The sequence below is a fragment of the Pinus tabuliformis genome, chromosome 6 (assembly GCF_031772625.1).
Source record: "Pinus tabuliformis cultivar Carrire ecotype Pingquan chromosome 6, CPIR1, whole genome shotgun sequence".
Lineage (NCBI taxonomy): Eukaryota > Viridiplantae > Streptophyta > Pinopsida > Pinales > Pinaceae > Pinus > Pinus tabuliformis.
The window spans coordinates 1,636,083,346-1,636,227,524 of record NC_142292.1 but is presented as its reverse complement, the minus strand read 5'-3'; the positions used below and the strand labels follow the sequence as shown (position 1 = coordinate 1,636,227,524).

General features: G+C 37.2%; 3 protein-coding genes and 3 pseudogenes across 4 annotated transcripts; 5 read left to right on the top strand and 1 right to left on the bottom strand.

Moving 5' to 3' along the window:
- Positions 1-2,133: 2,133 nt before the first annotated feature.
- Positions 2,134-5,079, bottom strand: LOC149265202 (putative disease resistance protein At4g27220). Its single transcript, XM_089402050.1, has one exon. It carries the CDS (start codon positions 5,077-5,079, stop codon positions 2,134-2,136), a length of 2,946 nt encoding a protein of 981 aa, XP_089258176.1.
- A 27,163-nt stretch (positions 5,080-32,242) lies between these two features.
- Positions 32,243-34,488, top strand: LOC149265201 (purple acid phosphatase 2-like). Of its 2 annotated transcripts, XM_089429162.1 has the most exons (3): positions 32,249-33,110; positions 33,223-33,288; positions 33,479-34,488. In XM_089429162.1, the coding sequence occupies exons 1-3, from the start codon at positions 32,934-32,936 to the stop codon at positions 33,485-33,487; spliced, it is 252 nt and encodes an 83-aa protein (XP_089285288.1). In that variant the 5' UTR covers positions 32,249-32,933; the 3' UTR covers positions 33,488-34,488. The 2 variants fall into 2 exon arrangements, with proteins under 2 accessions (XP_089285285.1, XP_089285288.1); XM_089429159.1 differs by lacking the exon at positions 33,479-34,488 and having other exon boundaries at positions 32,243-33,110; positions 33,223-33,435.
- A 2,802-nt stretch (positions 34,489-37,290) lies between these two features.
- On the top strand, positions 37,291-41,735 carry LOC149265200 (uncharacterized). Its single transcript, XM_089402044.1, has 5 exons — positions 37,291-37,414; positions 38,359-38,397; positions 38,588-38,692; positions 39,866-39,970; positions 40,840-41,735. Exons 1-5 carry the CDS (start codon positions 37,291-37,293, stop codon positions 41,490-41,492), a joined length of 1,026 nt encoding a protein of 341 aa, XP_089258170.1. The 3' UTR covers positions 41,493-41,735.
- A 34,679-nt stretch (positions 41,736-76,414) lies between these two features.
- Positions 76,415-78,349, top strand: LOC149265199 (beta-carotene 3-hydroxylase 1, chloroplastic-like; annotated as a pseudogene).
- Positions 78,350-83,145: 4,796 nt separating this feature from the next.
- Positions 83,146-125,608, top strand: LOC149265198 (beta-carotene hydroxylase 2, chloroplastic-like; annotated as a pseudogene).
- A 682-nt stretch (positions 125,609-126,290) lies between these two features.
- LOC149265197 (protein STABILIZED1 pseudogene) lies at positions 126,291-127,732 on the top strand (annotated as a pseudogene).
- Positions 127,733-144,179: the final 16,447 nt, after the last annotated feature.

The window sequence follows — 144,179 nt, the reverse complement described above, 5'->3', positions numbered from 1 at the left end:
CCATCGATCTCTCTCTCTCTCTCTACCTGTCACTCTTTGTCTCCTTTTTCTCCCTCCCTCTTTGTCTCTATTTACCTTTCATCAGTCTCTCTCTCTCCCTCCAACTTTGTATCTCTACCCTTCCCTCTCTTCTTCTCTCTCTCTTTCTCTCCCCATTCTATCTCTTCCCCCTTACCACCCCTCGGTCTCTCTCTCTCTCTCTCTCTCACAGACACACACACATTATTTTCCTCTATCCTCCTCCTTGAACTTTATCTCTATCTTCCTCCCTCACTCCTTATTACCACGTCCTCCTCTCTCTCTCCCTCCCTCCCCTACTACCACCCCCTCCTCTCTCTCTCCCTCCCTTTCCCTCTCTCTATTTCTCTCCCCCCCACTCCCTCTCTATATTCTCTCCCCATATCACATCTACAATCTCGCTCTCTCACTCCCTCCCTCACTCTCTCTCTCTTTATCCCTTTTGTCTTACTTCTACTATCTCTTTACCCTGTGTTCCTCTCTCTCACTCTATCCCTCACTCTTGCTTTCTCCCCCTCAATCCCTCCCTCTTTCCCCCTTTGTCCCTCCCTATCTCTCTCTCTCTCTCTGCCTCTCACTCATTCTCTTTCTCTCTCCATCTTTTCCTATCACTCACTCACTCTCCCTCTTTGACTCTTCCCCAACCCCCCACTCTATTTAACCCCCTCCCCCAAAACGCTATCTCTCTCACTCTCCACTTCTTACTCTCTCTCACTCCCTCTTTGCCTCTCTCTCTCTCTCTCTCTCTCTTTTCCCTCCCCCTTATCTAAACCCTTTTCCCTTTGCAAGAGTTCCTAGATTTAGAAAAGTGTGCACATTCTTGGAGCTAAGAACTTACACAAATACATGAAAATCTCATTTTTTCTTAAAACCTCTTATCTATTTATGAAGTTAATTTTCTCTATGATAGAGAAATCCATTATTCATGAAACCATAGACATATTAGAATCAATTATACACATTCTAAGTATATGAATTTTTTAGAATTAATAGTTTTTTGCTATTTTTTATTTTTTATCTGTGCCTTGACATATATGAGAATCTTAAAACGCATCCCTCCTTTAGTTCATCTATAACTTCTTTTTTCCCTTAACCTTTGAAAAAAAAAATGGTGCATGAGACTTATAAATCATTTAATAACGTTAAGACCCTTTTAAGTAGCACTAAGAGAAGGCCTTATAATTTCAAGGATATAATGAATTTCATAATTTAAAAAAATATATAAAATAAAGATTATTAATTTTGAACAAATTAATTGTACATAATAACAATATATTTTCTACAATTATAGAAAAATTTTGTACCAAAGTCTCATCATTTAGGTACTTATTATACAAAAACATATGCAATATATTTTGTATGAGAAATAAGATACCACTCCTAGGAAAACTCAAAATTCACATAGTTATATGCAATTTCTATAAATAGAAGTTTTATACCTGGAAAGCTCATTTGCTTTCCTACATTTCATCTTTTCATGTCATATTCAAGTTCATCTTGAAAGCACATTGAATCATCTCTCCAAGTTAACATATTCTTGTTTTTCCAAGCTTGCATTGGCACTAACATGTCATAAGAGACCATGATTAACTTGCACACACTCTAATAAAATTCTTGCAAGTGTGACTTATATATAACAACTATTATATTTGATAAACTAAGCCTCCAATTTATTATCAATCCACCATGGGTAAAAAAATATATCAAATATTAAGAGTATATGTTCTATTTATTTTTTACATGATACAATTCTTAATAATAAAATATAAATTACAACTTTCCATAATAAAAATATTTGCTAGAAAATTTCATAATATATATATATTCATCATGATATAAAAATATTAATAAGGTAAACACAAATTACAAATCTTTGTAAATGGATATAGAGATCTCAAAAGAATTGGGAAAACTCATTTTTGAAATGTTTAGTATAAAGTTAATTTAATTGGCCTCTGAATTCTTTTGTCATTGTAGTGGATGTTGATAGTAAAAATACAAATTACAAAATTTGATAATGAAATCATTTTTAATAACATTTTTACAAATGTACATATATTGATCATGATATATCTATACATATATTAATAAGTAAAATATAAATTTACAAAATTTTCATAAAGGAAGATATAGATCGTCAGAAAATAGGAAAATCTCACTACTAGAAAATTCACTATAAAGCCCGCCTGACAAAGTATCTCTCACTTTTAGATATTGGTCTTCAAAGTTTTTTGTCTCTAATGTAGACAATGTTATTATTTTTATTTCTGTATTTTTTTTCTCTAACCTCCCTAAATTCTCTAATATTTCTGAACAACCATACACTCTGAGCTTTTGGAGTTGCTTGATGTTCAAATAACATTCCGGAAGCATTTTTATGGTTTCACATAACATTATAGTGACTATTTTGAGTGAAGGCATTCCACCCTCTTCTATTATAGGCAACTCTTCCAGCTCCTCTAATTCCACCATTGAAAATTGCTCTAATAAAGGAAAGGCTTCTCTTTCACCGAACTCTTTAGGAAACCTCTTCAACTTAGTGCAGTTTAAAATATCTAATCGCTTTAAACTCTTAAGTTGATGTAAATCAGGTAACTCCTCCAGCATAAAACAATTCCATAACTGTAGGAGAGTTAAGTTTTGAAATTCATGAAACTTACTTTCCATCCTAATCATATCCGGACAGGCTAACCGTAGTTTTCTCAACTTTGAAACATTAAAGATTCCATGGGGTAAAGTCGCCATTTGAGTAAGCGTCAATTGAAATGTCTCGATGTCGACCATACTCGCCAGCGTCCCATCACTAATAGCTGCTCCATAGTTGTCTAGATGTAAACTTTTGAGTTGCGTTAAACTGCACAAACTGTTGATTGAAGCCGCTTTTTGGGATCTCTTCTCACCTGTTGTCCACGTCATACTCCCGCAGTCGCTAATGTACAAACGCTGCAAAGACGTGAGGCTGGAAATACTACTTGGTACACATTTCAAATCACTACACCGGTTAAGGTCCAGATACCTTAATGATCTTAACTTGTGAAGATCAGATGGTAAATCCGTGATTTTAGATCCTTCCAGATCAAGGATTTGGAGGGCTGCGAGATTTGTAAAAGATGCAGGCAACCTTTTAATGGGCACCCATGCTAACTTCAGACACACCAGCTGTTTCAAACACCCCACACTCTCTGGCAATGACTGGATGTTCGTGGCGGTCAAACCCAAAACCTTAAGGGAGATCATACTCCCAATTACCTTTTTGGGAATTTCTGTGAAATAATTTCTGGCCAATAGCAATGAAGATATTTCTGGAGCTCTCCATGACTGGGGAAGTGAGCTCAAATTGTTGTCTTTCAACACAATGCGAGTGCGGGCTGAAAATTCACTCTCATTCACAGCTGTCAGATCCTTACCTGCGAGGCAGTAGAAGTTTTCTTCAGCCTCAGCAATCTGTATGGCCAGTCCACGTAGGACGTCGTGCATCCGGAAACAGACAATGCGCCCATCCACGTCTTTGATGGTCGGTTCTATCAAACACCGATCCGCCAGAATGTTGACGTACATTCTTCCCATCTCGAATGGGTCGTGGCCACCTTCATCTTCCACCTTCTTCTTTCCGAGGAGTCCTTCTCCCATCCATAACAAAATCGCCTCGCTTTGGACCTGAACAACCTCGTCTTCTAAGAAGGCAGCACCTAAGTAAAGAAACCCCAATTGCAGATGAACGCCGTAGCTGCCCAGAGCATCGTAACTCAACCTTAGGCGATCATACACAGCTTGTTCGTCTTTGCTGTTGGCGTTTGGCAAGCTTTGAACTGCAAATTTCCACTCATTTGCATCAGTACTGCCTGCCATTGCCCTCCCTACTGCTTTGATGGCAAGGGGAAGCCCTGCACACTTGTGACACACAACCTTGGCCGTTTCCTCATCGATGCCCACGGCCACTTTTCCATTATTATATGGAAATGCATAATAACAAAATAACTGCCAACTATCTTTCTCCATCAAATCGCCCACTGTGATTGTGGACTCCTCTGCAACTCCCATCTGCAAGAGCACCCTGGAATTCCTGGAGCTCACAATGATTTTGGAGTTGGGGAGTTGATCTAGGCAGAGTACACCCAATTCCTCCAGCAATTCAGCACCCTTCTCCCACACATCATCTAAGAAGAGGGCGAACCTCTTCCCCTGCAGAGCCTCATTCAACGGACCTATCGTTATAGCTTCTTCGTTCATATTTGTGTTGGGATCTATAACCTTTCTCTGCATGCTAATTTGTGTGAACAGTTCTTTCCGAAGACTTGAAATAGAAGGAGACTCAGAAATGGTAAGCCAAAGCAAGAAACCATCGCGGAAGAGATCCCTCACCTTATGTCTGTTAAAGAGTGTCTTCATAAGCAGAGTCTTGCCGGAACCACCCTTGCCAAACATGCCAATTCGGTGGAAGGGAGAGTTGGACTCGGCATCGGTCACTAATTCCTCTAGCCTTTCAACAGCGCTGTCTTGTCCCACAATAATGGGTTCGTTGATGATGATGCCCGTTGAAGTTACAGGTTCAGATGTGGTTGCGGAAGTGCTGGCTGAAGAAGAAGGTGCCAAGGCTTCGATGCTTTCCTTAATGTTCCCAAGTCCCTCTAGGACGCTTAACCATGACACCATCTGAGCATCCGATTCGAGATGTTGGGTGATTTGTGTATTGAGGCGGATGATCTTTCTACTGATTCGATTGCGAGAAATCAAGTTATAACTGGGTATCGTGCACTCCTGCGCCATTGTTGATGCTTCTTGGAGAAGGCTGTTCAACCTTTTAAGCCAATCATTGACAGCTGACGCCTTCATATTAATATCCCTTTGAGAAATGGGAATTCCTCTCTTCCTATTCAATGCCTGACGATATTGCTGGATCTGGTCTATAATAGGCTCAATTCTCATTACCAGATCTCTCAGAGAATTCAACTCCTTCCTGCAGTGGCGTGCAATTTGAACATGTTGCCAGATTTGGTGGATGGCAAACTGAACGCTCGTACCAATAAATCCAGAGATGAAGCCAAGATCATGAATCAACATGATATGATATTCCAGGTAACACAGAAGAGAGCAGTAATAAGACAACAACAGCAGTCACAGACGAGAGGGATGAATAAATATAGCCCGAAGACACCCTTCCTTCAATAATAGACACTGCAAAACCAAAATCAATGTCAAGGAAGGTAACGAGAAAAGCAAATAGAAGATAATGGCAAGTACTACAAAAGCTTTAGGTATCTGCAATTAGGCAAAGAAATGCATATTTATAAGAGAGTGCCCACTGCCATGCCAGGAAGAAGCACCATTTCAAATTTCCGGGGTTTGTTAGGTTTTTTTTCGAAAATTTCAATAGGGAAAAAAAATGGAGGAAGCTTCATCGTTGCTTCAGTGACAGAAACGCCATGATGACAAACCAAAGAAGCGCACTGGTGAGGCATGTGCGGAAGGGAACAATGTGGAGCCTACCAACTCTTTTTCCAGTGGATCAGTACAAAGAACCATCAACGTCAGCTCAAATTGCTTCCAGCTAATACAACTGTCCCCGTCACGTCAAGTGGGCTCCCAGCGGATTATTACAAAAACTAGCTCAATCTCAACAAAAACACTAAAGAAACAATCTTTTCTACTCACCATTTTAACAACACTAACATAAATTAAAAATACTAACACGTAACATTGTTATAAAGAAAGAAAATACTAACACGTAACATTGTTATAAATAAAGAAAATAGAGTCTTATATAATTTTGTTGGAAAAGATTAAAATATTAATTTAAATAAAAATATCTTAGGATAAAAGCTGCTAAATTGGAAATAGGGTTAATTAGTGAGATATATGGTGAATAATGCATTTAACAAAAATTTAACTTCTCATTTGACCTTCGGGGAGAATAAGCTTCAACATTAAGGCAAAACTTTATTGATTTCTGAATATGGTCTTCAAGTAGATTTGAATTGACTTATTCTAGTGATGCGGCCATATTTGAATGGATTGCATGAATCCAAATGTGTATATTCCTTTCATTCAAAATGTGTGCTTTGATTTAAAATATAGTTGTCAAGATTAGTTAAATTTTGAATTTTTATCAAAATTAACATAGTTATCTAAATTAAATAGGAGTAGATAGTCCAAATAGTAATCAAAATAAGATTAAGAGCGAAGTTTGGAGATTGATAACAATCTATTAAGAGTGAATTTTAAAAATTTTGAGAACTTTTATTTCACTCTTTAAATCATATATGTTATTAAGAATATTCTTATATCAAAATTATTTATAATTTTTTATATTTTAAAAAATAAAAATTCTGAAAACTTTATTTCAAAATAAATCACACTTATAAATATAAAAATATTACTTCTGCATTATAAAATAAAAAAATAATAAGAGTGTTCAATGAATCAAAGAAGTCATATGCGAGTTCAGTGACTTCATTCATAGCAACGGATTATGAGTTGAATGCTTCAGAATTCTACTCTCAAAATGCTCTAAAAACAACCACTTTTAGATCAACTCATGCCTCAAAACTCAACTCTCTAAAAGTTTCATCAAGGTTAGCTAGATTTAGACCAATGCCAATGTCTAAATTACAAACCCTTGAAAAATCAATTAAAAGCTTTTGAAGAGATATTAATTGGTTGTAGATTTAAAATACTCAAATTTACTCATGTATAAACACATTTTAAATTGTGTAAATATTCAGAAAAGCTACATATTAATAAATTGTAGTTCCTGGATTTGGCTATTGTTTTTAAGTAGATTTTATCTAGAAAATCTTAGAGACTTTAGTTTGAATATCTTTATTTTTATTTTAATGTTTAAAAGTTTTTAAATTTAAATTTTATATATAGTTTTATAATATTCTTAGAAAATTTATATAATTTAAAGTAAATTAGAATAATTAAACCTTATATATATTTTTAAAAATTATTTTAAATTAATTTTAAAAGTAAAGGAAGTTTAAAAAAAATCATGTTCAATATAATTATTTTTGTGCAGTTTAAAAGGTTTGGAAAATATTGGTTTTTCCATCTTGTTTGCAAGACTTGTCTCCAAGGTTGGTATCTTGTTTGCTAGACTTGTCTCCAAGGTTGGTCTCAATGTCTAGATAATCATTGTGTTATCAATTTTTAGACATAATATATTGTCGTAATTGAAGTAGCCTTGGTCTTTTTTGAAATTCCTAAATTTATTATTATAAGTTGCTAAATGTCTCTATTGTACCAATTATTGGTTAACTTCACTTGTGGTAATAATGTATTGTTAAGTGAAAAAAACATAACCTGGAATATTTTTATTGGTTAACTTCACGTGTGGTAATAATGTATTCTTAAGTGAAAAAAACATAACCTGAAATCTTTTTAAAATATAAAAGATGACTTCTTTGTTTTTTTGTTTTAAAGAAATATTTTGCATTCTTGGTAATAGCATTCTTGTACATTGTACTGTTCTTATAATGATATGAATCGTGAATGGGTTTCTCCAGTTGTCCAATCAAAATGGTTTGGTGCACTTTGTTTAGTCATTGTAACTTGCGAAAATGTACTAGTCATTTTTTCCAATAACCAATCATATTAAAGTGTATGTATGTAGTACAATATATCACAAACAAAATTTCACTAGTCAAAATTCATTAATTAAACTGGGTGATAGCATTCTTGTACATTGTATTGTTTTTATAATGATATGAATCGTGAATGGGTTTCTCCCGTTGTCCAATCAAAATGGTTTGGTGCACTTTGTTTAGCAGTTGTAACTTGAGAAAATGTACTAATCATTTTTTGGAATAACCAATCGTATTAAAGTGTATCTATGTAGTACAATATATCACAAACAAAATTTCACTAGTCAAAATTCATTAATTAAACTAAGCTCTTATTTTACGTATTTATAGGGATTCATGAGTGTAAAAATATTTCATATTTTTATACATAAATTCCACCATGTTTATTGTATTATATTCAGTAGTTACTGAGTTGTGAAATATTAGATATGTGGTAACAAATTTATTGCAAACGTGGAAATTAATTTAATTAACGAGAACATTTAAAAGAATGAAAATATATTTTATTTTATAAAAACTTGTTATTTTCTGATTGAAATATTCATAAAAAACTTAGTTATAACCATATTATAATTATATTAGAGAATAAAATATGAGCGGGGAAATTCATTAAAAACTAAAACTAATCTTTACACAAAGAGACTAAAAATTACAACTATGTTCATTCTCTACTACAATACTACACAAAAATGCAAATCTAATATAAAAATAGAGATCAATTATTGAAATGCATAAAAGCATCTAAAAGAACAAAAATAGATATATAAAGGGAAGAAAGTGGCTCAAATATCTTATAATGCAAAAACTTGTTAAATCTACCATACATCAATGATTGAACATTATAATATCCAAAATTTCTATAAAATTAAAACTAAACAAAAATGGAAACAACTAAATTCATCCAAAAAGGCACAAATAATGGACAAAGAGAGTGTAAATTTTGCAAGTTATGTACATATATTTTCTTTAATTCTTAAGCCCCTAAGTTGTAAAAAATACCAAGGATTCATTTACTAGAGAACATCGAGCTTCTTAGGGGTTGTTAAAAAAATAGGAATAAAGGATGCAAAGTCACTCAATATTTTGATGTTTTTGATATGCTACAAAAAGAAAGGTTTTACAACGAACATAGCATGAAACAAGTATTAAAAGCATAAATGCAAAGCCAATGATTTGAACATAAAATTGCGAATAGGCAGCAAAATTTTCAATCCTTGTAAGATTGTTGTTACAATCTAAATGATCTTGCAAAATGCCTCCAAGTTTTGTTAATATCTGAAGCAATCAAATATTGCCCTCCATATCCTACCAAAAAACCAACGATTTTAAAGAAGCAAACTATTTTTCCTCTTCCTCCCCACCATAAGAAAAAAGCAAGAGTGGTCAATCTATTGAAACATCCATCCAAATTTAGTTTAGCTTCCATAGATATTGTAAAATGTCATTCATTGACATTGTAAAGCAAAAATATGGTAATACTTTATTACCTAAGATAAATTTTGTATTTAGGAAAGGCGACGAGGGGATCCATCGGGCGAATACGATTGTGCTACCATCTTTCTCAGCCCAATGATCATTGCCTTCGAGAGGTTATTTTCCATGGCATTATGAAGCTTCTCAATGCTTCCATAGTGTTATGTGTCTCGTAATTTAAAGAATTCAAAATATTCCCATAATTTTGAGATAATAAATGTTCCTCGGGGCTCTCGACAACTTCTATGTGACCATCCTAGCGTTGAAGCCAACTATGTCTATTTATCCCACTGCTGAAGAATTAGTGACAATAGAAACAATTTGGAGCTAGTTGTCAAGAGGAACTTGAAACTAGAGGAATCGTGAGTTCTCTGCTGCTATAAATCATGAGCTCAGAACCCAACCCTACCATAAATCTTGTGTTCCAAGGCCTTGATCTACTGCATCTGGATATGGATATGGTTCGTTATCTAGATATACTTCTAGCTTTAGACCCCATACTTTGGCTCTATAATGTTCTCAAATCCTTCCTTTTGTTGGTGGTTATAGGTCATGGGTTCTAGAAACATGTGTTGCTTCAATGGGAGGAAACTTGAGCTACCAAAGCGAGCTATGGAGAACTTGGAAGTTAGACCTAGATTCTGAATTTGGTAGCTAAGTGATTTTTGAAGCATGGTAATAGGGTAATAAATATGTATTTAATTTGATATTTTAATTAGCACTTACCCTTAAAAGATGTTTAGGATATTGCAAGGGATATTTGTATAACATTAATGTTTCTACTCTAATTTATGATAGATATCACATGAATTTAAATGTCAATATGATAGGTTCCAAATATTACAACACTTAACTATTGACATGTCAACGTGATATATGTGTGTCAAATACGATTTCCAGGAGTAAATACATGCTATAGGTTATCAAATTCCAGGCTTGGGCATAAACTCTCAGTCATAGAAGAGCCTATGCATTATACAAACTCCTCCTACAATACCATACTTGATGTCAGATACCACACATATTGCTTATCGTTTTACCAGCCTTACGTCAAGGTTTCACCAGTCATACTCATGATGTGGAACCATGAGATACAATTAGTAGAACCTGACAATTCACATTTAAAGCGAGTTTATATAATGGATGGGCATTTTCCTCAGTCATAGTGCATTGTGTTGCAATTGCTGCAGACATCGAACGTGGTGACTGCATTGATCTGATTAGGAATATTAGTTTTGTTGTGCTACGATCCTCCTCAGATTATAAACAAAATGATATTCATGTTCTTAAGGATTCATGAGTTTATTGCAAGTGAAAATGAGTTTTTATGTTAATTTTATGAGCAATTTAACATAACAAAGAAACTGAATAGCAGCATATAAATGTACAGAACATCACCAACAACACATCACAACAGGAACATGATGAAGGATTTCACCCCTCTTGGGCTATGTCTCCTTGGTCCAGCTTCCAATGGCTTGGGCCTCTCTATTATGCTCAAATGTGTAAAAATATGTGTTTACAATGCTCAAATGCTTCTGAAACCTGCTCCACTGAGTCCAGAATGTCCAAAAATGGTTGTGTAGTCTCTTTCTGCTCCTAATTTGGTCAAAAAATGAACAAGTTATGGCCTTTCCCCATCTTCTGCTAGTCACACCGCAAATTCCCCAAAATTCATCATCATCCTACAATTTCGCTCACCAAGCGCACTAACGGAACGACAATTTCACCGAAAATCGAGCAAAATTGTCGGATAGTTAAAAAGACCTCTAACACTTAAGGTCTAAAATTTGTGCCCGTGTGAGGGGCCACATGCCTGGGAGCTAAGGCCAATGGCCCACCCCCGCCAGTCGGGCCCCCACTTCGCCGCCGCAGGGATCAGATGGGCAGTTGCATAACCGCGTGGTCTGGCCCATTCCCCAAACTCTTCGCCAACTTAATTGAAATCTATTCTGAAACCATGGTTTATTAAGAACCATTCTCGTGGCGCATTGGTAGAGTCTTTGGTGTTGTGTTGGGAGGTCGCGAGTTCGACCCCTGCTGCCTCTGCCCGAACTTCAAACTAAATTTTGGTGGCCTCCCAGGCTACCATGTGGCAGCCTCCGACTGGGCCACATGTCAGCCTGTGGTTGGCCACCCCACCAACCAATGAAAACCACATAATTTCAACCAGTAACAAAACGACACGTGTCAGCACCCCATTCGTCAAAGGAGCCCATTGACCAAGTCAACATCCACATACCCTGCCTAGTCAGTGCCACGCCAGCAGTATGGACTGTTGACTGGGCTGTACTTTTTTAAAAATTCCCATGTTTGGGAAAGTGAACAGAACTCATTTCTGGAGTCAACAGAGTATGTTTCACGCGAAACGAGTTGCACTGAATTCAAGATGATAAGCATTACGCAGTCGTCCTCCAATCCGACAACTTTGAATTTTGAGTTTTTTTTTTTAGGACCTGATCATTCCTCCCCACTAGAAGCCTTTTGGACCCCAAAAGATCACTTTCATTTGTCCAACAGGTGAGGGTACAGTTCCCTCACCTTTCCAATCTCGATCCATTTGGCCTTTGAAGGATTTGTTCCCTTGATCCCCACTTGAAGGTAATCCACATTCCCTCGTTTTGAAGACCTTGTTCTTATGTCAAGAATGGTGTCATGTTGTAGTTCATCAAGGTATTTAGGAGAAAAATCCTTTATGGAAGGAATTTGGACATTCTCTCCTTGATCTTCAATCAAAGGAGGCTCATACAACCTTAAGTTCTCAACATTAACAACATCATAAATTTTCATATATGAAGGAAAATCCAAACTGAAGGCATTGTTACCAATCTTTTCCAAAATTCTTAATGGACCATATCTAATTGGTTTCAATTTTTTTCCTTCTCTTTGGAACCTCTCTTTGCTAATGTGAAGCCAAATTTCATCACTAACTTGGAACTTGTGATTTACACGATGTTTGTCGTGCCTTGCTTTGTACTTGCCTTGGCTTTTTCCAAATTGTGCTTGAACTCTTTGGTGTGCCAATTGGATTTATTCAATGAACCTTCTTGCTTTGTCTATGCCACTATGACCATCAATAGCAACATCTTTCCCAAAAATGAAATCCAAAGGAGACTTAGGCAAGTATCCCAAACATGCCTCAAATGGTGATGTTTGAGTTGAAGAGTGCTTGGCCCGGTTGTAAGCATGTTGAATATAGTGCAAATGTTCATCCCACAACTTAGGATGCTTATTGCAATACCCACGAAGAAGATGTATCATTGTCCTGTTCACCACCTCTATTTGACCATCTGTTTGCAGATGAAATGTTGTACTCTTTTTCAATTTGGTGTCCATGAATCCCCATAAGATTGACCAAAAATTCCCAACAAAGCAAGAATCTTGATCACTAACAATGGATGTGGGCAATCCAATATGCACGCATACATTCAGAAAGAATAACTGAGCAATTTGTTCAGTTGTAACTTTCTTTTTACATGGCATAAAAATACACATTTTGCTGAACCTATCCACAACTACATATAAATAATCATGACCTCTTTTTGACAATGGAAGACCTCCTACAAAATGCATAGAAACACTCTCCCACAGTCGTGAAGGAACAAAAAGTGGTGTGTACAATCCTAACTTCCTATTGCTAGGCTTACTGACTTCACATAATGAACATCCTTTAATAAAACGTGACACACTTTCAAGCATACGAGGCCAATAACAATACTTATGTAGATGTGCCACCATCTTCCTTACACCGAAATGACCAACAATAAGAGAAGTATGTGCCTCTATTATGATGTTAACTCTTTCTCCTTGTGGAATACAAAGCTTGCCAAGATGGTACATCAAGTTATCATGCAAATGATAATCCAATTCCTCTACTTGGTTACCTTGAGTCAAGCTTGCATAAACATCCTGAAAGTCGTTGTCTAATGCATATTGTTCAATATAAATTTCATGCAAAACAGAATTATGCTTGTGTAAAGTAGTTGCACTAATAATAGGCCTAGAAAGCATTTCAACAATTTTATTGTATATACCTTTCTTATACCTGATTACCAAGTGGAATTGTTGAAGAAACCCCATCCATCAGAAGTGCCTTGATTGTTGCAACTTTGATTGAGATTGCAAGTATTGCAATGGTTGATGATCAGTGTGAATGATTGTTTCCTTACCCATCAAGTAGTGTTCCATTTTTTCACACTTTACATCAATACATACAATTCCTTGTCATATGTAGGATAATTAATCACTGCACCATTGAAATTTTCCTAATGAAAACAGATAGGCTTACCATGTTGCATGAGGATTGCACCCATGGCGGAGTCACTAGCATCGATCTGAATCTCAAATGATTGTCTCAAGTCTGGAAGTGCAAGTATTTGAGTTGAACTGATCTTTTCCTTCAATGCATCAAAGGCCTTTTATTGTTTGCCTCCCCACTGAAAAACCGTTTTCACACTTGTCAATGCATGAAAAGGAGCTGCTATAGAAGAAAAGTTAGCAATGAATTTCTTCCAATATTGGATTGCTCCCAAAAAAACTTCTTACCTCAATAACTGTCTTGGGCCTTGGCCAATTCAAAATGACATCAATCTTGGAGGGATTTATTTTCAACTCACCTCCTCCAACTATATGACCCAAGTAAACTAAAGAAGTTTTTCCAAATTCACACTTTGACATCTTTATATACAATTGTTCCTTCTTTAAGACATCAAGAACTTTTCTCACATGCATGACATGTTCATCACGAGATTACTGAAAATTAAGATGTCATCTAAGTAGATTATAACAAACTCATCAAGAAATGGCCTCAACACATCATTCATCACACACATGAATGTAGCAGGAGCATTACATAAACCAAAAGGCATAACTAGCCATTCAAACAAACCTTGTTTTTTTTTAATGTCATCTTCCAAATGTCTCCTTCAGAAATTCTAATTTGATGGTAGCCACTCCTTAATTCCAACTTAGTAAAATACTTTTCATCTTTCAATTGATCAAGTAAATCATCTATTCTAGGCAGTGGGTAACGGTTCTTTACCGTAATTTTGTTCAATGCATGGAATTCCACACACATGCGCCATGTTCCATCCTTCTTTGGCACCAAAACAATAGGTGAACCACATGGCGAAGAAGATGGCCTGATGATCCCTTTATCCAACAACTCTTGAATTTGCTTTTTAATTTCTGCACTTTCCATCATTGACATCCTGTACATGCCAATGTTAGGAAGAGGACAATCTTGTTGCAACTGTATCTCATGTTGGATTCCTCTCTTGGGAGGCAATCCTTTTGGTTCCTGAAACATCTCATCATATTGGTTAACTACATCAACCAATTCAGATTTCAATTTTGAATCACAACCTTTAAAAGCTTCATTATCAACATCATTCTTGGGTTTGATCATTAGAAGCACAAAATTCTTGCTTGAATTCACTAGTATTTTCATCTGCCCCGCATTAACAAGTGAAAGATTTAGTTTCTTTCTATGAGCTCTCACAATATATTCTACTCCATCTTTGAACAAATGATATTTGTTTTCATGTCTATGGAAGATAGCTTTTCTGTCATAGAGATACAGGCTGCCCAAAACTATACCACATATGTCTAATGGCACAACATCAAGCTCCACTTCATCTATGAAATTTGCAGTAATGGTGAATTTCAGTTTACACTTTCTAGTAACCTGCAATTGTGCATTGTCACACACCCATCCAAGTGGATATGGTTTATGATATGGAATGGTTTCCAAGTTTAAAATTTTGACAATACTTTCAGAGATAAGATTGGGTTGAGAGCCACTGTCGAAAAGTGTATTACTTTTGCTATGTTTTGAGATCACCCTTATGTGAAAAAGTTCTCTCCTCTTCTTTTCATTTGGAGTTTCATTATGTGAATTTGAAGTACTAGTGCTAGCAATGGATTCTTTTCCTTTCATACCCATGGCTGTAATTTTAGTTTCATCACCCGAATCAGATCCCAAATCTTGTTGAGTGGTTGCATTTGTCTTTTGTTTTCCCTTGTTGTTGAATTCCTTTGGTTTCATTTCGGTATGAAGCTTCCAACAATGATCTTCACCGCGACTCTCTTTGGAACAATGTTTGCATGTTAATCTCTCTCCTTCCTTCTTGATAGATGTATTTTTCTTTCCGTTCCCTTTGAAACCATTTTCTTTTTCTTTACCCTTAAATGGATTTTTATAGTGTTTTTCCCTCTTACCTCAAGATGAGTGGCTTGCACACACACATCATCTAGATTATTGGGATTAAACATTAAGATAGTATGCATAAGGTAACTGTGTAAACCCCCTATGTACTTCAGCAATGTGTCTTTTGATTGCAAATCTACACCTAACATTAGAGACCTTTTTCTGAATTCTTGGGTGTAATCTTGCACATTTTGAACTTTAAGTTGTCTAAAGTTCCACCAATTCATGATGGCTTTTTGCATATAAGCTAGAGGATAGACTTATCTTTTAATTGAAGCAATGAAATTAGACTAATAAATTGAGATCTTACCATTTTTTTTTATCACCTCTTGTGTCTTTGATTCGCACCATACTAGTGTTGCACCCTCCATTCTCAAGGAAGCCAATTGAATCTTTATGTTGTCCTCTTGAAGGTTTTGAATTCTGCAATAGACCTCCAACTGACGAATGTAATTATCAATCTTCTCTACATTCACTTCACCATTATACATGGGCAATTCAAATTTAACATCAAGTTTTAATAAGGGTGATTTACCAGTTCCTTTTAAGGTATGTTGATGAGTATGAGTAAGGGTTGTGTTAGTGGAAGAGGGTGAAGATGCCTGTGAAGAAGAAGATGAAGAATATGGTGGAGAGGGTGGAGGTTTACCTCCATTTCCATTACCTCCTCCTAAAGAACCTTCTCCTTTGGGAGGTTTGGAGCTTTCACCCTGCAGTCTGGTATTCCTCTCTTCATAGAGGACCTTCACCATCTCTATCATATCAAAGAAAGCCTTCCTGAAGACCTTCTCATCCTCTGTCATTGTAGGCTCTCCTTCATGAGACATGCTCACTGGTGCCTCAACTACAACTTGAGGAAGAACTGGTGGTGGAGATTGTGGCAACCTTTCCCTTCTTCCCTTTGACCCAACTTTAGGGCTTTCAACCAATTTCCCTTCTCCTCTTTTGAGTTTTAACCTTGTAAGCATGACATAAACTTGCAAACAATTAAATCCTTCTTGCACAAAGAAAACCAACTGCCCTCATACCAGAAATGTTCTGTTTAGGAATATTAGTTTTTTTTTGCTAAGATCCTCCTTAGATTATAAACAAAATTCTATTCATGTGCTTAAGGATTCATGAGTTTATTGTAAATGAAAATGAGTTTTTATGTTAATTTTATGAGAAATTTAACATAAATAAGAAATTGAACAACATCATATAAATGTACAGAACATCACCAACAACACATCACAATAGGAACATGATGAAGGAGTTCACCCCTCCTGGGCTACATCTCCTTGGTCCAGCTTCCAATGGCTTAGGCTTCTCTATTATGCTCAAATGTGTAAAAAGATGTGTTTACAATGTTCAAATGCTTCTGAAACCTTCTCCAATGAGTTCAGAATGTCCAAAAACGGTTGTGTAGCCTCTTTCTGCTCCTGATTTTGTCAAAAACTGAAGAAGTTATGGCATTTCCCCATCTTCTGCTAATCACACTTCAAAGCGCGCAAACAGAACAACAATTTCGCCGAAAATAGGGAAAAATTGTCAGATAGTTAAAAAGATCGCTAACGCTTAAGTTCAAAATTTGTGGCCACGTGGGGGGCCACGTGCCTGGGGGCTAAGGCCAAAGGCCCCTCCCCACCGGTCGAGCCCCCACTCCACCATCGCGGTGATCATATGGGCAGTTACATAACCATGTGGGATGGCTCCACACGGGTTGGCCCGTTTCCCGAACTTCGCGCCAACTTAATTGAAATTTATGTCGAAACCGTGATTTATTAAGAACAATTCTTGTGGCGCATTGGTAGATGCTTTGGTGTTGTGTTGGGAGGTCGCGGGTTCGACCCCCGTTGCCTCCTTCCAAACTTTAAACAAAATTTTGGTGGCCTCCCGGGCTTCCACGTGGCGGCCTCCGACTGGGCCACGTGTCAGCCTATGGTTGGCCACCCCACCAACCAATGAAAACCACAAAATTTCAACCAATAACAAAATGACACTTGTCAGCGCCCCATTCACCAAAGGAGCCCATTAACCAAGTCAACGTCCACATATCTTGCCCAGTTAGCGCCACATCAACAATACAAACTACTGACTGGGTTGTCCTTTTTTTTTTTTAATTTCCCTGTTTGGGAAAGTGAATAGAACTTGTTTCTGGAGTCATATAGAGTTCGTTTCACGCGAAACAAGTTGCATCAGAGTCAGGATGATGAGAACTACGCGGTCATCCAGGTTCCACACCAATCCGACAACTTTGAATTTTGAGTTATTTTTTTGAGCACCTTATCATGCATGATCAATGACAAATTAAGCATGCTTGATTTTCTACCTCATATTGTAGGTATTGAATATCCACATTGCTATGGAGCAATTTGTCAAGTTGAAATTTTGCGGGGGTCATAATGTGCCATTCGATTCCTCATGTAATGAGATGTGCATCCAGAAAACATCTTTATTGGTTAATTTGAAATGCAATTTGTAATTCATTGAAATTGCAAGCAGATATCTAAATACATATGGATGTTTTGCATAATACATAGCATTTGGATAGCTTCATCATAATAGTACTTACATTTACAAATTAATCTTGTTTGTGATTGAGACAACATGAGTTCTATATTTTCATGGTCACTTTCTTACATTTCACCTGTTTCAGTGTTTTTTGGAAGAAAAAAAATGAAACAAGCCCAATAAAACAAGAGATAAAAACATTTTAAGCCATCTTTCATGCAATTTGTAAATGTTAAGGAAACAGAACACACTGCAATGTGAAAATTGAGACTAAACCTAGATTGTGAGGCTCAACCTATACTTCATAGATAAAATTTCTAGATTGAAAACTTGAAGGTAAGACTACCCCTATACTCTATGGATAAAATTTTGGATTGTCAACTTGAAGGTGAGTATAAGCTTGTATTTTACAGTTAAAATTATGGTTTGCAGAATGCAAAAGTTGTGCACAATTTAAATAGAAATTTTAAATGTATAGCGTAATCCGCACTTTCTGTTGAATTTTATGGATCTGAAAGTACTTGGATTTAATGTTTTTAATATTGTTTTCTTGTTTATAATTTAAGCCTAATTTTCTGATTCCAATAAAAAACATGAAAGAGGGCAATGGAGGTTGCTAGGTGCTTTTTTTTTAACTCACAAAAATAGAACATTTTCACATTAATATTGTTAACATTTTTAGGTCCCTTAACTAATTTAAACTTTAAATCTAGACATAATTACCTCAATGCATTAGAAAATTCAAATCACTAACATGGTAAAATAACACAAAAGAAAATATTTATAACCTCAACAACATTCAATTATTTATTCACAAACCATGCAAATATTACATTTCTCCATATACATGGAATATATCACATTTGTCCATATACTTGTCACCCATACAAGAGAACCCAATCATTGCAGGTTGGGGGGAAATAATACATTAATGGGTTCTTCTTTAGTGAAAGAACCATGCCATGAGAGCCCCCACAAAAATGACAACAAACACACATTCCCATAATGGGGACCTATCTTGCTACTGATAAATGACTTTTGGTGTAACAAATGATGATCCTATGTCATCATTGACAACTCCATATAGTATATGAGTGGACATTTTTTATATATCTGCATGGTAATCTATGTTAAAAGATTGAAATTCATAACTCCAAGTTTTGTATTCTTTGTAAAGGGGTTTGAGATTGTCCTTTCAAACTTGATATGTGTCTTTCATATGGTTGCAGATTAACTCTGAATTTGTGAATATGGTAATATCATTGACACCAATATTTTTTGCCTCTTTCAACCCTTCGACAAGGGCAATATAGTATGCCTCGTTATTTGTAGTCCTTCCATGAACTTCTTTCTTTCTATGTGGCACGTGTTTTGTTGCACTATTATGAATGACAAATTGAATAATTGCTCGTCCCATATTAGAATAACAAGAGACTTCAATGCACATGGTCCACTTTTGCACCATTCTTTATGCTTATAAGAGCTGGAAAATAAGATAACAATAAAATCACATTAGAAATATCCAATTTTTTTTTAACATTAAACAACATGTAGTGCTAATAATAAATGAGGAGACAATGCATTTAAGCATATGCCCTAGCAAAAGCCAAGAAATGCGTATTGCCAGAAAACTCATGGGGACATTACAAAAGCATATCTCCTTCAGCCATTCAGAAAGGAAAGTTCTCAAAATATTCATAAGCAGAAATCCAAAATGAAAGTTGAAACAATGGAACATAATAATAAAATCTACATATATTGTAAGATTACTTGGAGAACAAAAGAGAAAAACATACAATAAAATTACTAGTCATTTAGGAATGGCACTAAGGCCAGGGTAATAACATAATAAAATCACTCAAGAAAGCATATAGATTCAGTCGATTTTGCTACATAATTATAGCAAACTGTCATTAAAGGATAAACAAGACACATTACTATACATGCTTACCAATACAAACCAAATAGATTATGGACAAGATTTCTGCTAAACATGATTCTAAAGAATTGGTTGTTCACCTAGGTAATGCAAAATAATGTGTGGCACTAGAAAACTCATGAAAGCATACAAATTCAGGAAATTTTGCTTCATAACTATTGGAAGAATTTCCATTTAGGGATTAACAAACATAATTACTATACATGCCTGCTATTAACAGATTCTAAACTAGATTTCTGCTAAGATTGGTCCTTGGACCAGGTAATGCAGAATAATGTAAACCCCTCCTAACACTTTGTTGTAGCAACTGTAACACCCTCCAAAATTTTGGCTTGCATTCAAATTTCAGAGCCTTCCTTGGTCTTCCCTTGATAGTTGCAAACACTTAAGCTCATTTCATGAGATTTCCCAAAGTCCCTTGACCCATTTTGCTTGTTGGATCAACTATTGTCTTTTGGCATGTTTGATTGTTTTTCCATGCTTGCAGACTTTTTCGGGTGGTTTCGAACGTTGGTCTTTGTGTATACGAGTTGTCTTAGTTATGTAAACACTCATCGCACTCATACACAAAGTTGAGCACTATTGCATAAGTGTTGTCACGGTCGTCCTCAAGTCTATCTCAAGTGTCACACTTGTTGCTTCTTGTCATGAGACAATCACACAGAGGGTTATTATTTTTCTTATTGTCTCGATAACCTATGTTGTTGTGTCATTGAAGTATGCTAAGTGTGTGATCACAAGTTCAAGCTCTTCACAAAGTCTTCCTCCTGCACTTAGCCATTTTTCTGAAAACTTCCTGACCGGGCAAATCAGCCTCACTGGTCCCTGATTGAACTGCGCATTGCGCAGTCTCAGCCCTCAATGATGTGATCTTGCTGCATGGAACTACGTAAGTCCATAGTCACTATCCTCCAGGGCAGTTGCACTGCTCAATTCCAAAGCTCAGCATCCTTCCTTGACCCCAAGAATTGCACAGTAGTTCCTCCCAGTCTGACTTGAAATGCGCACTTCACACTTTAAGTCCTCAATATTCTCCCCTTGCATGCTGGAACCCCATAATGCACATAGAACCCATCCTCCCTTGGCATCCAGAACTGCACAAAAGTGTTCCCCTGTTTTCCCCCTCAGCCAAAGCTCATTGACCCTAATAATTGTGCAGTTTTGGTTTCCAAGCCTAAACGTGTAATCTCGTACCATCAACTTTGGGTTATCTTCCCCATCACCCGTCAATTTGAAAAATTTGTTGGACTGATTCCGGGAGTAATCACTCTTCCATATTCTCAAAACAAGAACAAGACCACCCCTATAGGAGTAGTGGTCTCCTATGTTGAAGAAGCAATCCTCGCCACTCTTGAAGAATTAGCAGAGGCCATGGAAAGGGAAGAGGAGCCTCCACTATTTCACCAAGAAGAAGGAGGTGATCCCATACTCTCGAGTTCAGGTTCCGGTGGGGGGGTGGAGAGGAAGGAAATGAAGTAGGAGAAGAAGAGGAACCATTAGATTTAGAAGAGGAAGAGGAGGATAACGAAGAAGAAGACATGGCAAACCAAAATCTAGATTGGATGACTCAGGGCCCACTGGCACTCCTGGGTTTCCTGCACAAGATGCCAAGATAGGTGAAGAATCTTTTGACGAAATATGACCCTAACAAGACAATCAAGGTTGAAGATCACTTAGACAATTTTTACCTACATCTGAAAACACTTGAGGTACGTTGTGATGATGTTGCATGTATACTTTTTCCATGTACCTTGGATGGTAAAGCAGTTGCATGGTACCACAACCTTCCTCCAAAGTCCATCCAAAATTGGAGAGTATTCAAAAGAATATTTCTTGAGAAATTTGTTGAATATAAGACCCCTGCCATGCTATTGAAGGAGTTGGGTAGTCTCAAGATGGAGCAAAAGGAAAATGTTAAAGATTCCAATCAAAGGTTCAACCGCATCCTAAACAAGTTTTCAAACTACACAAAACCTCATGACTCCATCACCATCGACTACTACACTTTTGCCTTGCCAACAAGTATTGCATAGTTTGTCAAGCAAACTAGGAAATCGATATTAACAAGAAACTATGAAGAAGCTATTGTCGTAGAGAAGGACCTTTGTGCTATTGGAGTCATCATAGATGATGAACCTACAAAGGACTCCAAGGACATCGCTAAGATGTCTCGGGTCATTGTGAGTAAGACTAAGGATAAAGAACCAAATGATCTTGAAATCCTGACTCATCTCGTGAAGTCCCTGACTACTGAATTGGATGAACTTAAACAGAGGACAAGCGAGACTACATTGAGCAGTAGACCCCCCAAGTACTTCCTTAAGAGGAACATAGCCTCCAGCAGCAGTAGCAATCAGACGACAAAATCTGCGCAGAGTTCCAATGTGGTTCTGAACGTTGAGAAAATTGGCCCAGATTCGTACTACAGGTTCCACGGTGAACATCATTCGAAGAATACGTGCCCATAATGGAATTAAGGCATGAGAGGCTTATGGACACATTCATGGTTGAAGACTCGGTCGAGCCCAATGAAGAGGAGGAAGAATTTGTTGCAGCTAATGGATCTTCAACCTCTAGGCATGCAGTGAACATGTATCATTGTGTTCTCGCAGCCTAGGATAGCACTGCTGAGAAGGAACCTCCGAGTGATGGTCTGGCCTAGAAGCAGGCAAACGGGTACAACCTAAGAAGTCAGGGGCCGACCACTATGATTGAAGTGCTGAAACAAAAACTCAAAGAAATTTGTTAAGAAAATTGAGTCCTCCATTTAACTCAACGCAAAACACTTAGAGTAAGTCTGAGAAAATAGTTCCAACAAAAAGTGTTTCCACCAACAATAAAGACAAAACCATTCCATTGGAAACTGTCAACCCAGTTCCATCCCTGGACACCTCGATCAGTATTCCCGCAATAGATTACAACATTGTAGAAGATATGAAGAAGGTTCATGCAAACATCTCCCTATTTGAACTCACAAAGAGCCTGAACCAGTGGGACATCCTTTTACGAGCACTTGGGCAAAATTCTATCGACAATGCTACATCTTCAGACAAGGGATCTAGTAAGTCTCCTCGTGCTCTCACATCGGTGTTGAATGCACTCCCTTGGAGGCAAACACACTCTACCCATCGTTCTTGTTAACATTTGAAATATGTAACCTCATTGTACACAATTGCTTGGTTTATTCTGTTGCATCGGTTAATGTCATGCCACTATCCGTGGCTAAGAAGATCAATGCTCAATGGAGCAAGACATATGCACAGAAAATTAATTTGGATGGAACTTATGTCCCAACAATTGGTTAACTTAGGGATGTCATCATCCTGTTATTAGCAGATGAATGAGTTCATCAATGTATCAGCATTGTTATTGTGGACATTCCGGAAGCATACGGGGTATTGCTGAGTAGAGACCGGTCAAGCAAGATGCAAGGATAATTTTCCACTGACTAGTCACACTTATGGATTTCGTATAGAGGTAGGAACAATCAGATCCGGGTACAGTCAGAGAGATACATGAAGCACATTGTGACTCCCTTGAATGGGCATAACGAGTCGTTGCCTTTCACAGAATATGTTTTCGATAATTGTTTTCTATAAACACAGTTGGGGTGCTATCTTGCAGATCCATCCCCAGTCCCACAAAACACACAATTGGACATCCTTCCATGTCCAACTAGCGGTAATGAACTTTATACAATTAGTACTACTGCTACTACTACTACTAGTGTAGTGAGCAGTCCTTGTACAGATGATATGTGGACAATGTATTTCGATGGATCCAAGACACATGAGGGCTCTGGAGCTGGTTTTGTTTTAGTAGACCTACTGCAGAGAAAACACTTGATCTCTAGTCACTTGGAATTCAAGTGCACAAACAACACTACAAAGTATGAAGCACTCGTCTTGGGCTTACAAAAGGCCATTGACCTTAATATTGTTGTTCTGAAGGTGGTAGGTGACTCCGAAATCGTGGTGCGTTAGGTACGTAACACTATACATTGTGCGTCATCTCATCTTAAGAGCTATCAACAAGAGGTATGGTGAATCATCTCTCACTTCCAAGCTTTTAATATCATTTTGGTACTAAGAATGTGTAACGCAACTGCAGATGCCTTGGAAAACATAGCTGCTAGGATGTTATCTTTAAGGGATAGCTTCTCTATTGAAATTTTGTACAAACTGTCCATCCCAAATAACATAACTAACTTACATGTTTTTTATTATCATCAACAAATATTGAACTTTATGGCCAACGATGATGTATTCAAAGACACAAGGATTGATGAGGACAAGCATGAGCAGACACTATAGGATACAACCAACACTGGCAAGGGAAACCTCATCCCTAAGGGTGTGGTATCACTGGAAAAGTTGTATGATCTGCATAACTGTTTTCGGGGACTTGTGAATGCAAGGACCCATAGTTCTATATTGTTGCATGAGCAAATTAATTTAGGAACTCACAAAGATCCGAAGTATGTTAATCTCGGTACTTGTTGCACACCAAAAGAGCAACAAGCTTTCATCCGCTTATTCAAGCAATACCATTATGAATTCGCGTGGACGTATGATGATCTCAAGACATATGACACGCGAATAATCCAGCACGTGATACCAATCAAGGAAGGTGCTAATTCGTTTCAGCAAAAACTAAGAAAAGTACACCCAATGCTTGAGCCCCTCATACAGAAGGAATTGAGAAAATTGTTGGATGCCTGAATCATTTACAAGGTGCGACATTTAATGTGGGTATCAAACTTAGTCCCTGTGAGGAAGAAGTCTGGGAGATTCGCCTATGCGTAGATTTCTGCAATCTTAACTGCGCCTCAAACAAAGACAATTACCTAGTGTCGTCCATGGAGCAGATATTGCGAACAGTATCTAGAGCCGAAATGTTTTCTTTGTTGGATGGATTTTTAGGCTACAACCAAGTTTTGGTAGCAGACCCTGACAGATTGAAAACTACATTCCGAACAAAGTGGGGCACATTCGCATTTCGATGAATGTCTTTTGGGCTAGTAAATCCTATTGTGACATTCCAACGTGCAATAGACATTTCCTTTTGCGGGCTTATTGGACAGAGCATAGTGGTCTACCTAGATGACATGACATTATTTTCCAAACAATGGTCAAACCACCTGCGCCACCTGAAGAAAAATTTTGAGCGATGCCAAAAATACAGGATATCCTTGAATCCTAAGAAGAGTATCTTCGCAAGTCCAAGGGTAACCTTCTTGAACATATCATTGCAAAAAGTGGGATCAAGGTAGATCCAGACAGGGTCTGTACCATCACGCAAATTACCTATCTAGTGAACAAGAAAACTATGCAGTCCTTCTTGGGAAAGATCAACTTTATCATAAAACTCATCTCTGACTATGCTCAGATTGTTAAATTGATACATGAGATGATCAAGAAAGACACAGTCTATAAATGGGATAAAAGGGAAAAGGACACGTTCACCCGTATCAAGCGAGCTATAGTAGAAGCACTTGCGTTGTATAGCCCAAACTTCAGCAAAGACTTCTTTCTCTACATTTTCTCTTTTGATACCTCTCTCGGTGTTGTTCTCACTTAGAATGATGAGTTGAACAACGAATGATCTATCTCCTTCATGAGTACGAGCCTGCAAGGACCAAAGCTCAACTACCCCACTGTGGATAAACAAGCTTATGAAGTGTACAAGGTGGTAAAACACTTCAAACCCTATCTGTTGAAGAATCGTTGTATTATCTTTGTTCCACACCCAACATTCAAGTCACTACTTTTTCAACAAGAATTGGCTGAGAGAAGGGCAAACTGGATGACCAGATTACAGGAATATGATCTTGAAATCAAGCCAATTGACATCATCAATAGTCATGGCCTTTGAAAGTTAGCAGCAAAAGTTGTCAACAAAAAAGAGGAATAAGAAGAGCTCATTGGATGGGAGCAAGAAATCAAAATGTACAATGTTGAGTGAGCCTCCCCCACTTTAAACAAAAACTCTTGGTTCGCAGATGTGCGCCAATACCTTGAGCATGGAATCTTCCCCTATCACTTCTCTATGCGACAAAAGAGGGTACTTTGACTCAAAGCACTGTCATATCAGTTAGTGCATGAGGTGTTGTTCAGGAAGCACCACAAAAGAGTATTACTCAGGTGTCTAGAGGCATAGGATTCAGACAATTTTTACATGATCTCCACGACAGACCAACCAGGGGGCACTTTGCAAGCAACACTACAGTGCACAAATTCATGCGGGCCAATTTTTGCTGGCCTACATTATTCAAGGATTCTCACACCTATGCCCGCAAGTGTCTAGTCTGTCAAAGGTGTGCCGATAGAAATCAGATGTCAGCAACCCCGCTGCAGCCCGTTACAGTGGAATAATCATTTCAACAGTGGGAATTGGATATCATTAGGGAAATTATACCTCATTCATCGAAGAAACACCATTATATATTGACTACCACAGATTATTTCACACGGTGGACAGAAGAAGTTCCGCTAAAGCAAGTGAATGATCAAGAAATAATCATCTTTCTACAACAGAATATCATTACCATGTTCGACGTTCCTACATCACTTGTTTTGATAATGCAACGTACTTTTCCTTGTTAAAGCTTTATGATTTTGCATTGGAAAATGGTATTATCTTGAAACATTTTGCTAACTGTTATCAACAGGGAAATGGTCTTGTTGAATCCATGAATAAGAATCTCATTTGTATCATTAAAAATACCATATTCTTTGAACAGTGAAACTAGCACTCTGCTTTGGTGAATGCTTTATGGGTTGATCGAGTCACACCTAAGACTTATTTGAATACCTCCCCTTACTTCCTGGTGTACAGAGAAGAAACCATCCTTTAGTCGAAAATCTACTTGCTCGCTCTCCAATTGTCCCAAGAATCCTGAGGCAAGCCATGTCTTTTAGTTCAGTGCAGAATGGACACTTTGCACAAGCTACAGGAAGAAAGCTTGAAAGCAAAAGATAAATTTTCACTTCACCAAAGTCGTATCAAGAGATGGTTTGATAAAAAATATGCAGGGAAGAAAAACTTTAGTGTGGGTGACTTAGTCTTGAAGTGGAACAAAGCCCACGAGGACAAAGGCAGACACACTAATTTTCAGTCCCTGTGGATTAGTCCTTACACAGTCCATGAAAATCTTGGCCAAAACACGTATCATCTTCAATCACTTGACGGGAAGATTGACTCTCTCCTTGTCAATTGCCAAGATTTAAAACAATATTTTCAATGAATGTTTGGGGCTTCCCCCCGCACTATGTACATAGTCATTCGTTGTTTTTTGTTTTGCATTCTTCAGTTTTGTGTTATCTTTCTCATGTAAATAAGTGTTGTGCCTTACTATGTTGCGACTTCCAAGTGTGTGTGTGTGGTTTAAGTTCAAAGAGTCTTGTGACGTTGCAATGCTTGGCTAGTCCTTTGTCCGTCTTCCTTATGTTGGTTGCATCTTTTGGCTGATGAAGTTTTGACGGAAAATACAATTTGTCTGTAAGGAGAGTTTTGGTCTAGCCATGAACCTGTGTCCAATCTAGGAACCTCATGCCTATACTCATTTTTCTGCTTTGGTGTTTTCAGGCTTATCCAACTAGTATAAATTGAGAAGGGGAAAATCTAAACGAGCAAACCTAAATCAGAAGTATTTATATGCTTCTCTGAAGGAACAACCTTCCAGGTCTCAATAAGTTGGGATCTCTCTTCCACCCCAAAATAAATAAGTTTCGATGCATAGTTCTCTTCAAATAAATGAATAAAGGCAAAAGAGGAGAAAGGATTCCTATGTAGAGAGGTAAAGGGAGCAACTTCACCAAAGTATTGTCCAGGCTCACTGGAAGTGGAGCAATGATTATGTTCCTGCGTGACTCTGTCGGGGTACTTTCCAAGCCTGTTGGCAGCGGAGCAACACCAGAGATGAAAACTATACTCTGAAAATCTTAAGCTCGCAAGCTAAATTACCCTTCCTAATCTGAAACATTATGATTATGTTGAATCTATGTTGTGTTCAACTGAGAGGGTACAGAGGGAACTCAACCTCACCAGACCCCGATTGAACTGCCCAATCTTAGTCCTTAGAGGTGTGACATTACTGCCTGGAACTACACATTGAACAATCACTGTCCTCTACGACAGTTGCATTGCGCAATTACAGAGCTCAACATCCTTTCTTGACCCCAAGAATTGCATAGCAGTTCCTCCCAATTTGACTTGAACTATGCACTTCGCACTTTCAATCCTCAAGCTTCTCCCCTTACCTATTATAATCCCGCAATTCATAGAGAAACCAACCTCCCTTGACCTCCAGAATTACGCAAAAGTGTTCCCCCAAAGCTGAAGCTCACTGATCCTAAGAACTGTGCAGTTTTGGTTTCTAGGCCTCTTTGTTGCCCAGTCCTCCTTTCCTCTGGAAACTGCATAGATCTGCCTCCCAGGGTCTCATTCTACATCAGCCACTAGCCTCTTGAACTGCACAATTTTTCCTCCCAGTGGCCACTCCTCTGTTTCTCTCCCAGTAAGGAAGTGCTTTGAGGTTCCCCAGTCAATCCTGAGTTACGCTCTGCCTAGTCTCAGTGATCAACCTTCCTCCCCGTCATCTGGAACTGCACAATGCACAGTTATTGGGCCCTCTCTCCCAACTTGTCACATATATAGAGCCTTGTTCATGGATAATAATGCATCATCTTAGACTAGGCAATTTTCAGATTAATATCATCTCATCATGAGTGAATTGCATGAAAAGGTACACCTTCAATTCATGGCGACACGATGAAGAAGGAGAAGACTGAGGGAAACATTTCTAAAGACCCACTTATAGCTGGATAGACAAATGAACACATCAAGACCAAGCAAAAGGAACACAAGTGTGCAACCACTTTCAAGACCTGGGATCATTGAAGACCCCACATCATCAAGCTATGCGGAGGGGAAGAGAAAGTACATCCAAGAACATATCCATCACTCGACAGCAACAATGGCTTGACATTGCCACTTCATCAAGCTGGTCTATGTCAGCAGTGTCATGAGTTGTCATATGCCACATCACTATGTGAGCCATGTATATTGTAAATCAAATGTATTATAAAGTGGAATTCCAATGGACACACCTGAATATGAAGAGTCATCTAAGTTGAAAAGTCATAGGAAGTTGAACATTCATGAGAGTAGTCAAAGAGTCACAAGGGATAGGCATCACCCCTTTGGTTATATATACCCCCTCATTGTATGATAAAAATACTTTTCACCTTGGCTCCTCCTGCAAAGCATTAGAGAGTTCAATCAGTTCTTTGAGGAGCAAGGAGTGGCTCCAATGCCCCACTGTTGGGGCTAGTGATGTACAATGTAAATATGTGTCTTGGAACTTTTGCTTAATTACAGAAGCATTTTAAGGCCAGCAAGTTTCCATGCATGACTTATTGATGTTTCTAAGACTATTCTGTGAACGTTTGTACTTCATGTTTTATTTCACATGTACTAAGATAGTTAAACTATTTTGGTTGTTTTAGTGCTTATCTTGTTGGGAGTGTGTTGTAATGGTTGTCACTGTTGTCCTATCCCTGTGCACTATTCTGTGGGATACTAAACAAACCTTTCTTTACTTATCAGTTATAATGAACGTCCCATTCAATGTGGATTGCTTCGTTGGATGGTAGATAGATCTTCCCTTGTTCATCGGTTGTAATGATTGTCACATCCAATGTGGACTATTCCGCTAGATGTTGGACAAGCCTTTCTGGTTCATATGTGTCTCTTCTTGGGTGGTACTATTACCTCTCACTTAGAGGCTCACTTTTCTTCCCCCACCCCCCCATTGCAATAAGAGAACCTAAACACAGTTGCGTTGCACAATCACCAGGCACACTCACCTTGCTTTTCAAAGATACCATTGCATCACTCTCTTGTGTTAACAGCTAGAGCTGAGGAAAAATTTTAAATATTTGGCAACTGAACCATTATACTGGATGGGAATCCTACACCAAACGGTGTGAGGTCTAATTGGGACTTCAGATCGGGGAGATCCCTTGAATGTTGGCCAATCCAACACCCTCAACACACTTACAACAAACAGATAAGAAAATTTACTCAAGAAGAGATACGACTTCCCAACAAGTCAATGTATACAACTTCTCTCACCCTTGAATGGAACATGTCAAAATTCACAATATAAATGATGTAAACTCATGCCATTAACAATGGTCTCAATACCAATTTCTACAAAAAAAAAAAAATCCATGTCATATCATATGCATGAAAATAGACCAAAGTAGGAAAAGCAAATGATGAGCCAGGAATAACAAAACTGAATATAGCATTGAGTAGTGAATGGGAGACAAATTTCATTTTGGGGGTTTACATATCACATCCACAAGGGTTTGGTATCACAATAACTTAAGGAGTTGAGTCCAAAAATAAAGATGAAATGCATAATTAATGGTGCCCTTAAAGTCAATCTTGTAGGTGAAAACTAAAAATCAACAGAGTGTTACATGTGTTGGGATAACGAAGGAAAAGATAAGAGTTTGTGTTTATGTTTGTCCTCCTCCTGTGCCTTCAAATGGGAGAATCTGGAAATGAGAATAGAAATGTAGTCTGACCAAGAGTCTCCCACTATGGACTGCTGGAAGAATCTATAATATAATGCTTATTTCACCCTTTTATATGTCTCTCTATTAAAACTGAACTACATGGTAGAACCAACACACCCATCACTATTCTTCCCTGCTCTGCACTTCTCATACCAATGCGAATAAGATATTTGTTCTTCTCTTTTCTAGTATGATGCATCTCTTAAAAATTGGACTATCTCATTCTCGGTAATTTCCAAAGATATATAGCTTTTCTTTTCTTTCCTATGGTTTGATGATAATGTTATTTGAAAGTATATTTGGTTCTCATTTTGTTAGATTACTCAATTTCATGTCTTGCTTCTGCCATTCTTTTGATATTTTATTGTTCATGTGTTTCTTTGGACATGGAGTTTTCCCTTAGATAATTCAACCAATCTTAACTACATTGCAAACTAATGTGTTAGTGGAAAGAACCAAAAGCCTAAAACTCTATTAATTTGGGCTTTGATCCTAGCTCATAGTCACATGGATTGGTAGTGGCAATGATAGAAGGCTAGAAGAGAAAAGGGGCTAAAGGGCGGAAGCTCGATAAAGAACAAATGTTCTCATTATTTGGATACCCAAATAACCAGACATTTGGGAGTATCTTACGTATAATACATTGCGAAAGTTTAAGGTTGTTCCAAATATCTACATATTTGGATATCTAGACATATGAAAACCCAATTAAAAGGAAACCCTTTAAAGTTTTAGATAGAAGAGACTCTATAGGGTTGGTACCTTAAATGTTGGAACCTGACATATAACAACATAACCAGAATTAAAGTCGGGCTGAGATATAATGACACACCTCTAAAATTCCTGTAGCTTTCTGATGTGAAATCTTTGGTCGTAGACCGAATTCTGTGGGAGGGACCTCCAGAATTGGTGCGACGTTTACGAGTGAATTCTCTAACTGTTGTGAAATAGAATAGGATGACTTATAGCTTATTCTGTCGTTAGGAGAAGAAGTGTCGCAGGGGAGGGAGCTCGGTTTTGTGGCATCAGGTCGAATCGCAAGGGAGCAATTTGAATTTGGTTATGTGGCATTAGAGTTGCAGGGGATAATGAAGACGTCACACTCCATTTGAATTCCTTAATTCGGAGGGCGCAGTTTGAAGCAGAATTCAAAGTTAATGCAGGGTGGCGAAGGGTGTGGGCAGGGGTGGAGGGGATGATGGGACGGGAGGAGGAGGAGGCGAGGCCGCGGATGGACAGTGGGGTTTGATGTGAGGGTCGAAGAAATCACCGAAAGGGCCGGAGAAAATCGTCGGAATGGATGTCAAATCATCTATTCCTTCACAACTATAGCTTATTCCTAAAAACAAGGGAAAAATATTATTCCAGCATCTCGAAAATACAATGAAGTTAGTGGCTTCCTGTTTTGGAGCTCTAATGCCCCAACACATCAAATATTAGCAATCCTCTAGGAAAACAAAAAACCAAGGTCCACTTTGCAAATGGGCCAATTTTTTTGAATTTTTTTTGTACAAACTACATAATATTAAAAAAATAATCATAAATATAACTACATAATAATTAAGATATAAACAAACATAAACATATAACACTAATTAGCATCAACTATTTACTTATACTTAAATCTTTATTTTTCCATTAAAAATAAATTTATAAATCAATAAATCTTTATTTTTCCATTAAATTTTTATTTACAAACTAACATTCAATTAAGTGAAATATTGTAAAATAATTAAGCATGACACATTATTGTACAATAAATTAGTTTTATATTATTTATTTAATTTATTAGTACTATATTATATTTACGCCGTAAGGCGTTCCCCTCTGAAATCAACTTTGCTCTCTGCCTACGTGTCATTACTTTGCACCCTTAGATGATATGTTAGACGATTGAGTCATTTTGAGTCGTTAGATTATGTTGAGGTAGCTGCAACTCCTTAACTGCCTAAGCAGCGCATCTGCTTCCTCTCCTTGGGTACTGTATCAACGGCGGGGAGAAGATGCTGGTGTACGAGTATATGCCCCAGGGGCCACTGAGTCTGCATCTGTTTGAATGGGCGGCGGCCGGGCTGAGGCTGCTAGAATGGAAACAGAGGCTTAGCAATGCCCTCGATGTCGCCCGCGGAGTTGAGTACCTGCACAGCGAGCTTCATTCACAGAGATCTGAAGCCCTCTAATATCCTTCTGGGCGACGACATGAGGCCAAGGTCTCGGATTTCGAGTTGGTCAAGCTGGCCCCTGATGGAAAGTTTTCTGTTGAAACCCTTGCAGCGCAATATCTCGATCAACCATTAAAATACTTGCAGTACCATATGCCTTGACCAAGAACAAAACGTTTTCTGTTGAAACCCTTGCAGCGCAATATCTCGATCAACCATTAAAATACTTGCAGTACCATATGCCTTGACCAAGAACAAAACCCATTTAAAATCTGATGTATTTTGAATATCCATTGGGCATATTCGGAGAAGCCCACTTTCGTAGGAGTTCTTCAATCATTCAGCGTTTACAGATATATATACAGCGGAGAATATAAAGGATAGATATACAGTGGAGAATATCAATGCTAGACATTTATGCAGAGAACTTGACAGAGTTCAAACTCTGTGTTTTGATTGGGCTGCAAAATGGAAGCAATCAAACAGCACTCATTAATGTTATTTGTATTGGTGGCGTTCAGTTTTTGTATATCAGTTGAAGCAGGAATTACTAGCAGATATGTGCGTAGGGTTAACGATAATGTGGATATGCCCATGGACAGTGGTGCTTTTTATGTCCCCCCTGGTTACAATGCTCCCCAACAGGTAATGCTGTCTCTTCTTCTTCTTTGTTATTTTCAACTTGAATGAACAGTCTAATTTTTTAAATGGCATCTAAGGAAGAATCAGCTGATGTTTAGGGCTTTGATTTTACCAGGTTCATATCACTCAAGGAGACTATGAGGGTACAGCTGTTATTGTCTCTTGGATTACACTCTCCATGGTGAATGAATGTCTGGGTGCCTTCCTCTTTTTGCAGCTCTGCATTTATGTCGCTAACCAAAGGCCTGTAACAAAATATTGCATATATGTGGATAACTAAAAGTCTATAACAAAAGTGTAAAAGTATGTGAACAGATAATGATGGATTGCATACTGATGACATAGTGGTGGTATGGTATGTGTGAACACAGGAGGGTTGAGAGGCTTCGACAATGTGCTATGGAAAGTGCAAAAGTATAGAGGAGGGAGGAAGCCATCTATTCAGTTCACTTACCACAGTGTGGACGGCGAACAAGGTGAGCCATCTAGATTTAATGTGGATTCAGAATATGGGTGGGAGGCCTAATTCTCATCTCATTCTTGTTGTTATTGTACAGAAGTATTTAAATTTAAACATCTTGACATTTTCCATTTTACTCATATAAAATATTAACCATTATGCTGATGCATATATAACCTGCAAATTAAGCTATTGACTTCCATTAACATGCATGCAGCGTTCATTTAGAAAAATAATAAGCAACGTTTTGGAATAGTTGCTGATCTCATCTAATCCCATCCCATCCCATGTAGAAGCCAAGCCTGCATTTCTACAGATTTTAAAATTCCATCTCCTTGGATGGGGTTTGGTTGAAATAAGGGATTGTGGGTTTCCAAGTTGAAAATACTGGTAGGTGCTAAAGTGAAGTGATGGGAGATTTTGAAGCATGGAATGAACTTGATGGGAATTGCAGACCTACTAACTGCCTGCCTTGAGGGGAATTACAGACCTATTAACTGCCCTCATAATTAGGAGGGAAATTGCAGACCTATCAACTGCCCTGATAACTACGAGAGATGCTGGTGAACTTGTTGTTTCTTCCATTAATGATTTGATGGATGGAAAATCACAATTCTGAAAACTGCAATTTTACCAATGAAATGGAAATGGATTTGTAGACCCTGTTTTCATTGGAAAAGCTCCTCACTGCAATTTCAATAATCAAAGAATTGTAATTCAACCCAGCCATCACAATTCCGACCAGAAAACTCACCTAAAAGAACGGGATATTTGCTCCTTAATTATTGATTATTAATATTGTTGACAGATAATCATATTGGGTAGCTCTGTCTCTTCTTCTTCTTTGTTATTTTCAACTTGAATGAACAGTCTAATTTTTTAAATGGCATCTAAGGAAGAATCAGCTGATGTTTAGGGCTTTGATTTTACCAGGTTCATATCACTCAAGGAGACTATGAGGGTACAGCTGTTATTGTCTCTTGGATTACACTCTCCATGGTGAATGAATGTCTGGGTGCCTTCCTCCTTTTGCAGCTCTGCATTTATGTCGCTAACCAAAGGCCTGTAACAAAATATTGCATATATGTGGATAACTAAAAGTCTATAACAAAAGTGTAAAAGTATGTGAACAGATAATGATGGATTGCATACTGATGACAGAGTGGTGGTATGGTATGTGTGAACACAGGAGGGTTGAGAGGCTTCGACAATGTGCTATGGAAAGTGCAAAAGTATAGAGGGAGGAAGCCATCTATTCAGTTCACTTACCACAGTGTGGACGGCGAACAAGGTGAGCCATCTAGATTTAATGTGGATTCAGAATATGGGTGGGAGGCCTAATTCTCATCTCATTCTTGTTGTTATTGTACAGAAGTATTTAAATTTAAACATCTTGACATTTTCCATTTTACTCATATAAAATATTAACCATTATGCTGATGCATATATAACCTGCAAATTAAGCTATTGACTTCCATTAACATGCATGCAGCGTTCATTTAGAAAAATAATAAGCAATGTTTTGGAATAGTTGTTGATCTCATCTAATCCCATCCCATCCCATGTAGAAGCCAAGCCTGCATTTCTACAGATTTTAAAATCCCATCTCCTTGGATGGGGTTTGGTTGAAATAAGGGATTGTGGGTTTCCAAGTTGAAAATACTGGTAGGTGCTAAAGTGAAGTGATGGGAGATTTTGAAGCATGGAATGAACTTGATGGGAATTGCAGACCTACTAACTGCCTGCCTTGAGGGGAATTACAGACCTATTAACTGCCCTCATAATTAGGAGGGAAATTGCAGACCTATCAACTGCCCTGATAACTACGAGAGATGCTGGTGAACTTGTTGTTTCTTCCATTAATGATTTGATGCATGGAAAATCACAATTCTGAAAACTGCAATTTTACCAATGAAATGGAAATGGATTTGTAGACCCTGTTTTCATTGGAAAAGCTCCTCACTGCAATTTCAATAATCAAAGAATTGTAATTCAACCCAGCCATCACAATTCCGACCAGAAAACTCACCTAAAAGAACGGGATATTTGCTCCTTAATTATTGATTATTAATATTGTTTACAGATAATCATATTGGGTAGCTCTGTCTCTTCTTCTTCTTTGTTATTTTCAACTTGAATGAACAGTCTAATTTTTTAAATGGCATCTAAGGAAGAATCAGCTGATGTTTAGGGCTTTGATTTTACCAGGTTCATATCACTCAAGGAGACTATGAGGGTACAGCTGTTATTGTCTCTTGGATTACACTCTCCATGGTGAAAGAATGTCTGGGTGCCTTCCTCTTTTTGCAGCTCTGCATTTATGTCGCTAACCAAAGGCCTGTAACAAAATATTGCATATATGTGGATAACTAAAAGTCTATAACAAAAGTGTAAAAGTATGTGAACAGATAATGATGGATTGCATACTGATGACAGAGTGGTGGTATGGTATGTGTGAACACAGGAGGGTTGAGAGGCTTCGACAATGTGCTATGGAAAGTGCAAAAGTATAGAGGAGGGAGGAAGCCATCTATTCAGTTCACTTACCACAGTGTGGACGACGAACAAGGTGAGCCATCTAGATTTAATGTGGATTCAGAATATGGGTGGGAGGCCTAATTCTCATCTCATTCTTGTTGTTATTGTACAGAAGTATTTAAATTTAAACATCTTGACATTTTCCATTTTACTCATATAAAATATTAACCATTATGCTGATGCATATATAACCTGCAAATTAAGCTATTGACTTCCATTAACATGCATGCAGCGTTCATTTAGAAAAATAATAAGCAATGTTTTGGAATAGTTGCTGATCTCATCTAATCCCATCCCATCCCATGTAGAAGCCAAGCCTGCATTTCTACAGATTTTAAAATTCCATCTCCTTGGATGGGGTTTGGTTGAAATAAGGGATTGTGGGTTTCCAAGTTGAAAATACTGGTAGGTGCTAAAGTGAAGTGATGGGAGATTTTGAAGCATGGAATGAACTTGATGGGAATTGCAGACCTACTAACTGCCTGCCTTGAGGGGAATTACAGACCTATTAACTGCCCTCATAATTAGGAGGGAAATTGCAGACCTATCAACTGCCCTGATAACTACGAGAGATGCTGGTGAACTTGTTGTTTCTTCCATTAATGATTTGATGGATGGAAAATCACAATTCTGAAAACTGCAATTTTACCAATGAAATGGAAATGGATTTGTAGACCTTGTTTTCATTGGAAAAGCTCCTCACTGCAATTTCAATAATCAAGGAATTGTAATTCAACCCAGCCATCACAATTCCGACCAGAAAACTCACCTAAAAGAACGGGATATTTGCTCCTTAATTATTGATTATTAATATTGTTGACAGATAATCATATTGGGTAGCTCTGTCTCTTCTTCTTCTTTGTTATTTTCAACTTGAATGAACAGTCTAATTTTTTAAATGGCATCTAAGGAAGAATCAGCTGATGTTTAGGGCTTTGATTTTACCAGGTTCATATCACTCAAGGAGACTATGAGGGTACAGCTGTTATTGTCTCTTGGATTACACTCTCCATGGTGAAAGAATGTCTGGGTGCCTTCCTCTTTTTGCAGCTCTGCATTTATGTCGCTAACCAAAGGCCTGTAACAAAATATTGCATATATGTGGATAACTAAAAGTCTATAACAAAAGTGTAAAAGTATGTGAACAGATAATGATGGATTGCATACTGATGACAGAGTGGTGGTATGGTATGTGTGAACACAGGAGGGTTGAGAGGCTTCGACAATGTGCTATGGAAAGTGCAAAAGTATAGAGGAGGGAGGAAGCCATCTATTCAGTTCACTTACCACAGTGTGGACGGCGAAGAAGGTGAGCCATCTAGATTTAATGTGGATTCAGAATATGGGTGGGAGGCCTAATTCTCATCTCATTCTTGTTGTTATTGTACAGAAGTATTTAAATTTAAACATCTTGACATTTTCCATTTTACTCATATAAAATATTAACCATTATGCTGATGCATATATAACCTGCAAATTAAGCTATTGACTTCCATTAACATGCATGCAGCGTTCATTTAGAAAAATAATAAGCAATGTTTTGGAATAGTTGTTGATCTCATCTAATCCCATCCCATCCCATGTAGAAGCCAAGCCTGCATTTCTACAGATTTTAAAATCCCATCTCCTTGGATGGGGTTTGGTTGAAATAAGGGATTGTGGGTTTCCAAGTTGAAAATACTGGTAGGTGCTAAAGTGAAGTGATGGGAGATTTTGAAGCATGGAATGAACTTGATGGGAATTGCAGACCTACTAATTGCCTGCCTTGAGGGGAATTACAGACCTATTAACTGCCCTCATAATTAGGAGGGAAATTGCAGACCTATCAACTGCCCTGATAACTACGAGAGATGCTGGTGAACTTGTTGTTTCTTCCATTAATGATTTGATGGATGGAAAATCACAATTCTGAAAACTGCAATTTTACCAATGAAATGGAAATGGATTTGTAGACCCTGTTTTCATTGGAAAAGCTCCTCACTGCAATTTCAATAATCAAAGAATTGTAATTCAACCCAGCCATCACAATTCCGACCAGAAAACTCACCTAAAAGAACGGGATATTTGCTCCTTAATTATTGATTATTAATATTGTTGACAGATAATCATATTGGGTAGCTCTGTCTCTTCTTCTTCTTTGTTATTTTCAACTTGAATGAACAGTCTAATTTTTTAAATGGCATCTAAGGAAGAATCAGCTGGTGTTTAGGGCTTTGATTTTACCAGGTTCATATCACTCAAGGAGACTATGAGGGTACAGCTGTTATTGTCTCTTGGATTACACTCTCCATGGTGAATGAATGTCTGGGTGCCTTCCTCTTTTTGCAGCTCTGCATTTATGTCGCTAACCAAAGGCCTGTAACAAAATATTGCATATATGTGGATAACTAAAAGTCTATAACAAAAGTGTAAAAGTATGTGAACAGATAATGATGGATTGCATACTGATGACAGAGTGGTGGTATGGTATGTGTGAACACAGGAGGGTTGAGAGGCTTCGACAATGTGCTATGGAAAGTGCAAAAGTATAGAGGAGGGAGGAAGCCATCTATTCAGTTCACTTACCACAGTGTGGACGGCGAACAAGGTGAGCCATCTAGATTTAATGTGGATTCAGAATATGGGTGGGAGGCCTAATTCTCATCTCATTCTTGTTGTTATTGTACATAAGTATTTAAATTTAAACATCTTGACATTTTCCATTTTACTCATATAAAATATTAACCATTATGGTGATGCATATATAACCTGCAAATTAAGCTATTGACTTCCATTAACATGCATGCAGCGTTCATTTAGAAAAATAATAAGCAATGTTTTGGAATAGTTGCTGATCTCATCTAATCCCATCCCATCCCATGTAGAAGCCAAGCCTGCATTTCTACAGATTTTAAAATCCCATCTCCTTGGATGGGGTTTGGTTGAAATAAGGGATTGTGGGTTTCCAAGTTGAAAATACTGGTAGGTGCTAAAGTGAAGTGATGGGAGATTTTGAAGCATGGAATGAACTTGATGGGAATTGCAGACCTACTAACTGCCTGCCTTGAGGGGAATTACAGAGCTATTAACTGCCCTCATAATTAGGAGGGAAATTGCAGACCTATCAACTGCCCTGATAACTATGAGAGATGCTGGTGAACTTGTTGTTTCTTCCATTAATGATTTGATGGATGGAAAATCACAATTCTGAAAACTGCAATTTTACCAATGAAATGGAAATGGATTTGTAGACCCTGTTTTCATTGGAAAAGCTCCTCACTGCAATTTCAATAATCAAAGAATTGTAATTCAACCCAGCCATCACAATTCCGACCAGAAAACTCACCTAAAAGAACGGGATATTTGCTCCTTAATTATTGATTATTAATATTGTTGACAGATAATCATATTGGGTAGCTCTGTCTCTTCTTCTTCTTTGTTATTTTCAACTTGAATGAACAGTCTAATTTTTTAAATGGCATCTAAGGAAGAATCAGCTGATGTTTAGGGCTTTGATTTTACCAGGTTCATATCACTCAAGGAGACTATGAGGGTACAACTGTTATTGTCTCTTGGATTACACTCTCCATGGTGAATGAATGTCTGGGTGCCTTCCTCTTTTTGCAGCTCTGCATTTATGTCGCTAACCAAAGGCCTGTAACAAAATATTGCATATATGTGGATAACTAAAAGTCTATAACAAAAGTGTAAAAGTATGTGAACAGATAATGATGGATTGCATACTGATGACAGAGTGGTGGTATGGTATGTGTGAACACAGGAGGGTTGAGAGGCTTCGACAATGTGCTATGGAAAGTGCAAAAGTATAGAGGAGGGAGGAAGCCATCTATTCAGTTCACCTACCACAGTGTGGACGGCGAAGAAGGTGAGCCATCTAGATTTAATGTGGATTCAGAATATGGGTGGGAGGCCTAATTCTCATCTCATTCTTGTTGTTATTGTACATAAGTATTTAAATTTAAACATCTTGACATTTTCCATTTTACTCATATAAAATATTAACCATTATGCTGATGCATATATAACCTGCAAATTAAGCTATTGACTTCCATTAACATGCATGCAGCGTTCATTTAGAAAAATAATAAGCAATGTTTTGGAATAGTTGCTGATCTCATCTAATCCCATCCCATCCCATGTAGAAGCCAAGCCTGCATTTCTACAGATTTTAAAATCCCATCTCCTTGGATGGGGTTTGGTTGAAATAAGGGATTGTGGGTTCCCAAGTTGAAAATACTGGTAGGTGCTAAAGTGAAGTGATGGGAGATTTTGAAGCATGGAATGAACTTGATGGGAATTGCAGACCTACTAACTGCCTGCCTTGAGGGGAATTACAGACCTATTAACTGCCCTCATAATTAGGAGGGAAATTGCAGACCTATCAACTGCCCTGATAACTACGAGAGATGCTGGTGAACTTGTTGTTTCTTCCATTAATGATTTGATGGATGGAAAATCACAATTCTGAAAACTGCAATTTTACCAATGAAATGGAAATGGATTTGTAGACCCTGTTTTCATTGGAAAAGCTCCTCACTGCAATTTCAATAATCAAAGAATTGTAATTCAACCCAGCCATCACAATTCCGACCAGAAAACTCACCTAAAAGAACGGGATATTTGCTCCTTAATTATTGATTATTAATATTGTTGACAGATAATCATATTGGGGGTGTAGCAGCTAATAGTAAATCTTTGTTTGCTGTTATTTAAAATAAGAATAGTGTCATGCAGGTTTTCCTGGTGACCTGGATGTATCAGTGACTTATACAATAAGTGGAGACATGGAGCTGAGACTTGATTATGAGGCAATACCGAGGAACAAAGCTACGCCTGTGAGCTTAACCACTCATGCTTACTGGAACCTTGCAGGGCATAACAGCAGTAGGGATATACTGGACAATGCTGTCAAAATATGGGCTTCACATTATACTCCCACAGATGATCATCTGATTCCAACAGGCCAGATATTGCCTGTGGAGGGAACTCCGTTGGACTTCAGGAAAGAGACGATTGTTGGCACCAGAATTAATAAAGTGAAGAGTAGGCAGAGGCCCCCTGGGTTCGATAACAATTATGTTCTGGACGGACCCAAGTTGAAGAATGGGCTGAGGATTGCTGCGAGGATGAAGGATCCTTGGAGTCGCAGGGTGATGGAGGTGTGGTCCACTGCTCCAGCGATGCAGTTCTATACCAGTAATAATCTCAAACACACTGTGGGCAAAGGGGGCTTCCTGCACAAGCCACACACAGCACTGTGCTTCGAGACTCAGGGTTTCCCCAATGCAGTGAATCAGCCTAATTTCCCCTCTGTCATTGTCCAACCCGGCCACATCTACAGGCAAACCATGCTCTACAGGTTCTCACTGGATAAAGCTCCCATATGACATCTAAATTTTAGTCCAGCAATAATGCTGCACAAGTTCTCACTGCTCAGTGGATAAACAGATTCTTGTGTTTAATGGGCACCCTATTTCCATTGTAACCCCAGCAAGCAATAAGAGAATTCCACCAATAATTTCCTATTTCCAGCAATAAGAGAATTCTCAGAGGATCTGTATTTTTTATTGTAAGTCCAGCAATAAGAGAACAGAACAAATAATGCTCTAAAAGTTCTCAGTGGATAAATAGATTCGTGCGTTTATTATTTCCATTGAAGTCCAGCAACAATACAGAGAATTCTCAGACAGAGAATCAATATCTGTATATGTCTGCCTCTGTGCACTTACAGGACATTGGTTTTCATTTGACGGGGAATTTGGTTTTGTGTTTGGAAGTATAAAATGAAGTGAAAATAAAAGAAAATCGTGAAAGTGAATCTCATATATATATGTCTGCCTCTGGGCTTTCTCGTTAAATGTGTGTATTACAAAATGTTGGTTCCATTTGACCGGGAATAAATTGGTTTTCATTTGGCTTTTACCATTGGTGTTACATGTTTTTTTTTTTCCAATTATATATTTTAGTTTTAGTTAGAAATATTATTGCACCTAAAATCATGATATTTTTTGTCCAGGTGTAAAAATCTATCATAGTTATGATGTTGTTTAATAAAATTTATATGATGTTGTTTAATAAAATTTATTGTATTAAATATGATATGATATTTTTTGTCCAGGTGTAAAAATCTATCATAGTTATGATGTTGTTTAATAAAATTTATTGTATTAAATATGATATAAATAATTTTAAGGGTGTGAGAATTTCGTTGTTTTTTTTTTTTTTTCCTTCTCAGATTTTTGAGTTATATATATATGTTTTAAAAAATAATTTCATTTATTTAAGATTATGATTTCGATTAAATTTCAGTTTTTAATTACTATTTATTATAATATTATTTATATATTTATTATAATATTATTTATATATTTGAATATTGTGGTTATTTTATCTTAGCTACAATGATTTGGTGAAAAATAGGTTCAAGTTTTGGAGACATGTTGTTATTGGTCTGTATGTGGCATTTATGAAATAGTTGTATGTGAAGTATAAAATGGATTTTTAGACGGAATACAACAATACAATTTCTAGTGATATTGTGATTGCTTGTTGCTCAAAATGCACTTTCGAATGCATAAATGGATTCAACACCCTAAAAAACCCATGAGACACTCAAACTAGTGTGATTTCTTGTTGCTTAAAATGCACTTTTGAATGCATAAACAGATTCAACACTCTAAAAAACCCATGAGACACTCAAACTTTGCAGATTAAGCTACTTAAACTTATGATTCTTAAAAACCCTTACGGGATTTCGGAAAAATGACAAAAAAAAAAGTGCCCCCAAAAAAAGGTCAGTTCATCTATTAGTTAGACTAGGTACCTTGTGTAATAGTGACAACCAATCTTTCAAAGCTACCAAGTCTCTAGGAATTCAATAAAATAAAGAGTCAAAATCATTGCAATTTAGTAAGCTAGGGAGCCGTCAAGAGTAGTTAAACTTACTAAACATATGTTTCATATTATTAAATCTATGCAAGTTCAAAAGTAGTCTTATCTTCAATCTTCATTTTATCATAAAAATTTTAATTTAGTTAGTCTATTAACGAGTTCATTGTGTACGTTGTTAGCATTGATATGAATCTTCACTATACTTGTTTGTTTTAAGCTAAAAATGTTTAAAAAATCATCTTTATCAACTACATTAATATTGATAAGGTCTTTGTGACATTTCCACTTCTTATTAATGATCCCATTATCTTTTTTATTACCAACATTAGGGTTAAATATCATATGCTTATAAACTTTTGACATAATCTATATTATTAGTACAATCGATTTTTCTCATATGTCTGTATAGTTAATCTAAACCTTAGAATCTCTAGCTCACTCCTTTTCCAATTTATAATAGCTACTATTCATATTAGAAGATACAAAACTAACCATGACTCAACTTCATAGATTTATGCTTATATTTTACAATCATGGCTTTAGTTTCTATTGAAGAACACCATGCCTCAATCAAGAGAATGGACTCAAGAGCATTTCCTTTTCTAGATTTATTTAATTATAATCTAATTCCTTTGCAAACCCAAACTTCACAAGTTGGGATAATTAAAATGTTGAAAATGAATTTTTTTCCTTATCCTAGTTCCAAGCCTCAACATTCCTACATTTGTTTCCAATACCAAAGTAAGCGTTCAAACCACAAATCATCATCTTCTTCATGCTATGGTTTTAATTTAAATTTAATGCCCAAGTATATGTAGGTGCAATCACCATAAAAGTAAAATTGAAAATGAGTTAATTTTTAGAATTTTTATCCTTCTCTTAGTTTATCAATATTAATGGTAAGCTCACCATTTTTCCAAAAATCTTGAAGAACATTAAGTTGCTTGTAAATATCACCAATATTTATTTGCGCATCGAAGCTAAATGGATTATAAATGTAGCTTGAAGAGATTTTGAAGAAGGGGTATGTACATCCAAGTGTGTCACTTTGGGGAGCCTCGATGCATTTTTTCAGAAATAAAGATGAAACATTAAGGTTGTGTAATGATTTCAGACAACTGAATACCGTGTTAGAGTCAGTATTTGCATATTGCCATCAGTGATCAAAACTTCTCTTTTATATCATACTAGTGTCCTATGTTGGAATTTTTTCATTCCACCTAGGTCATCGTGTAAAAATTTACTCACTGATGGTAGCCCAAGTTGAAACCCCATCCCCTCTCAAAAATTTATATTTGCTGGCCCACCTTCATGTGTCTTGTTGAGCATACATTGACTATAAAAGCTCTTTCATCATGGTTTGTGTTAGTCAAGTCCACCTGAAGTCCAATCATTCAAGGTCCCATTAGGTCACTAAGTTTTATTTTCCAAGGTCCAATAAAACACCATTTCATTGCATAAGGCCAACAAAGTATGAGAGTGAAGCAAATAATATCCCTTTGTAGTCAAACAATGGTTTACAAGCATGTAACCATGGTTGCTAAAGTTCCAATTTTGATTTTAAGTAAGAATTTCTTTCCATTTTGTAATTTTATTTCAAAAAAGAGAGATGTAATAATTTTTATTTATTTATGTAATTTTATGTTTATGTAGTAAGTCACTATTCTTAGCTCTTTACTCAAACTCCATTGCCAATATCATCCAAACTAAAGTAAAAAGTGAAGATTGCCAAAACTTCAGCATCATCCACCTGCAAAGGAAAAAGTCGGAAAGAAAATTAGCAAAGAGGACAAAAAGAGGTCAAATGAAACATTAGAAAGTGGGTTTGAAAAGAAAAAGATCGAATTCACTCACCTATAAAGGACTTCTTGGCTTCAAAATCAGCTTCATTTGCCTCCTAACACTCATTGAGAAAACCCCAAGAGAGCCTTTTCACAGTTCTGGGCAAAATCAGTAGAAACAGGGCAGGTGTTGCATGTTTTCTTCTGGCGCTGCATGTTCTCTTCTGGCACTGCGCGTTTCCTTAAGGCATTGCGCATTCCCTTAAGGCGTTGTGCGTTTTCCCGAGGCACTGTGTGTTTGTCCAACAATGCTCCAGTCACCTCCTCACCTCCTCTAAATCCATTTCAACCTCAAAACAAGTAAGTACTAGCTAAGGGATGTGCTTATCCTCCTCCTCAAGTCAATTCCTAAGTGTTTGAAAGGTTTTATTGAAGATTTCGTTTAATTGTTATATCTAAACTCTAGATCTCCCCCAAAAACTACCTTCCACTCTCATTCCCTTTTATACATTTCCCTCTATCCTCCTCCCCTTTCCCTAAACCTTTTTATCCCACATACCCTCTAACCCTTTGTCCTAAAACCCTAAGTCCTAGGTGATACAACTACCTAGGCTGTCAAACCCCCTATATTGAAAGCAAATTTCCCCCATCCCCAAACTATCATACTACTACCCTATATCCCTCTCTAATACAAATATCCCTTCACCCATCGTCTTCATCTTTACCCTTCCCCATTTACTATTCCCTAAAAATTGCTTTCCCCTACCTTAAACCTCCCTAGGGTTTGATACTAAACACCATGATAGAAGAGGAATATATGATCTCTATGCAGGTACAACAATGTTGCAACAATAGTAATCTTAGTGATGACCTTGATAGTGCAATGATAATAAAGACCTCGGTGAAGCAACAATGATGATGATGAACTCAACAGTGAAAAAGAAGAGGATTGGTGTGTTGTTCTTAGAGTGGCCTAATAATTCAAGGTTCATGGTCTTGGTATTCGTCATTTGGAATCTCTATAAGAATAATTGTGTGTGGGTTTTCCTCTCAAAGAGTGAGAGGTTTTGGCCCTGGCAAAAAGCCAACATCTTGTGTTCTTGTCTCTTGTATTTTGGTAACTGTTTGATGAAGTAAGAAATACACACGCTAATGATATCAAGAGAATATTGTGCTAATAAGAAAAAATTAAAATACCTCACAAATAGTTATCATGCTAAGAAGAATCACAATAACTACATTTGCTCTAGATTCTTCAACAAATACTAAATAAGTGTAAGTACTAATATCAGGAAAGATTAATCTGAGAGAGTGCTTAGATGACTATTGGGAATTCTTAAATCCAAAGTTTTCCATTGTAGAGTTAGCATTGGGGAGTCCGAGGAGGTTAGGATAAAAAAAATATTTCACAATAATTCTCTCCAATTTCTGATGCTCAATAAAGGTGATCTTAAGGGACGCAAGAAAATATTCTTTGATAATGTGTTAATATTGAAGAGTAGGAAAGGGTAAGAACTTCAATGTTGAAATAATTGATTTATATTTGATTTGTGATCTTTGATACAGGGTGTTGTGAGGGGAACAAAAGAATACCCTGAAATGTCATTGATGTCAGAGAGTTGGAAGAAGAAGGTTTAATGATGGATGTAATAGATTATGATATTCAACTTCCAAAATAGGGATTTTATAGGGAAGTAGAGAATACCCCAACAAGTAAGTCTTGGAGCCTATTCAAAGGGTGATCTTCAAAGGATTTCTTTGTTAGAATCCTTAGATTGATGGGAAGAGGACTATGAAGGGGCCCCATATGATTGTTGAATATTTCCAATTAGTAGGGGGAGGTTGTTGGGCACAACACTCACTTGTAAACTAATTAAATGAAAGTAAATGGAAATAGCATGAACTTTCTTAAGAGAAAGGAAATAACTACTCTACTAATAAAATGAAGTGAATACAGTCCCTTAATTCTACTTATAGGAAATGAAATAAACTATTTCTCTCTGGTCAACGAGTTTGATGCTTTAACTCCAATTTCTAGAGTGGTTGACTATGTTGGTTGTATGGAGGGACCACATTCAAGTATAGTCAAAGCACATTTGCACATTTTGCCACTAGAAACCCTATTTCTTGCTACCAATCAATGAAATTCTTTTGTAAATTTATGGTATTAACAATTTCATCATTTTTCTAGCATATTATTATGTGGGTGGGAGTATAACTCCATAGGACTTAGAAAAAATAAATTCCTCATCCCACCCTTATTTGGGACCTATCTCAATAGACTCCTTTCACCAGAGTGATCACCCTAGCACATCTCTTTAGTAATCATTTTCTTCATGGATTGACTTGACCCATTACTTGAAACCTATCTCAATAGCCTGAAAAAGCATCATGAAGCACATTTGTACCACTCTCCAATAAAAAAAAATCTATTGAATCTCCTTCTATTTGAATACTATAAGTAACTATCTCAAAAACTATATATTTAGCTTGGAACTATGTGCGAGGAATTGCATCACCAAATAGGTCATGCTCAATCCTTAGCTAAGTAAAGGTTTTCTTTAGTCCATGTTAAAATTAACAAACTAAACTCGGTCCCCAAACAACTATCCCAAGTCATCACAATCTATAATAATTCAATCAACAATCATAACAATGAGAGGGAGTTGAACCAATTAATAACATAAGGCCTAACTCTAATGAATTTTCTTGTTATCCTATCACTCATACATGGCATCAACTCCCTAAAGTGGAGCTAAAAAAAATTATCATTCCAATCCCATAGCCTATATCACTCACATGGAACAATAATTTTCCATACTTGGAATCATTGAAAACTTAATGAAAAGTCATGTGGGTGTTTTATATTTAGATATTGAATGGTGGAAATGGTGGAAATAGCATAAGAACTTCCATAGAGGTTATATTACTTGGACAAAACATTTCATAGATATCTATGAAAAAATTGAACTAGACACCCATTATTTATTCTATTTGACTAAGCTTAAACAATCAACTATAGTTAAACAATTCCTACGCTCTTGTATCGGGTAGGGTCGTGCCTCGTTGTTTCTCTGTCTGTCTATTTCGAAGTGTTTGCTGTTTGTAGTCTTTACTTGGTCTGTTGTCGAGGGTTGTGGCTTCAGCCTCACTATTTCATGGTTCTGTGTATTTATGCCTCCGGGCTATTAACTTATGAAATTATAATTATGTCGGCTCTGTGGTTAACTTTTGAACTCGTAGTTATATTCAGCACTAATGAATCTACCTTTTGAATCTCTTTCTCTATAAATGCATTCTATTTACCTTTACTTATGCAACTATTAAAGAAAAAAATGCAACAACTAAGTTTTAGGAGAAACCTCACTATGGTAATGCACAAGTTCTTGCCTCTCATCTTACCATCTCTCCTTCCCCAAATTTGTGTAAAAAAAACAACATAAGTTAAAAGGCAAATTGTTTGTACACTTCTTCAGCAATGATGCCAAAATTGTTAGTAAATTCAATCAAACTATAATTTCATTACATCTAATCTATCAATCTCGGTTTGTAAGGATGTGAAGTGTAATGTAAAATATATGGTAGAATTTGGCTTCTAATCTATCTCATAAAAAATGAAATTAAAAATAAATTTTAGTCTATTGAAAATAACTGACAACTAAATCATAGTTCTAAAAGACTTATAGATCTTCATAAACGTCTAGAGAATTTTAATGATTTCGATAACAAAAATCTTCAAATATTTTTAATATAATTGTTTGAAATTTTAAAGCTTAATTCCTATTCAATCGAAAATATCCTTTTGATTACCCTTCATTATATTGACACACACAAGAAAATAAAATTCACACTACTAAGTCAATTGAAAGCACAATGCAAGAAAAAAACCAAAGTGATTACTGTGTTCTAGATATTCTTTGATTATAAACTCTATTAAAATTGTTATTAAATCTTTTAAACAAAGAGCTATGAAAAAGAACTTATAAAAACACAGTACTATATCTATGAACATAGAAGACTAAAGACGAAAGAAACTATATTATTTAAAAGTAATAAAGCCCATCAAATGAGAAGCAGTGTGCGTCCTAGTATAGGGGGGCCTCCTAGTTGAGTCGCATGCACTAAGAGACATTAGAACCTGTAACTATTAATTGAAGTCACATCAAAAAACACATTCATGCATATGGAAGATATAACTCCGATGGATCAAGACTATATCAGAAGCATAAAGTTTATACCAAAAAAAAAAGATTCTCTAGGGTTTTACTTTTTTGGGTTTACCTAGGTTAGGCTTAGATATTCAAGTAAAAGGTCTACCTGGGTTAGGCTTAGATATTCAAGTAAAAGGTCTACCTGGGTTAGTCTTATATTCAAGTAGAATGGTTGTCACCGTAGCCCCTAAGGTTCAGTGAAAGTTCAGTGAATAATATATTTTTGAAAGGTAAAAAGATAAGAATGATATTAAATCAAAAAAACTTTACAACAAAGTGCAAAAAAACTTTACAACAAAGTGCATTTATGAAAGGTAAGATGATAAGAATGAAGTAAGAATTGATTTTAAAATGTTCAGATTTTTGAAAAGTTAGAAGATAAGAGTGATATTAAATCTAAAAAATCACTTTACCTTTTATGAAATGTAAGATGATAAGAATGAAGTGAAAAATGTTCAGATTATAGAATTCAAGATTTAGTGTTAGTTTGTATAAAATTCTATTTTTATAATTTGTAAATTCTTTGATAGATTTATTTTTAAAATAAACTATACTAAATTATTTTATATTATGCAAATAAACTGAACTTCTAAATTATATTTTGAAAATAAATTGAACTTCTATACGTATGCAAAGTGTGAAATGTATATGGTTTATAACATATCATCCGTGAACAAAAGATTTATCAGGCCAGAAACTGGTTTTGGTGTGCAAGTCCCTGGCTAATGTCATAGTATCCTTCCTCACTTTGTTACTAACATTGTAAACGGTTTCAGTGCCATGCCACATGGGCGATCTTTGGTTTGTGGCTGTTTTCTATGTGATATTTCAGGTGATCTTACTGTAGTGGCATAACTGGATGTCCCTATTTTGGGATTATTGTGTGTATTTTAACATTGTTGTTGGGATTATTTCTCTGAAGAATTTTCAACTTCAAAAGAAGTCAAAATGGCAAAAGTATTTTTTGTTTTGGGAATTCTCCAACATTTGTACCTCACTCTGCTGCAGTGGGATTATATTAGAATATCTGAAAACAAATATCTAAACATTTTAATACTCATAATAAATTCCATTGTAGACCTTGATGTTCTCCCTGTGTTTTATACATTATCCTATGTTAAAATGTCTATTAAGTATCTAATAGAGATGCGAGGAAGGAATTACCGAGAGAAGTTGCAAGTGGGTTAATGTAATGGTTAGAAATTCACAAATTGCCTGTGGAGCTCCCAAGTCACCATGACATCATGGTTGCTGAAGGAGCACATAGTTACATTTGAGCATTTTTCTTTACTGACTCAGACTCAAAATCAAACATATTAGAGCACGGTTCTTACAATTCCTCTACTAATTATAGCAACCATCGCTTTGGCAGTGGACTGCCTGCCCCTCCTCCTGCTTATTAGTCTTCTTTTATACATTAGGTAGGTACGGTGCTTATCTTACCGTGGTCAAGCAAGTTGTGAAATGTATATGATTTATAACATGTCATCCATGACAAAAGATTTATCGGGCCAGAAACTGGTTTTGGGTTTTGGTGTGCAAGTCCCTGGCTAATGTCATAGTCTCAATAGTCACTGCTAGACATGTCAGCATTCACACTGGCTTTGACACCTTCAAACCTTACTATACTTCAATTCGTTCTATTATTATAATAAAGTATTATTGTTTGTACTATTCAATTTTTCCTGGTAAAAATAGTACTAGAGTACATTCCATACATTGCAATTTCATACTGACCTCCCATCATGGTGTTGTCCTTTCAACCTAAATATGGAGGAGATTAAGCCCTTTCATTGCTTCCACCGACAGTGTGTGAAACCATCTAATTTCGACCTAACTCAACATAAATCTCAGGGCCATATCTGCACTTCACGTGTATTGCTTGTACTACCAGATTTCGGTTCCTTTCTTCTTCTCTATCAATCTCATTTCAATAAATTATAAATTACGGACATTCATTGACGCAGTTTCAGAAAGGGTTTCCCCTGCATATTGGGCTCACATGAATAAATGAGACAGAGCAGGCTCGACTGGGGTGACCTTGCAACACATTCACAGGACTAATGGAGAGATCAAGAGTTTAGAGTAATGTGGATGTGTTCCCAGGTCGCCCCAATCGAAACCTCCTCTACTACTGCTGCTTTAATGGTGTCCTCCGCTTCTCTTCACTTCTTATCTCACAACCAATACCTGCTTATCAGTCTTCTTTTATACATTAGGTAGGTACGGTGCTTATCTTACCGTGGTCAAGCAAGTTGTGAAATGTATATGATTTATAACATGTCATCCATGACAAAATATTTATCGGGCCAGAAACTGGTTTTGGGTTTTGGTGTGCAAGTCCCTGGCTAATGTCATAGTCTCAATAGTCACTGCTAGACACGTCAGCATTCACACTGGCTTTGACACCTTCAAACCTTACTATACTTCAATTCGTTCTATTATTATAATAAAGTATTATTGTTTGTACTATTCAATTTTTCCTGGTAAAAATAGTACTAGAGTACATTCCATACATTGCAATTTCATACTGACCTCCCATCATGGCGCTGTCCTTTCAACCTAAATATGGAGGAGATTAAGCCCTTTCATTGCTTCCACCGACAGTGTGTGAAACCATCTAATTTCGACCTAACTCAACATAAATCTCAGGGCCATATCTGCACTTCACGTGTATTGCTTGTACTACCAGATTTCGGTTCCTTTCTTCTTCTCTATCAATCTCATTTCAATAAATTATAAATTACAGACATTCATTGACGCAGTTTCAGAAAGGGTTTCCCCTGCATATTGGGCTCACATGAATAAATGAGACAGAGCAGGCTCGACTGGGGTGACCTTGCAACACATTCACAGGACTAATGGAGAGATCAAGAGTTTAGAGTAATGTGGATGTGTTCCCAGGTCGCCCCAATTGAAACCTCCTCTGCTACTGCTGCTTTAATGGTGTCCTCCGCTTCTCCTCACTTCTTATCTCACAGCCAATATACCCAAAGGTAAGGACAGATGATCCAGGTGGATATTGGTGGCCACCTGCCAAGTCCACCTAGACCCCCACCATTGTCCCTCTTGACATTTTCAGTTTCCTTAATTATAGCACAATTTACTATTTTTAGCAGTTTTCGGGTCCTGAACTTCCGGAGCCGTTTTGAGGCCCTAAACGATGTTTTTTGGGAAATCCCGCTCCTGCGATTTTTTAGATAAAAAAATCGTTGTTTGCGTTATAGTCCTCAGAAAGATCTTTTCAACGGGCTATCATGCGCGTAAAACGGAGATCGTATGCCAAAGTTACGACCCCGGGAAGTTGATGTACCAATTTACCCAAACGGGGCCCATAGTTTGGCGTTTTCATCTTCTAGGGTTAGGTTTTGGAATGTTTAGGGTTTTCCATTGTTTCTCAATAATAAATAGGCCTTCGAGCCTCATTGTAAAGACAGTTCGGAACAGTTCAGAGGCATGTAGCCGACACATCTCTTCTCAGAGATAAGCTACCATCGCCCTAGCTGGGTCATTTCTATTTGTAAGCATATTTCAGTATTCTCCATTAGTGAAATGAAGTATTATTTCCGCTGTATCTCTGTTTTTATGGTTATCGCATCTCTGTATTTATGGTTATCTCTGTAATCTATTGCGTTCCTACTTAAATCCGGATCAGTGGTATCAGAGCGGTCTGCTTTTTCTCTGTTTTTCTTTGCATGTCCCCGACGAGGTCGGGATATAAGGAGTTAGGGCTTGAGCTGGTCGAACCCTTGCAAGACCAGCCTCGCAAATCTCGACGGCCTCCCATGGCGGATAAGAAAGACGAGGGAGCAGGAGATCCCATCAAAATCTTGCTCGAAGAAGCCCTCGAGCGACAACGGAACGCGATGATGGACAACTTTGCCCAAATCCTTCAGCGGCTACCCAAAGGTGACGCATCAGCTTCCAGCAGCTACTCTGGAAACGCCACACCGTTTAAGGTACAAGTTAATTTTGACATCCCCATCTTCGAGGGTCAAATAGACGCAGATGCCGTAGATAAATGGTTAAATCTGCTAGATGGGTATTTTTCTGTTCATGAATTTTCAAGTCGGGAAAAGATTGTTTTCGCTCTTCTCAAAGCAGCCCCCCACGTCAAGGACTGGTGGGAGACCTACTGCGAGCAGAAGGATGAAACTACAGGCTCGCTATTCTCAGCCGCACCCACCTGGAATTCATTCCGAGATGCCATCAAGGAGCAATACTACCCTGTTGGAAGCTATGAGGATGAATACATAAAGTGGACCACGCTGCGGCAGGGAAGGGATCAAGATGTGCCAGAGTTCACCAATCTTTTCCATACCCTTCGCACGAAGTTGGGTATCAAGGATTCGGAGCAGCATTTGATACTCAAATACCGCGGCTGCCTGCACAAGTACATCCAGGAAGAAATGGAATTCCTGAACATCTCATCGCTCGGCATAGCATACCGATATGCCGTCAAGATCGAGCAGAAGTTTAAACAAAAGAAGCGAGACTTTGGATCTACAAATCCAAAGCAAGGGAAAGGTGCTCCTAAACCACAGAACAAGGGACAAAGCCAAGGCGGGGCAGCCCAAGACAACCCGCAAAAGCTACAAGCAAAGAACAGTGCCGCAAAGCCGAAAAAGGACACGGGAAAATGGTGTGAGTTCCATAAGAGCTCCACTCACAACACAAGTGAGTGTCGGGCCAAGCAGTCACTGATGGCTGAACTAAAGGTTTCAGAATCAGATGCATGTTCCGACTCTGAGTCAGAAACCGACAAGGGGAATGACAAAGGGAAGCAGATCATTGATGCGGATCCCAACGCCACTGTTGCTACTGCCAAGATCCAGAAAAATGAACCCGAAGATCCAGAGGAGGAGGAGCGTCTCTTCCACTCCCAGATGTGGGTAAGGGGCTCCCCACTACAGTTCATTGTCGATAGCGGGAGCCAAAAAAACCTCATTTCGGCAGAGGTCGTGAAGCGGTTGGGCTTACCGACCACAGCACATCCACAACCGTACACTATCGGGTGGCTGCACCAAGGACGGGATCTTCGCGTGAGCCAACAGTGTCGCCTTCCATACAACATCAAGCCCTTCACAGATGAGGTATTGTGTGACATTGCTCCACTTGAAGTTTGTGATGTATTATTAGGACAACCATACTTGTGGAAGCGACATGCTGTGTATGAATCAAGGCCCCGTGCTGTTATTATTACTTTGGGAAATCAGTTGTACAGGATACCAGAGGTAGCACCGCCTACTGCCATCTCTTTGATTACTGCAAAACAATGCAGTAAGCTCATTTCAAAAACTGGAAAATTTGTTTTCCTGATGATACGCCCTCAAGGAAAGAAGAAGACGGTGGCCACAACCTCCAGACAGGGCCCCTCTGCACGACAACTACAGATGGACAAGGTCGTGGAGGAGTACGAGGACATCTTCACCTCCCCCGTAGGGGTTCCTCTGCACTGTCAGGTCAAGCACTCCATCGATCTGACCCCAGGTGCACCCTTACCCAATGGACCAATTTATCGGCGCTCCGTTTTGGAGAACGATGAAATCAAGAGGCAGATTCAGGAGCTTCTGCAAAAAGGCCACATCCGTCCGAGTTCATCGCCTTGCGGGAGCCCAATTGTGTTGGTACAGAAGAAGGATGGGACTTGGAGACTCTGTATTGACTATCGAGCGCTGAACAAGATCACTGTCCGTAATAGGTACCCGATCCCGCGGATTGATGACCTCCTAGACCAACTAAAGGGGGCAAAATATTTCAGCAAGATTGATCTGAAGTCAGGATATCACCAGGTACCAATTGAACCCTCTGATGTGTGGAAGACTGCCTTCAAAGCCAAAGAGGGCCTTTTCGAATGGTTGGTTATGCCTTTCGGGTTGACAAATGCTCCTGCAACCTTCATGAGGCTAATGGATGACATCTTGCGGCCATACACCAACTCATTTGTAGTGGTATACTTGGATGACATTCTGATCTTCAGCCAGAGTTGGGAAGAGCACCTCCACCACATCCGACAGGTTCTCCAAACACTGCGGCAACACAAGCTATGTGCCAATTTGGAGAAATGCACTTTTGGCATGACCCAGGTTCAGTATCTGGGATACATTATTGATGAACAGGGGGTGCATGTGGATCCAGCCAAGATCAAAGTCATTCGGGATTGGCCATCTCCGACCACTCTGACAGAGCTCCGCAGCTTTCTAGGTCTTGCCAACTTCTACCGCAGGTTCGTGTTGGGTTTTTCTCATATCACTTGGCCTTTGAGTCAAGTCACCAAGGGCGGGGCGAAGGCAAAATTCTTTTGGTCTGAATCTCAACAGAAGGCATTCATAGAGTTGAAAGATCGCCTCTGCACAGCACCAGTGCTCGCTTTACCAGATTTACAACAACCATTTGAGGTCGAGACAGATGCCTCTGACTATGCTATTGGGGCAGTCCTTACTCAACACGGGCATCCTGTGGCATATCACAGTGAAACACTTTCAGACACGGTCCGGAAGTATCCCACTTATGATAAAGAGATGTATTCCATTGTACAGGCTTGTCGGCAATGGAAGCACTACATTTTGGGGAAGGAAACGGTCATCCACACAGACCACCGACCCCTACAGTTCATACAGACCCAAGGGAAATTGCAGAATGATCGCCATCAGAAGTGGTCCACATACCTGCAACAGTTCCATTTGAATATCAAGTATAAGAAGGGCAGCACTAATAATGTTGCAGATTGCCTCAGTCGACCACCAATCATGGCGTTAACCACCGTCCTCAACTCTTGTGGGCACGAGACTTCTGATTGGCCACTGCTCTACAAAAGCGACCCGGAATTCGGCCACACATACCAGAACCTCTTGGAGGGTCAGCATGTTCCAGATTTTCACCTCCAGGACGACCTGTTATGCCACTTGGGTCACCTTTGTGTTCCTTCAAGCGAGCGTGCCAAGATGATTTGGGAAGCACACTATAGTCGAGTTGCTGGTCATTTCGGGGTCGAGAAAACAGTGGCAGTGCTGCAAAAGTATTTCTATTGGCCGAATCTTCGACAGGATGTTGGGAAGTACATCAGATCATGTACTGCCTGTGCCATTGCCAAACCGACCATCAAGAAGCAAGGCCTCTATACCCCACTGCCTACCCCTAGCCAACCTTGGGAATCCATCTCCATGGATTACATGTCTGGCCTTCCTTCCACTAAGCATGGAAATGACTGTGTTTTTGTAGTCGTCGACAGGTTCTCGAAGATGGCCATCATGGCGGCCTGCAAGAAGAACATCACAGCAGAAGCCACTGCTAAACTCTTCTTTGAACGAGTTTGGGTGCACTTTGGGATTCCACAGTCTATCATCTCAGATCGGGACAGTCGGTTCCTCAGTACATTTTGGTCCAGTCTCTGGTCAATGCTGGACACCAAACTCACTAAGTCCACCGCCTTCCATCCTCAAACTGATGGCCAGACAGAGGTTGTCAATAGGATGATTGTACACATTCTGCGCATGTACAACTCAAAGCATCCACGCACATGGGACGAGAGCCTCCCCTATGTTCAACACAGCTACAACCGAGCTCTTCACAGCTCCACTGGCCATAGCCCTTTTCAGGTGGGCTTGGGATTCCAGCCATTATGCCCCATTGATGTGGCCATGCCATTTGCAGCTACTCACGCAGATTCTGCTCATGTCCAGTCTGAAACAAACAAGGCGACCAGCTTCATTGAGCACATCCAACATATTCGCCAGCAGGTCCATGACATTCTGGAGAAATCAAATGCCAAGTTCAAGCAGCGACATGATCAACATCGAGTGCCACACAAGTTCCAGGTGGGTGACAAAGTCTGGTTGCATTTACAAAAGGAACGCCTTACTGGAGCCTATCGGAAACTGAGACCACTCCGATATGGTCCCTACACCATTACTAAGGCTGTGGGAAACAATGCATTTGAACTCAGCATTCCCCCATTCCTTGGCCTGCACCCAGTGTTCAATGTGGACCGCCTTCGGCCATACTTTCCACCATTGCTAGATACATCCGACATTGCAGAACAGCTCACCCCCACAGAATTAAATCCAGATTGCATGGAACAAGCTGCAACTGATCGAATCATGGACACACAGATCAAGAATACTCGCCAACAGAATATTCAACTGTATCGAGTTGTCAAAGCAGGCCAACTCCTTCACAATGGCAAGTGGCTCACCAGGGACCAAGTTCAGCAAAAGTTTCCCCATCTCATGGAGGAACTCAACGCAATGGGGACCATTGCTTCCTAAGGGGGGAGGAATGATCCAGGTGGATATTGGTGGCCACCTGCCAAGTCCACCTAGACCCCCACCATTGTCCCTCTTGACATTTTCAGTTTCCTTAATTATAGCACAATTTACTATTTTTAGCAGTTTTCGGGTCCTGAACTTCCGGAGCCGTTTTGAGGCCCTAAACGATGTTTTTTGGGAAATCCCGCTCCTGCGATTTTTTAGATAAAAAAATCGTTGTTTGCGTTATAGTCCTCAGAAAGATCTTTTCAACGGGCTATCATGCGCGTAAAACGGAGATCGTATGCCAAAGTTACGACCCCGGGAAGTTGATGTACCAATTTACCCAAACGGGGCCCATAGTTTGGCGTTTTCATCTTCTAGGGTTAGGTTTTGGAATGTTTAGGGTTTTCCATTGTTTCTCAATAATAAATAGGCCTTCGAGCCTCATTGTAAAGACAGTTCGGAACAGTTCAGAGGCATGTAGCCGACACATCTCTTCTCAGAGATAAGCTACCATCGCCCTAGCTGGGTCATTTCTATTTGTAAGCATATTTCAGTATTCTCCATTAGTGAAATGAAGTATTATTTCCGCTGTATCTCTGTTTTTATGGTTATCGCATCTCTGTATTTATGGTTATCTCTGTAATCTATTGCGTTCCTACTTAAATCCGGATCAACAGATACTATAACTGTCTCTGTTTATAGTTATGACAAACTTTATTGGTCAGCTGGTTTTACCTTGTATGTCTAGCTAAGCCAACTTCAACTCAGTTTGGTGATTCTACAACTAGACCTTAGTTGATATCAACTCCACTACACATTTTTACATCAACTCAACCAAAGCTAACATGAACTTGGCTCATTCAGTGGACACAATCAACAAAGACTTGAAGTAACGGGAAACTCAATCATCATGGCTTATCTGATTGTTTCTAACATGTGTAGGTTTCTGAAATTGTTAATTTATGGTTTTAACTATGTTTCAAAAAGAATAATCATATAGAAGTTGTTGTAATAAATATCTTTTTTATTATGTTTACGAGCTTAGATAACCACTCATTTAGAAACAAATTGAACATGCTTCTTGCCCTTTCTCCACACCCATTTAATCTAACAATGGACATAGAGCATGTATATTTATACCTGTCCGTTGGAAATACCATTTTATACTTTAATGTTTATTATTTTTGTTTTATTATTATTACTTGAATTTCTTCTTAACAAGTGGTTGTGTTTCTTTTCCTATTAGTGAAAGTATGGGCTCCAATGTTGGCTCTCTTATTATGGAGTATAATTCATCTTTGAGAATTTTTCAATTATTAAATTAGGTTAGTCAATTGCTTAAACTATAAAATTTATTTCAAAAAGTTTTTGTTACTTTATAGGTTAGACACTGGCTTGAAATATTAAACTTATTTCAAAATGTTTTTGTTACTTTATAGATAAGGCGTAGATTTCTTGGCTCTGTGATGAAAATAATGAAGGGAAAATACATGTTAATCTGTTACTTGTGCTCTTTGATGGAAGTTTTGTAATGCATGACTGAAAAATACATGGTGAGAGAAAAATGCATATTATGCTAATTGAGGAATTTTTTTCGCTTGTCAAACTTACAGTATTGAATTTAACACACTAACACTTTACAACAATGAACTAACAATATTCATGATGAAAATAGCAATATGGAAGATTTATCTGCATAATTAAAAACACAATATGGGAGATTCCAATCACGTTCCAAGGCATTTTCTAAAATGTGGATGTGACAAAAGGTTGTTGTGGAAGGTGCTGTTTGTATATGGGAAATTTCTTGATCATTGTATATAATCCTAATGTTGATAGATATGTCTACTAACTGGTTTCAGTTAATGGGGCATTGATTTGAGCGTTCAATATATTTTTATTCTTTATCAAAGTATTCTTTTGTTGTATTTGTGTTCTTCAATTTATGCCTTACGGCGTTTCCTTTGCAACATCTGGTGCAAATGCTAGTTTTAGTCCTCTGAATTTTATAATACATAATCATTTAAGTGCATTGAACCATTGATATCGAGCATTTTATATCATTTCAAATAAAGAAATAGATGGTAATTTTCGAAAACTGCGAAATTACCAACCGTCGTAACTTTTCCACGCACCAAAGCTCTTTTAGTGGTCACGTGCTGTGTATAGTCCAAGGCGTTGTCTAACATAATACAGTAATTTTAAGAAATAAACAATAATTTTAAAATGAGAAATTACGAACCGTCCGAACTTTTTCCACGCATGTTCCAAAACTCGTTTAGTGGTCACGTGCTGTGCATAATCCAAGGCGTTGTCTAAATTACCAACGGCCCCTCCTAACTTTTTCCACGCTTGTTCCAGACCTCGTTGAGTGGTCACGCGGTGTGCATAATCAAAGGTTTTGTTTAACATTATAAAATTTTGAGGTTTGTTTTTTTGAAATTCGGTGATATATATATATATATATATTTTATTTTGTAAAATTAACTCATTTTGTTGTTTTAAAATGAGTTATATATATATTTACCGTTTTAAAAAACTCTAAAACATTTATATTATGAAAAGTTCATATTATTATAATTTAAATTTATAATTCTAATAAATTTCTATCAAATTTTAAATAAATTATGTGGAAAAATCTTTCAAACATACAATAAATAGAACACAACATAATCTAACACTTTCCCACCTCAAACCAAAGATCATGCCCTTAGAAGTGTCCATGTGGTACTTTTAAATCCATGACTTTTAAAAGGTTGAAAGAGCTTTTCAGCATATGCACATTTTTTTCAAGTAAGAAAAGGTTTAGGATATTTAAAGTTATTGACTTAATTTTAATATTTTTTTTGTAAGTCAAGGTTCTATTCATTCATCAAAAAAGAAGTGCGTCGATGACAAAAGACGAGTAGTCTCACCCCGACCAGGTTTGTTGACTATCGCTTGCAGCGTATGACATAGAAACAAAAGTATAACTAGAGACACAATCCATAACTTAGGAGACCAAAAGCACCCAAATACAAATAAGACAATTAAAACACATGTAACCATCCTCAGTCATAAGAGGTAATAGAAGCAAGATTATACAGACCAGTTCTTGGAGGAGGCAGGGGATGGTCAAAACACTGGACGTGCTGCTTGAAATGAGCCATCCATAACTCCAACTTCTTCACCTTCTCAAATAGCAAATTCAGACCATGCCATACCACCACAATCCTGTCCTGAACATGACATTGAAAATAATGCAGCTCATTGAGTGTAGCGATGATTGTTTCATGTTCTTCTTTCCTAGCCTTCTCAGACTTTTCAAAACAGTCTAATACATACTGGACCAGGTCTCGAAAACTCTCAGAACAACATTGTCTACCCGTAGTTTCCCCACGCTGAGGCCATCTCACCTTACCTTGACCACCGGTGCCACCCCTGCGCGTCACACTACCCAGCTTCGCAGTCCCCATTGTTCGCCCACCTTGACTTGCCTTCAAGTTGCCTTGACCACCACGAGTCCCCGATACCACCTGACCCATGCTGCTGATGGTTCTACCACCACGCGCAAACCCCTTATCCACCACCGCCACCTTCAAATTTGTACGACGCCCCCCATGGTTTCCCAAAATTCCTTTCGACGGGGGGTATAGAGCAAGAATTACGTGTCATGGGGCGCATTGTAACAGAGTTAAGAGCACCAATTAACCTCGAAACCACCCAACTCACGACAAGGCACACCAAACCAACTATCAATCCCAAATTTACCAGATGATTTGGATGACAAGGTACTACCTTCCCATTGTCTCTTGCTTGAGGAGTAGAAAATGAAACTGTAACAAAGAAACTCCACAAGAAAACTGGAGGGTTACCAACTACCATGAGAAAAGGAGCTACAGGGAACAAAGACACTGACCAAGCGACGGAACAGATAGCCATCGACTTAGTAGTCCCGAACCCCCCTTAGATAATCAATTACCTTGAAATCCTTAAGAAAAACAACCCCCTGCATACCCAAATAAATGATTACCCAGCTGTGGGTCGTGGGCGACCTCAGAAACCCTTAAAAAAGACAAGGCCCTAGAAGAAAACCGATTGACAAGATAAACAAATTCCCCCGTAGAAACAGAAGGAAACTAAGAGCAGAATTGACTAACCACCCACGAGAAGGCTCGATTCTAACCTGATAACCAAATACAGAGAACTGAGATTGTTGGAAAAAACGGGAAACTATACACAAGAAAGGATACTTATCAATTGCGCCGGCTATGGAAACACCACCATTCCCAGACAGGGCACCAGCTGGAGAGACTGATAATACCACTAGAACTCACCCTACTCACAGACCATCAAAATATCAAAGCGTCATACCAAGCCTGGAGATCAACAAAATCCATATACCAACTTCCCTCACTCGCTCCCACTCCCAACGTAACTAATGGAAATTACGCACACCGCTTATTTACTCCCCCTGTACTGCTAACGCAGTGCGAGGAAAAGGAGGTTGACCTCCACACCAATTGCCATGTGTTTGTCATCATAAACCACACATTCAGATTTCCTCAATGTTTGTTACCCCATCGGGGAGACTTAATTTTAATTTTAAATCAAGTATATTATTGATTTAATTTATAAAATTTATAAATAAAATTATATTAATATGTATAAATAAAATTTGATTATTTAACGGGCCTAGAGTATGCCCTAAAACTGCTTCTACTTGGATAAGAGCTCGTCTTCCTCGGACGTAAGGAAACAGGTTAACGACCCAAGACCTAGAGGCATATGGCATGAGTGAAAGTCTGCCCCCTTATAGACCACCAGCGGGTTATTCCAGGTGGCATGGTTTTCCTTGAATAATGATGATGAGTCAACCTGCATTCGCGGATAGCAGCTAGAGATGGTTGTCCTCACTGATGACTTGACAACTGAATTATGATAGGTTTTCCCACCTTGCAAAAAATAAAATAAAAAATAATTATTTTGTTGGAAATAATACTGAGAGGGGGGGGGTGAATCAATATTATCAGGTCAATTATTTTTCATTTCACAATCAGATTTACATACGCTACTTCAGTTAAGAAAAACCGCGTATGTACGCAACTTGAGTAAAGGAAACTAGCGTATAACCAGCAGACTTGTAATTTAAAATATTCTTCAGATGTTGTTCATTAATCTGTGCATCAAACCATATAAACAGTAACCAGGAACAGTAAAACAGAACAGGCAGTCACACATAAGAACACAAGATATAAGGTGGAAACCCAATGTGGGTGAAAACCACCTGCTGCAATTCGTCTCTATCTTTTTTTAATTAGAAACTTATTTTTACAATGTTTCTGTACTGGTGCAGTCTTATACCAGTACGCAGGTTGCTACCTGCAGAAGGCTACAACCTTCTCTCGTTCTCTAGTTTCTCCTGGAAGGGAGCTACTACCCCCTTAGCTCTTGTACTAGCTGAGATTCTAGTACGTAGGTGCTGACCTACAGAAGGCTACAACCTTCTCTTTTATTCCAGGGACCACGTTTCATAAATTTTCAGACTGGATCCAAGAATAACATCAATCAAACATCAAAAATATCTGCATCAACCAATCTCCTTTCCACCAAACAAAACTGAATCAAATAGTCACCTCTCTGAATGTTGTACTCATAATCCAGTACCAGTAACCAGACACCAAATCTGAACCCAGACCACTGCAGCAATAAACAGAAGTAGCTAAAACATATTTCAAGAGACGTACACTACTTCAATGTATACAACCTGCGTGCATATGCTGCTGAATTAAGGCCAACCAGCGTATACGCTATTATGCATTACTGAACCAACGTGTATACACACCTTTTCTTCGTTGAACCTGCGTATAGATCTATAAGAGATAATTTATCCTTTTCATTTATTCAGACATCAGTTATATCCAGATTATAGCTGTACTCATAACCCAGTACCAGTAACCAGACACCAAATCTGAACCCAGACCACTACAGCAATAAACAGAAGTAGCTAAAACATATTTCAAGAGACGTACGCTACTTCAATGTATACAACTTGTGTGCATATGTTGTTGAATTAAGGCCAACCAGCGTATACGCTATTATGCATTACCGAACCAACGTGTATACACACCTTTTCCTCGTTGAACCTGCGTACAGATCTATAAGAGATAATTTATCCTTTTCATTTATTCAGACATCAGTTATATCCAGATTATAGATCAAGTCACACGCCAAAATAACATATCAAAATCACACAAAGATACTACTATTCAAGCCTTAAGATCTTGATCCATCAATAGTACTTATCCTTCTCCTTGTGCTTAGGTTCCTCCTTTATTCAGATCGAGCTATGCATCATAACCCAATCACCAGTATTCCAGATCTAGCTCTTCATAAGATATTCAATACTTGAGTGAATCCCTTTGCCTAATGATCTCCTTCCCTTTTTATAGTCTTAGGCCTTACACAATACCACGGTCCAAAACCATAAAGAATCAATACCATGGACCCAATACCTGGGTTCAACACTTCGGACAAGATACCATGATCCAAAACCATAGGTTCAAATACCAAGGACTAAAAATAAGTTTTCCCACATGTATGAGCTTTTCTTTGCATGAAAGTGCGTGTATACGCATACGCGTCTTTTGATCGTCTAACCCGCGTGTAAACGCGGCTTGGTCAAAGTGAACCTGCGTATATATCTTTTTCCTTTATTATGAGAGCCTGAACTGTGATCTGTCATCAGAGTGAGTTGCCATCAAGGACAACACTTGTGTCATAGCGCCAAACCTATGTCATAATGCCAACAATCTCCCTCTTTGGACTTGATGGCAACTCCAAGTTCTCCCCCTTTGGACTTGATGGCAACTCCAAATTTCTCAAAGTCATTCTCCCCCTTTGTCATCAAGGGCAAAGGGTTATGCTCCCCCTAAGTATATGCTGAAATCTTTGCTCTGCTGTGCTGTCCATGCTCCCCCTAACTGTAGGCAAAATCTGCAAAAAGATGTTCTACAAGAAGAACCATGACTTGTACATCATAAATGACCTTCCTATCACCAAAGACTCTATACATACATCCATCTCCCAACCAAGTGGGGATATACCAATATTGACTCATCCACCCAACCAAGTGGGGATACACCAGTAGTTTACACAGAAAAACAAGTACATTATATCATTCATCCCAGGCATAGTGGGGAAACCAAAATAGGCCGTTACATGACCTTGATAATAAAAAATATACATGACATAGAGACGAAACAAGACTATGAAAGACATCAATAACTATTATCATCAGCGTCTATCAATCATCATTCAGATCAACAACCATGTTCTCCCTCTGCACTTGTTCCACCTGAAACCACAAACAGCTGTGTACTTGAACCAAGAGCTTCTAAGGTAATGCCAACAATGCATTATTAGAAGTATATATGCTCCCCCTGAACCTGTGCCAGATGGTCTCTGTCAGACCCATACCAGACTCTTTTCAACCTGAGTCTGACCCCACTGTTTTCCTTCAAACCAACAAATACGCAACTGTATCCCGATAAACTGGCATATGTACACGAATCCTTCTCATGAAACTCGTGTACAACCACTTTTCTCTGGGACAGAGAGGTTTCAATAGCAAGATGATGCATCAACTACTCCCAGCTTCTGTCTGAGGTATTCAAAAGTCTCCCTGGGCAGTGGTTTGGTGAGTATATCAGCAACCTGTTCCTTGGAGGGAACATACTCCAACTTGACCTTTTGTTCAAGCACTCGTTCTCGGAGAAAATTATATTTGACAGGTATGTGCTTGGTCTTTGAATGCATGACTGGATTTTTTGAAATGCTGACTGCACTTGTATTATCACAAAAAATAGAGATAGGTGGAGTAGAAGTGATTTGAAAATCTTGCAAGATTTGCATCATCCAAAGGAGTTGTGTGCAGCAAGATGCAGCAACCACATATTCTGCTTTAGCTGTAGATAAATCAATTGAACTTTGCTTCTTACTGAACCAAGATACTAATCTGGATCCCATAAAGAACGCACCACCACTAGTGCTTTTCCGGTCATCCACACTTCCTGCCCAATCTGCATCTGTATATGCATGAAGTGTGAGATCTGTATCTCTAGGATACCATAAGCCATAGTTTTGTGTCCCTTGAAGATATTTGAAGATTCTTTTAACTGCCTGAAGGTGTGCCTCTTTCGGATTTGCCTGGAATCTTCCAACTATTCCCACTGCATGCATGATGTCTGGTCAGGTACTTGTTAGATAGAGCAGACTACCAATCATGGATCTATAGGTTGGTTGATGTACTGCTGCTGATTCATCATTTGTGCTGAGGCTGCATCCTGTTACCATAGGGGTACCTACTGGTTTTGAATCCTCCATTCCATATTTCTTCAAAATCTGCTTGAGATACTTGGTTTGTGATAGAAAAATACCGTCTTTGTTTTGTTGGACTTGTAAACCAAGAAAATATGTGAGCTCTCCAAGCATGGACATTTCAAATTCTTTTTGCATCACCAAGGCAAAGTTTTGACTCATGTCTTCTTCATTGCTACCAAAGATGATATCATCAACATACACAAGTAGTATTAGCAACTTATCATTGTCAATTTTTATATATAGATTGCTATCTGTCGATCCTTTCGTAAAACCTTGTTGATGGAGGTACTTATCTAAACGATAATACCAAGCCCTTGGAGCCTGTTTAAGGCCATAGAGAGCCTTTTTGAGTTTACATACAAGTTTTGGATCATTTCCAAGGATAAACCCATCTGGTTGCTCAATATACACTTCTTCTTCCAAGTCTCCATTCAGAAAAGCAGATTTCACGTCCATTTGAAATACTTTGAACTTCTGAAAACTAGAAAGAGCAAGGAACATTCTTATGGCCTCAAGTCTAGCAACTGGTGCAAAAGTTTCTTCAAAGTCTATGCCTTCTTGTTGAGCATATCCTTTACAAACAAGTCTGGCCTTGTTTCTAATAATTTCTCCATTTTCATTTAGCTTGTTTTTGAATATCCATTTTGTCCCTATGACATTCTTATCTTTTGGTCTAGGAACCAACTCCCAAGTGTTATTCTTTTCAATCTGCTCAAGTTCTTCATCCATGGCCTTGACCCAGCATTCATCTTTGCATACCTCTCTTACATTTTGTGGTTCAGTGGAGGAGAGCAATGCTAGATAGCTTGAAGCTTCAGAAATACTTCTTCTTGTTTGTACACTTGTCTCTTTCTGCCCCAAAATTTGAGTCTCTGGATGATTCTTCTGGACGTACCTGGATGGAGTCTTTTCTTCTACTCTTATCTGTTCTGTTGGTGCCTCATCGGTTTCTTCTTCTTCATCATAAGTCTGATTTGATGTTGAAGGATAGTCCTCATCATCTTCGAAATCTTCGGATTTTACCCGCCTAGGAATATTTCCTTCTTCATCAACCACTACATCAATACTTTCAACAATTTTCCCAAGTCTTTTATTGTAACACTTATATCCTTTGTTGTGGGGAGAGTAACCAAGAAGAATGCCTTCATCTGCTCTAGGTTCAAACTTGCCAAGGTTTTCATCAGTTCTTTTGATATAGCATTTGCTTCCAAAATTTCTGAAGTATTTTACCGTAGGAGTCTTACCATACTAGAGTTCATGAGGAGTTTGAGTGTTGTTCACTCGGACATTTGTCTTGTTGAGAATAGTAACTGCAGCAAATGTAGCTTCACCCCAGAAGGTTGCGGGAGTTCCAGACTCATCCAGCATAGCACGAGCCATTTGTTGAACCGTTCTGTTCATCCTTTCCACTACTCCATTTTGCTGAGGAGTCCTTGCAATAGAGAATTCCCTTCTGATGCCATGTGCTTCACAAAAATCGAAAAATTCATTCGAGGTAAATTCTCCTCCTCGATCAGACCTGAGGCATTTGATTCTGCGATCTGATTCATTTTCAACCAAGGCTTTGAATGCTTTGAACTTTTCAAAAGCTTCATCTTTATGCTTCATAAGTCCCAACCAACACATCCTAGAAAAGTCGTCAATGAACAATATAAAGTATTCTTCTCCTCGAGGTGACATTTTCCTAGATGGACCATATACATCAGTATGGACAAGTTCAAGTGGCCTGCTAGCTGATCCTTCCTTCTCAGGGAAGTTAGTTCTGTTTTGCTTACCAAACTGACATGATTTGCATATTGTATTGTCTAGAATTCTGATGTCTGGAAGATCACGAACTGCCTGGTATTTGCATGCTTTCCTTATCTGAGAGAAGCTTAGATGCCCCAATCTTCTGTGCCATAGCCAATGTTCATCATTCTTGCTTAGATAACATTGTTTTTGTCCTCCCTTGAGTATGTATAAATTATTTGGAGTTCTTATGCCTTTGATCACTGTTTCTCCTGTATCAAGCTCATGAACAACACATCCATTTGATCGAAAAATTACCTCATTTCCTTGATCACACATTTGACTGACACTCAATAGATTATGCTTTAAGCCATCAACATACATAAAATTTCCAGCTTTGACCTTTTCTTTTAAAAGAACAGAACCTTTACCTTTTATGAGTGCAGGGGTATCATTTCCAAATGAGACCTTCTTTTTCTTTTCTAAGGCACTATATGACTGAAGTTTTTCTTTATCACCTGTCATATGTTTCGAGCATCCACTGTCGATGTACCATTGATTTTCCTGCCCTTCCGCATATAAAGCTATACCACATCTTTCTAGTTGTGGTTCTTTCTTTCTCCATGTTTTGGCATTTAATGAAGCTTGCTCCTTCTGAGTTGTTTGCCGAAACCTGCTCCTGCATTCCGAATCTTTGGGACCGAAGTTTTTACAAATAGAACATTCTATTTCATTTTCAAGAGCAGAAAAGTTATTATAGGTCCTTTTCATGATCCCAGTCATACTCCTTTGTTTTTGGGCTTCTCTAGTCATGATGGTCTTGTAGGCAACACATTGAGCAGCTTTGTGTCCAAAGTTATGACAAGAGAAACATTGGCCATTGAAGAATTTCCTGCGATTATCAAACCTACGGACCAAATGATTGTAATTTTCATCCATTCTTGAGGCAAATTGAGAATGATTTACCTGCGGTTGGTTGTAGCTTCTGTTCATCCTTGAAGTAGATTGCCCCCGATTTACTTGGTGATCTCTATTCATTCTTGAAGTAAATTGTCCCTGATTTACCTGGTGATCTGCATTATGCCTTTGCTATCGATTGTCAACCTGTTCACTTCTCCTTGCTGCCTCAAGATAACTTTTGGAGGTGGATGGCTTCTGTGCTTGTGATGCTTCTTCAGTATATCCAAGACCTGTCTTGATTAGAGGAGAACGCTGCACTTTGATAATCTCATCTAAAGTTTCAAATCCTTTAGCAAATTTAAGATTAAGAGCTTTTGATTTCTCAATATCTTTTCTAAGTCCCACAATTTCACATTCTAACTTTTCATTGTGTTTTTCTCTTTCAGCAAGTTGGAATGTCAGAGTATCTATAATCATATTCTTTTCCTCTAAACAAATTTTAAGTTTAGAAATTTCTTCATAAAGACCTTCTTCATCTATAGCATCCAAGAAATCATCATCTTCAAAGGCCATCAAAAGTCTATAATTATTTTGTTCATCTTCATCACTATTTGAAAATCCATCATTGTCTTCATGTGTATAATAGCTCTTCTTACTTACATTCTGTTTTCTGTTCCATCTAACTAGTTCCTTACCTTTGTCAAGCTTATCTTTATGAGGACACTTGGCAGCATAGTGACCGACTCTTCCACAAGCAAAACATTTGAAAGGTAACTTACCTCTGAATCTTCCAGAACCTCGTTGAAGGTTCTTGACAAAATTTGATTCTTCCTCTTCTTCTGACATATGTCCTGAGTCATTGTAATCTCCTTTTGCTTTGAATGTGACTTCTCTCTTGTCTGATGGTCCCCCTTTTCTCATTTCGTAAGCAGTTAGGATTCCATGCAGCTGTGACATGGTAATGCTCTATAGATTCTGTTTTTCTTCTATGGCAGAAACTTTTGATTCAAACTTAGAAGATAAAGATCTTAGAACCTTTTCAACCAAAACAACTTTCTTTATTTCTTCACCCAAGTTTTTCATACAATTAACAATCTCATCTATACGTAGAAAATAGTTAGCCACACTTTCATCATTGTGCATTCTGAGATTTTCATATTGAATTCTGAGAGTTTGAAGTTTTGCTCGTTTTACCTATTCATCTCCTTCATAGCTCAGAACGATCTTGTCCCATATTTCTTTTGCAGTTTTGAGCTGCATAACCTTGACAAATTCTGATTGAGATAGACTCCCTAATAGAGTATTGACAACCTTTGCATTTGTTTCATACTGCTTCTTACCAACCGTATCTGCAAGAGTTGTTGATGGAAATGTGTATCCTATTTCCACAATATCCCAAACTTCTGTACCAAGAGATTGAAGATAGGCTGTGATTCTTACCTTCCAATAGACGAAGTTGCTTCCATCAAAGATTGGTGGCCTGATAGATGCTTCCTTTTCGTAGTTTCTCATGATGATAGATCTTCCTTCAAGCGATCAAGCTTCTTCTGAAGAACCTGCTCGTACCAATTGTTGGAAATAATACTGAGAGGGGGGGGGGGTGAATCAGTATTATCAGGTCAATTATTTTTCATTTCACAATCAGATTTGCATACGCTACTTCAGTTAAGAAAAACCGCGTATGTACGCAACTTGAGTAAAGGAAACTAGCGTATAACTAACAAACTTGTAATTTAAAATATTCTTCAGATGTTGTTCATTAATCTGTGCATCAAACCATATAAACAGTAACCAGGAACAGTAAAAAAGAACAGGCAGTCACACATAAGAACACAAGATATAAGGTGGAAACCCAATGTGGGTGAAAACCACCTGCTGCAATTCGTCTCTATCTTCTTTTAATTAGAAACTTCTTTTTACAATGTTTCTGTACTGGTGCAGTCTTATACCAGTACGCAGGCTGCTACCTGCAGAAGGCTACAACCTTCTCTCGTTCTCCAGTTTCTCCTGGAAGGGAGCTACTACCCCCTTAGCTCTTGTACTAGCTGAGATACTAGTACGTAGGTGCTGACCTACAGAAGGCTACACCCTTCTCTTTTATTCCAGGGATCACGTTTCATAAATTTTCAGAATGGATCCAAGAATAGCATCAATCAAACATCAAAAATCTCTGCATCAACCAATCTCCTTTTCACCAAACAAAACTGAATCAAATAGTCACCTCTCTGAATGCTGTACTAAGAACCTAGTACCAGTAACCAGACACCAAATCTGAACCCAGACCACTACAGCAATAAACAGAAGTAGCTAAAACATATTTCAAGAGACATACGCTACTTCAATGTATACAACCTGCGTGCATACACTGCTGAATTAAGGCCAACCAGCGTATACGCTATTATGCATTACCGAACCAGCGTGTATACACACCTTTTCTTCACTGAACCTGTGTACAGATCTATAAGAGATAATTTATCCTTTTCATTTATTCAGACATCAGTTATATCCAGATTATAGATCAAGTCACGCGCCAAAATAACAGATCAAAATCACACAAAGATACTACTATTCAAGCCTTAAGATCTTGATCCATCAATAGTACTTATCCTTCTCCTTGTGCTTAGGTTCCTCCTTTATTCAGATCCAGCTATGCATCATAACCCAATCACCAGTATTTCAGATCTATCTCTTCATAAGATATTCAATACTTGAGTGAATCCCTTTGCCTAATGATCTCATTCCCCTTTTATAGTCTTAGGCCTTACATAATACCACGGTCCAAAACCATAAAGAATCAATACCATGGACCCAATACTTGGGTTCAACACTTCGGACAAGATACCATGATCCAAATCCATAGGTTCAAATACCAAGGACTAAAAATAAGTTTTCCCACATGTACACGCTTTTCCTTGCATGAAAGTGCGTGTATACGCATACGCGTCTTTTGACCGTCTAACCCGCGTGTATACGCGGCTTGGTCAAAGTGAACCTGTGTATATATCTTTTTCCTTTATTCTGAGAGCCTGAACTGTGATCTGTCATTAGAGTGAGTTGTCATCAAGGACAACACTTGTGTCATAGCGCCAAACCTGTGTCATAATGCCAACATATTTAAAATAAATAAGTTAAAGAGTATTTAATAATGCTATTAATATATATTTAGAAGAATTATTTTTTATTTTATTAAATAATTTGAAATTTAAATTTCTTGAACTTTAAAAAAATTTAAATTTAAATTAATTAAAATTAATTAAAAATTATATATAAATATATTTAATCCCTCACGTACATACAAATATTAAAAAATAAAATATAAATTAATCCATTTATACAAATTTAAAATAATTTAATTAGAAAAAAAAATAGGATCCATAATTACAAGATGAGCTAATAACCTCAATGTATGTTTGTACTGTTTTTTTTTATAAAAATGAAATTCGTATAAAGTGAACTAAATCAAGTGAAATGAAGTAAAACAAGATCGCTGCGTGGCAGCAAGTCCCTGCCACAGAAAAACAATGAAGCCGGACAAGCACTCTACAAGCCGCAACGATTTAGCTCCAAAAGTTCCCATTCGCTACGATCCTAACTCCTACTAGTTGTCCACGCCCAGCCTCTGCAGCCAATTCCCATTGAAGATCTGCATAGGTCTCAAAATGTTGCAGGTTCTTCCGTTGTTCCTACGTCTGTAGACCACAACTTTAAGTTGTTGCTGACTATAGACATGGAAAATGTTAGTTGCTTCTATCTGTCGACTCCCCTTTCGTCGGTATAAAAAGATTGGGTTGCCTAGTTCTCTTCAATTCGACTCGCTACTGCTCAAACATTTATCCACCCAGAGCTCTGCCTTTGAAGCCACGGGGACATGCATAGCATGGAATCGTTGGATCGTTGAATGGATGGTAGGCAATGGGAATCAGAATGAGAATGGCTTCATAAAGTGAGTCATGAACTTGTATGCATGTAGTTGCGATACGAGGTTGAGTTCACAACGCTTGGTTCGATGGCTTGGTATGTAAGTTCAGTCTATTCAGTAATAAAATAGTTACATATAAGTAGCCAAGGAAATACATATCTAGTATATTACAAGTAGCTTACTTTTCTGTTTGAATTGATTGTATGGAAAAAGTAATTGAATCAACTCACTCAATTGCCTTGTAGACAAGAAGCAGATGATCTTCATCGAGACCAAGGGATGGACTGGAAGTGAAAGCTCTTACTTTGAACTCTCAGATTACTTACGCATTGCACTACTTGGTATTCATTAAAAAAATAGCAGCCAAGATAGCTTAATTCGGAACTGCGTCCAAAATGGTACAAGTCCCAGAGAGGAGGAATTACAACCAGCAAAGAAATAGCGGTAGAAAAAACCTCTGATGCCATGGATGAACCCATAGTCTGCACCACATGACAACAACCAAGTGCCAGTCAAATCATATATGCGTTGGAATCAGAGATTAGTCGGGTTCGTTGCACACAAAAGAACTAGTGTATCCATCCAATAGGCGTGGGTGGTTAGTGGTATTCGGGCTTCGTTGAACACAAAATCATGAATAATCGAGTGATCAATTTTCATAATATCATCTGAGGGAGGGGGCTCTATGGTAATAAGGTTCGATTCTAGCATCCCTAGTCAATTTTGACAGGAGTAGGTCAAAATGCGGATAAGTATCTCAAGCGAATTCAATAATCTGCCATAACTATGATTTATAGTATTAAATAATGATATCAGATGTAATTTCCAAAGTTTGAAATATTTATTTTAAAAATTACATTATTAAATGTTATTTTTTACTGTGAGATGTTCATTACACCCACTCAAATGCCACATGACATTAAAGTTGTTCATTACACCCACTCAAGCGCCACATGACATTAAAGTTACAGTGAAATAAAAGCCTAAGCAGATTTGGCAAAGACACTTGTAGAATGAATGCTAAACATGTATAACATGCATGCAGAGGTTAAAAACATCAATTGAAAGCTTGGTTCTTACTGTCGTGTCTTTCCTCTATAAATGAAAGCTCGACCCTATCTGTCTTTGGCTCTTACCGCACTGCATTTCCTCTATAAATGCTACTTGACCAACCCTTGTCTCCTCATGAAAATGTTCAAACCGTTGCTTAGAGCAAGAACTAGATTCGACCTCACTTGACCCGATCGAATTCCAACTCTTCTCTGTTGTTGGATCGTCATCTCGTTGACAAATGATGGTTTCTCGCTATCTCCAGTTACTCCAACTTTCGTCATCCAATTTCTCTTCCAGGCTCCGCCCAATTTCGCGTGAATATCTTGATAGGATAGAGCTGGTGATATAGAGACATGACTATTGAATAAAAAATAAAAAGGCCGCACCAGATGAATTTGTTACACTCATCGTCCCGCACCAGATGAATTTGTTACACTCATCGTCCCGCACTAGATGAATTTGTTCTCACTTCAGTATAATACACAAGAAATTGAACGAGGTAGAGTAACTAGGTCTCTGCTGGTTTTTATGTTGTAACTGTGCCTTTTTAAATTTCTCTTTTTGCTGTTTGTTGGTGTTGTAAATAGTGTTGCCTATGCATTTAGGGTTTCTTACGGTTAGCTTCTATCTTAATCTTGCGTGTTGGATAGCTGAGCGAAAAATCTTAGAAGCTTGGTTAATACTTGCAGTAGCAGCAAGCATGAGGTGAGGTTTCGATGTGAGCAGGTGCGTATTGAACTGAAAGCGGGGTGAATAGAAAGAACATAAAGAACAACAATAATAGAAAGAACAACATGGAACGGAAAGCGGACTGGTTGTCCTGCTGCTGCGATGATGCTGCATGTTCTGTTGAGTTATGAGTTATTCGATATGCCGACACCAAGCGAAGAAGAAATCCCTCGTTTCTTTCATTGCTCAGAAATGGAGAAGGAATCAATTACAGTATTCCTTCCCGGGCCAGTTCAACCATCGGTATCAAAGTGAGTCTGAGGGCGCTAAGTGAGTGAAAGGCAGCGTTGTCAAGGCTAGCACCCGTTTCATCCTCATCGCTCTTGGATGGCCACCCAGTCTTGCAGGAAGGCAGGCAGGCCAGGCGGACAAGGTCGTTAAGCAAGTCTGAACTTTCTGATGCACTTCGATGACTGGCATATTCGCTTCTTTGTGTGCTCTCTGCTTATTCATATTCCTATTATAGTGCTTACAACAAGGGTTTTCCATTTGCCATGTCCAGAGCAGGTAGCTGGCGTGCATACCTTGAAGGTGTTCTGTGCACAGGCCTACAACAACAACATGCAGTATGCACCACCTGGAAACAACATGCAGTATGCACCACCTGGTAGCACCACCTGGCAACCTGGCAATTTCAACTTGGAAACTTACCTCAACTTGGAAACTTACAGCAGTGTAGCATTTAATATTGTTAAACTGCGAAACTAATGTTTACATTAGTGAAACACAGTGAAACATATTTCCAAAATTATATACACATAATATATGCTTTTGGCCTCTCCGCCTCGGGAAGAGGCCAAATAAGATGGCGAAACTGAAAACTTTAGTTTATAAGTTATCTTGACTAATAACAAACAGGTGAATTAATTGTTTAACATCGCTAACCGATTACTATAGTCCCATGCCATTGCCAGATGGCAGGGACTAATAAAGCAGAGTAAATCAATATTTTGAAAATAAAATGAAATATTTTATTTATCATATATGAATGTTTTTTATATTTTAAAATAAATATTTATGAATTTTGGTTTAACGTAAGTAAATATAGACAAATTGTTAATACATTTTTGTGAAAATTTACCAACTTCTTCTAAAATTAACCCAATAATAATAATAATTTCACATTAAAAATAACTTTCCATTCCAACCATGTGTGTAAGCAACTTCTCTTTCACCTCTCTATCAATCAATCTCTCAAAGGTCATTAAAAGATTCCTCGGAATGCAGTAACTTTAACACGGTATGCAATACCAAAGAAAACCATGTATTTTCACTTTAAAATATAATGTTTTATGTTGGAATAGAATCGTTACAATTTACTTTAAAAAAAAGCAGTATGCAATATTATTCTACACTTGATTATTTCATGGGACAACAAAATATTTTAAATAACGGGCTCAAATAATGGCCTTACTCCGGCGAACTATGAGAGGAGACCTTCAAAAAGTGTGTTGTTTGCTAATTAAATGTTGTTGTAGTTTTTTTATTTTGTTTTTTTTTTTAATAATGCAAAATGATTTTTAATTATATTGTGATTTTTTATTATTATCCCTGTGGTAGCGGGTATAATGCATTGGATAATCGTTGAACCCTAATTAGTTTTAGGGTTGACCAAAAATTAAACCAAAATCTGTAAGATTAATATTATGAAAAAAAATCAATTTTTTTTTTTTATATTGGTTAAGGGAGTTTGGCTCTATTTATTAATGATGTTGGGGTCATTGCCTCATCGTATGCAACACAATTTGCAGTCTATTGTACTGTCATACCAGGACTAAGTGGAACCTTATCCAAGTTGTTATAGAGCATTTGATGTGATGGCGGGCGTATGAAAGGCATTTGATTTAAATTCATTTCAAATCCAAACTTCTTTGTAACATCAGCCATTTCAAATCTAACAGCTGCAACATTAAATGTTTCATAGCAACACCGATATTAGATGTCATGCCATGGTTGTCCACGTTAGAACGCCTCACTACTCCCCGAGCATAAGAGACGGTGTCTTGGTTGATATTTACGTCGAAGGAGTTTTTCACTACGAGCTTGGGGTGAGCAAGCACTGTTTACCCCAGCCAATCCCCTTGCTTCGCTTTCGTCATCCTCCGGTCAATTAAAATATTACACATGGAAAATTCGCGAGTGAGGGGATAAACTTCGGTTCAATCCAATGTAGGGATCGACATACGTACAGTTTCAATCGGTAGTCGAAGACGGTGTTGACATGTTTTAACTGCCTTTGGGAAAGATAAGATGGGATAAAATTACCCAGTAAATATTGGGCAAGCACAAACATAGTCGGGTAAGAGGTGGTAAATTGTGAAAACAGAGCTTGGTGGTTAAAAGGGATAATGGTTCCATGATATCGTTCTCTTAGAATCTCAGGAAAGTGTTCACAGGTGTCTACGAGCTTATAGAACAGGTTCCAAGTTCCAATTTGGGGAAGAGCACAAAGGCCATCTACATTATTGACGCAAATAAACAAAAATGTGGAGTAATTCATCTCCATGTCGATTATTGATGTGCGATTCGACCCTCTCACCTCTTCTTGTGCCAACCAAACCAACTGCACCACCACTAAGCAGGGCGTTTTCTCGATATTATCTTGCGTTTGCCCGAGCTTTGTCAATGAACAAAAATGGGTTGAGTTATGGTCGCACTTTTTCTGAATGCTATGGGAGAAGGAAAGTGCTACCTCAGTTCTCTGGGTTGAGTGAAAAAACCCAATAACAAGAGACAGAACCAAAATCCATCGAAGATGAGGATTCTGTTATTGAATTTACATATTATTTAAGCAGTAGAGTTTATGAGAATGAAAGGCAGTGGGATAACAGAGCTACCAAGAGAAAGGTTGAACGCCACGCCTACTTCTTTGCTGCCATCGCTTTTAGCTTTGGGATTAATAGCATGGTCGTTGCGGCTGTTGACTACATATTTGTTTAGCAGATTCAGGTTTACACTTCAATTCTCAGCCCCAACTATCACTTTTCCCATCTTTTGAATACTTCCACTTCACATTTATGATAACAGATTGTTAATTATTTCACCTCCAGGTGGATATCAGACTCATTTAGGTGGGTGTATTCTTTTGGATATAAATTCTTAATATTTTGTGACTTGCTTGTCTTTATGTTCATATGTATGAGATGACATGAGTATATTACCTTGCTTGTTCTTTGATGGAATTTGTATGCAGGATGCAGAGGTTCCCTAAACAGAGATGTTTGGCACATTTTCATTAGCAGTGGGAGCCACGGTATGTGCAAGTTCTCTACTTGAGCTATTGGTATTAGATTTGGAACTGTTTATTCAAATAATGACACTAAAATGTTCTTGTATAGGTTGGAATGGAATATTGGGCTCGCTAGGATCATTGAGCTCTCTCGCATGCCTCATTGTATGCATAAGGTATAACTACAGTTCACAGAAAGGTGGACCAATAATTAATTATTTAAAAGAACAACCCATCTATAACATAGCAAATATGTTTTGCACTATGCAATCCCCTTTTGCTTCATTGATTACAAGGTTGTGGAGATGATAGTTTTCCATTCTAATTAAGAATCCACTTTCTTTGGGCATTCTCATCATAGGCCAAGGGAGGGGCCTTTTGAGTTGAATGACATGTTTTCTGTCATCAACATTGTTCCAACCATTGCATTACTGGATTATGGATTCTTTCACAAAGGCCTTGTGCCAGACCTTTGTTTTGGTGTTGTAAGTGCTGGCCTCTGTTTTGATTGTTGCTACCATTGAAATTCACAAAAGTATTAAATTGACAGTATTCTTTAAAGAATGATGTGATCACTGTAAATTTAAACCAAGTTTGACTTAACAACTATGTTAAGGTGATTTTCAACACCAGTATGTTAGTCACCTTATTTTCAACCTACCGTGCATTTTGAAAAATTCCTTAGGGGCTTGGAATCACCGTTTTTGGGATTGCATATATGTTTGTCCATGATGGTCTTGTTCACCATCGCTTTCCTGTTGGGCCTATTGTTGATGTTCCATATCTTCTTAAGGTAGCAGTTGCACATCAGGTTTGTTCCTAGATTCCTTATCATAGCTCTATAGATCATTTCATCTATCTGTGAGTTAGACATAGATTTATTTCTAGTAAGTAGTGAATCTCATACAAATTTGTTTAAATGCCACTACAGCTTCATCATGCAGACAAGTTTAATGGTGTACCATATGGTCTTTTCCTTGGACCAAAAGTGAGTTTGCTTCTTCCCTTGTAACTGTTTGTAGCTTTGTATTTCAAATGTGTTTAGATTTATTCATGCGTGATCTTAGGTGAAGATATATTGATAGTTTATTGATTTTTGCGTTTCACAAGAACTGGAAGAGGTTGGAGGTTGTGAAGAGTTAGAGAAATTGTATAATAGTAAAATAAAGGGCCTCCAAAAGCTTCAGTGAAGGCTCTGACTTTCCTGCTTGTGTTATTTGGCAATCGGGCCATTATATCGGATGGGGCTCCTACACCAAACAGTGTGAGGTCTGATTGGGACTTCATATTGAGGAGATCCCTTGAATGTTGGTGGGTCCAACACCGTCAACAAACTTACAACAAATAGATAAGAAAATTACTCAAGAGGAGATACAACTTCCCAACAAGTCAATGTATACAACTTCTCTCACCCTTGAATGGAACATGTCAAAATGCACAATATAAATGACGTAAACTCATGCCATTAACAATAGTCTCAATATCAAGTTATATAATAAACAATTTCCACATCATATCATATGCATGAAAATAGACCAAAGAAGGAAAAGAAAATGATGAGCTAGGGATAACAAAAATGAATATAGCATTGGGTAGTGAATGGGAGACAAATTTCATTTTGGGGGTTTACATATCACATCCACAAGGGTTCAATATCATAATAACTTAAGGAGGTGAGTCCAAAAATAAAGATGAAATACATAATTAATGGTGCCCTTGAAGTCAATCTTGCAGGTGAAAACTAAAAATCAGCAGAGTGTTGCATGTGTTGGGATAGCGAAGGAAAAGACAAGAGTTTGTGTTTGTGTTTGTCCTCCTCCCACACCTTCAAATGGGAGAGTATGGAAACGAGAATAGAAAAGTAGTCTGACCAAGAGTCTCCCACTATGGACTGTTGGAAGAATCTATAATGGAATGCTTATTTCACACTTTTATCTGTCTCTCTATTAAGATTGCAATACATGACAGAACCAACACACCCATCACCATTCTTCCCTGCTCCGCACTTGTCATACCAATGAGAATAAGATACTTGTTCTTCTCTTTTCTAGTATGATGCATCTTTTAAAAATTCACTATCTCATTCTCGTTAGTTTCCAAAGATATATAGCTTTTCTTTTCTTTCCTATGGTTTGATGATAATGCTGATTGAAAGTAAATTGGGTTCTCATTTCGTTAAATTGCTCCATTTCATGTCTTACTTCTGCCATTCTTGTGATATTTTAGTGTTCATGTGTTTCTTTGGACATGGAGTTTTCCCTTAGATAATTCAACCAATCTTAATTACATTGCAAACTAATGTGTTAGTGGAAAGAACCAAAAGCCTAAATCTCTATTAATTTGGGCTTTGATGTCTTGACCCTAGCTCCTAGTAACACGGATAGGTAGTGGCCATGATAGAGGGCTAGAAGAGAAAAGGGGCTAAAGGGCGAAAGCTCGATAAAGAACAAATGTTCTCATTATTTGGATACTCAAATAACTAGACATCTGGAAGTTTCTTAAGTGTAATACATTGCGAAAGTTTAAGGGTGTTCCAAATATCTACATATTTGGATATCTAGACATATGAAAAACCAATTAAAAGAAAACCCTTTAAAGTTTTAGACAGAAGAGACTCTATAGGGTTGGTACTTAAATGTTGGAACCTGACATATAACGACAGAACCAGAATTAAAGTCGGGCTGAGATATAACGGCACAACTCTAGAATTCCTGCAGCTTTCTGATGTGAAATCTTCGGTTGCCGGCCGAATTCTGTGGGAGGGACCTCCAAAATTGGTGCAACGCTTATCAATGAATTCTCTAGTTGTTGTGAAAGAGAATAGGATGACTTATAGCTTATTCCGTCGTTGAGAGAACAAGTGTCGCAGGAGAGTGAGCTTGGTTTTGTGGCATCGGGTTGGGTCGCACGGGAGTAGCTTGAATTTGATTATGTGGCATTGGAGTCGTAGGGGATAACGAAAAAGGCACATTCCATTTGAATTTCTTAATTCGAAGGGCGCAGTTTGAAGCATAATTCAAAGTTAATGCAGGGTGGCAGCGGGTGTGGGCAAAGGAGGAGGGGATGATGGGACGAGAGGAGGAGGAGGCGAGGTCGTGGATGAACGGTGGGGTTTGACGTGAGGGTCGAAGAAATCATGGAGAGGGTGAGATAAAATCGTCGGAATGGATGTCAAATCATCCATTCCTTCACAACTAATGTTTTTTCCTAAAATCAAGGGAAAAATATTATTTCCAACATCTGCAAAATACAAAGAAGTTAATGACTTCCTGTTTTGGAGCTCTAATGCCCCAACACATCAAATATTAGCAACCCTCTAAGATAACAGAAAACCAAGGTTTACTTTGCAAATGGGTCAATTTTTTTAATTTTTCTTTACAAACTACATAATATTAAAAAAATAATCATAAATATAACTACATAACCATTAAAATATAAACAAACATACAACACACAACACCAATAAGCGTCAACTAGTCACTTAAATCTTTATTTTTCCATTAAAAATAAATTTATAAATCACTAAATCTTTATTTTTCCTTTCATTTTTTTCATATATTAACATTCAATTAAGTAAAATATTGTAAAATAACTACGCATGACAGAATATTGTACAATAAATTAATTTTATATTATTTATTAGTACTATATTATATTTTTACTCCTCTGAATTTTATAATACATAATCATTTAAGTGCATTGAACCATTGATATCCAGCATTTTAAATCATTTCAAATAAAGAAAGAGACAGTAATTTTCCAAAACTGCGAAATTACCAACAGCCGTAACCTTTCCACGCATGCTCCAAATCTCCTTTAGTGGTCACGTGCTGTCTAACATAATACAGTAATTTTAAACAGTAATTGTCCTAAACTTTTTCCATGCATGTTCCAAAGCTCTTTTCGTGGTCACGTGCTGTGAATAATCCAATGCGTTCTCCAACCTAATATAGTAATTTTAAGAAATAAATTGTAATTTTAAAACCAGTTGTCTTTTGTGTTTTTTTATGGAAAATTTTCAGATTTAATTTTTCTAATATTTAGTAAGAATTTATTGAATCCATGCATGTTCCAAAGCTCGTCACGTGCTGTGCATAATCCAATGCCTTCTCTAATATAATATAATAATTTTAACATGATATAGTAATTTTAAGAAATAAATTGTAATTTTAAAATGAGTTGTTTTTGTGTTATGTTTTGGAAAATTTTCCGGTTTAATTTTTCTAAAATTTAGTAAAAATTGATTGAAATCACAAGTTTGATGGGTAACCTTACACAATCCAAATGCTTTAAAAATTTCAAAATGCTGAATCCATATATAGAATCAAAAAGTAAGTTTAAATAACACAAATCAAAATTTCACCCCAAAATTTTCTATCAGATTCAAACACCAAAAATCCAAAAAATCACACTATAAACAACTCCATTTTAAAATACAAAATTACCAACGGTCCTCACTTTTTCCGCTCATGTTCCAAAGCTCTTTTAGTGGTCACGTGCTGTGCATAATCAAAGGCGTTGTCTAAATTACCAACCATCCCTCCTAATTTTTTCCACGCATGTTCCAAACCTGGTTGAGTGTAATCAAAGGTTTTGTTTAATCGTTTGTGTGCATAATCGCAAGTTTGATAGCTAGTTTCTGCACAATGAAAGCGTCCCAGGGGTTTTCGAGGGTGTTGAATCCAAATATGCAGTTAAAAAACCATTTTAACTGCAACAAATCAAGATTTAACCTCAATTTCTTCCGCCGGATTCCGTCACCGGAATCTCCAAAAAGTCGCATTATAGACAATTCCTTATACAATTTTGAGGTTTGGTTTTTTGAAATTCGGTGATTTGTACCTTTGTTTGTTTGTTTTTTTTAAAATGAGGTTTTAATTATATATATATATAACGAAAAGTTTGTAATTTAAATTTATAGTTTTAATAATTTTTTATTAAATTTTAAATAATACATTATAATTTAACATTTTCCTCATTTCAAACCAAAAAGCTTGTTTTTGGAAGTGTCCATGTGGTACTTTTAAATCCATGACTTTTAAAAGGTTGAAAGAGCTTTTCAACGTATAGACAAAATTTTCAAGTAAGAAAAGGTTTAGGATATTTAAGTTATTGATTTAATTTTAATATATTTTTTTTGTAAGTCAAGGTTCTATTCATTCATCAAAAAAGAATTACATCGATGACAAAAGACGAGTAGTCTCACCCCGACCAGGTTTGTTGACTACCGCTAGCAGCATATGACATAGAAACAAAAGTACAACTAGATACACAATCCATAACTGAGGAGGCCAAAAGCACCAAAATACGTAACCATCCTTAGTCATAAGAGGTAATAGAAGCAGGATTATCTAGACCAGTTCTTGGAGGAGGCGGAGGATGGTCAGAACAATGGACGTGATGCTCGAAATGAGCCATCCATGACTCGAGCGTCTTCACCTTCTCAAATAGCAGATTTAGACCATGCCATACCACCACAATCCTCTCTCGAACATGACATTGAAGATAATGCAGCTCGTTGAGTGTAGCGATCACTGTTTCATGTTCTTCTTTCCTATCCTTCTCAGACTTTTCAAAACGGTCTAATACAGACTAGACCAAGTCCCGACAAATCTCAGAACAACATTGTCTACCCGTGGTTGCCCCACCCCCAGGCCATCGCACCTTACCCTGACAACCGGGGTTGCCCTTGCGCGTCACACTGCCCAGCTTCGCAGTGCCCATTGTTCGCCCACCTTGACTTGCCTTCAAGCTGCCCTGACCACCACGAGTCCCTGATACTACCTGACCCATGCTGCTGACGGTTCTACCACCCTGCGCAGACCCCTTATCCACCACCGCCACCTTCAAATTCGTACCACGCGCCCTTGGTTTCCCGAAATTCCTTTTGACGGGGGTATAGAGCGAGAATTGCGTGTCATGGGGCACATTGTAACAAAGTTAAGAGCACCAGTTAACCTCGAAACCACCCAACTCATGACAATGCATGCCAAACCAATTATCAATCCCAAATTTACCAGAAGATTTGGATGACAAGGTACTACCTTCCCATTGTCTCCCGCTCGAGGAGTAGAAAATGAAACTGTGACAAAGAAACTCCACAAGCAAACTAGAGGGTTACCAACTACCCTAACAGAAGGAGCTACAGGGAACAAAGACACTGACCAAGCGACGGGACAAATAACCATCGACCTAGTAGTCCCGAGCCCCCCCAAATAATAAATTACCTTGAAATCCTTAAGACAAACAACCCTCGCGAACCCAAATAACTGATTACCTAGCCATGAATCGCGGACGACCTCAGAAAACCTTCAAAAAGACAAGACCCAAGAAGAAAACAAGTTGACAGGATAAACAAACTCCCTTGGAAACACAGAAAGAAACCAAGAACAGAATTCACTGACCACCCATGAGAAGGCTCTATTCTAACCTGATAACCAAATACAAAGAACTGAGATCGCTGAAAAAAACAAGAAACCACACATAAGAAAAGATACTTATCAATTGTGTCGGCTATGGAAACGCCACCATTCCCAGACAAGGCACCCGCTGGAGAGACCGATAATACAACTAGAACTCAACCTACTCACAGACCATCAAAATGCCGCAACTTCATACCAAGCTTGGAGATCAACAAACTCCATATACCAACGTCCCTCACCCGCTCCCACTCCCAACGTAACTAGTGGAAATTTCGCACACCGCTTATTTACTCCCACTATACTACTAACACGGTGAGAGGACAAGGACCTCTACACCAACAACCATGTGTTCGTCATCATAAACCACACATTCAAATTTCTTCCATGTTTGTCACCTCCCATCAGGGAGACTTAATTTTAATTTAAAATCAAATATATTATTGATTTAATTTATAAATTTTATAAATAAAATTATATTAATATGTATAAATAAATATTTATGAATTTTGGTTTACGGTATTGAGAGATTTTGAGAGATTGTTAATACATTTTTGTGAAAATTTACTAACTTTTTCTTAAATTAACCCAATAATAATAATAATTTCACATTAAAAAAAATAACTTTCCAACCATGTGTGTAAACAACTTCTCTTTCAATCAATCTCTCAAAGGTAATTAAAAGATTTTTCGGAATGCAATAACTTTAACACGGTATGCAATACCAAAGAAAACCATATATTTTCACTTTAAAATATAATGTTTTATGTTGGAATATAACCGTTGCAATTAACTTAAAAAAAACGCAGTATCCCATAGTATTCAACACTTGATTATATAATGGGACAACAAAATCTTTTAAAGAACGGGCTCAAATAATGGCCTTACTCTGGCGAATTCTTAGAGGAGACCTTCCAACACTGTGTTGTTTGATAAGTAAATGTTGTTGGAGTTTTTTTATTTTGTATTTTTTTTTCCAATAATGAAAAATAATTTATTATTATTATTTTTGTGCCACCGGTATAGATAATAGTTGAACTTTAATTAGTTTTAAGGTTGACTAAAAATTAAACCAAAATCTGTAAAGTTAACTTTATAAAAAAAAATCAATTTATTTTTTAGTTAATTTTATTGGTTAAGGGAGTTTTGCTCTTATTTATTAATGATGTTGCAGCCGTCGTCTCATCGTTTGCAGTACAATTTGCAGTCTATTATACTGTCATACTCGTATTAAGTGGAATCTTATCCAAGCTGTTATAGAGCATTCGATGTGATGGCGGGTGTATGAAAGGCATTTGATTTAAATTCATTTCAAATCCAAACTTCTCTGTAACGTCAACCATTTCAAATCTAACAGCTGCAACATTACATGTTGCATATCAACACCGATATTAGACATCATGCTATGGTTGTCCACGCTGGAACACCTCACTACTCCCTGAGCATAAGATACGGTGTCTTGGTTGATATTTATGTCGAAGGAGTTTTTCATTGTGGGATTGGGGTGAGAAAACACTATTCACCCTAGCGAATCCCCTTGCTTCGTTTTCGTCATCCTCCGTCAGTTAAAATCTTACACATGGAAAATTCGCGAGTGAGGAGATAAACTTCGGTTCAATCCACTATAGGGATCGGTGTACGTACAAATTCAATTGTCAATCGAAGACGATGTTAACATGTTTTAACTGCCTTTGGGAAAGATAAGATGGGATAAAAGTACACAGTAAATATTGGGCAAGAACAAACGTAGTCGGGTAAGAGGTGGTAAATTGTGAAAACAAAGCTTGGTGGTTAAAAGGGATAATGGTTTCCTGAGATCGTTCTCTTAGAATCTCGGGAAAGTGTTCACAGGTGTCTACGAGCTTACAGAACAGGTTCCAGGTTCCAATTCGGGGAAGAGCATAAAGGCCATCTGCAGTATTGACGTGAATAAACAAAAATGTGGAGTATTTCATCTCCATGTCGATTGTCGATGTGCGATTTGACCCTCTCACCTCTTCTTGCGCCAACCAAACCAGCTGCACCACCACCAAGAAGGGCGTTTTCTCGATATTATCTTGTGTTTGCCAGAGCTTCATTAATTAACAAAAATGGGTTGAAATCTGGTCGCGCTTTTTTTGAATTCTGTGGGAGAAGGAAAGTGTTACCTCAGTTCTCTGTGTTTAGTGAAGAAGCCCAACAATAAGAGACAGAATCAGAATCCATCGAGGATGAGGATTCTGTTACTGAATTTGCATATTATTAAAGCAATAAAGTTTATGAGAATGAAAGGCAGTGGGATAAAAGAGCTACTAGGAGAAAGGTTGAACGCCACACCTACTTCTTTGTTGCCATCGCTTCTAACTTTGGGATTACTAGCATTGTCGTTGCGGCTATTTACTACATATTTGTTTGGCAGATGCAAGTTTACACTTCAATTCTCAGTGCCAGCTATCACTTTTCCCATCTTTTGAATACTTCCACTTCACAATTATGATAATAGATTGTTAATTGTTTTACCTCCAAGTGGATATCATACCCATTTAGATGGGTGTGTGCTTTTGGATATAAATTCTTAGTAGTATGTGACTTTCTTGTCTTTATGCTCATATGTATGAGATGACACGAGTATATTACCTTGCTTGTTCTCTGATGGAATTTGTATGTAGGGTGCAAAGGTTCCCTACATAGAGATGTTTGGCACATTTTCATTAGCAGTGGGAGCCAAGGTATTTGCAAGTTCTCTACTTGAGCTATTGGTATTAGATTTGGAACTAATTACTCAAATAATGACTCTAAATTGTTCTTGTATAGGTTGGAATGGAATATTGGGCTCGTTAGGCTCATCGAGCTCTCTCGCATGCCTCGCTGTGGTATATGCATGAGGTATAACTACAGTTCACAGAAAGGTGGACCAAGAATTAATTATTTAAAAGAACAACCCAGCTGTAACATAGTAGATATGTTTTGCACTATGCAATCCCCTTTTGCTTCATTGATTACAGGGTTGCGGAGATGTTAGTTTTACATTCTAATTAAGAATGCAATTTCTTTGGGTAGTCTCATCACAGGCCAAGAGAGGGGCCTTTTGAGTTGAATGACGTGTTTTCTGTCATCAACATTGTTCCGACCATTGCATTACTGGATTATGGATTCTTTCACAAAGGCCTTGTGCCAGACCTTTGTTTTGGTGTTGTAAGTGCTGGCCTCTGTTTTGACTGTTGCTACCATTGAAATTCACAAAAGTATTAAATTGACAGTATTCTTTAAAGAATGATGCGATCATTGTAAATTTAAACCAAGTTTGACTTAATAGCTATGTCAAGGTGATTTTCAACATGAGTATGTTAGTCACTCTATTGTCAACCTACTGTGCATTTTGAAAAATTCCTCAGGGGCTTGGCATGGCATATATGTTTGTCCATGATGGTCTTGTTCACCATTGCTTTCTTGTTGGGCCTATTGTTTATGTTCCATATATTCTTAAGGTAGCAGCTGCACACCACGTTTGTTCCTAGATTCCTTATCATAGCTCTATAGATCGCTTCATCTAGTTAGACATAGATTTATTTCCAGTAAGTAGTGAATCTCTCACAAATTTGTTTAAATGCCATTGTAGCTTCATCATGCAGACAAGTTTAATGGTGTACCATATGGTCTTTTCCTTGGACCAAAAATGAGTTTGCTTCTTCCCTTATAAATGTTTGTAGCTTTGTATTTCAAATGTGTTTAGAGTTATTCATGCGTGATCTTAGGTGAAGATATATTGGTAGTTTATTGATTTTTGAGTTTCACATGAACTGGAAGAGGTTGGAGGTTGTGAAGAGTTAGAGAAATTGTATAATAGTAAAATAAAGGGCCTCCAAAAGCTTCAGTGAAGGCTATGACGTTCCTGCTTGTGTTATTTGGCAATTGGACCATTATACCGGATGGGGCTCCTACACCAAACGATGTGAGGTCTGATTGGGACTTCAGATCGAGGATATCCCTTGAATGTTGGTGGGTCCAACACCGTCAACACACTTACAACAAATAGATAAGAAAATTACTCAAGAAGAGATACAACTTCCCAACAAATCAATGTATTCAACTTCTCTCACCCTTGAATGGAACATGTCAAAATGCACAATATAAATGATGTAAACTCATGTCATTAATAATGGTCTCAATATCAAGTTCTACAACAAACAATTTTCACATCATATCATATGCATGAAAATAGATCAAAGAAGGAAAAGCAAATGATGAGCTAGGGATAACAAAAATGAATATAGCATTGTGTAGTGAATGGGAGGCAAATTTCATTTTGGGGGTTTACATATCACATCCACAAGGGTTTGGTATCATAATAACTTAACGAGGTGAGTCCAAAAATAAAGATGAAATGCATAATTAATGGTGCCCTTGAAGTCAATCTTGCAGGTGAAAACTAAAAATCAGCAGAGTGTTGCATGTATTGGGATAGAGAAGGAAAAGAAAAGAGTTTGTGTTTGTGTTTGTCCTCCTCCTGCGCCTTCAAATGGTAGAATCTTGAAATGAGAATAGAAATGTAGTCTGACCAAGAGTCTCCCACTATGGACTGCTGGAAGAGTCTACAATGGAATGCTTATTTCACGCTTTTATCTGTCTCTTTATTAAGATTGAAATACATGACAGAACCAACACACCCATCACTATTCTTCCTTGCTTCGCACTTCTAAGATACTTGTTCTTCTCTTTTCTAGTATGATGCATCTTTTAAAAATTCACTATCTCATTCTCGTTAGTTTCCAAAGATATATAGATTTTCTTTTCTTTCCTATGGTTTGATGATAATGCTATTTGAAAGTATATTGGGTTCTCATTCTGTTAAATTGCTCCATTTCATGTCTTGCTTCTACCATTCTTGTGATATTTTATTGTTCATGTGTTTCTTTGGACATGGAGTTTTGCGTTAGATAATTCAACCAACCTTAATTACATTGCAAACTAATGTGTTAGTGGAAAGAACCAAAAGCCTAAATCTCTATTAATTTGAGCTTTGATGTCTTGACCTTAGCTCCTAGTCACATGGATTGGTAGTGGTTGTGATAGAGGGCTAGAAGAGAAAAGGAGCTAAAGGGCGGAAGCTCGATAAAGAACAAATGTTCTCATTATTTGGATACTCAAATAACCAAACATCTAGGAGTTTCTTAAGTGTAATACATTATGAAAGTTTAAGGGTGTTCCAAATATCTACATATTTGGATATCTAGACATATGAAAAACCAATTAAAAGGAAACCCTTTAAAGTTTTAGATAGAAGAGACATTATAAGGTTGGTACCTTAAATGTTAGAACCTGACATATAATGACATAACCAGAGATATAACAACACACTTCCAGAATTCCTGCAACTTTTTGATGTGAAATCTTCGGTCGCAGGACGAATTCTGTGGGAGGGACCTCCAGAATTGGCGCGATGCTTACCAGTGAATTCTCTGGTTGTTGTGAAAGAGAATAGGATGACTTATAGCTTATTCCGTCGTTGGGAGAAGAAGTGTCGCAGGGGAGCGAGCTCGGTTTTGTGGCATCGGGTCGGGTCGCATGGGAGCAGTTTCAATTTGGTTATGTGGCGTTGGAGTTGTAGGGGATAACGAAGATGGCACACTCCATTTGAATTCCTTAATTCAAAGGGCACAATTTGAAGCAAAATTCAAAGTTAATGCAGGGTAGCAGAGGGTGTGGGCAGGGGAGGAGGGAATGATGGGATGGGAGGAGGAGGAGGCAAGGCTACGAAGGGACGGTGGGGTCTGACGTTAGGGTCGAAGAAATCACGGAGAGGGCCAGAGGAAATCATCAGAATGGATGTCAAATCATCCATTCCTTCACAACTATAGCTTATTCCTAAAAACAAGAGAAAAATATTATTTCCAATATCTGCAAAATACAATGAATTTAGTGGCTTCTTGTTTTGGAGTACTAATGCCCCAACACATCAAATATTAGCAACCCTCTAGAAAAAACAAAAAACCAATATCCGATCCACTTTATAAATGGGTCAATTTTTTTAATTCTTTTTGTACAAACTACATAATAATGAAAAAAAATCATAAATATAACTACATAACAATTAAGATATAAGCAAACATAAAGCTATAACACCAATAAACATCAACTATTCACTTAAATCTTCTTTTTTTTCTATTAAAAAGAAATTTATAAATCAATATATTTTTATTTTTCCATTCATTTTTATTTTTTTCTTAAATTAACATTCAATTATTTCATTTCATAAATTAACATTCAATTAAGTGAAATATGGTAAAATAATTACGCATGGCAGATTATTGTACAATAAATTATTTTTATATTATTTATTTAATATATTAGTACTCTACTATATTTTTAGTCCTCTGAATTTTATAATACATAATCATTTAAGCGCATTGAACCATTGATATCCAGCATTTTAAATCATTTCAAATAAAGAAATGGACAGTAATTTTCCAAAACTGAGAAATTACCAACAGCCGTACCTTTTCCACGCATGTTCCAAAGCTCTTTTAGTCGTCCCGTGCTGTGCATAATCCGAGGCGTTGTCTAACATAATACTCTAATTTTAAAATGAGAAATTACCAACCGTCCTGACTTTTTCCACGCATGTTCCACGCATGTTCCAAAGCTCTTTTAGTGGTCACGTGCTGTGCTTAATCCAAGGCGTTGTCTAACATAATACTCTAATTTAAAAATGAGAAATTACCAACCCTCCTAACTTTTTCCACGCATGTCCCAAAGCTCTTTTAGTGGTCACGTGCTGTGCATAATCCAATGCGTTGTCTAACACAATACTCTAATTTTAAAATGCGAAATTACCAACCGTTCTAACTTTTTCCAGCATGTTCCAAAATTCTTTTAGTGGTCACGTGCTGTGCATAATCCAAGACGTTGTCTAAATTAATTTTATATTATTTATTTAATTTACTAGTACTATATTATATTATATTTTTAGTCCTCTGAATTTTATAATACATAAGACTTTCACTCTTGTCAGATGCATCTGGGTCTTAGGTCGTTACCCTGTTTCCTTACATCCGAGGAAGACGAGCTCTTAGCCAAGCAGAAGCAGTTTTAGTGCATACTCCTGGTCCCCTAAATAATCAAATTTTATTTATACATATTAATATAATTTTATTTATAAATTTTATAGATTATATCAATAATATACTTGATTTAAAAATAAAATTAAGTCTCCCCGATGGGGTGACAAACATTGAGGAAATCTGAATGTGTGGTTTATGATAACGAACAAATGGTTGTTGGTGTGGAGGTCATCCACCTTGTCCTCTCACCGCGTTAGTAGTATGGGGGGAGTAAATATGCAGTGTACAAAATTTGCATCAGTTACGTTGGGAGTGGAATTTGGTGAGGGACGTTGGTATATGGAGTTTGTTGATCTCCAAACTTGGTATGAAGTTGCGGCATTTTGATGGTCTGTGAGTAGGCTTAGTTCTAGTGGTATTATCAGTCTCTCCTGCTGGTGCCCTGTCTAGGAATGGTGGCATTTCCATAGTCGACGCAATTGATAAGTATCCTTTCTTGTGTGTGGTTTCCTATTTTTTTCAGTGATCTCAGTTCTTTGTATCTGGTTATCAGGTTAGAATCGAGCCTTCTCGTGGCTGGTCAGTCAATTATGCTCTTGGTTTCTTTCTGTGTTTACGGGGGAGTTTTTTTATCCTATCAACTTGTTTTCTTCTGGGGTCTTGTTTTTTGAAGGTTTTCTGAGGTCACCCGTGACCCACCACTAGGTAATCAGTTATTTGGGTTGGCGGGGGATTGTTTGCCCTAAGGATTTTAAGGTAGTTGATTATCTAGAGGGGTTCAGGACTACTAAGTCGATGGCTATATGTCTCGTCGCTTAGTTTGTGCCTTTGTTCCCTGTAACTCCTTCTGTCAGGGTAGTTGGTAACCCTCTAGTTTTCTTGTGGAGTTTCTTTGTCACGGTTTCATTTTCTACTCCTCAAGTGGGAGACAATGGGAAGGTAGCACCTTGTCATCCAAGTATTTTGGTAAATTTGGGATTGATAGTTAGTTTGGCGTGCATTGTGGTGAGTTGGGTTGTTTCGATGTTAACTGGTGTTATTAACTCTGTTACAATGCGCTCCATGACACACAATTCTCGCTTTATACCCGTCGTCAAAAGGAATTTCGGCCAACCAAGGGGGTGTCGTACGAATTTGAAGGTGGCGGTGGTGAATAAGGGGTCTGCGTGGGGTGGTAGAATCGTCAACAACGTGGGTCAAGCAGTATCGGGGGCTTGTGGTGGTCAGGGAAGCTTGAAGGCAGGTCAAGGTGGGCAAACAATGGGGACTGCAGAGTTGGGCAGTGTGACGCGCAGGGGCGACACCGGTGGTCAAGGTAAGGTGCAATGTCATGGGCGTGGGGCAATTGCGAGTAGACAATGTTGTCCTGAGAGTTGTCGTGACCTGGTTCACTCTGTATTGGACCGTTTTGAATATTCTAAGAAGGCTAGGAGGGAAGAACATGAAACGGTCATCGCTACACTCAACGAGCTGCATTATTTTCAATGTCATGTTCGAGAGAGGATTATGGTGGTATGGCGTGGTGTGAATCTGCTATCTAAGAAGGTGAAGAAGTTGGAGTCATGGATGACCCATTTTGAGCAGCATGTTCAGTGTTCTGACCATTCCCCGCCTCCTCCAAGGATTGGTTACAGGTGTTTTAATTGTCGTATTTGTATTTTGGTGTTTTTGGCCTCCTAAGTTATGGATTGTGTCTCTAGTTGTACTTTTGTTTCTATGTCATATGCTGCTAGTGATAGTCAACAAACCTACTTGGGGTGAGACTACCTGTCTTTTGTCCCAGATGTACTTCTTTTTTTATGAATGAATAGAACCTTGACTTACAAAAAATATATATATTAAAATTAAGTCAATAACTTTAAATATCCTAAACCTTTTCTTATTTGAAAACATTGTGTGTATGCTAAAAAGCCCTTTCAACCTTTTAAAAGTCATGGATTTAAAAGCAAGTTGTCTTTAGTGCGACTTTTTGGAAGCTTTTCAGGTGGGTTTTTCTGATCTAATTTCTCTAAAATCTGACAGGGATTTATTGAAATCACAAGTTTGATGGGTAACCCCTGCACAATCGAAGTGCCTTAGGGGTTTTTTATGGTGTTGAATCCATATATACAATCAAAAAACCAGTTTAAATACCACAAATCAAGATTTCACCTCAAATTCTTCTGCCGAATTTTGGCACTGGAAAGTCCAAAAAGTCGCACTATAGACAACTCCATTTAAAAGTACCACATGGACACTTCTAAGAACAAGCTTTTTGGTTTGGGGTGGGGAAAGCGTTAGATTATGTTGTGTTTTATTTGTTTTATGTTTCGAAAAAAATCCACATAATTTGTTTAAAATTTAATAGAAATTTGTTGAAACTATAAATTTGACTTATAAACTTTTCATAATTTAAATATTTTAACATTTTTTTAAACATTAAATCTATAATTAAAAACTCATTTTAAAACAACAAAATTTAAAATTTTCAAAAAATATATACATATCACCAAATTTCAAAAAACCAAACCTCAAAATTGTATAATGTTAAACAAAACCTTTGATTATGCACACCACGTAACCACTCAACGAGGTTTGGAACATGCTTGGAAAAAGTTAGGAGGGATCGTTGGTAATTTAGACAACGCCTTGGATCATGCACAGCACATGCCCACTAAAAGAGCTTTGGAACATGCGTGGAAAAAGTTAGGAAGGTTAGTAATTTAGCATTTAAAAATTACTGTATTATGTTAAACAACGCATTGGATTATTGGATTAAACAACGTTTTGGAAAATTATTGTCTATTTATTTAATTGAAATGATATAAAATGCTCGATATCAATGGGCAAACAATAAAACCCATGCTATTGGGTATTGAATGCCCTCTAAGACACCATATTTAATGCACTCTAACAGCTTGACGGGACAGCCCTGATCATTCTCCTCCGCCTCCGCCACCACCATTCCATAAGAAAGCTCGCACATACGATACACGATATACAATGTACGCATACGTGGCCAGCGGGCCCTCTCCGTTTCCGTTGGCGTTAACGGATATACCCTTCCCACTCCCGATGTCGGAAAACTAATTGCAATCGGTAGCCTCTGCCGCATTGTGTCTTTTCACTGTAATTCACAGCCTGTATCCGTACTTTCTCCTCCGTTCTCCTACTGATCGACCTGCTCCCTTCAGAATGCAATTAAAGCTTTCTATTCTCATTTGAAATTTGAATTTTGAACAACTGACGCGCCACATGAATACCTGGCAAGCTAGCGCCAAATGAATACCCGGGGACATTCGAACCCTGGTTATGGTAGCCGAGCAGTTACGAGGAACGAAGCGTTGGTTTGGAGAGGAAAGTTTATCATCAGAGCAGGCGAGGGAGGCATGCATCAGAGTCTTTGGGAGGCACAGTGAAGATGTTCTCAAGGCGCTCGTCTTACAGCATTCAGATTGCCATCTCTTTTAGTAACAGTACAACTGTCATTGCTGATGATCTTCAAGATGCACCGCAGAGTGCCATTTTTGAGAAGTTTATTTTTTTAAATGTTTGAAGTGAATAGTTAGATTTTCATGATACGCACAGTTTAAGACCATTAGATAGGCCTGATATCCTTCGTGCTCTTTTTTTTGCTGGGTTGGTTGGGAAGATTTCATTTAGAAAAGGTATGTCATAACATAATGGGTGTGAGATAGATATCTTAGTGTAGTCTCTTTTGTGGTTTCCTCCTTGTCCTGTCTTTGAATATATGAACGCAGTCTTTCGATTGTTCGGCTCTAAAATGGTATGGCATTGACATTATTTCCGCTTTAGAATTGTCTGGCATTGATATTATTTCATCTCTGTGTTTCATAAACATTGAAATTGTATTTCTCTGGCATTGATATTATTTCGTTTCCGTGTTTTATAAACATTGAAATTGTATTTCTCTGGCATTGATATTATTTCATTTCTGTATTTTATAAACGTTGAAATTGTATTAAGTGTGATTGGAGTGCAAATGTGTTCTGGATATGTGTATGGCCATCTAATATGGCTATTATATTGCATTGCTGAAAGCAAAAACAAAGTCCAATTATGTTCTGTTTGCATGTGCGGCCATGTACAATATTCAAAGCATTAATTTCCTTGTTAGGGATGCCCCTACCAACTTAGTATAGGTTTAAAATAGAGAGTTAATGGGTGTGTTTAAAATGGAGTGTTAATGGGAGGAGTGGGTGGAAATGGGAAGTGATTCTGGTTTCAGATCAATATACTTGGCTTTTGATAATGTAAGATTTCTGGGATAAATTAACTTCAATACATTTAAATTTTAAAGTTATTTTGTGTAATATTTTACACAAATGTATTCTATGTAACTAATTTTTAATTATGCTTGTAAATTTTTTTAATGAATGAATCTTTGAAAATGATTATTATTTTGAGTAAGATTAAAGGATTTGTTTTCAGATTTATAATTTAAAATATTTAAAATAACAGTTTTTGAGAAATTTGAATTAGGATAGATTTAAATTGATATTTATTTTTATATAATTTTTGGTATTTTAATCATTATAAATAGTTTTTAATTTTTATTTTTTTTTTAAATTGAAATAGATGAAGACAAAATCAATTGTTTATCTTTTCATCAAATTTCTTGGAACTTTCAAAACAAGTGTTTATCTCTATGTGATTCTATGTTGCTAATTGTGGGGCTGTATGGGTGTGAATGAGCATGGTACGACACTTTTGGTGAGGAAGTGTCATACTTTGCACTATTCGAGACTATCTGTATTCTTTTTTGGCCACCATGCTTACTATCAAGTTGTTGTCATGAACACTCTGTGGATTATTTACATTCGAATATGTTTATTTTCCTTGTTGCTCAACCTCTTCCCTTCCTCTGGAAGTTGTGACCTCGAATCCTCCTACTTCCCAACATATTGAATCCCCTTCTTTGGTTATTAGTACCACCTAGCATCCTTGTCTTTTTGCAGGCATCCTTTTGTCTAGACATATCATAGGAACACCTTGTCATATACATCTGCTTAATATATATGCTCCATGTCATAATTTTTCAACTTTCTCATACCAGATTCAACAATGCAATCTTATTAAGATCAGTGGATTTATCATTGTTGGTGATTTGAATGTCACTCTCATGGCACAAGAGTCTTGGGGAAAGAACAATAGACCAGATCCACTTGTGAATCATCCATATAATCTTTTTATTGATTATAATTTGGTGGAAATTTGTCCTTTTCTACTTTCCCCCACATCGAATAATCAAAGAGTGGGTGAAGAACATGTTGGGAAATGTCTGGACTGAGTCCTCATACAAGAAAATCTGATAGAGAGCCTCGGTAATTTGAAGTCTAGTGTATACAATACATACATATATGATCATCTGCCCATTATTCTCCAGTGGGGGGTGGAGAATATCTGTCGGGGATTACCCTTTAAATTCTATGGAGTTTGGCTTGAAGATAAATATTATAATGTGTTGGTGAAGTCCTCTTGGACATAGATGAATGCCTGTGTGATGTATCTGCCATATAGACCATTATGAAAAATGTCAACATTATAAAAATTTGAACAAGGACATAGAAAGAAATTAAAAAACAAGGGTTGATATTGAAATTACAGAAGATCACTTGTGACATGTCTAGTTTTGGCAGAGCCATGGAACAAAAAAATCCAACTCAGGGGGATCTCGATCATCGAAAATCACTAGAAGATAGGAAGAGTGAGATCCTTAACATTCAGAGAACAACCTAGAGGCTCAAGAGCAAAGCAATATAGTTATGTGAGGGAGACCATAACACTAATTTTTTTCATAGGTTCGCAAACTATAGGAAACATATTAATACTATCTGGCACATTGAATCCTTAGATGGGGACTCCAAACACACTACTATTGAGATACAAGATGATGTTGTCAAAATTTTCAAACTGTTTGATAAGCCCAAGAGGATGTGGATTACAAGGATCATATATGGGCTTTGGACCTATATCGAAAAATGTTTGACGATAATGCAAATGATGATCTTTATCGCCCGCTTAATTAGAGGAAATTTCTTTTGGAAAAGACAAGTTTGGGACCGAATGGATGGATAGTGGAGTTTTTCATACACTTTTTTGATCCGATGGGACATAATATTCTGGAGATTTTGGAAGATGTTAGGACTCGGGGTAAGATTATTGGTGCCATAAATTCAACATTTTTAGCTCTCATCCTGAGGTCCTCTTCCCCAAAAAAATTCTAGGTCTACAAACCTATCTCACTATGCAACATTCTCTACAAGCAAGGTGCATCAATAAGGTACTATCTTTGCATATCTATCGAGAACAATTTGGTTTTTTAAATGATCACTAGATTCATGATGCAATTGAATCAACACAAGAATCTATCAATTCTATCCATTCCTATAAGGAGGCGGTGGTGATGAAAACCAACCTACACAAGGCATATGACAGTGTGGATTGGTCATATATTACACTCATTCTCTACAAGATTGGTCTTCGGTCTCATAATGTGGAGTGGATAATGGCTTGTATTACATAGGTTTTTTTTGTTGTTCTGGTCAATGTATTCCTTGCACCTTTTTCTACGCGGGTAGAGGTCTTAAAGAGGGGTGCTCTCTTTCCCCCTTAGTATTTATTCTTTTTATGAATGATCTTAGTTTGAGAATCAAAGAGGCACACCCTCATGGTTTATTTTAGGGTTTAAATATCTATAGATAGGTCAACATCACTCACTTGTTTTTTATTGATGATATACTAACCTTTGACATTATATCTAGGTCTCAGTTGTCTGCATTACACTATATATATCTTAGATATGGAGAGGCCTCTCGGCTCCTTAAAAATGGTAACAAATCTATGCTCTATTTATCATCTGCAGATAGGTTGGACATTGAAAGCATTGTAGGCATATTTGGTTTTCAGATAACCCCATTGGAGGAAGGACTCACCTACCTGGGTTATAAGCTCAAATCTCAGTAGCTACAGAATTGGAGACTACTTATCGATGTTTGACAAATATAAGAGGAAATTGAACACATGGACACATATTTCTCACTTTGGGTGGAAGATGTATTCTTGTTCAGGTGATTTTGTAGCATATATCTATATTTTGGGCACACTTATTCATGATCCTTTTTTCCATTTCCTTAAAGATTAAGTCCATCATAACTAGCTTCCTCTTGTCTTGGGCAAGAACTACTACAAAATATCATCTTTGCAGGTGGGTCGACTTGTCTATTCCAAAGGAATTCGATGGTTGGGGGTTGCTGGAACATAAAAGTTTTGGATACACAATTTTGAGTAAATCTTTCTGGAGGGCCATGAATGGACAATGGGTCTGACAGGACATCATTCGGGCCAAATATATGAGAAATTTTGATATTGAGAATTTATACACAGATAATATTCCCATAAAAGGATCATTGATATTGAGGAGCTTTATTAAAATACTCCACTAGTGGTGCATGAATATGACTTGGATTTTGGTAATGACAGGAAAATATTGATTGGGATAGACAACATAAAAGGTATAAGTTGTGATCACTTATCATTTTATCAAACTTGTTACTTTAATTTATTCTTATTTACTTCTCGTTATATTGTTATTTTTTAATTGTTTTTGAATGTCCAACATAAATAAATGTTTGGAGAAGATTAAACTTATGATAATTTGAAATGTGAATATGAATTTGACTTTTTTTTAGTAACAATGAAAATTAAAACCAACCCTTAAACAGAGGTTTAAAATCAAATTAATTAATGCCAATCCATCATATTTCAAAACGAGTTGGTCTTACCAGTGACAATGGTGAGTAGTTTTTATAAGACTAAGAAAAATGACTAGAGGATCTAGAGAATCAAAATGATGGAGCTTAGTGGAAAGGAGTCGCCTTCACTAAGTGGGCCCGTAGGCGAATTATGGCGCAAAGTCTATTTTTAGACTATGTCTATTTTTAGACATATGGATCATGGTCTATGAGTTGCAGGATGCTATTTATGGATGATTGGTCATGTTGGGAAAAATAGATGGACTTCTATTTTTGGATCACAGCAGGAGTGATCAGAGTCTATTTTTAGACTGCTAGTCAAAAATAGAAAAGTCAAATATTATTGTCTCATAATAATATTTGGACTATAACAACATGGCAGCCCATGTGGAGTTATGGTTATCAAAATGTAGATTTATGGTTATCAAAATGTTATTTCGCATATATATGGGAATGAATATTTTCCGAGGAAGATTCTGAGGTAATAAACATTCCCACTGTTTCATGTAATATTAATGTGGTTGCTTTATTTAAGCTTTTGAAAAGTTTGTTTGGTAGTAGGTTGAGTTGTAAAGTCAGTGACTATAAATAGCATTACCATGTATTAACGTGTATTGCAGTGGCAAACCTATGCAAAAGTGTGTATTTTTGAAGATCTTATCGAGCAATCCTGATATTGCATAACCTTATTCCACTGTGGGATGTTATTGCTCTCTGTAATCTTGAAGTTATGGAATTTTTACGTTGTTTTCTATTTTTTCATGAATGTTTAGTTTTTTCTGTAATCATGAAGTTATGGAATTTTTATTATGTTTTCCAATTTTTCATAAATTATGGCTGAGATTATCAAAATTTTACCATATGTGTTGAAGAGATTGTTAGTTTTAGTTTTCTGCATATTTAGAAAGGTTAGTGAAATTAAATAAATATTATAAATTATTATATTATATTATTATGAATTTTTTTTATATTAATTTTTTAAGAAAAAAAATATAATGTAATTTTTTTTATATTATTTTAATGGTTAAAAAAAAATTGTAGCTTTTTAAATAAAAGTAACAAAAAGGAGAAATCTAAACTTTCAATTCGTTTTTAGCATGAGGTTAAATGTTATTTTAAAATTAGATGACTTTCATATATTATGGTAAGATAAAATTGTGTTTTCAGAATAAGATGAACCTATTATTTAAGGCTTATGTGTGGAATAACACATGATTCCATTACTTAAATAAATATAAAGTTAGTTTTTCGTTTTTCGGATAAGATTTAAAATTACATTTAACTAAAAGTTTAGCTTTCCAAAATGTAAATAAATAAATTAAAATAATTTAATTAATTAATTAATTAATTTTTTTAAATTTTGGAATAAATAACATTTAGAATTACTTTTAATTGATTAAAAATTTGGATTTTAAGAAGGTAAATAAATAATTTATTACTAGAAACATAAGAAAGTGTAAATATTTACTTCTCATAAATGAATAATATTTTCCATATATATATATATATATATATATTAACTAGCTCAAAGAAGAAAATTAATATAGCAAAGATAAGAACGAATTCTCATGAGCTCCATAGTGAAACAGGTCGTTGGACAGTTCTTAAAAGGCAATGGATGGAAAGGATTTGCCATATATGTGAGAATAGGAACATCGAGGATGAAAACCACTTCCTCTTAGAGTGCCCCGCGTACAACCACATTAGATCTCAGTTTCACAATATTTGTTACAATACTGACCTGCCTAGCCTTTTACAATGTCAAAATTATAGTGAGCTCGGAAGACTTCTCTCCAAGCTTTTTGAGCATAGTAATAAAATCTTAAATCAAATTAAATAATTTGTTTTTAGGTCCGATAGACCAATGTTTGGTCTCAGGGGACGTTAACCATCATCATCATCATCATAACTGTTTTTATTGTTAATTAATAAATTAAATATGTAAATGAAAAATGTAAAAAAAATTATAAATAAATATTTTTATAAAACCTTAAATAATATATTTATGTACATAAATTGAAAATTATATATAATATATTTATAAATAAAATTTTACAAGGTTGCCATTTTACTTCACTATTGCAAAGTGGTGAAGAGAGGTGTGTCAAGATGTGTGGATAGGTGTAAAATTTGATTCTTTAATTTAAAAAGGGAATATTTTTAGTTAGATTGATATTTTTAAATAGATATGAGATATTTAATATTTTTAAAATCAATTTATATAAGTACATTTGGTGTAGAATACAGAGTCATGGGGTGTACTCTTAAGACATTCCTTGATGTGAAAGTCATGGGTTCAAAATTTAATGGGCAACAATCCACTCATGTTAAGGGTTGGTGTGGCAATACCCAATAGCATGGGTTTTATTGTTTGCACCTAGTTAGATTAAAAAACATGAAACCTTATAGAGATTTCACTCTTACCCCTACTAATGAGTTTTTAAACATTTCTAGCTCTCAAGGTTTGAAATTTGATTCTCTAGATCCTCTAGTCATTTTTCTTAGTCTTATAAAAACTACTCACCATTGTCACTGGTAAGACCAACTCGTTTTGAAATATGATGGATTGGCATTAATTAATTTGATTTTAAACCTCTGTTTAAGGGTTGGTTTTAATTTTCATTGTTACTAAAAAAAAGTCAAATTCATATTCACATTTCAAATTATCATAAGTTTAATCTTCTCCAAACATTTATTTATGTTGGACATTCAAAAACAATTAAAAAATAACAATATAACGAGAAGTAAATAAGAATAAATTAAAGTAACAAGTTTGATAAAATGATAAGTGATCACAAGTTATACCTTTTATGTTGTCTATCCCAATCAATATTTTCCTGTCATTACCAAAATCCAAGTCATATTCATGCGCCACTAGTGGAGTATTTTAATAAAGATCCTCAATATCAATGATCCTTTTATGGAATATTATCTGTGTATAAATTCTCAATATCAAAATTTCTCATATATTTGGCCCGAATGATGTCCTGTCAGACCCATTGTCCATTCATGGCCCTCCAGAAAGATTTACTCAAAATTGTGTATCCAAAACTTTTGTGTTCCAGCAACCCCCAACCATCGAATTCCTTTGGAATAGACAAGTCGACCCACCTGCAAAGATGATATTTTGTAGTAGTTCTTGCCCAAGACAAGAGGAAGCTAGTTATGATGGACTTAATCTTTAAGGAAATGGAAAAAAGGATCATGAATAAGTGTGCCCAAAATATAGATATCTGCTACAAAATCACCTGAACAAGAATACATCTTCCACCCAAAGTGAGAAATATGTGTCCATGTGTTCAATTTCCTCTTATATTTGTCAAACATCGATAAGTAGTCTCCAATTCTGTAGCTACTGATATTTGAGCTTATAACCCAAGTAGGTGAGTCCTTCCTCCAATGGGGTTATCTGAAAACCAAATATGCCTACAATGCTTTCAATGTCCAACCTATCTGCAGATGATAAATAGAGCATAGATTTGTTACCATTTTTAAGGAGCCGAGAGGCCTCTCCATATCTAAGATATATATAGTGTAATGCAGACAACTGAGACCTAGATATAATGTCAAAGGTTAGTATATCATCAATAAAAAACAAGTGAGTGATGTTGACCTATCTATAGATATTTAAACCCTAAAATAAACCATGAGGGTGTGCCTCTTTGATTCTCAAACTAAGATCATTCATAAAAAGAATAAATACTAAGGGGGAAAGAGAGCACCCCTCTTTAAGACCTCTACCCGCGTAGAAAAAGGTGCAAGGAATACATTGACCAGAACAACAAAAAAAACCTATGTAATACAAGCCATTATCCACTCCACATTATGAGACCGAAGACCAATCTTGTAGAGAATGAGTGTAATATATGACCAATCCACACTGTCATATGCCTTGTGTAGGTTGGTTTTCATCACCACCGCCTCCTTCTTATAGGAATGGATAGAATTGATAGATTCTTGTGTTGATTCAATTGCATCATGAATCTAGTGATCATTTAAAAAACCAAATTGTTCTCGATAGATATGCAAAGATAGTACCTTATTGATGCACCTTGCAATCACTTTACAAATAAGCTTGTAGAGAATGTTGCATAGTGAGATAGGTTTGTAGACCTAGAATTTTTTTGGGGAAGAGGACCTCAGGATGAGAGCTAAAAATGTTGAATTTATGGCACCAATAATCTTACCCCAAGTCCTAACATCTTCCAAAATCTCCATAATATTATGTCCCATCGGATCAAAAAAGTGTATGAAAAACTCCACTATCCATCCATTCGGTCCCAAACTTGTCTTTTCCAAAAGAAATTTCCTCTAATTAAGCAATAGCATGGGTTTTATTGTTTGCACCTAGTTAGATTAAAAAACATGAAACCTTATAGAGATTTCACTCTTACCCCTACTAATGAGTTTTTAAACATTTCTAGCTCTCAAGGTTTGAAATTTGATTCTCTAGATCCTCTAGTCATTTTTCTTAGTCTTATAAAAACTACTCACCATTGTCACTGGTAAGACCAACTCGTTTTGAAATATGATGGATTGGCATTAATTAATTTGATTTTAAACCTCCGTTTAAGGGTTGGTTTTAATTTTCATTGTTACTAAAAAAAAGTCAAATTCATATTCACATTTCAAATTATCATAAGTTTAATCTTCTCCAAACATTTATTTATGTTGGACATTCAAAAACAATTAAAAAATAACAATATAACGAGAAGTAAATAAGAATAAATTAAAGTAACAAGTTTGATAAAATGATAAGTGATCACAACTTATACCTTTTATGTTGTCTATCCCAATCAATATTTTCCTGTCATTACCAAAATCCAAGTCATATTCATGCGCCACTAGTGGAGTATTTTAATAAAGCTCCTCAATATCAATGATCCTTTTATGGGAATATTATCTGTGTATAAATTCTCAATATCAAAATTTCTCATATATTTGGCCCGAATGATGTCCTGTCAGACCCATTGTCCATTCATGGCCCTCCAGAAAGATTTACTCAAAATTGTGTATCCAAAACTTTTATGTTCCAGCAACCCCCAACCATCGAATTCCTTTGGAATAGACAAGTCGACCCACCTGCAAAGATGATATTTTGTAGTAGTTCTTGCCCAAGACAAGAGGAAGCTAGTTATGATGGCTAGTTATATAGTGTAATGCAGACAACTGAGACCTAGATATAATGTCAAAGGTTAGTATATCATCAATAAAAAACAAGTGAGTGATGTTGACCTATATATAGATATTTAAACCCTAAAATAAACCATGAGGGTGTGCCTCTTTGATTCTCAAACTAAGATCATTCATAAAAAGAATAAATACTAAGGGGGAAAGAGAGCACCCCTCTTTAAGACCTCTACCCGCGTAGAAAAAGGTGCAAGGAATACATTGACCAGAACAACAAAAAAAACCTATGTAATACAAGCCATTATCCACTCCACATTATGAGACCGAAGACCAATCTTGTAGAGAATGAGTGTAATATATGACCAATCCACACTGTCATATGCCTTGTGTAGGTTGGTTTTCATCACCACCGCCTTCTTATAGGAATGGATAGAATTGATAGATTCTTGTGTTGATTCAATTGCATCATGAATCTAGTGATCATTTAAAAAACCAAATTGTTCTCGATAGATATGCAAAGATAGTACCTTATTGATGCACCTTGCAATCACTTTACAAATAAGCTTGTAGAGAATGTTGCATAGTGAGATAGGTTTGTAGACCTAGAATTTTTTTGGGGAAGAGGACCTCAGGATGAGAGCTAAAAATGTTGAATTTATGGCACCAATAATCTTACCCCGAGTCCTAACATCTTCCAAAATCTCCAGAATATTATGTCCCATCGGATCAAAAAAGTGTATGAAAAACTCCACTATCCATCCATTCGGTCCCAAACTTGTCTTTTCCAAAAGAAATTTCCTCTAGATTAAGCGGGCGATAAAGATCATCATTTGCATTATCGTCAAACATTTTTGGATATAGGTCCAAAGCCCATATATGATCCTTGTAATCCACATCCTCTTGGGCTTATCAAACAGTTTGAAAATTTTGACAACATCATCTTGTATCTCAATAGTAGTGTGTTTGGAGTCCCCATCTAAGGATTCAATGTGCCAGATAGTATTAATATGTTTCCTATAATTTGCGAACCTATGAAAAAAATTAGTGTTATGGTCTCCCTCACATAACCATATTGCTTTGCTCTTGAGCCTCTAGGTTGTTCTCTGAATGTTAAGGATCTCACTCTTCCTATCTTCTAGTGATTTTCGATGATCGAGATCCCCCCGAGTTGGATTTTTTTGTTCCATGGCTTTGCCAAAACTAGACATGTCACAAGTGATCTTCTGTAATTTCAATATCAACCCTTGTTTTTTAATTTCTTTCTATGTCCTTGTTCAAATTTTTATGATGTTGATATTTTTCATAATGGTCTACATGGCAGATACATCCCACAGGCATTCATCTATGTCCAAGAGGACTTCACCAACACATTATAATATTTATCTTCAAGCCAAACTCCATAGAATTTGAAGGGTAATCCCCGACAGATATTCTCCACCCCCCACTGGAGAATAATGGGCAGATGATCATATATGTATTGTATACACTAGACTTCAAATTACCGAGGCTCTCTATCAGATTTTCTTGTATGAGGACTCAGTCCAGACATTTCCCAACATGTTCTTCACCCACTCTTTGATTATTCGATGTGGGGGAAAGTAGAAAAGGACAAATTTCCACCAAATTATAATCAATAAAAAGATTATATGGATGATTCACAAGTGGATCTGGTCTATTGTTCTTTCCCCAAGACTCTTGTGCCATGAGAGTGACATTCAAATCACCAACAATGATAAATCCACTAATCTTAATAAGATTGCATTGTTGAATCTGGTCTGAGAAAGTTGAACAATTATGACATGGAGCATATATATTAAGCAGATGTATATGACAAGGTGTTCCTATGATATGTCTAGACAAAAGGATGCCTGCAAAAAGACAAGGATGCTAGGTGGTACAAATAACCAAAGAAGGGGATTCAATATGTTGGGAAGTAGGAGGATTCGAGGTCACAACTTCCCGAGGAAGGGAAGAGGTTGAGCAACAAGGAAAATAAACATATTCGAATGTAAATAATCCACAGAGTGTTCATGACAACAACTTGATAGTAAGCATGGTGGCCAAAAAAGAATACAGATAGTCTCGAATAGTGCAAAGTATGACACTTCCTCACCAAAAGTGTGATACCATGCTCATTCACACCCATACAGCCCCACAATTAGCAACATAGAATCACATAGAGATAAACACTTGTTTTGAAATTTCCAAGAAATTTGATGAAAAGATAAACAATTGATTTTGTCTTCATCTATTTCAATTTTAAAAAAAAATAAAAATTAAAAACTATTTATAATGATTAAAATACCAAAAATTATATAAAAATAAATATCAATTTAAATCTATCCTAATTCAAATTTCTCAAAAACTGTTATTTTAAATATTTTAAATTATAAATCTGAAAACAAATCCTTTAATCTTACTCAAAATAATAATCATTTTCAAAGATTCATTCATTAAAAAAATTTACAAGCATAATTAAAAATTAGTTACATATAATACATTTGTGTAAAATATTACACAAAATAACTTTAAAATTTAAATGTATTGAAGTTAATTTATCCCAGAAATCTTACATTATCAAAAGCCAAGTATATTGATCTGAAACCAGAATCACTTCCCATTTCCACCCACTCCTCCCATTAACACTCCATTTTAAACACACCCATTAACTCTCTATTTTAAACCTATACTAAGTTGGTAGGGGCATCCCTAACAAGGAAATTAATGCTTTGAATATTGTACATGGCCGCACATGCAAACAGAACATAATTGGACTTTGTTTTTGCTTTCAGCAATGCAATATAATAGCCATATTAGATGGCCATACACATATCCAGAACACATTTGCATTTCAACGTTTATAAAATACAGAAATGAAATAATATCAATGCCAGAGAAATACAATTTCAATGTTTATAAAACACGGAAACGAAATAATATCAATGCCAGAGAAATACAATTTCAATGTTTATGAAACACAGAGATGAAATAATATCAATGCCAGACAATTCTAAAGCGGAAATAATGTCAATGCCATACCATTTTAGAGCCGAACAATCGAAAGACTGCGTTCATATATTCAAAGACAGGACAAGGAGGAAACCACAAAAGAGACTACACTAAGATATCTATCTCACACCCATTATGTTATGACATACCTTTTCTAAATGAAATCTTCCCAACCAACCCAGCAAAAAAAAGAGCACGAAGGATATCAGGCCTATCTAATGGTCTTAAACTGTGCGTATCATGAAAATCTAACTATTCACTTCAAACATTTAAAAAAATAAACTTCTCAAAAATGGCACTCTGCGGTGCATCTTGAAGATCATCAGCAATGACAGTTGTACTGTTACTAAAAGAGATGGCAATCTGAATGCTGTAAGACGAGCGCCTTGAGAACATCTTCACTGTGCCTCCCAAAGACTCTGATGCATGCCTCCCTCGCCTGCTCTGATGATAAACTTTCCTCTCCAAACCAACGCTTCGTTCCTCGTAACTGCTCGGCTACCATAACCAGGGTTCGAATGTCCCCGGGTATTCATTTGGCGCTAGCTTGCCAGGTATTCATGTGGCGCGTCAGTTGTTCAAAATTCAAATTTCAAATGAGAATAGAAAGCTTTAATTGCATTCTGAAGGGAGCAGGTCGATCAGTAGGAGAACGGAGGAGAAAGTACGGATACAGGCTGTGAATTACAGTGAAAAGACACAATGCGGCAGAGGCTACCGATTGCAATTAGTTTTCCGACATCGGGAGTGGGAAGGGTATATCCGTTAACGCCAACGGAAACGGAGAGGGCCCGCTGGCCACGTATGCGTACATTGTATATCGTGTATCGTATGTGCGAGCTTTCTTATGGAATGGTGGTGGCGGAGGCGGAGGAGAATGATCAGGGCTGTCCCGTCAAGCTGTTAGAGTGCATTAAATATGGTGTCTTAGAGGGCATTCAATACCCAATAGCATGGGTTTTATTGTTTGCCCATTGATATCGAGCATTTTATATCATTTCAATTAAATAAATAGACAATAATTTTCCAAAACGTTGTTTAATCCAATAATCCAATGCGTTGTTTAACATAATACAGTAATTTTTAAATGCTAAATTACTAACCTTCCTAACTTTTTCCACGCATGTTCCAAAGCTCTTTTAGTGGGCATGTGCTGTGCATGATCCAAGGCGTTGTCTAAATTACCAACGATCCCTCCTAACTTTTTCCAAGCATGTTCCAAACCTCGTTGAGTGGTTACGTGGTGTGCATAATCAAAGGTTTTGTTTAACATTATACAATTTTGAGGTTTGGTTTTTTGAAATTTGGTGATATGTATATATTTTTTGAAAATTTTAAATTTTGTTGTTTTAAAATGAGTTTTTAATTATAGATTTAATGTTTTAAAAAATGCTAAAATATTTAAATTATGAAAAGTTTATAAGTCAAATTTATAGTTTCAACAAATTTCTATTAAATTTTAAACAAATTATGTGGATTTTTTTTCGAAACATAAAACAAATAAAACACAACATAATCTAACGCTTTCCCCACCCCAAACCAAAAAGCTTGTTCTTAGAAGTGTCCATGTGGTACTTTTAAATGGAGTTGTCTATAGTGCGACTTTTTGGACTTTCCAGTGCCAAAATTCGGCAGAAGAATTTGAGGTGAAATCTTGATTTGTGGTATTTAAACTGGTTTTTTGATTGTATATATGGATTCAACACCATAAAAAACCCCTAAGGCACTTCGATTGTGCAGGGGTTACCCATCAAACTTGTGATTTCAATAAATCCCTGTCAGATTTTAGAGAAATTAGATCAGAAAAACCCACCTGAAAAGCTTCCAAAAAGTCGCACTAAAGACAACTTGCTTTTAAATCCGTGACTTTTAAAAGGTTGAAAGGGCTTTTTAGCATACACACAATGTTTTCAAATAAGAAAAGGTTTAGGATATTTAAAGTTATTGACTTAATTTTAATATATATATTTTTTGTAAGTCAAGGTTCTATTCATTCATAAAAAAAGAAGTACATCTGGGACAAAAGACAGGTAGTCTCACCCCAAGTAGGTTTGTTGACTATCACTAGCAGCATATGACATAGAAACAAAAGTACAACTAGAGACACAATCCATAACTTAGGAGGCCAAAAACACCAAAATACAAATACGACAATTAAAACACCTGTAACCAATCCTTGGAGGAGGCGGGGAATGGTCAGAACACTGAACATGCTGCTCAAAATGGGTCATCCATGACTCCAACTTCTTCACCTTCTTAGATAGCAGATTCACACCACGCCATACCACCATAATCCTCTCTCGAACATGACATTGAAAATAATGCAGCTCGTTGAGTGTAGCGATGACCGTTTCATGTTCTTCCCTCCTAGCCTTCTTAGAATATTCAAAACGGTCCAATACAGAGTGAACCAGGTCACGACAACTCTCAGGACAACATTGTCTACTCGCAATTGCCCCACGCCCATGACATTGCACCTTACCTTGACCACCGGTGTCGCCCCTGCGCGTCACACTGCCCAACTCTGCAGTCCCCATTGTTTGCCCACCTTGACCTGCCTTCAAGCTTCCCTGACCACCACAAGCCCCCGATACTGCTTGACCCACGTTGTTGACGATTCTACCACCCCACGCAGACCCCTTATTCACCACCGCCACCTTCAAATTCGTACGACACCCCCTTGGTTGGCCGAAATTCCTTTTGACGACGGGTATAAAGCGAGAATTGTGTGTCATGGAGCGCATTGTAACAGAGTTAATAACACCAGTTAACATCGAAACAACCCAACTCACCACAATGCACGCCAAACTAACTATCAATCCCAAATTTACCAAAATACTTGGATGACAAGGTGCTACCTTCCCATTGTCTCCCACTTGAGGAGTAGAAAATGAAACCGTGACAAAGAAACTCCACAAGAAAACTAGAGGGTTACCAACTACCCTGACAGAAGGAGTTACAGGGAACAAAGGCACAAACTAAGCGACGAGACATATAACCATCGACTTAGTAGTCTTGAACCCCCCTAGATAATCAACTACCTTAAAATCCTTAGGGCAAACAATCCCCCGCCAACCCAAATAACTGATTACCTAGTGGTGGGTCACGGGTGACCTCAGAAAACCTTCAAAAAACAAGACCCCAGAAGAAAACAAGTTGATAGGATAAAAAAACTCCCCCGTAAACACAGAAAGAAACCAAGAGCATAATTGACTGACCAGCCACGAGAAGGCTCGATTCTAACCTGATAACCAGATACAAAGAACTGAGATCACTGAAAAAAATAGGAAACCACACACAAGAAAGGATACTTATCAATTGCGTCGACTATGGAAATGCCACCATTCCTAGACAGGGCACCAGCGGGAGAGACTGATAATACCACTAGAACTAAGCCTACTCACAGACCATCAAAATGCCGCAACTTCATACCAAGTTTGGAGATCAACAAACTCCATATACCAACGTCCCTCACCAAATTCCACTCCCAACGTAACTGATGCAAATTTTGTACACTGCATATTTACTCCCCCCATACTACTAACGCGGTGAGAGGACAAGGTGGATGACCTCCACACCAACAACCATCTGTTCGTTATCATAAACCACACATTCAGATTTCCTCAATGTTTGTCACCCCATCGGGGAGACTTAATTTTATTTTTAAATCAAGTATATTATTGATATAATCTATAAAATTTATAAATAAAATTATATTAATATGTATAAATAAAATTTGATTATTTAGGGGACCAGGAGTATGCACTAAAACTGCTTCTGCTTGGCTAAGAGCTCGTCTTCCTCGGATGTAAGGAAACAGGGTAACGACCTAAGACCCAGATGCATCTGACAAGAGTGAAAGTCTGCCTCCTTACAAACCACCAACGGTTATTCCAGGTGGTGTGGCTTTCCTTGAATAACGGTGATGAGTCAACCCGTGTTCATGGATTGCAACTAGAAATGGTGGTGATTAGTCAACCTGCTTTCGCGAATTGCAACTAGATATTGTTGTCCCCACTGATGATTTGACAACTGAGTTATGATAAGTTTTCACACCTTAAAAAAAAATAAAAAAAATTTATTTAAAATAAATAATTTAAAAAATATTTATTAATGATATTAATATCTCTAAAAGATTAAAAATTTATTAAATAATTTGAAGTCTGAATTTCTTCAACTTAAAAAAAATATAAATTTTAATTAATAGAAATTAATTAAAAATTAAATTAAAAATATATTTAATCCCTCACGTACATACAAATATTAAAAAAATAAAATATAATTTTTGTCTTTTATAAAAATTTAAAATAATTTAATTAAAAAAAAACTTGGATCCATAATTACAAGATGAGCTAATAACCTCATACAATGTATGCTTGTTTTGTTTTTTTATAAAAGTGAAATTTGTATAAAGTGAACTAAATCAAGTGAAATGAAGTAAAATAAAGCGGGGTAAATCAATATTTTGAAAATAAAATAAATATTTTATTTATCATATGAATGTTTTTTATATTTATTTCTTTTTATATTTTAAAATAAATATTTATGAATTTTGGTTTATCGTGTTTTATATTTTAAAATAAATATTTATAAATTTTGGTTTACTACACAGAAATAAATATAGACAAATTATTAATGCATTTTTTTTTTTAAAATTGATATAATAATAATAATTTCACATTAAAAATAACTTACCTCTCTTTCAATCAATCTCTCACAGGTCATTAAAAGATTCCTCGGAATGCAGTGACTTTAACACGGTATGCAATACAAAGAAAACCATGTATTTTCACTTTAAAATATAATGTTTTATGTTGGAATAGAGTCGTTACAATTTACTTAAAAAAAGAAAACCATGTATTTTCACTTTAAAATATAATGTTTTATGTTGGAATAGAATCGTTACAATTTACTTTAAAAAACGCAGTATGCAATACTATTCTGCACCTTATTTAATGGGACAACAAAATCTTGTAAAGAACAGGCTCAAAAAATGGCCTTACTCCGACGAATTCTTAGAGGAGACCTTCCAAAACTGTGTTGTTCGATAATTAAATGTTGTCGGAGTTTTTTTTTTTTGGGTTTTTTTATTTTTTGGCAATAATGTAAAATAATTTTTTATTAAATTTTGATTTTTTATTATTATCTTTGTGGCAGCGGGTATAATGTACTGGATAATAGTTGAACCTTAATTAGTTTTAGGGTTGATCAAATATTAAACCAAAATATGTAAGATTAATGTTATAAAAACAATTAATTTATTTTTTTAGTTATTTTTTTTTATAATTTTTATTGGTTAAGGGAGTTTGGTTTTTATTTATTAATGATGATGTGTCTGGATTTTAGACATTTGTGGTTTTTATTTTCTAAGTTAGTAACCAGAGAACCCACATTAATATCCATTATTCTGTCACCGTTTCAAATCCCAATAGGGATTTGTTAGCTTTGCTATGCAAAAGGATCAAAAATGAATTCAAAATGCTCTCAAAGGCTGCAAATATACTTATAATCATGCCCAAGATCCATGTTTGCGGTTCAAATCCTCAAATTATGACAAAAAGCTGCCCACCGATCAAAAAGTTGCAAGAGAAAAGCCCTTTGGAGGGCAGAATTACACTATCGGGAAGTGAAAATACCCAAAAAAACCATATTGAAATCAAAAGCGCAGGCTTATGGATCCGCATTAATCTCAGCCGTTGGATCTGGCCGGTCAACGGTCCAGATCGCGTCGGCATATTGCAAGTCGGGGGAGGCAGTGGCAGCGACATGATACATCGCCGATGAGTGATCGCCGATATCGCTATTGACGTATCACAATGGAGGACTTACCAAGGGGGCTTTATTATTCGCCGACGAGCGATTGGCTATATCGCATCGGCGTATCGCTATCGGCACTTCCAATGGAGCATGGGCCTTTTATGTTTGCAACCCGATGGGTCGGACCCGATGGCGCTATAAATTATGTCTAATAAATTATTGGGTCTGCGGCAATATCGCTATTGGCGATTTCAAAGAGTTGGGCTTTATTGTTTGTGATGAGCGATCCCCGATATCGCTACCGGCATATCGCTATCGGTGATAACAAAGGGGCAGGCTTTAACATATGTTATGTTGCGATGCGATGGGCCAGACCCGATATATGTACAACGCTCCATTTTATAATATTTCAAGTTCGCGCTCGTCGCATTTTCAATGTTTTTTGTGTATTTTCTTTGTATAAAGAAAATACAAAGGAGGACTTGGGCAGGTGCCGATTGCGATGGAGTTTGGACCCGATGGTTTATGGGTCATTTTTCATAAAATTTCAAGTCTGCGCTGGGCCTTTTTCGTTGGTTTTGGGCGCATTCTCTTTGTTAAAGGAAATATAAAGAAATGCAAAGGATGCCTGGTGGGTGCGATTGCGATGGGTTTTCGGATCCGAAAGGGTTCTAAAACATAATATATATATGATTCAGGTTCGCCAAAAGCAAATTTCCCATGTTTGCAGCAGTGTTATGTGTTTCCAATTATAAGGAAAACCGCCAACCTTATCGGACCGCTTTTGCTCAGCAAGTGGTTTTCGTACAAGCGAGCCCGATGCAATAGAACAGTGCCACGCGTCCTCTGTATGGTTCCAAAACAGCCTCTCTATCGGGACGTAAAGGATAGTCAGGAAAGGGCTCCTGATATGCACCTCAACCGTTCGATTTCTTGAGGGCAGATCAACGGTTGACGGACAACAACCGGCCTGTAGCAAATAAATGTCATGTGGAGTAAAAGTTTGGTTGACCAGCGTTTCAGAGTGATGGGCGGGAATGAACAGAGTGGCAGCATTTCACTGTTTTAAAGCCAAGCAGTCATGATTGAGCCGTTTTAATGATTCAGCAGTTGCCATTAATCAAAAGTATGGCCGAGGAGGAAGCGGGACATCGTTTATCTGATCAGTGCATTCAATGGTTATGGTTCCTTTGGTATTTCACGCCACCTGCTCAAAGGAGGACTGCAGAGCAACAGAGGGGTCAAATCCATTTACAGCACAGCTAGATTTGTATCAGCAGCCCCATTTCTGAATGTAAATGTGGTTGGTGGCCATTTATGGGCTCCTCCACGCATAGATAACAGAGAGATTGTGTAATGAGACACCATATATACTGAAAAAACAGTTGTAATCAGGTTGATGAGTGTTTGATGAATGAGAGCTTTGTTGTTGCCTCTAACTTCTGGAGACTGTAAATACTATGAGACCTGCAGCTTCTGGTATGGATTTTCAACTAATACAAGCTTCTTTTGTTGTCACTTGCTCACTCTCCACTTCTCTTTCTTGTTCTAGGCTGTGCCTGCTTGCATTTATTTGATGTGCTGTGGATTCTTAATACCAGAGGGGCTGTCATCCCACCTATGTGTTATAATTTAATGGTTCATTAGAATTGCTTGCAGATTGTTGTTGTTTTAATATCAGGGAGCTGTCATCCTATCTGTATATTAAACAATAGTTTTACAGAACTTCTAACTGGTTGCAGCTGGCCATCACAGGGTCCTGTGCATCTGCTGGTGTAATTAGTCTTCTCTATCATCACTTTTACCTTAAACCGTGAGTAGTTGGTGGTTGAAAGCCTTGTAGTTTGGGGGTCTTCACCCATGTCTGAGGTAAATCATAGTAGGAGTGGTTATCTGGCTTAAAGGTGCTGCACATCTTCCATTTATCCATCATTTTATCCAACAAAATTGTTGAATTTTTAATGTTCTTGAGCATCACTGATATACAACCTAGGTGAGTTTCTTGGGGTGATAACATTAATTGGCGTTGTTGCCGGGGAGAGGAGAATCAGAGCTCAAGCTTCCCTGGGAGAACGACATAGTTTCAAGCTTTGATGACAGACAAGGTTTGAACACAGTATTGGTTGTAATCTTCTGTCTGGCGACTCCATTGGTGGAAGACCATCCTTTAGTGACTCCACTTTGAAGTTCTGGCTCAGTTTGTGAGGCATACTAGAAGAAATCCGTAGAAATCTCCAACTGAACCGTTGCAAGACCCTGAGAAAGTTGTTAAGTCGAAGAAATCATCACAGAAAGGGGCATCGGGATCAAGTAAGCCTAAAAACTACGATTTGTCTCTGAAAGATGAATTCATAACTGAAGAATTACAGCTTGAAGGCCTAGAGCCCAGCACTGTTAATATAGAAATTCCTTCAGAGATTAGTTCAGCCCCTTGTTCAGTTAGTTCCACTTTGAATCTCAGTCCAAAGAAAGCTTCCCATATTGTCCAAAATATCCCAATAGCTCTGCCATCCATTGCATTGGTTCCCACTGCTCCATTTGCTAGTATTCTTCCACATATTCCAAACATGGCAGGACAACAAGCACCTACTAGGATTGAGAGGATTGTTGCTGCTAGATATGGACCTTTGGTATTGCCTATGCCTCTAAATCCTATGCCTGTGGGAGAATATCAAAAATATATGCCTAAATTTACTGGAACAGAGGGAGTAACAGCAAAAGAACATCTTGAAGCTTTTTACAGTTATGCTGATAACTTAGATATAAGTGAGAATGCTGTATGGATGAGAGTTTTTGTCTAGAGCCTTGATGGTGAGGCTAGGAATTGGTTTAGAGAATTACCCCAAAGATCCATAATAGATATTGAAGCATTAGATGATGCATTTTTGAAGCAATGGGGAGATAAGAAGGACTTGCTATATTATCATACAGAGTTTGGAAACTTGAAAAGAGAAAGGGGTGAGTCTTTGCCTGACTTCAATAAAAGATTTAATAGAATGTATAGTAAAATACCAGCTGAGGTAAAGCCTACCCCCACTGCTGCTAAACTCACATATGCCAATGCTTTTGACTCTGATTTCTGCTTATTGTTGAGAGAAAGACGATGTGCTACTCTGGGTGATATGCAAGAGGCAGCCCTGGAGGTGGAATCCAATATTTTGGCAGCATAGAAGTTAAAGAGTCAAGTTGATAGAAGAAGGCCGAGAGGTGAGGCTTCTTCTTCCCCTGCATCAACTTCAGAGCCTAAATTAGAGAAAATGACTAAAATGATCGAGTCATTGGCTGCTGAAATTTCTAAGTTAAAGGTTGAGCAGACTTCAGGAAAAACAAGGCAGCAAAACACATTTGCTTCAAGAAATCCAAACCCATTTAGAAAAGAAAATGAGCAGCTACAAATTATGCAAAAGGGTGAAGAAGCAAAAGAGGATCATAAAGTAAAAGCTCCCTTTCAGAATGCAGTCATGGAGGGGGAACAATTTGAAGAAGATGAGGATGAAATTCACTGCTTGGAGGATAAAGGCAGTGCTGCACTTTTAACATTGGCCGAATATGAAGAGTCATTGCTACAAGAGCAAAACAATCAGAGGTGGGATAGTGGTGTTGTTCTGCAATTTGGTGAATAGCAGCAAAGATATAATCTAAGATCCAATGCAAAGAATGTCAAAGAAAATGTTGCACAAGAAGCAGCTGCTCAAACAATGCCACAGAATAGCAGGCAAAGAAGACCAGCAACTGATCCTATCACCCTCAAAGCTCCAGTTCAAGAGGTAAAAACTACTGATAAAGTATTCTCTTCTTTTAGTTTTGAGTCAGAAATTCAGAAATTGAAAATATCCATGCCTCTGGCTGAATTGGTGAAGAGTGAATTATTCAGAAAACCCATCCTTGAGGCCCTTGAACTAGAGTCTAAACAAACCTCCATTGACTCTGTCAATTTGCAAGATGACAAGCCTGCTATTGTGCTTAGCCCCATGATTGAACCTGCTGATAATAGTTCTCCATCTTTCTATGTTTCATTAACCATCCATGATAAAATCCTCCACAATTGCCTGCTAGACACAGGGGCCAGCCACAGTTTAATGCCTAAGACTGTCATGGAAGAGTTAGGCCTTGATATCACTAGACCTTATCATGATTTTTTCTCTTTCGATTCAAGGAAGGTAAAATGCCTTGGATTAATTAAGGATCTGGCTATTACCTTAATCCAGCTGCCCATGAAAAGTATGATGATGGACATAGTGGTGGCCGATGTTCCTCCTAAGTTTGGTATGCTGTTGTCTAGAGGGTGGATTAAGAGACTAGGAGGGACATTGCAGAATGATTTATCTTATGCAACTGTTCCAGTGTTTGGAGGAGAAAGCAGGAGGTTATATAGAGAAGCACAACTGGCATATATCATTAGTGATGAGAAGAATCCTACAAACCATCCCATATATGCAGTGGACACTGATTTTGGAGCTTGCATTCTTCAAATAGAAGAATCTCAGAAGGCTGCATTGCAGATCAGGAAACCAACAGCTCAGGATGAGCATGATACAGGAGGTCAGATTTGGGAGATGTTCTTTGATGGAGCATGTACCAAGGAGACTGCAGGAGCAGGGGTGGTGCTAGTATCTCCACAATAAGAAACAATTCAGTTGTCTCTAAAGCTGGTTTTTCAGGTGACAAACAACATAGCAGAATATGAAGCACTGCTGTTGGGCCTTCATGAAGCCAAAGATAGAGGAATAAAAAATCTGAAGGTGTTTGGAGATGCTGATCTGATAATTTAGCAAGTAAATAAAACATTCCAAGCAAAGCATCCAAGGCTGAGAGCTTATAGAGATGAGGTATGGAGAGTCAAAGATTTCTTTGATTTTTTCTGCATTTCATATATTCCTAGAGCCCAAAATCAGCTTGCTGATTCCCTTGCTGTCTCTGCTAGTTTGTTCATTCCTCCATCGCCTCCAAAACTAGTTTATGAGGTACAAATGAAGTATAGAACCTCTGTGCCTGATAATGTCCACCATTGGAAGGTTTTTGATGATGATGATGAGTTAAATAGGTTCCTTCAAGTCATTGATGAGTTCTCTGAAATGCAAATTGACCAAAATAATGATGCTTTGTTAGAAGATCCCAAGTCCCAACTTAGAAATGAGATTGGCAAGAATAGCATAGTCCAGCTTCCTACTAGCCATATTCCTAAGGGTCTGATTCCGCTTGAGAGATTGTTTGACCACAATGATGTGCCTTATAAAGCTGCCCAAAAAGAAGATCAATCTGCAGTTTGCAAGCATGATATAGGAGGTCCAGGTCAGCCCAAATTTATAAATCTGTCTACTAATCTATCTGCTGATCAGAGCGCTGAATATTGAAAATTAATGAGGCAATTTGCTGATGTGTTCGCTTGGGAGTACAACGATCTGAAGACATATGACAAGAATATAATTCAGCATAAAATTCCGCTTGAGAAAGACACCATTCCTTTCAAATAGAAGCTGAGACCAATGAATCCTTTACTCCTTCCTCTGGTTGAGAAAGAAATTAAAAAGCTGCTGGCTGCTAAGATCATAGTGCCTCTCAGATATTCTAAATGGGTGGCCAATCTGGTTGTTGTGAGGAAGAAGAATGGAGAAATCATATTGTGCGTTGATTTCAGGAATCTAAATAAATGCTCCAAAAAGGATAATTATCCCCTGCCAAAAATGGAGCATTTGTTGCAGCAAGTCTCAGGTGCCAAAGTGATGTCTTTTATAGATGGATTTTCAGGCTTTAATCAAATTGCTGTGCATCCAGATGATCAAGAGAAGACAACATTCACCACTCCTTGGGGCACGTTCATGTATGCAAATATGCCATTTGGGCTGATGAATGCTGGAGCCACCTTTCAGCGCGCTATGGATATTGCTTTTGTGGGTGAAAAGGATAAATTCGTGCTAATTTATCTTGATGACATAACTGTTTATTTTGGCAGCCATCATGATCATCTACATCATTTAAAAAAGGTGCTTTTAAAGTGCAGAAGGTTTGGAATTTCGCTCAATCCCAAAAAATCCCAATTTGCTTTGGAAGAAGGCAAACTGTTGGGGTATGTAGTGTCTGCTGCAGGTGTTCAAATTGACCCATAAAGAGTCAAAGCAATTCAGGCCTTGACTCTTCCAAGATCAAAGAAATACATACAATCTTTTCTTGGGAAAATTAACTTTGTAAGGAGGTTCATTCCTAATTTTGCTGAGCTGGTTAAGCACATAACCTCCATGTTGAAAAAGGGAGCAGAGGTGAAGTGGACTGATGCGGCTAGAAGATCTTTTGAGTCCATTAAGATGGCTATTGTGGAAGCTCCTACTTTAATAAGCCCTGATTATAGCAAGGAGTTTCATCTATTCTCATTTGCCTCTAAGGATACCATTGCAGCTGTCCTGTTGGAGCAAGATGAAGCAGGTCAAGAGCATCCAGTGGCCTTTTTTAGCAAGAATCTGAGGGATGCTGAACTGAGGTATGATATTATTGAAAAGCATGCTTATGCTCTTATCAAATCTTTGAAAGTTTTCAGAGTATACATCTTGCATTCCAAAATAGTTGCATATGTGCCTTCTGCTGCAATAAAGGATGTCTTGATGTAGCCTGATGCTGATGGAAAAAGAGCGAAGTGGATTACAAACATGATAGAATTCAACATAGAGCTGAAGCCCACCAAGCTGGTAAGAGGTCAAGGGCTTGCTAAACTGTTGGCTGAAGAAAATTGCAGGTCTTTGGACATTGATTTATTGTTCAATGTAGCAGAAAATGGTCTAATGGAAGAGCATGAAACAGCTGAAACGCAAAGAGGACAGTCAGTGGCCGAGAACCTAGCTTCATGTAGCTGGTATGTTGTAATAATTAATTTCCTGCTAAAGCTAGAAGTTCCTTCAGAATTTTCTCAATGTCAAGCAAGGACGCTAAAGATCAAGGCAATGAAATATTGCATCAATGGTGGCTTGCTTTATTGGAGGGATCCATCTGGAGTGCTTTTAAGATGCCTGGACAAAGAATAGTCAATATAAGTAATGCAGCAATTCCATAACAGCATGTGTGGAGGACATCATTATTGGAAAAATACAGCCCATAAGATTCTCAGAGCTGGGTACTATTGGCCCTCTTTATTTTCTGATGCATTTGCTTTTGTTAAATCCTGTGACAGGTGCAAAGATTTGAAGGTAAGCAACAGTTAAAATCCCTGCCCCTAAAGCCAATAATTGCAAAAGGACCTTTTCAACAGTGGGGCTTGGATTTCATTGGTGAAATCAACCCACACTCCAGTGGCCAGCACAGGTGGATATTAGTTGCCATTGATTATTTTACAAAATGGATTGAAGCAATCCCAACAAGGAAGGATGTCATAATGTGGCCATGAAATTCTTATCAGAGAACATTTTCAGCAGATTTGGTTGCCCACATAAGCTTATAACAGATAATGCAACAACCTTCAAGGCAAAGGAGTTGGTGGAAATGTGTGATTCAATGGGCATTAAACTTGTTCATTCCACCTCCTATTACCGCCAAGGGAATGGTCTAGCAGAATACTTTAATAAAAGTCTGATCAGGATTATTAAGAATCTATTAGAGGATAATAAGAAGAATTGGGATGCCAAGCTGAAGTATGCACTTTGGGCAGACAGAGTGACCATTAAGAGATCTACAGGCTGCTCTCCCTTCAAGCTGGTATATGGTACTGATGCTGTTTTTCCCATTCAACTTACCCTCCCTGTGGCAAAGTTGCTCCAAACAGCGCAGAATGAAGAAGATGATATGGACAATAGAATCATTGATTTAACAGAATTATATCAGATCAGAGAGCAGCTGATTGAAAAAGCTACAGCACATCAACAAAAGGTCAAGGAAGCCTTTGACAAGAAGACAAAAAGAGACAATTTCCAGGTTGGGGATTCGGTCATGAAATGGGATGCTTTTTAAGAAAAGAAAGGCAATCATGGGAAGTTTGATGCTCTTTGGACAGGCCCTTTCATCATCTCACAGATTCAAGGGAACAATACCTTCATACTGAAAATTATCGCAGGAGAACCTGTCTTTGATGGCCCAGTTAATGGGCGATTTTTGAAAAACTATGTGATTTAAGGTCTTTTGGCCTTGAAAGCTGTAAATAGTGTGCTTTATTCAGTTTTTAGTATAGTTATAGTAGACTCCATGCCCAATGGAACACTAGGAATTTTGGCTAACTTGTTTGTTCCTAGAAAGGCATTGATCTGCAAGTTCTTGAGACCTCACATGGAGGATCTCATCCCTAGAAGGAGCCAGTGTTAGCTTTGCTATGCAAAAGGATCAAAAATGGATTCAAAATGCTCTCAAAGGCTGCAAATATACTTATAATCATGCCCAAGATCCATGTTTGCGGTTCAAATCCTCAAATTATGACAAAAAGCTGCCCACCGATCAAAAAAGTTGCAAGAGAAAAGCCCTTTGGAGGGCAGAATTACACTATCGGGAGGTGAAAATACCCAAAAAACCATATTAAAATCAAAAGCGCAGGCTTATGGATCCACATTAATCTCAGCCATTGGATCTGGCCGATCAACGGTCCAGATCGCGTCGGCATATCGCAAGTCGGGGGAGGCAGTGGCAGCGACATGATACATCGTCGATGAGCGATCGCCGATATCGCTATCGGCGTATCGCAATGGAGGACTTACCAAGGGGGCTTTATTATTCGCCGACGAGCGATCACCGATATCGCATCGGCGTATCGCTATCGGCACTTCCAATGGAGCATGGGCCTTTTATGTTTGCGACCCGATGGGTCGGACCCGATGGCGCTATAAATTATGTCTGATAAATTATCGGGTCCGCGGCAATATCGCTATCGGCGATTTCAAAGAGTTGGGCTTTATTGTTTGCGATGAGCGATTGCCGATATCGAAATCGGCATATCGCTATCGGTGATAACAAAGGGGCGGGCTTTAACATATGTTATGTTGCGATGCGATGGGCCGGACCCGATATATGTACAACGCTCCATTTTATAATATTTCAAGTCCGCGCCCGTCGCATTTTCAATGTTTTTTGTGTATTTTCTTTGTATAAAGAAAATACAAAGGAGGACTTGGGCAGGTGCCGATTGCGATGGAGTTTGGACCCGATGGGTCGGACCCGATGGTTTATGGGTCATTTTTCATAAAATTTCAAGTCCGCGCTGGGCCTTTTTCGTTGGTTTTGGGCGCATTTTCTTTGTTAAAGGAAATATAAAGAAATGCAAAGGATGCCTGGTGGGTGCGATTGCGATGGGTTTTCGGATCCGAAAGGGTTCTAAAACATAATATATATATGATTCAGGTCCGCCAAAAGCAAATTTCCCATGTTTGCAGCAGTGTTATGTGTTTCCAATTATAAGGAAAACCGCCAACCTTATCGGACCGCTTTTGCTCGGCAAGTGGTTTTCGTACAAGCGAGCCCGATGCAATAGAACAGTGCCACGCGTCCTCTGTACGGTTCCAAAACAGCCTCTCTATCGGGACGTAAAGGACAGTTAGGAAAGGGCTCCCGATATGCACCTCAACCGTTCGATTTCTTGAGGGCAGATCAATGGTTGACGGACAGCAACCGGCCTGTAGCAAATAAATGTCATGTGGAGTAAAAGTTTGGTTGACCAGCGTTTCAGAGTGATGGGCGGGAATGAACAGAGTGACAACATTTCACTATTTTAAAGCCAAGCAGTCATGATTGAGCCGTTTTAATGATTCATCAGCTGCCATTAATCAAAAGTATGGCTGAGGAGGAAGCGGGACATCGTTTATCTGATCAGTGCTTTCAATATGGTTCCTTTGGTATTTCATGCCACCTGCTCAAAGGAGGACTGCAGAGCAACAGAGGGGTCAAATCCATTTACAGCACAACTAGATTTGTATCAGCAGCCCCATTTCTGAATGTAAATGTGGTTGGTGGCCATTTATGGGCTCCTCCACGCATAGCTAACAAAGAGATTGTGTAATGAGACACCATATATATTGAAAAAATAGTTGTAATCAGGTTGATGAGTGTTTGATGAATGAGAGCTTTGTTGTTGCCTTTAACTTCTGGAGACTGTAAATACTATGAGACCTGCAGCTTCTGGTCTGGATTTTCAACTAATACAAGCTTCTTTTGCTGTCACCTGCTCACTTTCCACTTCTCTTTCTTGTTCTAGGCTGTGCCTGCTTGCATTTATTTGATGTGTTGTGGATTTTTAATACCAGAGGGGCTGTCATCCCACCTCTGTGTTATAATTTAATGGTTCATTAGAATTGCTTGCAGATTGTTGTTGTTTTAATATCAGGGAGCTGTCATCCCGTCTATATATTAAACAATAGTTCTACAGAACTTCTAACTGGTTGCAGCTGGCCATCACAGGGTCCTGTGCATATGTTGGTGTAATTAGTCTTCTCCATCATCACTTTTACCTTAAACCGTGAGTAGTTGGTGGTTGAAAGCCTTGTAGTTTGGGGGTCTTCACCCATGTCTGAGCTAAATCATAGTAGGAGTGGTTATCTGGCTTAAAGGTGCTGCACATCTTCCATTTATCCATCATTTTATCCAACAAAACTGTTGAATTTTTAATGTTCCTGAGCATCACTGATATAAAACCTAGGTGAGTTTCTTGGGGTGATAACAAGATTCATCATCAGGACTATTTTCATCACCTCATCGTTTGCAATACAATTTGCAGTCTATTGTACTGTCATATTCGTACTAAGTGGAACCTTATCCAAGTTGTTATAGAGCATTCGATGTGATCGCAGGTGTATGAAAGGCATTTGATTTAAATTCATTTCAAATCCAAACTTCTCTGTAACATCAGCCATTTCAAATCTAACAGCTGCAACATTAAATGTTGCATAGCAACACCGATATTAGACGTCATGCCATCACTGTCCATGTTGGAATGCCTCACTATTCCCCGAGCATAAGAGACGATGTCTTGGTTGATATTTACGTCGAAGAAGTTTTTCACTACGGGCTTGGGGTGAGCAAACATTGTTCACCCCACCCAATCCCCTTGCTTTGTTTTCGTCGTCCTCGGGTCAGTTAAAATCTTACACATGGAAAATTGGCAAGTGAGGTGATAAAATTCGATTCAATCCATTGCAGGGATCGACGTACGTACAGGTTCTATCGTCAGTTGAAGAAGGTGTTGGCGTGTTTTAATTTCATTTTGGAAAGATAAGATGGGGTAAAATTACCCATTAAATATTGGGAAGCACAAATGTAGTCAGGTAAGAGGTGGTAAATTGTGAAAACAGAGCTTGGTGGTTAAAAGGGATCATGGTTCCCTGAGATCGTTCTCTTAGAATCTCGGGAAAGTGTTCGCAGGTGTCTACGAGATTACAGAACAGGTTTGAGGTTCCAATTCGGGGAAGAGCACAAAGGCCATCTGCAGTACTAATGCGAATAAACAGAAATGTGGAGTAATTCATCTCCATGCTGATTGTCGATGTGTGATTCGACCCTCTCACCTCTTCTTGTGCCAACCAAACCAGCTGCACCACCACCAGGCATGTCGTTTTCTCGTTATTATCTTGCTTTTGCCAGAGCTTCGTCAGTTAACAAAAATGGGTTGAGTTTTGGTTGCGTTTTTTCTGAATTCCGTGGGAGAAGGAAAGTGCTGCCTCTGTTCTCTGCGTTGAATGAAAAATTCCAACAGCAAGAGACAAAACCAGAATCCATCGAAGATGAGGATTCTGTTACTGAATTTGCAGATTATTTAAGCAGTAGAGTTTGTGAGAATGAAAGGTAGTGGGATAAAAGAGCTGCCAGGAGAAAGGCTGAACACCACACCTACTTCTTCGCTTCCATCACTACCAGCGTTGGGATTACTAGCATGGTTGTTTCGGCTGTTTACTACATATTTGTTTGGTAGATGCTAGTTTACAGTTCAATTCTCAGCCCCAACTATCACTTTTCCCATCTTTTGAATACTTCCACTTCACAGTTATGATAATAGACTGTTAATTATTTCACCTCCAGGTGGATATCAGACCCATTTAGATGGGTGTGTGCTTTTGGATATAAATTCTCAGTAGTTTGTGACTTTCTTATCTTTATGCTCATATGTATGAGATGACACAGGTATATTACCTTGCTTGTTCTCTAATGGAATTATACAGGGTGCATAGGTTCCCTACACAGAGATGTTTGACACATTTTCATTAGCCATGGGATCCACAGTATGTGAAAGTTCTCTACTTGAGCTATTGGTATTAGATTTGGAACTAATTATTCAAATAATGACTCTAAAATGTTCTTGTATAGGTTGGAATGGAATATTGGGCTCGCTACACTCATTGAGCTCTCTGGCATGCCCCGTTGTGGCATATGCATGAGGTATAACTATAGTTCACAGAAAGGTGGACCAAGAATTAATTATTTAAAAGAACAACCCAACTGTAACATAACATATGTGTTTTGCACTATGCAGTCCCCTTTTGCTTAATTGATTACAAGGTTGTGGAGATGTTAGTTTTACATTCTAATTAAGAATCCACTTTCTTTGGGCAGTCTCATCATAGGCCAAGGGAGGGGCCTTTTGAGTTGAATGACGTGTTTGTTATCATCAAAGTTGTTCCATCCATTGCATTACTGGCTTATGGATTCTTTCACAAAGGCCTTGTGCTAGGCCTTTATTTTGGTTTTGTAATTATCGACCTCTATTTTGACTGTTTCTACCATTGAAATTCACAGAAGTACTAAATTTACAGTGTTCTTTAAAGAATGATGTGATCAATGTAAATTTAAACCAAGTTTGACTTAACAGCCATGTCAAGGTGATTTTCAACACTAGTATGTTAGTCACTCTATTATCAACCTACCGTGCATTTTGAAAAATTCCTCAGGGGCTTGGTATCACCGTTTTTGGGATGGCATATATGTTTGTCCATGATGGTCTTGTTCATCGCTGCTTTCCTGTTGGGCCTATTGTTGATGTTCCATATCTTCTTAAGGTAGCAATTGCACATCAGGTTTGTTCCTAGATTCCTTATCATAGCTCTATAGATCGCTTCATCTATCTGTGAGTTAGACAAAAATTATTTCTAGTAAGTAGCGAATATCATACATATTTGTTTAGATGCCACTACAACTTCATCATGCAGACAATTTTAATGGTGTACCATATGGTCTTTTCCTTGGACCAAAAGTGAGTTTGCTTCTTCCCTTATAATTGTTTGTAGCTTTGTATTTCAAATGTGTTTAGAGTTATTCATGTGTGATCTTCGGTGAAGATATATTGATAGTTTATTGATTTGTGAGTTTCACAGGAACTGGAAGAGGTTGGAGGCCGTGAAGAGCTAGAGAATTTGTATAATAGTAAAATAAAGGGCCTCCAAAATCTTTAGTGAAAGATCTTTAGAGTAGAGCCCTTATGAATCATTATGTGTTGTCTATCTTTTCACTTTGAGTGCTGAGAAGGCAATGACTTCTTCGTTTTTGATGGCTCTCTAATCATTGACACAATTGGATGCATAGGGGAGCTTATCTCAAATTAGCTACGAATAAGCATATACCCCTATGGCATAGCAATATCCATTGGAAGCAATTACAGTGGCCATATTCATACATCTACTGGAAGACATCATGGAAGGGTTGTTTTCTGGACGTGAGTCCTTGACAAGAGAATATATTTGTAAATTGTTCTACAAAATCAAAATTCACCAATATTTGTATTAAGGAAAGTAAATGAAGAGGTGGTCATTGTAAATGCACAAGATTGGCATAATTTCAAACAGTGGCTCCCCTCAGAAGCTATAACATATACAACGAAATATACTTTGGGAATACAAATTATTCATGTTGTACCCAACTTCCAGGCTTGCTGGTGCATCATTTAAATGAATGAAATAAAAATGGTGTTGATGATGCATTCCAGGCTTGTTGGGGCTTGGGGTGAGCAAACATTGTTCACCCTAACCAGTACCCTTGCTTCGTTTTCATCATCCTCCGGCCGGTTAAAATCTTACACATGGAAAAGTCGCGAGCGAGGCGATAAAATTCGGTTCAATCCAATGTAAGGATCAACGTATGTACATGTTAAATCGTCAGTCGAAGAAGGTGTTGACACTACTAAGAGGGTCTGCAACTTGACATAGTTCAGAGTAATAAATTGTAACTACTCCCATTGCTACTCCTCGTTGCAGGAAGGATGCTGGCGTCGAATGTTCACTAGCCCCTGCTGGAGTTTCTCAACACAAAACCCCCACTGAACTATGTGGCCGGGCTGGGCCGAGGGGCCACGGTGTTCACCACGCGGTCTGATATTGGACTCAGGAGGCTCGCCCTAGATCGATTTTCCACTACCATAGGCAACACGACAATAGGAAAAGGACGGGGAAACTTTGGTGCCAGTGCCGTGGGTGCCAAAGAGGAGGAAGAAGTAGACGAAGAGAAGGGATATGATGAGAACCAGAAGTTCGATGAATTTGAGGGAAACGACGTGGATTTGTTTGCCTTTGTTGAATACGATGAGGATGACAAGGAAGTCGATGTCGTCTGGGAGAGAATTGATTAAAGAATGGACTCTTGCAGAAAGGACTAGCGGGAGGCAAGGTTGAAACATAGGAGATTGAGAAGTACAGAGCCTCAAACCTGAAAATTACAAAGCAGTTTGCAGATCTTAAGAGGAAATTGTATACGCTCTCCATCGAGGAGTGGGACATCATACCAGAGATTGGGGATTATTCGCTTCGGAACAAAAAAAAGAGGTTTGAGAGTTTGTTCCCATTCTAGATACATTGTTGGAGAATGCCAGGCAAGAGAAGGAGCACGTCAGTGCATTGGATCCGAAAAACAGGGCTGCAGGTGGCACAGAGACACCGTGGGCGCAGACATTGGTGACTCATCTCACGACTATTGGAGAGGGGAGACAGACTGTGTTGTCTTTGAAGCTCAATAGGCTCTCTAATTTAGTTTTAGGATTGACCGTCATAGATCTTAATGAGTATTTGATTGATCTCAAGAGTATGAAGATTACCAACGGTGCGTGATATTTTGGAAGTTAAAAATGCCAGATTGTTGCTCAAGTTGGTTACTTGTACTAACCTGAAGCATCCTCCTGGTTGGATTGCGGTGAAGAGGATAGAGGAGGTTGTAGGGAAGCTACAGGATGCACGATATTTGATTAAAATTTTTGTGAAGAATTCCTAAAGAATTAATATGTATGGTTAGAGGCTTGCAAATTGGCGAGTCCAGATGAAGCCAAAGTTGTCATTGCGCATGGTGTAAAGGCGATCCCCAATTTGGTGAAGTTGTGGATGTAAGCTTCAAAGATCGAACAAGATGGTGCGAACAAGAGTCGAGTGCTGAGGAAGGGGCTGGAGCATATTCCTGACTCTGTGAGGCTTTGGAAGGCTATGGTGGAGTTGGAAAATGAGGAGGATGCTTATATTTTTCTTCACAGTGAAGTGAAGTGTTGTCGACTACATGTTTTCTATGAACTCGTTAGACTGCATAAAGATGACTCGTAAACTACGGAAACGACCAAGAATGGGCATAATAGAACTATGGAGTTGATTCATATACAATTAAAGCATCTCTAAGAAAAAAACATTTCTGAATTGAGATGGAATGTGACCATGAAAACTGTTATTGGCAAGGTCAACCATTCTATGAAATGAGAGATTGTTGAGAAGAGGAGAGACTATACCTTGCAATTCCTCTGATGAAACATTGAGTGAAACCACTCTCTGTTTGCGTTGATTGCATATGACAACTCTTAACTCGTAGAACGAAATGTTGGTTTTCCACGAAGTGTTTAACGATTGAGATGGATCATAGGTGATTGTAGACATAAGTCCAAGGAGATCCTCTTGATCAGAAGAATTTCCAAGACGAGGATGCTGACAGTGTGATAATTAAAGGGCCAAACAAAATGAGGAGGGACTGAGACAGAGAATGGAAAAATAAACGAGTAAAAGTAATGTCCATAAAAGTGATGGAATGTTACAGATCTCCATCTTCTACTACTCTCAATGGAATGCGAATGGTTTGGGCTTCTTCATTTATTTATAGAAATTCACCTTTGAATTCTGACTTTATTACGCATTGATATTATATAGATTCAACATTGAATTCTGAATTCATTACACGCTGATAAAGAATAGAAATTCAAACCTGCCAAGCAGAAGAAATATTGTAAAATATTAACACACGTGCTTTCCAAAAGAAAACACCATAACACACCGAAAAAAATATATTATAGAATCCTAAAGTCCCCACAAATTCGAAAACAAAACAACACAACAATATACCACACTTCGATAATTAACTAAAAATAAATGTTTTTCCTGTCATGGGACCACTTTGCATTGTTCCACTAGCGAGCACATGACACACACTGAACCCACAGGATAAGCGATTTATTAGTGAACACATACATATTTCAATACTCTCCCAGCTGTGGGAACGTGTTACCTATGTCGCTTCTCATGACTCAAAGGAAAATATTAATTAGTGAAGCCATACATAAATATTAGCGTTGATTAATTAGCAAAGCCATACATAAAATATTAGGGGCAATTAACTAGCATAGTCAATACAAGCGAGGCATGGGAATTGCATTTCAGTTTACAATTACCATTGCCCCATCAACATGAAAAAAAATTATAAAATCTTTTTGAATCTTCTATTCCTTCAGTGTTCCTTTGCACCTCTGGTGTAATTGCTAGTTTTATTGTTCTTGATATCTTGTTACTTGTACGCGCGCCTTCAAAGTTTGACTTCTTTTCTCACTTTTGGTATGTCTGCTGTCTTCGTCCCTTTGGTCACTTCTCACAGTATTGATCATGCTATTGTGTTCATTGAGGATTAATTATATTAAAACCTGAAATGTTTCCCATGGCTAAATTTTTCGTAATACCTTCATAAAAGTGAAGATGAAATAATTCTAAACACAATATCAGTGACATTTTGAACATTGTGTGTAGGTTGCAGAGGGTGCTAGGATGAGAAAAGCCTCCAAAATAATTGGTATAGATATAAATCCAAACAAATTCAACAAAAGTAATTCTAGAAATTCTCTGAATGAGAATAGTTAAACTTCTAATAACCATATATTTATGACATGATTTATTATATAAACAAGTCAGGTTATGTTGATCATAAATAAGACCATGGAATTAAGCCAGAAAACCGTAGACAAGGCCTCATTTAATTAATTAAAACTTTGGGAAGAAAATGTACCTAGGTTGTCAAAAAGCCACTAAGTGTTGATGACGATGAGAACATTGACTTGTGCTTCAGGATTGGTGATGAATACTACACTCTTCAAAGTGAAAGCTCCCATCAAAACATTAAAATAAGGAAGATTTAACATTCCATTAATGAAGTCGAATTTTTCTTTCCTTAACAAAAACCTAAATATTGTCGTCCACATAAAGTTGTCTACATTAAGTTATCAAAAGAGTCAATACACATCCCATCATCAATCTCGAAATGAATGTAAAATTGAGATATAATAGGAGCTTCAACATAATGAATACTCTCTGTAATTGCTATATATATGTAAGCCATGTAACAAGGGCTTGAATTCACATAATACTTTGAAAATATACTTCATATTCACTTTATTGTATCAATTAGTTAATCAATTTTAGATACCATTATCTTTTATAGAAGTGGTTATAGTTAGGGATCTTCCATTTAGCATGAGGAACTTGCTAGCTTTTAAAGCATGTTGTTACATATCTCATTATCTAAAACTTCTCATTTCACGAAACATTTTATTTTATTTAATAATTTTTCATATATAGCATGTTTACCTGGTATAGATTACACACTTACCAATAAATGTATATGGGAACCAATACATCTCCACCGAACAATTTAAATGAACCTTCCCCTTGTCTTTAAATATTAAAAAGTTCATTAACATTTTGTAAGTTCAATTTATATTTATTTTTAATTTATCTTTATTTAAAAGTTAATTAACATTTTGCAAGTTCACTTTTATATTTATTTTTAATCTTATTTTAAAATCATATTTTAATTTATCTTTATTTTTTTAATCATGTTTTTTCCTTATTTGATATTAAAACAATATGATAATGACAAATGAGATCTTAAAATTTTTTATAATTTTATTTTTATGTTTAAAAATTATCATAAACATTTCAAGATCAATATAATTTTTGTGATTCTTCAAAATGTATTAAAAATATTTTACTTTTGTTGATTGTTTAAAAAATATTCAAAAAATTCCATTAACATTATAGTTTTGTTGAGTTAAAAAATTAAGAATGTTGGTAGCACAACACATATTTTAAAATCTAGATTTAATTTTAACTCTCGGTTGGATATTATAAGAGAAAATATTTTCCATTTTCCATCTTTTTAGATACACAAAAGTGACAAACATATTTATCGGAATATGTTTTGGGAATTAACTCATATTTTAACATGTTTAATTTCTTTTTTTTCCTCTTTACACTATTTAAGACAAGGAGTTGGTTTTGATTTTAGAAATTTGGGTTGATCTCATCATTATAATATCTAAGTTTTATTTTTCTTCAATGTTCCACCAAGACTCCGGTGTGGGGAGACGCGAGTGCGGGGAGACGCACAGGGGGGACGTGTGGGAGTACCCTCAAATTTTAGGAAAATTTTGGGGGTGCGGGGAGTCGTCGAGGTAGATATAGATATAGATATAGATATAGATATCTATATCTATATCTATATATCTATACCTATACCTATACCTATATATATATATATATATATATATATATATATATATATATATATATATATATATATAATTCGAGTTCATATTCATTGTTCACTATTCAATGATGAAAGCATATAAATATTAAGTAGACAATTGAAATTTGAATCATTGATCCATCCTCATCATTCATTTTGATACATACATCATTCATATGACATACTCAAGTGACAAGTCTCATTATTGAATTAATTATTATTCATACATACCATGAGATACAAAAAACAAAAATAAAAATCAATAATAAAATATTCAAATAATGCTCATGTTGTAATCAATGATTTTACACTTGCAGGCTTGCAGCTTGTTGTGTCACTGTTTTAATTTATTTTGCAATTTTTTTTTGTTTTTCTGCCCTGCAGGAAGAGTTTAAAAAAAAAATTCATCATGTAAATTAAAATTTACAATGCAAATATAGTAGAATTAAATTTAAATTATTAAAATTTAAAAACAAAAACATAAGAAAAAAATAAAAATTAAATTCAAGTGACTGTGTTTTGAAGCATTTTGAAGTTTTCATTAAAATTTATATTTAAAAATTATTAAAATTTAAAACATTATAATTATAGTTTAAACAAATGATATCAAATTAAAAAAAAAAAATTAAAAATTTAAAAATTACAGCAGGGCCGCAGGCTGTATGTTCACTGTTACAACATTTTTTTTTTAAACTACAACATTAAAACAGTTCAGATTTCAAGCTTTAATGTCTACCTGGAGGTGGAGCTGCACAGCGTCAGGGACAGAGGGTTGACGGCAAAGGACTCAGGAGGTCCGAGGATGCTGGGCTGCGGCTGAAACTTGAAAGTCGTGGTCAAAATTTTAAACAACAATAGCTGGAGCAACTGCCAATAGCAAGCCTGCAAGGGGACGTAGCACGCTGTCTTGGCTCAGTGTCTCTCAACAACAATGACTCGGCTCACCGTCCCTCAGCTTAGACTTTTAAGTTTTAGTTATTTAGTTTTAATTTTAGTTTAAAAAAAAATTAATGGTTTTGATTTTTGAATTTTTTATTTTTAATATTTAATTTTTAAGTCTTATTAGACAAATTTAAAGGGGGACGCCCAGGCGCACCCTTTTTGGGGAGTCTAGATTCCCACACTGAAGGGGGACGCCTAGGCGCACCCTTTTTGGGGAGTCTAGACTCCCACACTGGGGAAACGCACCCCCTTGCGTCTCCCCAAGACTCCCCAAAAAGGGTGCGTGGGGAAACGCACCCCCAAGAGACTCCCCGTCCCGGGTGCGTGGGGTGCGAGGGGTGCGCGCACCCAACCCTGGGGGACGTGTCCCCGTGGAACACTGTTTTTCTTCATAATTCTTTATCACCCCACAACTTTTCATTAAATATTATGTCATCTTAGCTTGACCAAAAAGTGACTTTGAATAAAGTGATTTTTTTTTAAGAAACCTCTTACTTTCATAATATTTATCCTATTCATATATATAATATACATAATCATATCCATAATTTCAATAACAAAAAAACTTGTCTAATTTTATCATAAAATAAAATAACATAAAATTTATTAAATAAAATAAAATAACATAAAATTTATTAAATAAAGATATTTTAAATATTAATTTTTTATATTAACTAAAAAATAATTAGTATTTTTTTCCCACCTATTTGTAAATAAGCATTTTATAATTTTATTTTATTAATTAAAAATAAATAATTTACAAAATTTGTAAATAAGCATTTTATAATTTTATTTTATTAATTAAAAATAAATAATTTACAAAATTTGTAAATAAGCATTCTATAAAAAATTATAACTTTTATAAATTTATGTAAGAATTATATCTCCGCTAATGATATCTTTTAATTTTAATTCTTATGTTATTTTAATTCTTATATTTTAGTTTTTGGAAATAGTTAATATTTAATATTTTAGCTGTTGAGTACGAATTACACTAGAGTGTCGACGTATCGATGTACTATGGGAAGCCGACGATCCTTGGAGATCGATGGAAACCAATATTTCCAACATTATAGGTTATTTAATAAGTGCTACGTACACACTCCTGCATTCAAAGCAAACCATAAATCACAAGCTATTCGGTCATAAATGAACGGCGGCTGTATATGCCCACCATTCGATTTTACTAAGGCCGAAATCGAAAGGTAGGCATATACAGCCGCCGTTCATTTATGACCGGATAACTTGTGATTTATGGTTTGCCGCATTCAAAAGCATGCTACATATCTATGAGTGCCATACATATCCCTGGAATTTATGGTTACTCAATCACTCTACTTCTGGCCATCTAACATCTTCAATGTAATTAGTACAGATTTTGGACAACATGGATTAGACATTTACTTGATGTATTCAATGCTTCATACGCCTCTGAGAATTTCAAATTCAGCATTCACGCGGGAAATTTAAATTTATATAACTTCTCAGCGAATATTTTTCGCAGCTTTGGCGTTCAATGGGAAGATACATAGGCGAAGAGCTCCATTGTTGTTTTTAGCAACCTGTTTAAATCTCCAGACATGCACCAGCTTTTAGGCGTTGTAGTTTTCATTTTACAGGTCAAGATTTTTTTTGGAGTTTTAGAGGATAGAGGAATCTGTTCCGATCTGCTTCAGATCGTATGGTTGTTCTTTGGTTTGGCTTTTACACAGAGATTCGAATCAAGAGCTTTAATGAAATCCAATTTTCGAGATTTTCTCTTCACTGTTGTCCCAGGAGGATCTCAGGCTGGGTAGTAGCACACATCCACATCTATTGGGTGGGTTTCGGTGCAGAGGATGGGAATGCAAGCTGAGCAGTAGATGGTTCAAGTGGAACTACGTATTGCCAGGCGCAGACACAACCAATAGTAGTCGGGACTCAGGAGGATGTGGAATCCGCTATCGCAACTTATGTTTCTTCCCTCATCAATGAAGCCGTTAAGTTTAGTGAATTCGTACAACAATCCCCATGACTGCAACAATTTCGAGTTGAGGTGTTTTGATGATTCTTCAACTCTTTTTGGTATTTTTTGCAACTTCCTTCCTGCGACTATGTTGATGTGTTTATGAAGCTCTGTGTTGATGAAGTTCTACAAACTTCAATTGTGGTTTTGTATTTTGATGCATCTACCTTTCAGCTCAATAATAGTGTCATGGTATCCAACATCCTCTGGGGGACCTTGGGATAATAATGCTACAAACGGAGGACCTTATTTCCTGTGCTTTGCCAGTGTTTTGTAATCCTTTTTTTATTGTTAATATAATTCAGTGTCATTTAAAAAGCAACATATTGGATGAAATGGTTTGGTATTTTTTATATTTTGTTATTTTATACATTATATGTATTTTGTTATTTTAAACATTATATTGTGTATTTTTTATTTTATTTTATACAATCACTAGGCTTTATTATTTTTAGGTTACAATCATATGTCATGTCATATTAAAGTTAGGCTTTATTATTTTTTGGTTATAGGTCAGAAGAAAAGACTTGCCTATGAGTTGTAGTCTATTAGGTGTTATAAGTTAAAGGTGGTCATAGGTTAAAATGTTCAGCCATGGTCGAACGCTGCAAAAATGCAAAAAGAAACCTGAAACGTAGACTTGTCTTTACAAGAAAATTATTTTTTATACTTTACAATGGTTGGCCTTATTAAATTTCAGATTTATTGAATCCAAAATGCAAAAAGAAACTTGAAATGTAGAGCTGTCTCTACAAGAAAATTATTATTTATACTTTACAATCGTTTGCCTTATTAAATTTCGGATTTTTTTCCTTCAACTTTATTAAATTATGTGTTTTTTTACATGAAAAAGAAAAAGGTCACTCAATAAATTGGAGTCTATTTATCTCTTACAAGTTAAACAAAATGGTAATGAATTACATTGGTTTTACTAATTTTTTATTTGATAATAAATTAATGAGAGATTATTAATATATTATTAATATAGTTATATAAATTAAATGATTAATAAATGTCTATAAATATGAAGACACTTAGCTCATTATACATCTCAGATGATTGAAATTGAGAAAATCATAAAAAGTAAATTATAATTTTATTTTATTATATATATATATATATATATATATATATATATATATATATCACGATACTGTGGAGGTTTACTATCACTTTATCATGAAAATTTTTAATTTGCAAATATGCTTTCTTACAATATCATGGCTTTGAATACCATATGCACAAAATATTCTAACTCATGTTCATATGGCTTCATTTTTAGTTAATCAATTTAATTAAAAGAGTGAAAACAATATAACTACTTTTGATGATGGCTACATAGGTTAATTGCTTCGCTGAATGACTCACACATGGGTGATGGGGTTGCACAAAAGGGATGGAACTGCATGGGAGGGGTGAGACAGTGTTTCTAATTTCACCCACTCGCACTCTCATCGTGACTTGTGATGGAAGCCTTGAGACATCTTCACTTTGCATTAGGGGAATTTTGAGGTCTAAAATGGGCCTCCTAAGGAAATTATAAAATAAGATTAGATTACATCATCAACTTTTAGAGGGAAAAGAATAAAAACTACTTGTTCAACTCGTATTTTCAATTTCTCTCTCTATGGATTTACTCAAATTTTGAGCGGGAACACCCATTAGATGCATAATTTGATTCCTCATCCAAGGAGTACCCATGTTGGATACTTTCGATGAACCTTGCTACACGAAAAAAGAGAAATATATGAAAAACGTGATTGCAATCACGTCTTTTCATGTAATAGAGTCCATCGAAAGTATGCAACATGGGAACTCCTTGGACGAGGAATTAAATTTTACATCCAACGAGTACTCCCACTTGAAATTTGAGTAAGAACTTAGGGAGATAAGTTGAAAATACAAGTTGAGAAAGTAGTTTTATTATTTTTTAATCTTTTTTTTTTTACCTCCAAAATGGTGAATCATCCCCCATGGTTGACATCATCATCTTGAATCCTATTGGTTCTTATAAAGTTTATTTTGGTTGTACATTTTTCTTAGGAGGTCCATTTTAGACCTCAAATGTTCTCTAATGAATATTATGATGCCACGGGGCGGGCCCTAAATTGATTCACTCACAAGGACTTACTGAGGGGTGCACATGAAGGTAGATTCCTTGATCCCCAACACCATTAGTCTCACTATAACGAGCAACACGAGAGATGGTAGCAATCTTTGTCATTGCACCTAGATTTTCCCCTTGTAGCCAATGGATGTTTAAAGGGCAAGTAGCATGGTAGCCTTGAAAATTCAAGGGAAGTTCTTGAAGGGAATGACCCACTTGGCACCCTTGGCATCATAAATAAATTGTTAAGCATGGAACCCTTGGAAATTCAAGGGAAATTCTTGAGGGGCACAACCAACTTGGCACCATTAACATAAAAAATAAACTTTTAAATATAATCAAAATATGAAGATCCTACTAATTCACATCAAGTGGTAAATGAGGTTAGAACCAAGGCAATTAAATAAAGAATAAAACTTGGAGTAAAGGGAGAATAGGAAGAAACAAAAAAAAATAATTAATGTACCCCTTGAGAACTCTACCCTTCCTATGTTGGAAAACATTAGTAAAATAATGTATATAGGTAGGAAGAGGGAAATAGAGTTAATTATAATGATTAGTCCTAAAGTATTTAAACTACATTAAGAAAACAGGGTGTTGAATTAAAATAAAGATTAATAAACTAAATATTTAGAAAAAAAATAGAGAACCTCCATGTGGCAAGAGCCAACATAAGAAATCCATCTAAGAAGAAAGTTGAATTAAATTAGGAGGCAATACCAAATCTGAAACTTATAGTTGAATTCAATAATCAACAAAAATTAAGGAGTAGAAAAAGGGGGATCAATAGACAACTAGGAGAAGAAATAGGAAGTCTTATTGAGGTGAGGAGAAATATTATTTTTGAATTAAATTTAAGAGAATAATGTTGGAGAGTTTTTGTGAGAGGGTGACACATGGGTGAGTGAATAATTAAACTTTTAGAATAATAAAAATAATTTATTATGTATGAAATGCCAAGTGTCACATATGAAGCCTCCTATAAAAGAAGAGGCAAGCCATGGGAGAAGGGACTTTTGTTTACCCTATAGTTGGATGGATGAGACTATGTTCTTGTGAGTGCCTACGAGCTATAGTGAGTTTGGTAAGGTATAGGTCTTTAGAGAGGGAAATCTTGAGCAAAGGAGTGCTCACCTCTATCAGCTAGCAAACCTCCTGTTTTGTAAAACCCTGTTGCAGCTCAGGGGTTCGCGGGAAGAAGAGTACCCAAAGAGTAGGTTGGGAGGTCAATTGATGGGTCACTACATTCAGTCAAAGCACAATAACATGTACAGTGGACGAAAGCAAGGAAGTGCAAGTCGCAACAAGGCCAATATCGAATGTTGTCTCTGTATGAATGATACATGTTGTATTATGATGTTCTGTTATATGATTTTGTTGTGTCTATAGTTAATAGAATGTAAAACAAATAATATGTGGAATGCATTGTAATTCATGGATGTTTGATGTAAAAGTTTTAATATCTCTGAATTTGCAATGTTGGTGGGGGTTAAGGTGTTTCATGATCATGGTATGGATGTTGCTAGCTAATGATTAGTTAAATTAAAATTACTTGTTTGGTTAAAGTTTTAGTCTAATCTTAACCACATTATTTATTTCTTTAGCCTTAAAAGGAAAAGGAAAAAAATAAAAATAAAAATGAAATAAGGTTTTTTTAGTGTGGTAAGGAAAGGTCCTACACCTAGTATTAAAGCCAAGTTCAACCCCTTAAAGCTATGGACCAAGTAAGGTTAATTTCCACCTATGACATCTTATGCTGGCATAGGAATAGTGTTATAATTTTTGATGAATTAGATCCCCATGTCATGAGTCAAATTTGAAGTTAAGGATCCTTAGAGTGAATTTATATCAATATTATCTTCAAATTTAGGATGGACGTAAAATTCGCTCCACGAAGTAGACAATAAGTCTATTTCAATGGATGAGCATGCATACTCAGTTCAATGTTTGTTATTCATTCTTTTCAAGTCTATGTTCAATAACATTTTAACATCTACTTGTTTTGCGAATTTATGGTTTCAATTGAAAATATGTCGGAAAATAAGTTTGATAAGTAGAATACAAAATTAGAATTGAAAAAAAACAAGGTTGCAAAATGGAAATCGAATGTCATATTTGATTATTAGTTCAAGAATGCGAACATATGTTTTCTTTCAGATATGGTATGCAACATTTAAGAGAATAAGATCATAAGAGACATTCTGTTCAAAAATCAAAAGAGAATGCATCAGTTTCTCACGATGCAAAAAATTAATTTCTCTTAGCTTAAGACAAAACCATCACCTCGAAGTCCATAATGTTTGAGAAAACATTATGCATTAAAATAGAGTGATGACAAAAAGAAAAAATGAAAGAAGCCTAACCCACAGATCTCAAACCATATGAATGACTGTTTTGGGATCCATTGACCTATAGTAAAGAGTCGTTCCCCACCTACAAAACAAAACCACTCAAGAGTTGTAGATGGAAATAATGTGATATTGGCCTATTATGAACTTCCACAGAGATATTGGAAACACTTTCCATATGACTCAAGCAATTGGCATCAACCAAAAGCATTTTGATTCATTCCATTCCCTCTGCTTCGCAAGTTAACACAATCCAACCATATGTTGTGTATCGTGCTACTGTAAGTTTGTTGTGTATCGTGCTATTGCAAGTTTGTTGTGTATCCTTTGGCAATAAATGTTCTTTATTCCATTTGTTCAAAGAATCCCAATAGTCAATACTTCCAAGTGCAATTTCGATGCAAGTAAATCCTGTGTAATCGAGCTAAGAAAACAACTATTACCAATATCTACAAGTCTTGCTAAAGGGAAATCCTAACGAGCTATTGTGATCCCTAAAAAATCGAGGGTTTAATGTGATTTGGAGAAGATCAACTCTGAAGATATAGTGTTGAGAGTGACCAGATCCACTAGACACTTGAACAGGTGTCGACACGTTGTTGTTGTTGTGGTGTTCCTTATACGAAAGGAATGCAATATTGAAGTGGGAAGGGTAAATATATATTTAAATACCAAAATTTCAGAGACTGAAGTTGGTGATGGAACTTGATTTCATATTGTTTGTATCTCATACCAACATCAACAATGGGATCGACCTCTCATGCCCAAAACCGTGGAATAACTAGGACTCCGTAACCCCAATTCTGCTAAACGAATTTCTACTGCACTTCCATTTGTTTTCTAAAATAAATAGTGTCATGGTATCCAACGTCCTTCTAGGGGACCTTGGGATAATAATGCTACAAATGAAGGACCTTATTTCCTGTGGTTTGCTAGTGTTTTGTAATCCTTTTTTATTGTTAATATAATTCAGTGTCATTTAAAAAGTAACCGTTTGGATGAAATGGTTTGGTATTTTGTATATTTTGTTATTTTATACATTATATGTATTTTGTTATTATAAACATTATATTTTGTATATTTTGTTATTTATACAATCATTAGGCTTTATTATTTTTAAGTTACAATCGTAGGTCATATTAAAGTTGGCTTTATTATTTTTAGGTTACAGGTCAGAAGAAAAGACTTGCCTGGGTCATATTAAAGTTGGATTTATTATTTTTAGGTTACAGGTCAGAAGAAAAGACTTGCCTGGGTCATATTAAAGTTGGCTTTATTATTTTTAGGTTACAGGTCAGAAGAAAAGACTTGCCTATGAGTTGTAGATTATTAGGTGTTATAAGTTAAAGGTAGTCATAAGTTAAAATGTTTGGCCATGGTTGAAAGCTGCCAAAATGCAAAAAGAAACATGAAATGTAGACTTGTCTTTACAAGAAAATTATTATTTATACTTTACAATGGTTGGCCTTACTAAATTTCAGATTTATTGAATCCAAAATGCAAAAAGAAACATGAAATATAGAGTTGTCTCTACAGGAAAATTATTATTTATACTTTACAATCGTTTGCCTTATTAAATTTGGGATTTTTTTTCAACTTTATTAAATTATGTATTTTTTACATGAGAAAGAAAAAGATCGGCCAATAAATTGGAGTTGTTGAAAATAGAAACAAGAAATGTTAAAAATAGAATTGCTAAAAATAGCACTGCTATAAATAGCAGTTCAGCTAGTGTTGATCTTAGCAATAATGGGTGAAAAAATGGAAGTGCTAAAAATAGCATTTCGAGATACCTTCCTATTTTAGTCAGTCCCTATACTAAAATAGTGAAGTAAAATTCGAATTTGATCTTAGCAGTAGTTTGTAAATTAATTAATTAATTCATCTTGAGTTAATTAGTTAAGGAAAATCAAACTTGAAGTCTATGTGGAGACATGCAACAGTTTCTACATTAATTGAGGAATTTATCCATCAGTTAAAGAGATAAGAGTGAGTTGTAATTAGTTGACTTAGTGAATTGAGTCAATTCCAGTTAGATTAATTCAAACAGTTTGTTGAATTAATGTAAGTTCAGTTAGTTAATGCTTGCATGCATGTAACTACTGCACTTCAGATAACTGAGTATTCTCTCATAAATAACTCATGCATGTCAGTTCAGACAGAGACCTAGTTGAGATCAGATGGAGGGGCAGTGTAGTATCAGTTGCTAGAATATTCCATTGTGAATATTCCTTGCATGCAGAAGGAATTCTTTCCTTGAGGATTGCGCAGTTAGATCAGAGTTTTTAGTGAGTGTGATGAGGCCAATTCACACATGTGGCTTCACTGGACCCCAAGAAAACTTGTGCAAGGAAATAGGAGGCTTGGAGGGATTGAGGAGGACATATACTATGTCTATTTAGTCTGTGAGCTATGTTGTTTGATTGTAGAGAGAGCAGGATAGCTTGAGAGCTGATTCTTTTTTGTAAGTTGAACAAGATTTCCACTTGTATGATAATATAGAGTTGGGGTTTTAGGCTGAGGCTTTCCCCGTGATATTTCTTCTGTGTTATGTGTGATTGATTTCTCATTCTTAGTTATATGTGTTCTCTTGATCTTGCTCAATTCGATTAAGCTTCCACAAAGTGTTGTAGAAGTAGATCTTGTATTGTGTTTTAGTATGTTGCATAATCTGTTGACCTACAGTGGGAATTTCTACATTGTATCGGAGCAAAGGTGATCAAGGCGAAGAACAATATACAAGAAGGAGAAGTTCGAAGTTTGGTTCCTAAAGATAGAAATCGAGTTCTTATCACATCTCAATTTCACCTATGGCATTCAATGGTTTAAGACTCGAGTATGCCCTTGATAGTAGCTCGAATTATATAGCTTGGAAGGATTGCATGGAGGTAGTATTAGAGGATAACGGTCTAAAGGACTTCATTGATCAAGAAGTCCCTAAGCCGATTGATGCTACTCAACTAGCGGAATGGAAGAAATGTATGGCTAGAGCAAGGAGAATTCTCCTGGAGGGAGTTCGAGACCACATTTTCTCAAGCCTCCATGGGAAGGAGACTCCATTTTCGATGTGGAAAACATTGAAATATTTATATCAGAACAACAACGATCAGAGGAAGCTGGCGTTGAAAGACAAGCTTCGTAAGATCAAGTGTGAAAAGGGCGACATGATCTCTACATATCTAAACAAGCTCACCACCTGCAGGGATGAGCTTGGAAGTGTAGGGATCGTGACTTCTGATGATGACATGGTGAGTCTTGCACTCTTCGGTCTTCCTAAGAGCTGTCATAGCTACAAAGGCTCGGTTAATGGAAGAGAAAAACTGCTAGATTGGGAACGACTTTGGTCGGATTTGATTCAGGAGGAAGTAAGAAGAAGCACCAGAGATGGATCCTCATCGAAGCAAGAAGATGAGGAAAATCTAGCCTTAGCGAGTAAGGCAAGGAAAGGGAAAGGGAAGGCGTCCAATCCCAAATCCGGTTCTTCCCATGGTGGGAAGAAGATTGACAAATCAAAAGTGCGATGCTTTCATTGTCATGAATTGGGCCATTATGCTACGAATTGTCCACAGAAGAAATCCAAGAAGGGTTCCTCGAAGGGATCTGATGGTGAGGCACTGGCCTCACATTTTGAGCTGGATTTCTCGCTTATTGCATGCATGGTTTCATCCATGGTGGGATGTGTGTGGTACCTGGACAATGGAGCTTCATTCCACATGTCAGGTGACAAGAATCTTTTCAGTACCTTGGAGGAGAAGGATCTCCAGATGCGGATCGAGATGGGCGATGATGGAAAGTACCATGTTTCAGGTGAAGGTATAATTGTGTTTCAGAGGGAGCATGGAGCTCCCCTCACCCTGTCTGATGTAAAGTATGTACCAGGTCTGAAGAAGAATCTTGTGTCTGTCGCTATGCTAGAAGATAAAGGCTATGATGTAGTCTTTAGTAAAGGAAAGGTATTCTTGAGGCATATCGGTACTGGACAGACAAAGCGAATAGGGATTCAAGTCAAGAATCTCTACAAGTTGGAGGTAGACGACTGTGCTGCTTTGAGTTCCAAATATGAGATGGTGCAGAGCCAAGATGTTGGCAAGTATGGCATAGAAGGTTGGGCCACTTGCACCATGGAGCCCTGAAGATCATGCATTAGATTTCTACTAGATTACCTAAGGGAAAACTTGAGCAGACCACTACGTGCAAAGGTTGTACCTTGGGTAAGTATGCAAAATCTTCCTTTTCAGATCGAGACAGAAGAGCTAGAGAAATCCTGGAGTGAGTTCACTCAGATGTTTGTGGACCTTTCTCTACAGCCTCCACCGCTAAACAAAGGTACTACATTATTTTTATTGATGATTTTTCTCGTAGATGCTGGATCTACTTTAGGTAAAAGAAGGATCAGACCTTCTTGAGGTTTTGTGAGTTTAAAGCCTTGGCAGAGAAAGAATCTGGAAAGAAAATAAAAGCCTTGCATAGTGATAATGGTGGAGAGTATGTCTCCCAACAGTTTAAAGACTTCTGCGCTACAGAAGGTATTAAACAGGAATTGACGGTACCCCATAACCCAAAGCAGAATGGGGTGGTCGAAAGGAAGAACAGATCGGTTGTGGGAGAAACTCGAGCGATGTTGCATGACTAAAGCCTACCACTGCATTTGTGGGTTGAGGCATGCAATACAACAGTATACTTGTAGAACAGAAGCCCGCACCGTATACTGAGAATGAAGACACCTATGGAGGCCTATTCCGGGAAGCGACCTGATGTAAGTCACTTCCGAATCTTTGGATCATCAGTTTACTCTCATGTGACCTAAGATGCCAGGAAGAAGCTAGACCCAACAACTGAGTTGGGAATAATTGTGGGGTACACAGATACACCCCACAACTATTAGGTGTACTTGCCTTCCACTCAAAGGACTGTGGTACACAGGGATCTGAAGTTCGATGAGCAGAAAGCCATGCGCTTATCACTTGAGAGGGAGCTCAAGTTGCATGCAGATGAGGAACTTTCAGTTCCTAAGGAGGAGGAGCCTCAGATTGATGCGGAGCAGCCGCATGCAGAGGATCCGAGAGTGGAGACATCCACTCATGCTGATACTTCCAGAGATGGGCAGAAATGCTCAAGGGAAGATGACAGGTTGATGTTGGATGCGCGAGAGAATGTGGGACAACCATCTTCTCAATGCAGACAGAGGAGGTCACCAGAGTGGTACACTGGGTACATGGCCCTGGTTGGGGGGTGTGTAGATACCGAACCTTCTTCATTCGAGGAGGTAGTGCAGCAACCAGTCTGGGTTGATGCAATGGTAGAGGAGTACAACTCTATCATTCAAAACAGTGTGTGGGATGTTGTCCCAAGGTCTCAGGGCAAGTCAATGGTGAGTTACAGATGGCTTTACAAGGTAAATCAGGCAGCTGATGGTAGTGTTGAGAAACATAAGGCAAGGTTTGTTTCCCGAGGTTTCTCACAGGTCAAGGGGATCGACTACGACGAGACTTTTGCTCCTATAGCACGGTACTCATCGATTAGATCGATGTTGGCACTATCAGCTCAGATGGGGTGGAATATCCACTAGATGGATGTCAAGACATCATTCTTCAATGGGAAGATTGATAGGAGGTGTACATTGAGCAACCAGAGGGTTTCGAGACCTTCGATCGTGAGTCACATGTGTGCCGACTCAAGAGGGCTTTGTATGGGCTGAAGCAAGCACCCCGTGCTTGGTACACCAGGATCGACAGCTATTTCACCAGTTTGGGCTTCACCAAGAGTGAAGCAGATGCGAACCTTTACCACATCATGGTAGAAGGTAAATCATT

Excerpts from the sequence above, each read along its gene's own strand:
- LOC149265202 (XM_089402050.1), bottom strand. The coding sequence starts at position 5,079 with ATGTTGATTCATGATCTTGGCTTCATCTCTGGATTTATTGGTACGAGC.
- LOC149265201 (XM_089429159.1), top strand. The coding sequence starts at position 32,934 with ATGGAAGCAATCAAACAGCACTCATTAATGTTATTTGTATTGGTGGCG. Across the intron at positions 33,111-33,222 it reads GTTACAATGCTCCCCAACAG|GTTCATATCACTCAAGGAGA; the intron begins GTAATGCTGTCT and ends TGATTTTACCAG.
- LOC149265200 (XM_089402044.1), top strand. The coding sequence starts at position 37,291 with ATGGTATGTGTGAACACAGGAGGGTTGAGAGGCTTCGACAATGTGCTA. Across the intron at positions 38,398-38,587 it reads CTTGGATTACACTCTCCATG|GAGGGTTGAGAGGCTTCGAC; the intron begins GTGAATGAATGT and ends GTGTGAACACAG. Across the intron at positions 38,693-39,865 it reads CAGTGTGGACGGCGAACAAG|GAGGGTTGAGAGGCTTCGAC; the intron begins GTGAGCCATCTA and ends GTGTGAACACAG.